Source organism: Sturnira hondurensis, unplaced genomic scaffold, assembly GCF_014824575.4.
Source record: "Sturnira hondurensis isolate 20B ecotype Veracruz unplaced genomic scaffold, ASM1482457v3 Scaffold0002840, whole genome shotgun sequence".
Taxonomy (NCBI): Eukaryota; Metazoa; Chordata; class Mammalia; order Chiroptera; family Phyllostomidae; genus Sturnira; species Sturnira hondurensis.
In genome coordinates, this window is record NW_028075471.1 from 31,153,489 (window position 1) to 31,297,667 (window position 144,179).

General features: G+C 44.2%; 1 protein-coding gene and 1 long non-coding RNA gene across 2 annotated transcripts in view; one reads left to right on the plus strand and one right to left on the minus strand.

The window, feature by feature from the left end:
- Positions 1-10,896: 10,896 nt before the first annotated feature.
- Positions 10,897-114,861, plus strand: CPVL (carboxypeptidase vitellogenic like). The gene is made up of 13 exons (XM_037041233.1): positions 10,897-10,984; positions 25,840-26,028; positions 34,951-35,069; positions 50,209-50,323; positions 51,257-51,315; positions 52,623-52,702; positions 58,116-58,182; positions 70,693-70,815; positions 71,391-71,522; positions 76,030-76,116; positions 77,610-77,783; positions 96,258-96,440; positions 114,474-114,861. Exons 2-13 carry the CDS (start codon positions 25,863-25,865, stop codon positions 114,576-114,578), a joined length of 1,410 nt encoding a protein of 469 aa, XP_036897128.1. The 5' UTR covers positions 10,897-10,984; positions 25,840-25,862; the 3' UTR covers positions 114,579-114,861.
- Positions 114,862-141,975: 27,114 nt separating this feature from the next.
- Positions 141,976-144,179, minus strand: part of LOC118983578 (uncharacterized) — a 3,266-nt gene continuing 1,062 nt past the window's right edge. The window contains exon 2 of the long non-coding RNA XR_005065744.1: positions 141,976-142,607. This is a non-coding gene — a long non-coding RNA (uncharacterized LOC118983578). The remainder of the gene's footprint in view (positions 142,608-144,179) is intronic.

A 144,179-nucleotide genomic window follows, 5' to 3' on the forward strand; every position in this document is an offset into this window, starting at 1 on the left:
CCATTTTCAAAAGGCATCTTCTCTTGTAAGACCAGAATTGTAAACGAGAAACAGTATTATAGCAGGGAAGAGTAAAACAGGAAGATTATCATAGCGTTTTACATTAGCACCATGACATTTCTAATAATCTACATAAAAAGATTTTTTTAGCATCTTTTTAAGTGCCTCTCGAAAACCTCTGTGACATACTCCATAGCTACTGACTAATTGGTTCTGGCAGAAAAATGAGTTCAGTATCACTGAAAATATGCATCTTATCACCAGATCTTATTCAGGTCACTGAGTGGCTTTTCACTGTTGGAAGGGAGTTGAATCTACCTTCAATGAAACATTACTGAGAAGAGAGAGAAATAACATTTTGACCTGTTCCAGCATTAGCAAAATGCAAATCATAGTCAGTTTTCCATGAGGTGATATTTCAATAGTTTGCATTTCTGCAAACTATTCAGTAGCTGTGTGTCAACCTGAATTATTTTTTTAAGCAAGGCGAATGAAGGGTGCATGAAGTGAACTGAATAAACACCTGTGCAAAACTAACTTGAAGCAGCTTTCAGCTTAGTGACTGAGATAATGCATTTCTCTAGAGAAGTTCTAAATATAGAGGAATAATGGATAGCAGTTTACCACAAGCTGTGCAGCTCCGTGCACCCGCAGGGCCCGCGCACTGACTGGGGCAAGACTGTTCAGTCCCACGGCAATTTTGGAGATTAAGGATTCACTAGCCACAGGTTCCCCTGGGTGTGGCTGGGTGGGAGTTGGGGAGGGATCACATCTCATTTTCCCTCCTTCCAGGCAGAGCTGTGGGTAGCTGCTATACAAACTGCACATGTGGGTGATTAGGACGTTAAGTGGGAGAAAAGAAAGCTCTTTGTGATTCTTCCTTTGGAAATAAAGAGGGATGAAATTCTGCAGCCACCCAGTCTTTGCATTTCCCTATGATTTGTCAGCTCTGTGCAGATGCTGGCTTCCTTTCCATGGGTGAGATTTCTTCCTGTCGAGAGTCGGGGGAGGGCACAAATGTGTGAAAAGAAAATGAAGCTCTAGGGGTAACTTTGGTTTTGATGTTTGCTAGATGTCCTTTCTTGTGTTAAAATCCAAGGTGTCAGCTACAGGCAGCCACAAGATTTTATCTTGAGAACACAGGACAGCATTCTTCCCCCAATGTATAAAATAATTATTAGTTTTAAATAAAAATGACAGCTTCATGGACCTCATCTTTAGCTATGCAGAACAGATAAATCTGAAAATTTAACATATGCCTTGGGTAAGGTAGGCCAGGCAGTGATAGTCACTTCTGTACTAGCAAAAAGCTCCCTGGTCAAAAATCACATCAATAAATGCCTGTTTAATTAGAGCTTATAGACATCGAAAGAAAAAAAATGCAAAGATTCTCTCACTGATGACCTTTATAAGAGATGTCTTATTCTCAGATGCCTCAGGGCAAAATTTCAACCCAAATGAAATAAGATGAGCCCTAGCTGGTCACTTAATTAGATCATTGTCTTCAGGTGGAATTTAACTTCTTTCTTTCAGAGTTAGATCGTTATACATATTTTGGAGGTGACTTGGTGATACAGCAGCTTAGACTGACAATTTTCTAATTCAAATGTATCCTCCACATCAGCTTTAGAGAAGTAACAAGCTTAATCAATGGCATTTAATCATTGTGATTTATTTGGTCACTTTTAGAACATGAAACCTAATACTGAGCTGTAATAACTTTGCACTTGATTTGCAAGGAAGGTGACATGCCATGAGAGAATTTACAAAGAGAGGGAAAAAATGGTCTAGTCTGGGAAGAGAAGATATAAAAGCTTTCCTTGTCAAACAACTCAAAGGAAATACGTGATTTCCAGATTGCCTCTCTCTGAGGTCTAGGAATAGCCTTGTATAGGTTACCTAAACTTTCCTCATTGTTCTGCCCTACCACCCTCTTTAGAGTTAAAGGGGAAACAAAAGCCCAAGGTTGAATGTGAAAGTAAGTTTTCTAACCAGTTGTTAAGAGTGGATAATTGGTCTGCTCTGGAGAAAAAAAGCACATGGCTGCTTCTGGGCCCTCTTTCTTGGCTCTGGAAGCAGGCTTATAGACATTTGGGCAAGGAATTCAGAAGGCCCTGTTATCCATACCATGGACATGAATTTGTAAATATGGAACTGCAAATAACAAGATTGACTATATTTTGCTTTGTTTGCTTGCTTTTGTCAAAAAAATTCTGAAAGACATTAGTAACTGGTGCACAGAAAGAGGAAAAATTAAGTTCTTGGCTTTTCTGATCATCCCAGTGCAAAAAAGCCCATAATTTAGGAATGCCACGCTAAGTTCTTCTGAGAAGGGGAAAGGATTGCTCCTTTTCTACTCTTCCTCCTGACAGACTGCTGGGTGGAGCGGAAGGGAGCAGACTAAGCACGGGCAAATGAAATACCTTTGGTGATCACTGTGCCACACATGACATGTGCTACGCCATTTACCTGCTGCATCATAGTCCTCGGCTCATTTAGTCATCGCCACGCTCTGAGGTGAGACGGGTGGTAAGGGTGGGTAGAGTAGATGAGTTGGTGCAGCCTTCGTTTGCAGATGGGGAACCAAGGTTGAGAGGAAGGCTATAGCCAGGGACAGATAATAGAGAAGGAATAGACCTGGGACTTGGTCTAGTGTATCCTCTCTTTCCACCCATTGTGTTCTTCTAGAGTGTAACCACCCCAAATTCAAGGGGGAGTCCATTAAATCTGGAGAAGTCACCCGAGAAGGAAGTTCCCCAGAGTTAGCCTGAACTGCCATGCATAGAAAAGCAACATATAGTTTTTTGTAATCACTTCAGCATTCCTGTCAAAGACTACTTTTCACCTATTTTATCTGTATTCTTTGTGTGGTGATACGTTGGGAACCACCCTGCCTGGTTTCCGGAGCTGTAAACCCTTCATCGCTGAGGCTGAGTGAGCGACCTTCGGACCATTAGCCACTAAGGAAACAAAGCTCATCTCCCCGGCAGGAGCACTGCTTCTGCTCCTTTTTCCACAACTGGCCTCCGGTGCTTGGTCGGTTAGCTAATGACAGGTAAGATTCCTCGAGGGGGAATTGACCTAAGACAGGCACCATCACATGGAGGCCCCAGGGAAGGACTTGGGGGGCCATGAAGAAAGGGTGTGACAGACCCTCATCCCTTGGCTTTGATGAAGCCTGACTCCCCTGAGTCCGCAACAAGTCTTCAAGAATTCCTTGGCTATCTGCCTCCTCTGCCTTACTTAAACCTGAAACAATGACAGAGGGTGGTGCAGCCCTGTGCTGGAAAGGGTGGGCTCCCCAGGTGATCAGGCCTGAGAAAGGATATGTAAAATCCTGTGAAGCCTGCTTTGCTAAGAATGTTTTTAGTTAAACAATAAAGGTCCAAGCCGGAAATTAGTTTGTTTCCCAAAGTTTTCTAGCCTTTTAGCTGATAGACCCTGACTTAGAAGAAGCCCTAATACTTCTTTGTATGCTATCTACTCTTTGATCCTTACTGCCTGGCAATGATTAATGAGCTGTACCAGTATTCCTGTGCAAATTAAATCCAGTGACAAGCTGTCTAGGCAAGGGTCAGCAGGCTTTCCTCTTGGGAGAGTGGCCAAGCCGCTCTGAGGTGCTCCCCTCTTGAGGGAGTAGCTGTGCAGTCCCTTTTCCTCCACAGGACTCAGTAGTGCATTTGTCTCATATCTCATCCATGACACTGCGGGCACCGCGAGCCAGTGCACACATCAGTGATATTGCTTCATTCCTGAAGTTCTTGAAGCCCACAGGAGGCTGTAGAGGCTTTTCTACCAGAAAAGTAGAGCCACTTTCCTAGGTTCACTCTGCTTTGAATGATGCACTTAATCAAGGGTATAATATTTCATTAGTAAATAGAGCACCTGGATGAACCACTATTTGAATTAGAGAAAAATAAAACCCAAATAAAGGACAAAGAAGAGACATTGCATGTCATTTCACCTTCTTAGTTTCTTTGATCTTCGATTATCATTTATAAATTTCTTGCCTTCGACAAATGAATGACCTGCTTGCTATGGGCCAGGCGTTGTGCTACCTGTTTTACATGCAATTTCATTAAATGCTCAGGTCAGTCCTGTAGGGCTGTCCTCTTTCCATATATGAGAAGGCTAAGGCTTAGAAAGGTAATTAATCTAGCAAAGGACACACAGCTAATGAGTGGCTGAGCTGGGATTCAAACTCCCATCAGTCTACTCTGAAAACGATGCTGTGTCCTTAATCAGATATTGTACAGGGCACACGGGCAGGTTCATGATAACACCTTGCAGGGCTGGTACAAAAATTAAAAGATGATGTATATGAAAAGCATTCAGCAAACCTTGAAGCTTGGCAAAGTTTCACTGTGGTTATTCCTTACAGTCTTACACAGGGTTAGCACTGCTGTCTTGCAAGGCCAAGTCTATATTAAGCCCATAATTCATCCTTAGTCCACCGAAGTTTTGCATCCTGGCTTTCTTTATATCCAGTGGAAACTGAAAATATGTCTTTTGTAAGAAAGGCTTAACACCTGCTGTCAAAGGGTGCTGGATCTTCGGAGAAGAAGAGGTTTACTTACAAAGACTAAGATTAATTTGAACATTGTTTCCCTACATCAGGCAGGCACATGGAGGCAAGCAACCCAGGGGAGGATAATCATGCTGAGAGCGAAAGCACTTATTCTAAATAATTACCACGTAATTGTCCACAAGTTCCCTGAGTCTGCAGCCCATGGCGAGTGAGTCTTAGGAGGTGGTCCTTCCTCTCTAAGTATAAGGAGACTGAAGCCCCTTCATAAGGGTATCAGGGCATGCATCTGTCTTAAAGCAGGGTCACCACCTTCTCCACCTACTTCTCAAAGCTGCGGTCAAGGTTCAGAGCAGATGTGGGGGCTCTTAAGCTGGATCCACTCTCCTCTTCCTTTTGAATGCAGGCACAATGCCTTTTTGTAAGCATGTGAATGCAACACGTCTGACTCCTTTTTGTAAGTGGCATACTTGTTGGGCAGGTTAATACACTGGGCAGGCTGTGATATTCCTCTTTTTGGTGTGGCTCTGAGTTGTGTTTTCAAGCCTTGAGGTGACCCTGTGGAAGACATGTGATGACGTGTAACAGGAGCAATGATGAGTGTCAGGGAGAGACAGGGAACTTTCCATGAGGGACATATTTGTCTACAAGGTTAATCAGGTCCCCTTGTTTTCATTTCAAGTCTACATTTATCTTGGTAGCAGCAGCTACAACTGTGAAATCAAATCTCCAAATGTAGACAATTGAAATTGTACTCACCTGGTCAATACATATAAACAGTTGTTCTCTGCATCTTACCTGGAACAGGAGGCGCACTGAAGAGCTGTGGCCACGGGTCAGCCAAGGGTATGCTTTACTGTGGTGTCCAAATACAATGGAAAAACATGGAGGAGAGGATACAATTCAGTATCTTGGGTGACACCATTCAAAAGGATGACAGTCACTGGCCTGAAATCTCACAGATTGACATGATCATTATCATAGCTACCATTTATTTAAGCCCATGCTGTATGGCAGGCACTGTAGGTCCACTGTCTCATTTCACCCTTGTAATCACACTGCAAGGTAGCCAATGTTATTTTACCATAAATGGATGGGAAATCTATAATCAGGTAACATGCTTGAGGTCACCAAATGGCAGGTTCTAAATCTAAACACAAATCCAACTCTTTCTCTGAACCACCAGGTTTTAAAGAAGAACCTCCCCAAATACCTAAGTGCAGAGAACACAAGGGGAGCTGGGGGAACCTGAAGCCACCTGGGTTAGTCAACCTGACAATTTAAATCTTTGTGTTCAGGAAATCCAATCAGAGAGGAAGACTTAACCAATGTTTTTGCAAAGCCATTCTTTTGCCTACCTTTGACTATTTGCAGTACAGAAGAAAGGGACTAAAAATATTATTTCCAGAATTTGGATTCTCCTCCATAAGTTATATATTTTGATCCTTCAACTGTTCACTGTAGTTATGGTCATTTGGGGAGAAATGTAAAGAAATACTTCTTAAAGTATTAGAACTATTTGGCCAACTATGCCAAAATTTGCTAGTGAGTAATGAAGGGAAAAAATACAGTGGACCTTTGAGCAACATAAGTATGAACTATGTGAGTCCATTTATATGGGCATTTTTTTCTTTTTTTTAAAGATTTTATTTATTTACCTTTAGAGGGGAAGGGAAGGAGAGAGGAAGAGAATATCAATGTATGGTTGCCTCTTGTGGGTCCCCTGAGAAAGGATATGTATAATACTGTGAAGCCTGCTCTGCTAAGATTGCTTTTAGTTAAACAATAAAGGTTGCTGGGAACTGGCCTGCAACCCAGGCATGTGCCCTGACTGGGAATCAAACTGCAATCCTGTGGTTCGCAGGCCTGCACTCAATCCACTGAGCTACACCAGCCAGAGCCATTTTTTTCAATAAATATACAGTCAACCCTCTATGACCCCAGGAGTCACATCTACATATTCAACCAACCACAGATTGAAAACAGTACTTTGGATCTGAAGTTGAAAATCTATGGATGCCGGGGACCAACTGTATGCAATGTTCTACACCATTTTACATAGGGGACTTGAACACCCATGGATTTGGTGTCTCTGAGGGTCTTGGGACCAATGCCCCACTGACACCAAACGATGACCAGTTTTTGAAAAGCCAAAAGTTATACGGGCATTTTTGGCTGTATGGAGCAAGGAGGGTTGGCACCCCTCACCCCCTATTATCCAAGGGTCAACTGTACATGTACCTCTTACGAAAGACCAAACTCATCTCTTCCATGATGCTGCCATGGTATCTGCGCATCGGGCTGGAAGCATGCCCTACAGGTGACCTCCCGCACCGAGGCATGGCCTCTGAACAGAATCTGCCCGTGGCTTCTCCAGATGTGCTTCCTCAGAAGCCACAGTCCACTGAAGAACAGGTGTTAAGAAAGACAGGGCGAGTGTTGTTTAATGAAAATTATAGACTCATCCTCTTTGTCCATCCCACGTTTATCTGTCCCCGAACCCTCTCGGTGCATCTAAATACCTGTCAATACTGTATCTTCTTTGAATAGTGTCCTCCTCAAAATTCGTGCCCACCAGAACCTCAAAATAGGACCTGGTTTGGAAATAGGGTCTCTGCAGATGGAATTAGTTAGGATGAGGTCAGACCCGGTTCAGCTAGGCCCTAAATGCGATGCCTGGTGTCCCAATGTGAAGAGGAGAAGACACGCCGGAAGAAAAAAGCCACGTAAGGATGGAGATTTGAGTGATACAACATCAAGGCAGAGGAATGCCAGGGACTTCTGGGGCTGGGCGAGGCTAAGGCGGACTCCCCGCAGAGCCTCCGCAAGGAGATGGGCTCAGCCAACACCTGGGTTTCAGATTTCTCCAGGGCTGCGGGAGAAGAAATTTCTGTTGTTCAAATCACCCAGTTTGTAGTATTTCCTTAGGCCACTTCCAGCAACTATAGAGGGCCTGCCTACCACACAGTTGCGCCAAGCCCTCACCATCTTTCCCAGGACTAATTTCCACTAGACTCTGCCAACTCTGCTCCACCCTCAGGTGCCACCTCACCCCCAGCCATGCCCCCACCCGATGAGGTTGCACCCCACGAAGTAAAATGTTTTGTGAACAATTCTTGTCTTTGAACCTAGATAACCTTCCAAAGACCCTTTGACTCAGTAATTCTGCCCTCCAGATGTTTCTTTCCGAAGGAAGTAATCAGATGCATGTAATTTTTCACATAAGGGTATTTCTTAGTGAATTAATAAGGAAACATTGGAAGCAACCAAAATGATCAGATGTTGGAAAATGGTTGAATAAATTATAGTACATTCCTATGATTGAACATTACACAGCCATTAAGATTATGGTTTTGAATTAATAATGGGTGAAAATAATTGGGATATAATGCTAACTGCTAAAAGCAGGATAAATAATTCCATATAATATGACACCAATTTTGTTTGCAACACATGTTTGTATAGATAAAAGATGACACAAGAATACATCATTTGGCCACAGTGGGATTTTTATCTGATCTTTTTGCACATCTTTGCATTTCTATAACAATCATGTATTGTACTTGGGAAAAGAAAAATAAGAAATATATCTATCTTACTGAAAAATTTAGAAGGTCTCCAGTGCAGTAGCTTTCAGCTATTTTGACCATATCTCACAGTTAAAAAATAAGATTTTCATCCTGACTTCATCCTTGCTTAATATTGTCTGTAGGTTCTTCGAAACCAGGCCTAAAGAGAAACAAAGTGTAATGAAACCAATTTCACAATAGGCTAATTGGGATAAACAAGAATTAAGTTCCTACAGCCTATTTCTGGTCACAAAAATACCATCGAACTTCTACATAAAACCCCCAAAGGCTTCCAATATTAATCATCGAAATAAAGGCGAGCCACGCACAGGCTTGGGTGTCCCAAAATACTAGTGCAGCTTTGAGCTTTAATTAATTCAGAAGTATAAATGCCACAAAGTTTCAAAACTATCATTTGAAAGCTTCCTTCTTTTGACTCTAAGGTTTTAATTAGTTGAATAAATGTAATTGTATTTTTTTTCTTTCAGTCAATGTATGCCATTTTTCACTTGGAAACTGAAACAAAAAAATTTTTTAAATGTATTACCCAACATTCACAACACTAAATAAGTGTAAAATACATTTCATTTAACTTTCAAATGATGCTTTTTTCTAAGTTGCAGCATTCACCTCTGAAGTTCTGAAAACGTCAGCAAGACTTCTTCGACAGCCTGTGTCTGCACAAGGACACTGCAGTACGAGTCATTTCATCAGTACCGTAAAACTCAGTCTGGTTTGCATTTTAGGTGGCTGCATTTTGGGTGCAGCTATTCCTTGGCCGGTAGTTGTCCTTGTGCTTAGGTCAAAGGGGCCAATGCCCAGCTCCATAGCTTGGATGGCACCCCTCCGGCCCACTCCGACCCGGAGAGTGAGGTATCTGTGGAGTCGTCCCCATTGTTCCCCCTGCCCCAAATCCATGCCTCACCAAACCTTGTTCTGAGCATCCAGGACCCCCAGCCTGCCTCCCCAAATGGCACTGGGCCTCCTCCAAGGACCCACACACCAGCAGGGTCACCTGCAATGTCTGTACTCCCATGATGGACAACAGTGCAATTGGTGTGCATGTCCCTAGCTCAAGAGGTGGCCAAGGCCATGGCTGTTTCTGGGAGCTGGATTGAGGTTCCCCACTGGGGCTGGAACTTTGTGGGAAAAGAAGGGGTGGCTGTGGACCAGGGGCTGGGAAGCAGCTCTCGTGCACCCCCATATTTACTAGGTTCAGATCACCCAGGAATTTGAATGTGGTCTTTCAGTTCATCATGAACTTCTATTTGTCAGTGGAGGAAGGTTCTACCTAGTTTATTTAATGGTTTAATAAAGGTGGGCTGATGCTGATCTTAAAGGAAAATGTTTTTCCCACTACACACATTTCTCTGTAAAGAGATCAGCGTGATGATATGTCATGGTGACCAGTGGCAGCCGTGTGTGCTTGGGGCCAGGCAATCTGTGTGTAGCGTCCATGTAGTCCTCATCTCAACCCAATAAAGTACATACATACGTAGGAAAAAACAGAGACACGGCGAGATTAAGTGGTTTGTTCCAGGTCACAGAGTCCGTGTTAAAGTTAGCCTTAGTTGTGTAACTAACTGAAGTGGCCAGAAACAACAGTGATTTGGGGTTTTCCCCCCCTGATTGGCTGACCTCTCTGCTGCCAGTTTCAACAAGACTCACTCAGCAGCTGCACTCAGCTGGGGGGGCTGCCGAACTGGGAAGTGGCACAGGCTTCTCACCCTGGAGGCTGCTGCTGTCTCTGGGATGTTCTCTTGTGTGGAACCCCTCACCCTTGGGGCCCACACTGCCTCCTTGGTGTGGTAGTCACAAGGTGGCACTCTCAAAACAGAAGCTGCAAAGCCTTTTGATTCCTAGGATGGCAACAGCACTTGTCCACATTCTATGGTCAAAACCAGTCACAAAGCCCGCCCTGATTTCGGGGGAGGGAAACCAGACTACTTCTGCAAAAAAGCACGGTAGGAGCACGGTGACTTTTTTTTTTTTTTTAAATAGCTGCTAAATACCAGAGGCAGGATTCAAAGTAGTTGGCCAGACTGAGTGGTCTTCTAAATAACTGTGCCATCTCTGAACCACAGGACATTTGTGGGACTGAGACCCAGGGAGGATTTTGTATTTTGCCTCATCTCTTTGCCACCACCTTACCTTTTAATTCTGTCTTCCCCTAATGTCTGGCTCAGTGCCCAGCACTGGAGGGTGGTTGGTGACACCTATTCTGGTCACTTACAAGAGCTGTGATTCTGAATGGGATACTTAACCTCTCTCAATCTGTTTCCCACCTGCATGATGGGAGTAATGGTGGTAATAACACAACAGGTTGCTGTAAGATTCCTATGCAATAACATAGAGAAAGCATTAGGCATTCAGTGCTGGCACTCAGAGTTACCTGGGTGTTAGTGATTGGGATGTGGACTCTCCATGCAGGCACGTGGGCTTTTTCAACACTGGGAGTAAAACACCACTTGGTTTCCAGATGCAAACGAAGGGGTGGGGGGGATAATTTCAAGATGCAGCATTGAAATTCGAAGACAGCATCTCTTAAAAAGTTGGGGAGAAAATCAAAACGTGCAAACGAACACACAGATGGAGTTGCACCCCTGCGGCTGCTGTTCCTCTGTTCACTGTTAATGTTCCACCCCGGGGGGGTGCTGGCTGCTCCCAGTCCTGCAAGTGCTGATTGGGCAAGGTCAGGTAAGGGAGGGGAGGTGGGGACTTACTTCTGCCCTATAGGTCAGGGTCAAGGGCTAGCGTCACTGAGAGGAGCTCTTAAAAGCTTGCATTCTGCAGGGTATTTGCGACTTGGAGGTGAGAGGGGAAGGAAGGGCTGTCTGATCTCTGCCTGACTGGGGAACTGCAGCGGGGACCAGAGTGCCAACTGCCCTGCGTAAGTGCACCGGTCCTTGGGGGATGCGTGGATATAGCGGGGCTAGTCTTCACCAGGACCCCAAATGCTGGGAGTGCAGGGCGGGTGGTCTCAGGAGCAGTCAGCCGCCAGAAGGAAGAAAGCACAGTGGAGTAGGATCGGATCGGTTGTCTCGGCCAGTCCAGTCTCCAGAGTTTCTGGGATGGGGTACTGGGGAGTCTTGACACCCCACTGTGGGTGCACTCAATATGGGGAACACTCCGGAAGACTCCTGGCAGGATTCCAGGCGGTTGTACTTGGGCTTCTTCCAGATCTGGAGGCGCCTCTGAGTCCAGGAGCCCTTCCAGGGAAGTGTGAAGCTGTGGGGTCCCCTTTACTTTAGATTCGAGATGGGAACATCATCCCCTTTCTCCCTCAACAGGTCTCTCTGAGATGTTGATTTTGGGGTGCTGTGGAGAAGTGGGAGTGGGAAGTGCTTTTGATCTCAGTGTCCCCCAAAAGGAGACTTGGCTTGATCCAAGAAACCAAAGCACACCAGAATGAATATTATTCCTGGAATGTTGGATTAAGAGAAAACCAGGGGTTTGGCACAAGTGTCAGCTCCCTGTCAAGTGACTTGGGCCTCACAAGGGACTTGGTAGGAGCCAGTTGGATGAAATGCAAGCACCCAATACATTTGAGGTCAGCTTTGTGTCAAGGGAAAAATGGACTTTGGCATATTTATGGGCTGACATCCCAGGTTGCCTTTTGCTAATTGGTGACTTTGAGCAGATTATCAGAGATTACTAAATCTCAGTCTCTGAGATTCAGATACTTGTCTTTTCTCCTCTCCCCTTAAATATACAGCAACCACCACCACTACTACCACCACTGTTTTATTTATTATTATTATTATTATTATTATTATTATTATTTTGGTGTACGATGAGCAAGAACAGCAACATTGGGAGAAAAAGAGATCCAATAAGAGTGCATTTTGCTAACTTGAAAAATACCTTTTCACAAATAGGAACTGGAACGTTGTTTTCAAAAGTCAAGCACGCTGGCTTTGTTGGTATATGAAGATCTGTAAGGCTGTGGAGAGCCTCTGGGGGCTGCGCTTGCTACACTTCTATCCCAGGCTGGTCATTTGGTGGAAACTNCCACTGTTTTATTTATTATTATTATTATTATTATTATTATTATTATTTTGGTGTACGATGAGCAAGAACAGCAACATTGGGAGGAAAAGGAGATCCAATAAGAGTGCATTTTGCTAACTTGAAAAATATCTTTTCACAAATAGGAACTGGAACATTGTTTTCAAAAGTCGAGCACGCTGGCTTTGTTGGTATATGAAGATCTGTAAGGCTGTGGAGAGCCTCTGGGGGCTGCGCTTGCTACACTTCTATCCCAGGCTGGTCATTTGGTGGAAACTCTTTAAAATACAGTGTCAGTGCAAGGAGCCGTTTCATTCTTTCTGTTTTTATATATAGGAGCTGGCTGTGTTGGAGAGGCATAAGTGGCCCCCCAACATATGTGGATCTAGCTTATAAACCAATTTACAGTGAGTTTCTACTAACCTGATTCTATAGCCTGAGAAATAAGTGAGCTTTGACTGATAGGAGGTTCAAATGCCTGAGAAGAGTATTAAGCAAGTCCACTGAGCTTACCAATTCACTCCTCTTGGAAAAATAAAAACAAGAAGCAAACAACATGGCAGTATTTGTCAAAGACTTTGTCTTTGTTTCAGTACACGTAGGATCTGTCCGAGGAAAAACAGAATGTGGCATGCTACCCTGGTATGCACAGCACAAAGACAGTGAGTGAGGGAGAGCTTGGTTACTGCCTCAGAGAACATCACAGACCTGTTTATCAGCACCCAAATACCCAAGGTTAATAGGAAATGCCCCATTCGTAATAGGAAGCAGAGTTTGTTTAAAATAGTGAGCATGCTTATTTTAGTTTAACATTCCCAGGGATTTAATGATGTAGAGTTTTCATTGACCGAACCAAGATCACCAGATAGAATGTAAGTAGGAAAGTTCTCTTAATTAGAAAAGTACCTCTGTAAGAATGTCTCATTCTTATCCATATTGACTTGGAAGAGGGGTAAGCCAGGCAGAAAGCTAAGAAATGTACTTCCCTAGCCAAAACCAGGAATGGAGTTAGAACAGTTATGCTATGTATTTGCAAGTTCAACGATTTAAGCAATAATGGACTCAGTTCACAAGAGAGTGATCCAGTGCCTTCTGGATAAAACCCATGCCCCTAAACATAAATGAACTGAAACCAGAGTATTGAGATTTCTCTTCCTCCAAGATATTATAGGTACAGCCCTGAGCAAGAAACCACCTGCTTTTCTTTTATTGCTTTAACCCAAGTAAATATTTATAAATAAACATTTGGGCCAATATTCAATTGTAGCAATAGAAAGACCATCATTAACTAGAATCAGAATACAGGGAAGAAGTTTTGAGAGGAGACTGAAGGATACTGGAAAGATAAAATGGTAAGAATTTGCTTTTTCAGACACAGAGTCATCTCCCCTGTCCCCACCTTGTTCCCTGGGTTATCTGGGGTGGAGGTAACCCAACTCTCAAGATATCTGCTCATTTATTTAACTAATATTTTCCCCAGTGTTTGATTACGAAAAATTTCAAACATTCAGAAGAGTTGAAAGAACTTTATAGTGCACCTCCCACCTAAATTCTCTTTTCATTCAGCTGGTACTGATTAGTGGGTACTATTGGTGTCGAGCTTTGCTGAACTGTAAGGACATAAAGTGGCAGAATATAGTTAGGGAACAAGGAAGGGTTTAATTGGGCTGGAACACAGGGTTTGTGAAGGGATCCTGTGACTTTCATCTGGAAGGTTGTGCTGGAGTCACAGTGTGGAAGACATTGAATTTCATGGCAGAAAGTTTAAAGCCTCCTGGTTGTAGTCTGGAGCCACTGACGGCATTTGGGGAGCGGGAGTATCTTGTGCTCTGGAAAACTCTTTCTGGCATTAGGGTTAGGCTACATTGGAACGGGGGGGACTCAAGTCTGAGAGATGAGTTGGGAGGCTGTGCAAATGTCCTGGGTCAAATCGTGAACAGAATGGATTGCAGAGATTAAAAAGAGGATAAAGGGCAGGACTTTGTGGCCAATTTGACAGGAGGACTCAGTTGCAGAGCTCAGGCTTCGACAAAGATCGTGTGTCAGTGAGAACAGGGATGTCAGAGGAGGAAGAATTCCAAAGGGAATGGTGATGTCTTGTTACAAGACTCTGTTGGGAACTCACGTGGAGGAGTCCATGGACAGTGGAGAGCCCAACAGCAAGGTCAGGACCGAACATCTCTCTGGCCTGGCCGTTAGTGATCAAGGCGTGGTTTAATGAGAATGTACATATGGAGAAAAGAAGGCCAAGACCTTAAGGGAAATCTGACTATGTGGAGTTCCTGGAACAGAAAAAAAAATACAGGTGTCCGAGTATTGCTTAGAATTTTAACAACTGTTCTATCTACAGTATTATTGCAAACACAGCAGTCATGATCCAAACACATATTCCTACCACTAAAACGGAGTTTCTCCTCCTCCTACCATAGGAGGTATGGCTGGGGGCGGGGAAGGGAGTAAGGGGAGAGTGGAGAGGCAAACACTTTTTTTATCTAAGACTCAGAATATACAGTGCTTTGTCCATGTAAACCATTTCCACATATTGGGATGTCAGGTCATTTAATGATTTGCTCTGTCTTTTCACAAGGCCACGCCTACTTAGTCTGGGAACCATAACAACCTATCCTGAGGATGCCCACATTTTCCAGACCAAACCTCAGCTGTGACATATATTCTGGATGCAACAGCCACCAAGCCTTTATCCAAATATTTAGCAACCCAAGCTCCCCCTCCCTTTCTATGCTAATACTTTAGGACATAGGTTAATATTCATAAATGAATATTCAGCTCTATAAAACCATCTTATTATATTAACCTAACCCCTGACAAGGCAAGGAAAATTAGATTGATTTAGCATCTATCCTGTGGCCAGGGTCTGCCCCAAGGCCTCAGTGAGAAGGTGAGGGCAGAGACCATCTTTTGTCTTTCCGTAGTACCTGGTATGAGTTTATGTATGTATGTACGTATGTATGTATTTCATCTCATGTGTCTGTCAATATAATATTACAAAGAAGTGTGGTTCTGCTGAGAATAGAAGGACTTTACTAAAGACACAGAGTTTTGAAGTGTTGGAGCCACACTTGAAGCTGTGTGTCTGAATCCTTCCTGCTGTTCTTTTCGGACATCACCTTCCTAAATGCCTACTGTGAGCAGGCACTGTGTTAGGTGTTTGCTCACGCGGGTCCCTTCATGTGGCCCCTCAGTTCAGCTGATTGTTTAGGCCCAAATTGCTCAATTGGTTGTCATTGTTGGGGTGTCCTCCCTCTGGCCCTGTCTGATGTCCACCCAGCTTCTTGAATTCTGCAGGAAGAGTCCATCCGCCGCAGAAATGCCAACCCGTGAGGCTGAGTTTAGTAGTCACTTCGTTAATTCTCCTTCAGATCACACATTCAATCCTCCACTGAGTTCTTTCAGAGTGAACTAGAAGACAGTTCTACATTTAATTTGTTCACTTATGTGTATTATTCCATCAATCTTCTGCTTCTCCCCCTCCCTTGCCCTGCTCATTTACGTATCTAAGGTCACTTGCCCCTTTATCCTTACTTTCCTTTCATTGTGAGGATTTGGAGAGAGGGTGGGGTAGGGTATAGGGCCCACGGCAAGATTGTACTGCCTCTGTGGACTCAGGTAGACATAAGAACTGTACTCTGTTTTCTTTCCTGAAATTCAAAGTGGCCATTTGCACACTGAGCAATAGGATTCCAACTGGGAGTGAGGGCATCGCCCATGAGGACTTGAATAAGCGCAGTGTTGACTGGTAGTGGCTTAGAGCCCTGAGCTTTTTGTACCTTATTTTAGGACATTCCCAGGCAGACTGGTTTTACTGGGTTTTGTACAGGTTTCTCTTCTCCATGAAGGCAAGTACTGAGCCATTTATCATCTTTGACTCCACAAATTTTAGCAAAGTATCTCAGTTTAGTACATGCCCAGAAAAATCTCTAATAAACTGAGATCTATTGAAGGAAAAGAGTGGGGGGAGGACTCTGTTTGAACGGACCAGGAAATGTGGCTGTGGCTGGGGCAAAGACGAGCAAAATGTAAGAAGTTACAAACAAACCCATTCTGAGGCTTTGTGTGGACCCCGTGGTACAAAGTTTCTATTTGACACATGGGGAAAGTGACAGGCATCACCGCTTCTGAAAATGAAAAAAATGTCCTGCCTGGGTTTCTGGATGAGGAATATTATTAGCAATCAACAATAGGAATCAATGGGAAATAATGTTTTTTCCTCAACCTCTAAGTATTGGAGTGTTTGTAAAATTAACCTGACATTGGGGAACATTCCATACATTCAAGAATTGTGTCAGAGGCTCTGCTGCTTGTCTCGGATAAGAGAGCTCTAGTTGTCCTGATGTTCTAGAGTGGTCTCTTCTCTCTATATTTTGGGGTCTCCCAAACTGCTCCACCTGGCCTCCGTCCACTTTTCAAAGGGATGTTGAAGTTCACTGATGAAAGACTTCCAGGAATACACTCATAAACACACACAGCTAGTTTAATTGGCTTACCTGAAGCAAAGGAAGCACACACTGAAAGGACAAGGGACATAGGAAGAGGACCCTGAAAGGTCTGGCCTCCTGCTGAGTGAGTCGAAGGAGGAATTAGTGAAGAGGTGACCCGTGGGAGGGGCTGCCATCCAGCAGCCAGGCTGGTTCAGCGATGGTCTCAGCAGTCTCTGCTCAGGAGCGTGGAGGAACCAGAGTGGCTGGGGCCCATTGGTGAGAACCCAGTAACTGCTTGATAGGAAGGATTGTCCGTCATTTGGCAGCTGCAGTGTGGCCCCGGGTGTGTAGGAACATCATCGGTGTTCTGTGGGAACCTTCTTAGTGTGATTACCAGGGAGCTGATTTTCACTTTCTCAGGGATCTGGGATTCTCTCTCTCTCACACATACACAAACACACACACACACACACACATACAGGTAGAGAGAGACACACACGCAAAGGCACTGATGTATTCATTTCAGGACAAAAGCAAGTAGTGGGAAATCTTAGTTCATGACACCACCACCTGCCCGTCCATCAAAGTCAGATTTAGGGCTCATCCTAGATTCTGTTCTATTTCAACATACAACATTGCATCACACACAAGATCCTGCTAATTTTACCTTCTAATTATTTTCAGTCTTCCCTGTTCATGGTTACTATTTCCCACCCCTAGTTTAGGCTTTATCATCTTAATTCTGGATTATTATAAAGGCTACTAAATAGTGTCTCTGCCTTCTGTCTTTTTAGTTTAAATCCATCCTTACACTCTAGCCATTGTATTTTTTACAAATACAACATTCTCAGGAGTTCCTACTTGCTGGAGAATAAAAACTCAGCACATCTAACAATGTCCTCTGTGATCTCCTCTCCACTGGCTTCTCTAGCTCGCTCCTGCTTTTTTATCCACTTCCTACTTTATGCTTGCATCTTGCCTATGTAGTGGTTACCTATTGCTGTACCACAAACTTGGAAAAAAGGTAAAACCCATGGCCCCAGAAAATAGGAGAGACAATAGCAAATGAGGGAAGTGGGGAAAATTATTTAAGCAGGAGTTAAGGTCAGGGTTAGATATTAGCTTGGAGATTTGCATTGGTCCAGGTAAGTAATGGATGATGAAGACCTGGATTCAGACCTGGGAGTGGGGTTGGAGAAACGTAAAAAACATCCAGGACAGTCCATGGGTGGTTGGCTGGCTGCGGAAAGGCAGCGAGAGGGACGCGGTGAAGTCGGCCAATCCGGGATGTCCGCCTTCAGTGCTTGAGCGTGTTTTCAATCGCGACAAAATAGAGAAGTAGGAATATGTTTAGGGAAGAAGGTAATCAGTGTAGTTTTTGAGTTGTTCTTAATTACTTTTGATTTTTGTCAACATAATTCATAACCATGGGTGAAAAAATCCAAGCCATAGTACAGTTCTCATGACAAAAAACTGCATTCCTCTTTTTGCCGTATCAATCACCGTGGGTATCCAGAAGGAGACTGACTCTGAAAAGAACAGGGCTACCTTTACTTCAGTAAAAATGAATTTCTCAGTGGGAGACACTACTTTTTTAAAGTTTTTTAAAGACTTTATTTATTTATCTTTAGAGGGCCAGAGAAGGAGAGAAATATCAATGTATGGTTGCTTCTCATGAGTCCCCTGCCGGGAACCGGCCTGCAACCCAGGCATGTGCCCAGACTGGGAATCGAACTGCGATCGTGCGGTTTGCAGGCCCGCGCTCAATCCACTGAGCTACACCAGCCAGGGCCCACTGCTTTTGTGTCTTAAAGGACTGGGGGGCTTCAGCCACCCCCACCAAAATTTGTTTTCAAAACTAAAGGAAGTACATCAGAAATCTATTGTAAAGCAATCTCTGGGCATGTGATGTTCACTTCTTTGCAGATAAACATGCTCTTAAACCATTTGCGATTCCAGGACCTATAAATTTTACAAATAATGTAAGGGGATAATCCCGTTTACCTAGAATTCTGCTGCTGTCAAAATTTGCCCAGAGGCAGATTTTGTTATTGTCTGTAATTTATACAGTGATACATGGAAAATACACCGACTCTGGAGTCACCTACACCTGGCTTTAAATTTCAGCTTTACTACTTAGTGTCTGAGTGAAGGGGCTTGGAAAAATTATCCTGGGACTTGAGAAACTATTCAGCCTCAGTTTCCTCACCTGAGTTTGCCTTATAGAAACTCTGAATTTACCGCTCTTCTAAGAATAGTATTGCTGTCTTTCCAACCCCTCGTGTGATCCCACTCTTCATGTATTAGTGTCCTAGGGCAGCTGGAACAAAATTCCACAAACCAGGTGGCCAAAATAACAGGAACGTCTCATCCCTCAGTTCTGCAGGCTACAAGTGCAAAATCACCATGTAGCCAGGGCCACGCTCCCTCTGAGCCCTGCAGGAGAGAATGCTTCCTTCCCTATCGTAGCCTCTGGCATCTGCCAGTCATCGTCATGTTTCTGGCTTATAGATGCATCACTCCCTTCTCTGCCTCCGTGGTCACATGGCCATCTTCTCCCTGTGTGTTTCTGCCTTTGCACAACCTTCTTCTCCCTTATTAGTTTCTTCCTTATTAGTTTCTCTTCTCTTATTAGAACACGAATTATATTGGATTCAAGCTCCACCCTAGTTCAGCATGATCTCGTTCTAACTTCACTAATGACACTATTTCCAAAGAAGGTCACATCCTGAGGGACTTCAGCATATATTTTGGGGAAAATAATTCAGCCCATAACAATTCATGCAGTCACTATGGGCAAAAAACTTAGGAGTCATGCTCGCTTCTTTCCATTTTATTTTGGTTTATTGACAAGTATTGATGGATGTGCCTTCAAAGTGTAGCTGACCACTTCTCACCAGCTCTACTGCTACTCCCTGACCTCAGCCTCTAACCCCTCTCCTGGATTGCTACATCAGCTTCCTAGTTGGCACCCTGATCCCATCCTATCCTCCTAAAGGCCACTTGCTAGGAAGCAACCAAAGTGGTCATTTCACATTCCACAAGTCGAATTAGAGTGCATTACCCCCCCCCCACTTAAAAGCCTCCAGTGGTCTCCCCTTGCAATTAAAATAAAATACTACTGCATATGGATACAGGTAAGACTTCACATATGTTGGCCCTCAGTACCCTCCACACTCATCATGTGCCCCTTCATTCCCTGTACACCCATCAACCAACAACCAAAGCTTGTTTGCACCTCAGGGCCGTTGCACCACTTCGTCAAGGCGGGCTCCACCCAGAGACATGTTTCCTGGCCGGTGTTAGCCCAAACACAGCTTTCAAACTTCTCAGCAACATAATTTAAGTCTGGGGGGAGATAGTACGCAGTATTTCCAAACTTACCTAAATAAGAAAGAGGGGCCCTGGACTATGTAGCACCTTTTGTAGGATCCTGGAGTTAGAACTACAGAATGGTGTCTGGAGACAGCTAAGCACTGGCCTGAATTCCTTGTCCTACCACTCATTAGCTATGTGAACCTGGCCAAGTAAGTTAAATCCTCTGAGGCTCAGTTTCTCATCTGTAAAATGGGATGAAAATAGCACCTGCATGGTGAAGCTTAGGAATAAAAATGTAAAGTGGTTAGCACAGATCTGCCACAGGGAAGCATTCAATCATTAGTAGGTATTATTGCTATCATCGTCATGATGATGCCCTTGATCAGGGGGTGGTCTTTCTATTTCACAGCTCTTTCTAACATTTTGGGACATGTCTACTTTTTGCTTCCACCCCCACTCAAATGATCCCTCTGGTTGGAGTAAGATTCCAGGGTAAAGCTCCCTACTATGGTATCAGATAATATTATTATCTCCTGTTCCTGATTCTTTTCATTCTATGTCTGCTGCATAACTCCAGTGTGTCTTCCTCTTCTGTGAGTCCAAGGACGTAATGGCAGAGATAGGGACGACAAATCCACCTGCAAGGTGAAACACCAAAGGTCTGATGTCAGAGGGGCGGGCAGGCCTGTGAAGAGGAAATAGGTGTTTGGTCTCAGGGCCACTTCACCAAAAGGTGCCCCTCACCTGGTGTGTCATGCACTGTGCCCTCTCAGGGAACAGAGTGCTTCAAAGATCAACTTTAGAAATTAAAATGACATCATAGGGAAGATGAATAGTGGATCCTTCCAAACAGAGGTTTTCTTCTATCATTTGTTTGTCTAGAAATCTTTTTTGCAAAATAGGTAGATTTGGGATTGGGGTTGCTATTTAACTCGGGGTTGCACAATAGCCCCTTATTATGGGATTCAAATGCTTTAGATACACATGACTAATCTTGACAGACGAAGAAGTCCTTTTTCAATTCCAGATGTCTTGGAAATGTCTGTTAGTTGGCCTGTTTTTGTTTGTTTGTTTAGGGGAATGCTTTGTTATGTTGGGAGCTATTTAACTCGGTTAAATATATAAGGGGGACCCAAATAACTGTTTTAATTATAGCTATAACAATTATTACATAAATAATTTAAAAAATCCTCACCTAAGGGTATGTTTATTGATTTTAGAGAGAGGGGGAGAAAGAGAGAGAGAGAGAGAGAAACATAAATCGGTTGCTTCCTGTATACATCCCAACTGAGGACAGAGGTATGCATCCTGACTGGGAATTGAACTGGAAACCTTTTGGTGTATGGGACGACGCTCCAACCCACTGAGCCACCCAACCAGGGCTACATAAATAATTTTTATCCTGTAATTGGAATAATGTATAATGTAAAATGGAGAAGTTGGAAGGAGAAACGAAGAGAACACAAGGGCTGCTTGAATTGGTGGCTTTGTTTTTTCGTCCTCATTTTGAAGTTTTTGTTCTTGGATTCTCCTTCATCAGTAGAACATACGCCTTCCAGTAGCAGGTTTCTTCTTGGGGCTTTGTGTATCTGAGTGTGTCTCTGGTTGGTTTCACACACAGATGGCAACTCGGCAGGATTTTCCCTTTTGCCTCTTCTGCTGGTTGTTTCCATTGGAACTAAAGTGTGAGTTGAGAGAAAGTAGTTTCCAGCTCATTTTTCAGATGAAAGACATGAGTCCAGCATGTGCAAGTATATATTCATAACTGGCTCTTCAGAGGCGGGGCAGGGAAGCCCTGGCCGGTGGCGTTTGCTGATGTCCGTGGTGTAAATATTCCTACCATGGTGGATGGTGAGCTGTCACCAGACGTCACTGAACACTGAGTTGGAGTGAACTGTGCAAACCATTATACAGTCTGTCCACCAGACACACAGAAAAAACTTAACTCCAGAGCACAGAGAATAGTAAAATGCAGTGAAATAGTTCGGAAGTGATGAATATTGAGTATGTGTGACATTTTTTCAATATAACTTATTTAATGGTAAATTTTTGTAGTGTAATTTGTAACAGTGGCCGTGTCCAACAAGTGGTTCGCCAGGTTCCTAGAAGTCTGTTCGTTGGTTCTAACACACTGACTGGGACACAGAGAAGTCACTGTCCTGCCCACAGCCCACTGAATCAGTCACGGCTGACCCTGGATTAACACAAACTCTTTCTAAAAACCAAATTTCTCTGGAAAGATTTACTCACTGGTGTTTCTTTTTATTTATTTATTTATTTATTTATTTATTTATTTATTGTGCTACATCCTCTACCAGTCTTTGGAAGGGGCCAGAACCACTGCAGGCTGCATCATCTGTGGACACAATAAGAGTCAGACCATCTGAATGCAACTGTGACCAAAGATGGGAGAGAGGAATGCAGTTTATGGATCTCAAGCCATAAACAAATCCTGGCTTTGAGTCTTGCTTGGCCCTATTGCTCACCAGTGGTGTAATCTTAAGCAAGTCACTTACTTAATTTTCTGGCTTCAGTTTCCCTAGTTGGTAAGATGAAAAATTGGGCTATATGACCATGTATTATCTCATCTAGGTCTAAAATATCATGATTCATTTTTTGGATCCATTCGTTCAACAAGTATTTGCCTCCTACCAGTTATATGGACATCTGTTACATACTCTATTTCTGGCAGAATTAAACACAAATGTAAGAATAATAACTATTAGTATAGCAATCTCACATTTATGCAGAGCCTTCTATTTACCAAAGAAAAAATACACTGAGTCTCTGAGGTCCTATGGCTTCAGGAGATCAGGATGTCAGAGAAAGAAAAACCTATTGTAAAAGAACAAACAGAACGTCACTCCTAGGAAACACCAGAGGCTCTAACTAGTAGTAATAAGGGGGGAAAAACAAGCATTTGTTTTGTCATGCTTATTATCTGCTTCACTTTGTCTTCAAAACCAAAAACTATTTTTTGACTATAAGATTAATGGTAGAAAATTCAGAAACTCGTAAGAAGTATTAAATGAAGAGAAAATATCAATATCTAATTTAATAGCCTGCTTTTATTTACCTAATATTTTACCTAATATTTACCTAATATTTTTAGTGTGTTTTTCAAAGCATTATTAGTAGTCATATTAATTGCAATTTATGATTTCATCTTTTTGGTGTACAGGAACTCACATTTTACATTGTTGACTGTTTTTATTATTCTTCAAAACACTGTGATAAATAACTTTGTTCATATAAAAATTGTACATTGTCCGCATAGTTTTCAACTGTAATATTTAATATTTAGTAAGACAGTTGTAGCAAACCATATTCTTTCGACCTTTAGCTTATTTGATTCTGCCAATATTCCTAGATTTTGTTCTGTTTCTAAATGTGTATTAAATGGGACAATTTGCCTGAATCCTGTGATATGATATATTTGAATTGGAAATAGTGCCAATGTGTTCATATTATTTAAAAGAGACATATGATAAAGTATATGGTGAATAATTTTTTCTTTCACTTATGGATAGTAGCTTCTGGTATAAGGTTTATTAGTTTAGAAGTACTCGATGTTCAAAGAGTAAAAAAAATTCAGGCTAGTTTCGGATAAGCAAAACATTTGAGGAGGATGTGAAGAAAAAAGACTTCTCTATTTATGACAACAGTTTTCATTTCATTAGGAGAGATGGCGGCGTAGCCCAGTTCAGGAATTTTGGCTGCTAAATGAAAACCAGGAAATGAAAAACGTTGCTTTAATTCACCTACATGGGAAACCACGGCTCTAACACTTGTTTGATTAAATGTTAATGAGGGCTGCTAAAATGACCCAACTCTTAACTTTCATGAATTAGATATGTCATTTAAAATGAGAACGGTTTCACCTCTAACATCTTTGAGTCAACATTTGCTTACACGGGAAGTGCCCTAACTACCCTGGTTGTTCAAATATTAATGCCTTCTCCTAAAGGGAGCTGGAGGTTCACAGCAGCAAGCCTGAGAAATGCGATGGCATGATTAGTGCCACGTTTCTGCCCCCGGGAAAATCAACCTTTTACGGGAAGAGCTTCTTCCAGTACGCTTTAATACCACAGAGGTTTTTTTTTTTTCCCCTAAACCAGCTAGAGAGTAAGATTGTTGACTTCAAGCATTCCTCGAAAGTGGCTGTTATTAAAACATCAGCATAACAAGGTCACATAATTTTAAAAATATTTTATTAGTGCCATAGTGGTCATTACCCTTGGGCTTCTTGGGAACCTAATTTCAGTTTCTAAATTCATTTTGTTCATTATTATAGTGATAATAGGCAAAAGCAAATTATAACTACAGACTGTGTATTATTGGGCTTGTTTAGTTAAGTATGGGGACTTTATTAAGTGTTTTATATGTTGAATATATAATTCTATGCAAAGATTATATATTCAATCCAATTACAATGATAAATTTTTATCTTATTAGGGAAATGTGGCTGGAAATCTTTTTAAACTTGCTACAAGCAGCATTTTCATATTATGCCAAATTGGGTTGTGATAAGCAGGTGGTAATAGATTTTTACACATTTTGTGTTTTTAAGATGTTATAATGGTTTGGCGTTTTAAAGCACCAAAACGTAGGCATGATGTTTGCATAATTGCATATTTCATTTTGCATCCAGTGATCTTAGTGAATGGAGTGTCTCTTTATTTCACGTATTCTACTCAGACTTCAGAGCTGAAAACTTGGATCATGCTTAAATAGTGGCGATGCCTAGTCATATACCAGCACTGATGTAAGGCATCGTATTGCTTCGCAGGGTCAGCACTTAGGTGAAGCAGGTGAGGCACCTGCCTTGGGTGAAACACTTAACAGTGCCAGAAAACCTCAGTCATCAAGATAAACAGTGTTTTTAATACACTATTTGAAAAGAATCAAAATGAAGGTCCCCCAAAAGCTTGTTTTGAAAACAATGTCAAAATTTTAGAAAAAAGATGAGATTTGACCCTGCATTTCCACCAGACTCACTTTATTTCCTCATCCTGACCCTGGTTCAGCTCTCGTTCTGATTCCTCCACTCTCACGCCGTGCATGGGGCACACTCTGGAGTCACATTGTCTTAAATAACACTGGTGATCGTGGTCCTCGCTCTCCCAGTTAAGTTAGTAAGAGATCGAACCAGCTAAAAATGCAAAAGGAAGCCCATTGTAAATACAATTGACATGTTTATTTACAAGTTAGGGAAATCATCATACAATTTTAAGCCATTATTATTACCAGCCCAGATGAACACTCTAAGCAAACATCAGATTTGAAGAACCTTGGAAATTTGTGTTAATCAAGTTTGAAGCCGAGGGACAGGGACCTGAAGGTAGTTGTGGAATCCTCCCTCTCTTCCTTTTCTCTTTTTTGGTTCTTGGATACAAAGGTGACTGATTTTGTAAGAGATGGCAGAGGGAACAAGAAACCCATTTTGTTGCTTTTAAATTTCCCTGCAAGGTCTCACTGTTGCTCACGGTATTCCACCCACCGGTGGTGTCTACCCCATTTCTCCTGCCTCTCTGAGGCCCACCCGCCTTCCTGTCACGCCTGAGCTTGCTAAGGCTTTCCTCGCTTCCCTCAGCCCGAAACGTGTTCTCCATCCTCTGCTTTCCTGTAGTGGGTGAACTGTCACAATCACTTATTTGGTGATTAATTACAGAGCCTTTGTTGTCTTGAAGCTTTAATCCTCCGTTGAATTTGCTTTCCAGACCATAGTTTTAGAAATACAAATTGTTTCTCCCGTTCAATAGTAAATCTCTTGCATAACGCAGCCCCCAGTAGACTGTTAATTTGAGAGTGAGCAGAGATTGGGTCTGTTTTAGTTGCGTGGTATCCAAGGGGCTGAGCAAAGGACCTTTACACACAATTTTTTTTTTTTTAGTGAATAAATTACTATCTTGCATGTAAAAAGGCAGGGAACTATTTTCTCTTCTGATTCATTTGAGGACTGTTACTGTTTTCATCCTAGGCTGAGAGCAACTAGCCGGTGCCATGTGGAAGGAGGCTGTTTTGTTGCTCCTGCTAGTGCTCTGCCCTAGTGGCAGTGGGCTGTTTCAGTCCTTGCTCAGAAAGACCCGGGCTGCTCAGCCTCAAGAGGAAGATCCAGGACAGCCGCTAGTTCTTACTCCCTACATTGAAGCTGGGAATGTCACAGAAGGTAAGTTCAATCAGAAAACCCCTGGTGTACTTTTAGTAGTTGTTGTTTTTCTAAGCAATTATCCTCCAGGATCCAAAATCTATTCTGATATTTTTTACTCACTCTTTTTAGTTCACATTCTAATGATTGAATGTCATATATTATCCAAGTTATGAGCTAATATGAGAGTTTGTTGGGGCCAGTTTATCTAGCAGGTGGGTCCCTGAACTTCTATTTACAAAACTAGTACAGTGCTTGTCCACCACTGGGCATCATAAACACTGGGCACTTACTAAGGTTAACACCAACCTTAGAACTGTGTGTCAGTTACAGGTTCCAAGTATCGCACTGATATTTAAACCCATTTAAACATCTGGACAACACAAGGAACTAAGGAACATACAAGAAACCAAGCAGAAATAGATGAAGTTCCTTTTCAGAGTCACACAGACATCAGCTGGCGGAGGCAGGGTCCACACCCAGAGAACCTCACTGCAGAATCTATGTCCACAGCCACTGTGCTGGGCCCCCTTGCCTGGCAGGTTACCACCCAAACACCCTAGGCCCAAGTTCCCTCATTAATAAGATGGAGACGTGACAGCTTACCCAAACTGCAGGGGTATTATAAGAATCAGATGACAAAATGCATGTGGAAACACTTAATATCTCATAAATTGCTCTCTAAATGCTGTTTGCAAATGAGATTTCTGTTGTTATTAATGGGAAAAGAGTTGTCATTCGGTGTTATCAGAGACTAAATTTTATGCCCATAATCTGCTCTTAATGCTTAGGTAAATCACTGTGTAGATAAATTAATCTTTCTGGACCTCAGGAGGCTCCTGAACTATATAAGAGTATATTATATATATATATATATGTGTGTGTATATATATATATATATGCAGAGTATATTATATATATATATATATATATGCAGCAGTTTGAGGAGCTGATATTGAAAGGAAGCAGAGAGATGGGGGTGGTGGCTGGGGGAAGCCATGGAGTCAGGAAGAGCCTTTGAGAAATGGTCTAGCAGAAGGGGAAGGTTGGTTGGGGTGGGGGCAGCTCTTGCTGGAGCCCTTTCTTTGAGTAGTGGAGAGGCATGGCATCAGGTGCATAGATGCCATCGTAGGCTTTGGTGTTTGCTCTGGAGGACAGAAGTATATCCCTTGTCACAGGAGGGTGGGCAGAGTTAATGCCTCTGAGGCTGGGGGGTTGGTAGATGTCATGGGAGTGTGGAAGTGACACTGAACATTGTAGGGAAGTGATCTGTTTAAAGATAAAAAATAAATTCACACGGAAAGGTCAAATAAAGCAACTTTCTGTCATTTGAAACATTACCCTAGCCAATAGGATGTCATTGTTGTTTTTATTGTTTGGTTTAAAACCAAAATATTATCATATCTGTAGGATGTGTTTGATTACTGTTCATATGTCTTTTCTGAAATACCCATTGTTTCTGTTTCACCGTCTCTTTTCTCAGAAAAGGTGGGAAACTTTGATGATGTAGTCAGCATACATGAGTGTACATTTGATAATATAGTTAGATAATGTAGTCAGTCTGTTTTTTGAAAAGACTAATTTTTACTTGCTGTAGAAAAATCCTGAATAGATGGTAGCCCATCAGGAAAGGCTCATGTCACCAGACATATATGAAGAGGCAAAAAATATCGTTAATCCAAATCTTCCAAGTTGGAACCTGTGCATTTATTTTGATGTCTTTAGTAAGAGCACACTGATGACTTAGATTATGTTCACTAACAGTAAATCAAAGCAAATCATTGAGGTTAGAATTGGGAAGGAATGAAATACTCATAACTAGCTCTACCAATCTATAGATGAGACTCACATGCCTTCCATGATTTGTCCAAGGAGCTGCAGATAACATCAGCAGAGATGTGTTTACAACCCACACTTTCCAACATCTGCTCTGATTTCATTTCATTTAAGAAGCTTGTGCTCTCCCAGAGTGTGACCAGATACTCACACACAAAACAATTCAAGAAGAAGGCAGTGCGTATTAGAAAACTGAAGAGTCGCATTTGAGGTGGGCATGCTGGAGATTTTGAGAAGGAAGCTATCTGGTTGGTCGGCACAGTCCAGGGAGAAAGTAGTAATGGTTGTAAGAAAATATAACAAGGAACTGCCATTGAAAAAATTAAATCTCCAGGACCCAGCACAGTGCCTCTGTGTAACTGGCACTCAGTAAAAATTTGTAGAATTTACATTTTAGACCTCACTGTGTGCTGGGCATTGTGCTTTACACACACATTAGTTTATTTCATCCCCAGAGCAACCCTAAAGAAGAAAGCATAATTATTGTCCCCATTTTACGGATGAGAAAAAGGAGGCCCAGAGAAATTCAGGATCTTACCCAGGGCTATTTAAAGCTAGGAAGTGGCAGAGATGGAATTAAAACCCATCTCTGCTGACTACAGAGCCCAAGGTATGAACCACTGTGCTATGTGGCCAGTTCCAGACTTGAGGATATTGGGCAAAATTGGGGTATATAGAAAAGGGCTTGTTCATCCCAAGTGAGGAAAACAGTTAAAACAAAGGCGTATGTGAAAGTGGACATTATGTGTCTCTATCAGACATCTGGTGCAATCAAGAGAGACGCACATAGAGAAATTCACCTGAGAGATCACCCACAACTCTCTTGTCCTGTGTTTCTTGACTACGAGCCTTAGAGTTATGGTCCTCAGCAGTAGCAAAGAGAGATTTTGAGGGAGATAGTTTCATCTTTTGTCCCTCCATAGCCCTGATAGACCACCATCTTAGGAGTGACAATATTTAAAATATTAAATCTCTTCCAGCCAAAATGGAGGCCTAGGTAGATACATTTCACTTCCTCACACAACCAAAAGAATGACAGCAACAAATTTAAAAACAAAAACCAACCAGAACTGCCATGAAATTGAACTGTATGGAAGTCCAACAACCAAGGAGTTAAAAAAGAAACATTCACCCAGACAAGAAGGAGGGGTAGAGTCAGGCAGCTGGGTGGAGAGGACTCACCGCAGCTGGGTGGAGAGGACTGGGCAAGATGGCTGTTGGCAGGCCAGGCGGTTCCAGGTTCACATGCAGATAAACTGGGAGGAACAACTGTGGAGCAAAATAGACCACGCAACCCAGGGTCCCAGCAGGCAAATAAAGCCTCAAACATCTGATTGAAAATACCTGTGGGAGTTGTAGTGGCGGCAGCAGGGGGAAACTCCCAGCCTAACTGGAGAGTCTGTTGGAGAGACCCACAGAGTCCTAGAATGTACACAAGCCCGTCCACCCGGGAATCAGCACCAGAAGGGCCCAATTTGATTGTGGGTAGTAGAAGAATTGACTGAAATCCAACAGAGATCAGAGCAAGTGTCATTGTTCCCTCTTGGACCCCTCCCTGACATACAGGATCACAACACAGCCAGATAGGTTGCCCAACCCTGGTGAACACCTAAGGCTCCACCCCTTACTATGTAACAGGCATGCTGAGACGAAAAAAAATGCCCAAAGGAAAGAACAGATTAAAGCTCCAGAAAAAATACAACTAAGCCACGAAGAACTAGCCAACCTATCAGATGCATAGTTCAAAACACTGGTAATCAGATGCTCACAGAATGGGTTGAGTATGGTCACAAAATAGAGGAAAAAATGAAGGCTATGAGAAGTAAAATAAAGGAAAAAGTACAGGGAACCAACAGTGACAAGAAGGAAACTGGGACTCAAATCAATGGTTTGGACCAGAAGGAAGAAAGAAACATTCATCCAGAAATAAATGAAGAAACAAGAATTCAAAAAAAATGAGGAGGCTTAGGAACCTCCAGGAAAACTTTAAACATTCCAACATCCAAATCATAGGGGTTCCAGAAGGAGAAGAGGAAAAGCAAGAAATTGAAAACTTAGTTGAAAAAACAATGAAGGAGAACTTCCCCAATCTGGTGGAGGAAATACACTTTCAGAAAGTCCAGGAAGCTCAAAGAGTCCCAAAGAAGGTGGACCCAAGGAAGCACATACCAAGGCACATTATAATTACATCAGCCAAGATTAAAGATAAGGAGAGAATCTTAAAAGCAACAAGGAAAAGGAGACAGTTACCTACAAAGGAATTCCCATAAGACTGTCAGCTGATTTCTCAAAAGAAACCTTGCAGGCAAGAAGAGACTGGAAAGAAGTATTGGAAGTCATAAAAGGTAAGGACCTACATCCAAGATTGCTCTATCCAGCAAAGCTATCATTTAGAATGGAAGGGCAGATAAAACGCTTCCCAGATAAGGTCAAGTTAAAAGAGTTCATCATCACCCAGCCCTTATTACATAAAATGTTAAAGGGACTTATCTCAGAAAAAGAAGATAAAAAATATAAACAGTAAAATGACAACAAATTCACAGCTATTAAAAACCAAACCTAAAAATAAAAAATAAAAGCAAAAACTAGCCAAGCAAACACCTAGAACAGGAACAGAATCACAGAAATGGAGATCACATGGAGGGTTATCAGTGGCGGATGGCAAGGGGGAAAGAAGGGGTAAAAGGTACAGAGAATAAGTAGCAAATGGTAGGTAGAAAATAGACAGGGGCAATTAAGAATAGTATGGGAAATGTAGACACTAAAGAACTTACATGTTCAACCAATGAACAAGAACAAAAGTGGGGAAAGCAGATGGGAGGGGGTGTGCAGGGCAGAGGGACATAAAAAGGGGGGCAACTGTAATCTCATAATCAATAAAATGTATTTAAAAATAAATAAATAATAAAAGATTAAATCTGTTGTACTGTCACATTCTAACATTCTGTTACACCGTCAAAATCTTCCGTTGGAGTTTTAAATGGTTGATCTAAAATCTGGTACATCTGGGTACTCACATGCAGCCTTGAGAACATAATTAAGGATAATTTTATTCGTCTACTTTACTGAAAGTTCAGGAAACTCTGGACAGCTGGTCAGCTCATTCCCCTAAATCTCTTTTGTTTGTTGAGTCTGTCAAAAATGTAAGAACGTGAGTCTTAATACTGTAATGGACCATTTTGGAAATGAATAGTCATTCACAAAGAGACAAGGGAAATTTTTATTTTTTAAACCCCCAATTAGCTGGCTTAGTGTCATGTAATTATAAGTGCATGTTTACTTTCTCTGCAGCTAGAACACATCCTTCCTCTCTAAAGCAAAACGAATTTAGGAGGCAAATTTTAGCATGTTTACAAACATGTTTAGCATTTTCACAAATGTTAAAGAATATTTTGCTATTACTCTGTAATTTACTATTACTTAGGGTCTGGTCGTGTCTCGTGGGTACTGGTGGTGGCCTGAGTCTTGGCAGATGTGTGGGTTGTGCCCTCCTTGGTTACACTAAGATCTTTTTTTTATAAAGATTTTATTCATTTATCTTTAGAGGGGAAGGGAAGGAGAGAAGTATCAATGTATGGTTGCCTCTCATGAGTCCCCTGCTGGGAACTGGCCTGCAACCCAGGCATGTGCCCTGACTGGGAATCAAATCATGATACTCTAGTTCGCAGGCCCGCACTCAATCCACTGAGCTACACCAGCCAGGGCTCTACACCAAGATCTTTTTGACTTTGGTAGCATCACAAACACTGTGAACCACAGTAAATAACAAGGAGGTAGTGAAATAGCCTCTAAGAAGCTGTTTTCCTTTCTCTAATGGTTTTGAACATTTGTATTGTGAGTCCTGGTTCCAGGAAGAAACGACTTCTACATCTTGGGGGTTTATTGTTCACATTCCATGAATAGACTCTGGAAGGATGAATCAATAACCTGAAAATATTTAAAAAGTCATTTGAGCTGAAAGAACTTTTAACTATTTTACTGTGGTTTTGTTAAGAGAAATGTAATATTTGAGACGGGGGAACCACATTCCTGTGGGCCAGAGAAAAGTTTTCTCTAAACTTAAGATTTTAATAAGGCCTGCCTGCCTTAAAAGATTTTTGTAGAAATAACCTGATTCTAGTGCATTGTCAGTGTGGCCTCTCTTAGTTCATTCATTCATTCATTCATCCATTCATTCATTCATCAACATTCATTCATTATGTATGTGATTGTCTGGTATGGGATGTACTGTCTTAAATGTGTAAGTCAGTGTGATATGTACCCAGGGGTGCAAAAATAAATAAGACAAATTCCTTGTTTTCCAATAGAGCCTGATCTAGAAAGCAAGGTAGGAAATGGACCTGAGTGAATACAGGTAGCAGAGAAACAACTTGAGATCCTCAGAAAAGGGAGGGCTCAGAGGGGAAGGGGCACCTGAGTCATTCTTGGAGGAGGCCGGTGGACCTCGCGCTGGGCTGGTCTGAGAGAGCTAGATGAACCCAATCATCCCACTCCCATATTCCCTCCAGCTCCTTTCTCTTGTATATTTTCTCTCTTTTTACTCTACTTTGACCCTTCTCACTTTTCACTGTCTTCTTTCACGAATCCTTCCCTACCCACTCTCCCCTCTGTGCTTCACGTCTCACTCATTCCCAGCCCCTCATCTCCAGTTCTCTGCCCTCCTCTTTTGGAGGGCTTGAGGGGAGTTCTCTGACTTTGAGAAGATTGACAGTTTTGTGAATTTTAGGTACAAACTTCCAGTTATAAAAAAAGTACATCCTAGGGATGTAAGGGACTGCATGGTGACTATAATTAATAATACGGTGTTGTGTATTTGATAGTCACTAAGAGGGTAGATCTTGAAGGCTGCGATCATAAGAAAAAAATGTGTAGCTGGGTGGTGACAGATGTTAACTACGTTTATTGTGTGATGACTGTGCAGTGCATACACATGTCCAATCATTAGGTTGTACATCTGACATCATGCTATAGGTTGATTATATCTCAATTTTAAAAATAGCCCCCAAACAAGTGTTTTAAATGCTGCCCAAACCCGGAGGGTGACACTTCTCTGGACCAGTTGAGGTGGAAGCAAAGAAGAGGAGAGGGAAGAAATGGCTGCAGGAGGGAAGGGTGTGGGGTGGGAGAGAGGCACCCCCTAAACATCTATCGCCCTTTTCGTTTTCTCCAAATCCTTCTCTCTCCATCCTTTTTCTCTTTTTTTTTTTTTTCTGGAGGGCAGTAGATCTCATTGGAAGAGAAAGGCAGAGCTAATGAGGTTGGATTAAGTAACCTTTGCTGGGGGAACTAGACTGAGCCAGAAAGAGGTAAAGTCTTCTAGATTGCCCTCAAGGTGGCCTGGGTGGATGATCATCCCTCCGTTTGCCCGAGGGATGATCGCCTCTGCCTCCAGACAACCCCTGTTTCCATTCAGTGGATGCATTTCAAAGATAACAACAATGATGCTCTCTGCATACGGGCTTCTTTTCTATAGGTTTTACAGGTGTGGACTTAACATCATCCACCTGTCCTAGGTGAGAAACTCGAGCCCAGAGAGGCCAAATCTCTGCCTACAAAAAGGTGGTCGCAGAGCTGGTCAGCAGTAGCACTAGCATCAGCGAAGTCCTAGGGAAGAGCAGCAGTGTGGTACAGAGGACAGTTTCCCTTTGGGGAAGCAGGTCTGTTTGCAGAGGAAGCTGTGGTCCAGGGCAGCAGTGTGCTTGCTGGTGAAAGTTTAGCAAGCATCCCTGGGGGCCAGGTCCCCCTTTGCATTCCCCTGAGTGAGACCACTCTCACTACGGCTCACTGCACCTTGTCTGATGTCACCAAATACACAATTGGGAAGACATGGGAGCCGTCACACTGCAGCACTGGAGGACTCCAGCACCCACAGCAAGTAGCTTCAGTCAGTGGCCTGTGTGCAGGATCAAGCTTCCTTACTGGCTCCCATCTAACCAGCCAATCTCCAACATAGCATGTCTCAGACTGCCATGGCTTCTTGTGAATAATTTGATTTGGGGGGACTCTTGCCTTGTTACCACGAAAGGGATCTTCTTTACTCAGACTTCCCTGTCCACTTCCCCACCATGCCCAGATACCTAATTTCTGTTCCTTCTCCACTCCCGAATCACTGCTTCGCTAGTCATAATCGCTTACACCTTATGACTAACCCTCCAGTGTGGAGCAGTGTCGAGGGTGGGGCAGGGAGCACACTCTGACTCCCAGGTCTCGGCCTCAGCTTCCCTTCACTACTAGCTGTGTGACCTTGGGCAAGTCACTTCACCTGTCTGTGCTTTAGTTTCTCACCTATGAAGCGGGGCTAATAATTATACTTACCACCTAGTGTACAGTGGCCTTTTAAGTGCTCTCCTATTAGTATGATTTCCTCCTGAGTAGCCTTATCGGTGTGAGCATTTCCTTTCCCCACACCCTGCCCTGTTCCTTTCCCCTTGCTGCCACGAAACAGGCAGGACCTCTGCTCTCTATGACTGTCCCACTGTCCTATTTGGCTCCCTCTGAGTAGACACGAGGTCAACCCTGGTCTCACCATCTGCCTGTCCCTGCCTTCCCTGGCTGTCCTCAGCTGTCCCCATTCCCCGTGGCCTCAGTCCATCTCCCTTAATGGAGGTAGCAGGCCCTTGGTTTTCATGATAAAGGGGATGTGGAGAGCACAGCCCCCCCGGACTGAGGACTACTTAGCGATCTTGCCTTCCTTGCAGCTCCTCCTTTGGGGTCAGGTGACTTTATTTTGCCCTGGCCTTCCAGGTTGCCCAATGGGAACATCTCGGTTTACTTACCTTTCTAGAGTGGGGCTGAGATTAGGTTGTCTTTTTCCTCTCTTAATAAAAATCTTATCATCAATCAAAAGTTATCATTGGGGACCCCCCAGGAAAAGCTGAAAGCTGTCACTGCCCTTGGCTAAGTTGTGCATGTCGAATAGGTGCACTTGTCCTGAGCACACTGGAATTCACTACCATTGGCACCCTTCTGCCCACCCCCTCCTTGCCTTGCTTGTGACTCCACCCCAGCCCTGGTCCCGGGCTCAGGGGAGGGCAGGATTCTGGAGGAGATGGAGATGGCTAACCCTACATTAGTTCTCTAACCCTTGGGTACAATTTTCCCCACTAGGGAGACGACTAAGCACCGTGGCTCCTTTCCAGGGACTGAACATGGTAAGCTACTGCGGCTTCCTCACTGTGAACAAGACTTACAACAGCAACCTCTTCTTCTGGTTCTTTCCGGCCAAGGTAAGCCTGCGGCAGCACCTACCAGAACACCCGCGCTCAAGGGTGCACTCTGCAGCTCCAGGGTGGAAACGTCAGCCTACAACTGAACTAAGGGTATATTTATGTATTTAGTTATCTTTTTTCTGAAAATAGGGAGCAGTGACTCTGTCTGGTGCTCAGCTTTGAAATTTCCTGCAACCTTCTTTTGAATATTTATCCTACCACCATCTTCCTGTCACGGTCTTCTTCCTGTCTTTTTGTTGTTTTCTTTTAAAAAAAAACCTGGGGTTGTGGGAAGCCAAGGAGGATAAAGAGTGGGAGATTCCTGGAGTTCACAGGTAATGCATATCCAAGCACGTCTAAATTTGGTTCATTGAGGTCTCATATGGTTGCCCTGTGGGTTTTGCTCCCACACTCACTCCTTCATATGTCTAGTATCCATTAATTAATTGAGCAGAGCAGTGCTCTCTGTAGGACACAGAGGAGAGGGAACTGAACCCATCCACTCTGGGCCTTCAGGAGAGGGGTGGGAAAGAGTGACAATCTAGGATGGTTTCCTGGAGGAGGGAGCCACTTACCCTCTGACACCCACAATAGACACAGGCAGGTATATCTTTACACTGCACCAATCCTCATAAGCTTACTTCAAGGTCACACAGTTCTTCAGCATGAACAAGTCCTTTTAGGCTTGTGGGTACTGACGGAGGTACTGGCAGAGGAGCTGAGATGCATGAATCAATGTTAGCTCAGCACAGGGTAATTTTCTATTTTTGTTTTCCAAATTGGATTTGCTTTAGGAGCCAGAGAAAACAATGAAAAGGCTGCCCCTCTATGGAGGGTGGTGTTTATATTTGCATGTGATTTGCATATAGCTGTGCTACATATATAATGACTGGGTTGATTGCTTAATCCAGGATGGTTTTTGAATCAAATTGCTTCTGTTTGGTACTGTTGGGGTCTATCTATTTTTTGACTTCTCATTTTTGTGTTGCCAACCGTGGCCTCTGACATCATCCAACACATGTTTGTGGGTTGGGGGAGGCATGCAAGAAAGGGGGCGGGGTTGAGATACTTTTTGGTTGGGCTCACCATCGTTATCAGACTGTTGACCAGCCCTTCTTGGACCCAACAGGGGATTTTTTACTTCTTCCTGCTGAGTGAGGCAAATGAGGACCCTAGAGCGCAAAGTTTAAGGGGGAACTCTCTCTCGGGTGGTCAAGTGCAAGCTTGCCCCCTGACTGTCCTGCAGGTTCCTGCTGGTGCCTCCCTGGGGTGGGGCCAACTGGAATGCAGAAAGGGAGGGAGTCTCTTCCTCGAGGTCTGCCATCCAGGGCACAGAGCAGAGAACGGAGCTTCAAAGGCAGTCAAGAAAACATCCAGATATCCAGCACGACCGTCTTAAGGAGACTAGACAGAAATTAAGCCCAGACATAGGAACCTAATCCTATCAGGTGGAAATTTCCCTGTGTTCTTGGAAGTCCCTTAAACTTTACATATTTCAGAAACCACAGTGCACAAGTGCATTTTTAATATCATATCTATCAGTGTTATTGAGTACAGACATTTATCGCAAACCCCGTTGCATTTGTTTTCTGTTGCTGCTATGCAAATAGATGATCACAACAGTGGCTTGAACAATGCAAATGTGTTGCTTCACAGTTTGGTAGGTCAGAAGTCGAACACAATTTCTCTGAGTTGAGGTCTAGGCGTCGTTAGTAGGGCTGCGGTGCTTCTGGAGGCTCCAGGGGAGAATCTCTTGCCTTCCGCAGTTTCTAGAAGCTGCCTGTGTTCCTTGGCTCACAGCCCCCTCCTTTGCCTTTAAATCCTGCTTCGGTAAGTCGCATCCTCACATGCTCTGGCTGACTCCATAGTCACTTGGCCTGCTCAGTCTCTTGGCTTTTGCCTCATTCTTCTACATTGAAGGACCCTTGTGATTCCACTGTGTCCACCTGGATAATCCCAGATGCTCTCCCTGTGTGCAGGTCAGCTGGCTAACAACCTTCATTCCATCTGCAACCTTAATTCCCTTTTGCCATGGGGCTGAACCTGTTCGCAGGTTCTGGGGCTTAGGATGTAGAGACCTTTGGTGGTCTTTATTGTCTGCAAAATAGAAGTTTGCCTAGATCTGTGGTTCCTGATATGTTCTCTCTCAGTGAGTGTCACATTTTATTGTATTTGAGAGTTACCTCCAAGTCCCACCTGAAACTGGGAAAGTGAATACGTGGGGCATGTGTGAGAAACCACCACTGTAATCTATGGGCCACTGCCCTGCACGAGGTGTTCCTGACCCCAAAGTGGTCCGTGATGCTTTTTGCTAGAGAGAAACAATGAGAGCAGTTAAACCCAGATGGAGGTGGTGTTGTCTGGTGTGCTCTCCTGGGATAGGGCATGAAGAGGCGAGGGCAGCCTTTGGGGATCAGCTTCCCTAATCCTGCTTGGTTTCTTCTAACAGCTGCTGGGCCTCAGCCTCCACTGCATTCTCTGTCACCCCAACCCCACCCTCCTCCCACCCCCACCCCACTCCACTCCCACCCCACCCTGCCCAAGAACCCTGATTTCTTACTTTCTCTTCTGCTTTGGTGGCTGTTAACGATACCAGTAATTCCCTCAGTGACTTCCGCATATTGAGTCTTCTTTAACAATGACCCAGATTTGTGAAAATAGAAATTAATGGCAAGGGAAGTGATCTTTTCTTTTTTCCCCTTAAAGATTTGAGAGAGGGGAACTGAGGGAATCCCCTTAGCTCAATCCACTGAGCTATCCCACCCAGGGCTGATCTTTTGTGTTAACAACAGAACAAAGACCCAGGCCTTCTTCTGCAGGTTGCCCCTGAGCAGGTAAGCGGCTTTGTCTACATTGTAGGTGATGCAGTGGGGTGGTAACGCTGGTCAGGAAAATGGGCCCAGGTCCTCACCTTCTCCTGGTTGCCAGGCTGAGGTCTGAAACTCAAACCCCCTGCATCTCACATGACTGAGCTGTTAGGGTTCCCCCTCCTTAATTAAACGAAAACCTAGCTGCCCATCTCTCGCCCAGATTATGTCTTAGAGGGACCAATAGTCCTAAATGCATTCAAGATGATCCCCAAAGACATAAACACAAGGCCGCCATGCCAGGAGAGAAGCGTGGGATGTTCTGTTGGAAATGATAGACGGAGCTTCAGGGGAGAGAGGCAGAGATGAAGAGAGTACCACTGACAGCTGTCACCTGGTGGCAGCCAGGCTAGATGGTTCCAAGACCTCCTGTCCCAGGGCCCACCTGCAGAGGCAGTCCCTGGGGCCCCAAAGCGACCATCCCTGCCAAGTCAGGTGGGCTATAAATTATAGAACTGGCCAGTTGGGGTGAAGGAGACAAAGCATGTGAGAAGGAGAAGCAGGGGTCACCCAGATGGGGGACGAGTTCCTTCTATGTGGCAGAAATATTAATCCATCGCCCGTCTCGGGGAAGCAGCTGATATCGTCATCAGGAGAGAAATGACCCCTTAGAAAAACCGAAGGCAGAGAAAACAAGACATCCAGGAAGGATGCCGCCACATCTGTAATATCCTCTGAGTATTTTTGGGGGCTGCCGTTTCTCAAATTAGTTTTGTTTTCCTGTTATTTCTGTGAGACTCCCCTGTTATTGTATACAAATCAGGGCATAATGGGTTCTAGAACTGGAAGTTGACGGGCAGTGGGGATGCAGTTTGCAGGAGAAAGGAAGAGGCATTTTGCATGGGATAGAAAGTATTGCTATAATGAAACCGATAAAAATGTAACAATTATAATAGCTGTTGTTCACTGAACATTGCCTCTGTGCTAAACACTGCATTTTTTTATTTAATCCTTACAATAACCATGAGGAAGGAATTATTATCCTCCTTTTTTAGACAAAGAGAATTACAGAGATTGAATAATTACTCTTCAATTGCCCAAGAAGAAATGGGCAAGACTGGAATTTAAAGCTAGATCTGGTCCAGAGAAGTCTGTGCTCTCAATCGCCACGGGGATCCTGAGAAAACTAGTCACAGAAGGCGCTGACGTCAGTCAAACCGGCATAAAACCTCGGCTTCACTACTTGGACCAAATGTGACCATGGGCGCATTTTCTTAGCCTCTCTGAGCAGGGATTTTCTGTTTTCTTTTTAAATATTTTATTTGTATACTTTAAGAGAGAGGGGAAAAAGAAAGGGAAACAAACATGGGTGGGCAGCTTCTCACACACCCACAACTGGAGACCTGGCTCACAACCCGGGCATGTGCCCTGACTGGCAATCAAATCAGCGACCCTTTGGTTCATAGGCTGGTGCTCAAGCCACTGAGCTACACCAGGTGGGATCGATTTCCTACGTCTAAAATGAAGATTAAATACCTACTTGGCAATGGCTTTGAGACCAGTGGGGTAATGTGGAAAGCCCTTAGATTGGTGCCTGATTTCTAGTAAGTACAGCTGCTATTGTTATTACTGCGCTGTTATCATTAGCATTAGCATTTTTTGTTATTAACGAGAATACTGTACGTAACTAAACAGTCACAATTTAGGAGGGTAAAGAAGATGGGAAGTACGGGGCCGTTCCAAAACGGAAGTAGCTGAGTGCCAGGCGAGCATGTGGGTTCATTGCTACCAGGTAAGGAAACTACAAAGTGAAATTGGGCTTTTTCACATTGAAGAAGATACAGATGGATACAGATTATTATTCTTTTTAATTAATACCCTTCTCATTGGAAAATGTATGCAATATTTGACTTTCTCATAGGAATATAGGTAATTTGTTGGACACATTTAGCCCAAACCTGCAGATTATTTACCTCAAATGTCATGGAGTCAAAACCAGAGATGTTCAGATGATGTTCAGAGATATTGGGCCTAGGCCCCTTGGTGGGGATCTCTATCTTGCTCCTCTGGCCAAAAAGAATGACTGGGTTTCCTGGAGTCTGAGCATCTGATGACTGAGAAAAGTCAATATCACATCAAGGCATCAGAAAGGTTCGAATGAGGTGAGGCCTGGGGCCCCTGGAGGCAACACTTGAGGTGTTTCCTCCCTTTCAGGATCATACAGGTGCTGACCCTGCTTCATCAGAGAGCAGGAGAATCAAGAGAGCATGGGGTTAGGCTAATACAGTCCACAAGTCCACAGTCGAGTGCAAGGTCAGCACAGAGGCATTCTCTCTGCAAGAGGGAGCACGCGTACCTGAGAGTGCTCGGTCACCAGTAGGACAGCCTCCCCCAGGATTGAGGCACAGAACCAGGCTCCAGCTCCTCGGTGACGGGTGAGGTGGTGGAGCACAGTGGCTCCCAGGCTGGCCGTGCGCCTCAGAAATACCTGGGGAGCATTACAAATAGGACAGATGCTCCAGCTCTGGGTTCAGCCCCTCCCAGTAGATTCTGATCCAGCCGGTGTGGAGAGGGTCTGGGGATCATCACTATTTCTGACAAGCATGCCTAACAAGTGGTTCCAGTACAGCTAGCAAGAGGACTTGACTTTGGGAAAAGAGAACTGGAGGTCAGGACCCCAGAATTCCAGTTCTGGGTCTGCAGTTCCTGGCTGTCCACCTCAGAACACGGCATTCATACTCTCTGAGCCTCAGCTTGCTCATATAGAAATGGAGAGGTGAAACCTAGTTGATGTCTACGGTCCCTTCCATGTCTTACATTCCGTGGTTCACAGTGTCGGTCAGCTTCCCGTGTAAGGCATGCGTAAATGCGCTCCCTAAGGTATAGAAACATTGAGAAAGTCCAAGTGAGGGTCCAGGTTGAGTGAAAGAGCCCTTGAATGTATGACCTCTCTGCTACCCGAGCCTCCAAATAGTCGCCAGTGGCCTTTGTTTCTTGGTCTGTGGGTTCCTCTGTTGTCCCTTTCCATACTGAATCCAGGCTGGCCTTTGTGACTAACACATTATAGCAGAAATGATGGCATGTGACTTCCAAGGTTTATAAAGGACCAAGCTGCTTGTGCCTGGGTCTGGTCCCTTGGATCACTCTCTTTGAGGGAAGGCAGATGCTACAGCGACCATCCAGATAAACCCTCACTGAAAAGGAAGTGAGGTCTCCATCAACCTTGGATGAAGTACTAGCCCAAGTCAAGCCTTCAGATGACTGCAGCCTGGCTGATAACTTGATTGCACCCTCAGAAGAGACCCTGAGCCGCCACCATCCAGCCAGATATCACTGAGTTCCTAACCCACAGAGAATGGAAGAGATAATACATGATCGTTGTTTTAAGCTATTAAGTTTGGAGACATGCTATGCAGCATTAGGTAACTAATACAGCCTCTTGTCATGTACTTTTGGTCTGTGACTGTGATATCTTGTGACAACTAGAACTTCAGGAGAGGTGACTACTGGAACAGTTGTGGGTTTTTTTTTCTTTGCCTCTCAGCTTCAATTCTACCTTTACCTGCTCTGCAATAATAGAGCTTAAACATTTTCCTATGCAGTGAACAAGATACAAAACTTAGCCAGTAGAGGGTGCTGCAGGGACATTGCAGGAGGAAGTGGGAGTCTCTTCCTGTTCCCATGTCCTGAGTTTTGCTTTCTCTTTGCCCTGTTGACTACTTTGTCAGCAACATGTGTGGGGGGACATTCAGTGGCCCTCTGCCTCAGTGGGGCACGGAGACTGTGAAGACCCTCAGCAAGCATATAGTCATGGCTCTGTCCCCAGGATGACCACCTAGCTGTGGCCTTCTCAACATGGACACTACACGTCCCAGGCCTGGCCAGCAAGCAGGCTTCTGGCAGCCCACCTCTCAGCAGACCCCTCAGTAGCCCTGACCACCTGCCCCCCGGGGGTGCTTTCCCACAGCCCTCCCATCATGAACACCGTACACTCCTAGTTGCACATCACCCTTCAAGCAACTGGGCTCCCAAGGCCCTGCCATCCTCTGCAACACCACCCTGCCAGCCACAGCCCACAGCCCCTGGGGCCTTTCCTATTTGTCCAGGGGTTGTTGGTCAGCTTCGGGCCAGGCCCCCCAGTGAACTTCTCAGCCACGCAGTGGGCTGTAACCACACCTTCCCCAGTGAGGTCTGCACAGTAGCCTCGAGAAGGGCCCCATTCACACCTTGTGAGTTTGTCCATCCATGGGAACTCTGCCTCAGCCCGGGGTATTCTTTAGGATTCTCTTTACATACCTATGATTATTCTCCCATTATAATGAATCACTTTTATGTGAAAATTATCCTGATTCCCCACACTGGCTCATGGCTGATAGAGGACAGAGCAAATACTGGAAATTCTACCAGAATTGAAGATCAATGTTCCCAAGTAAGAATAACAATAATAATAGTAATCTTTTAAAAAAGAAAACTTTAAATTAAAACTACCAGGTAGTTTCTATCTTCTGATTGACTTAAAATTGAGTGAACCACCCCATTCCGAATCCTTCTCTCCTGCCTGGAGACACCAAGGGCAAAAAGTGTTGTCTGGCCTACGGAACCAGGAAGAGAAATCAGGAGCCAGTTTTTCGGTCTCAGCCCTATTCTGTCCTAGGCCACAGGATCACCCGTCTGTGCTTCATTCTTCTCTGTTGGCAGATCAACAAGTTTTGCTTCTTCAGGCATTTGGTAGAAGAGGGTTGCCCTACAGTATCCAAGTTTACCTGTCTTTGGGCCATGCTAGCATCAGAGATTAACTATCACTTCTCCTAGGGACAGAATGTGATTGGTCCAGTTTGGGTCAGGTGCTCTTTCCTGGTCCAATCAGCTAAAGCTGAGGGTGCTGGGTCATGTGACACTATGTGGCTAATGGGCCCTTTCTATTAGTGAATGGAGAGTCACTTCTTAGAGAAGGGAGCTTGGGCCAGACACATGTCTCCAAATATGTCTTAACTATAGATGGCTAAATTTCCAACAGCCTTACAGCTCAGATCTGGAGATCCCGGACATTTGTCTTCTTCGAACTTCCACTGTATCTTCTCTTTGCTGTGTTGTTACAGGAATTGGAAATTGGGAAAAGTAGAAGGGAGGTGAGACAAAAAAGATGAGATAAATTATAGATCATTCCATTCACAGGGATGTTTGAACTCTGCAGAAACCTCTGTGTGCCCGATTCCCTTTGAGAAATGAAAACTTCACCCAGAGAAGAAAGCAACTAACCGTTTCAACCATTTCTTTCTCTGCATCAAGGAGGGGGAGTCAGGTCTTTTCTCCACCCCGCCCCCCATGCCTTCTAAAGTCCAACTTTCTGGCAAGAGGCACAAACAGAGAAGCCAGAACTGCCTCATGAAGTACTGACAGCTGAGTAGACAAGTTAGGAAGGAGAAAGGAGGGAGGGACTCTGGTGGGGTGCGAGCTGGCTCAAATAAAGCAAACGCGACAACTCAAAACTCCACGACAGTGGAGGCTTGAGTGATGGCAGGAGGCTCGGGACAGAGAAAAGTTTGAAAGGGTCTCTTCTGTAGGATGGCAGAGGGCAACAACCGCAGTGAAGGAAGACTTCCTGCGTGGTCCACCCCCAGCACTGTAAGCGCAATTCCTCTGAAAAGCGCAGAATGTCCGAAGGGAGTGGTTAGTATACACTGGCAGTGTGTATGCAGGATTAAACTGTTATTAAGCACCTCGTTAACGATGCTGGTCACAAAGCCAATAGTTTGAAATGAAAAGCTCTGCCTTGATTAACACTGTCACTGTAGCCGCTGACATATCAGCTGAACTGGAATCTCTGTGGCACAATGGGAGTCCCTTCAAACATACTTGGGGGAATTGGGGGACATTTACTTGGGGGTACTAATGACTTCAATTAAGACAGAGAACATTACTTAAGCCAAGCAAATAACCAGCTTCTACATATAGACATGTGAGGGGAGCCTTAATTACTTTCCTAATTACACTTCTCATCGTAAGTACCATTGATTTGGGTTGGTTAGTGTTTTGGTTGCTGTTTTTCTTACAAAGTGCGGTGTTCCTTACTGGGCGTGGGGTGAAGGGGGTGGCTAGAGTATGCACCCAGCCCTGGGCATTGGCAGAAAATGTGGCCCCAATACTTGTTGAGATACCAATGATTCCCTGGAGTCACTCCAGTAAGTCCTCTGTATAAAATACAGTCACAGTACCGGGAGTACTGAAATGTACATGTCTTTAGCCCTCCCCCACCCCAGTGTGTGAACTTACTACCTCAGTGATATGTGTAAGGCCTGCACAGGAGGTTCTCTCTGCTGTGTTACGTAGAAGAGGGCCTGGGAGGATAGAAGACTGGTCTGGTTTGATGTGGGGTGGGGAGGGGTGGGGCGAGCAGGGCTTAAAAGAGACTCACCAAATAAATGAGTGTCGCTTCAAATAACAAGCTACTAAGACATTGGGTAGATTTTTCACCATTGTGAATGCACTAGTGTGAGAAATTGTGAAATTTCCTTCTATAGAGATTCTTAACAAATGGAATCAATAACCCGCCTCCTCTGGGCTGTTTATCCTGGAACAGACTCCTAAGGAGTGACCAAGTTCACAAATTGGCCACCAGGGGTCACCAGGAGAATTGGAAGGGCTTCGGAGGCAAAGCCAGTTTCCTGTTCATCAGCAAAAAGAGCTGGTTTGTGGGACCTGGGTGCCCACACTCTTCTGTTGCTACGGGGACTTCTCCTTTAAATATTTAGGATTCCTTTTACATTTAGAATTTCTGTGTCCCTTCTTATAATTGTCGATGCTTGCTACACTACTCTTACCTATAGGTCCTTAATAGAGATTTTATTTTCTTTTTAATTAAATATACTAATGCTTATCAGTAGGCATTACTCATCTTTCAGGTATCATCTTCAATGTTAAGCTTCGACCAAGGCCTTTAAGTGTTTAATTTCTAGTCCCTGCATTACTCCCTCAGTGCACCCATTTCTTTAATTCCTTCTTTATTTCCTACCTCACCCAAAAAAATAATCAGATCTAACATTTAAATAAATGTGCCAGGCTCTATTTTAAGTGTTGTGCATACATATATATTCACTCTTCCGATCTGCACAAAGACCATATGAGGTAGATATTTTCAGTCTTTTTTATTTGTAAGCAGAGGACACTGGGGCACAGAGATGTTAAGTAACTTGCCCAAGGACACACAGCTGTAGAATGGCATAGGTAGAATTTAAACCTTGGCTGTCTGGTGCAAAAATCCGTGCTCTTACTCACCTGTCCATGAGTGGGAGTCGGTCTCCATCCCCAGCTCCAGACCAGTGCCTGTGGGCGGTCTGTGTCACACGTCCAGTGAGTTAATTCACTGTGGCAAATTCAGAGTAGCATACTCTTCAGCCCAGTGATAGGTACTGACAAGAAGAAATTTTCACAGCATGTTGTTAGGTGGATACAACAAATACAGAGTATTATTTATAGCCAGATCCTATTTTGGGAAGTATTTTTATATATAGTGTATATAATATCTACAAGATATGTATATATCAATATGTGGGGGAGTGAGTAGAGAAAAATCTGGAAGCCTAAACATTTCAGGATCTTCTTTAGGGAAAAGGACTGGTGAGGCAAGGGGAATATTTTTATACCTTATTTGAAAAAAAATTGTTAAGAATAAGTACTTTCTTTGTAACCTGCAATGTTTTATGTAAAATTTTTAGAACATTTGACAAAAGTCAATGCCCTATTTTTCTTGCTTCAACACACTCTCGAAATAGAGCCTCAAAACAATACATACTTTAAAAGTCCTAACTTTCGGAAAAACTGTAAATGAATTAAAGCAGGTTTTTGCTTTGTTTGCTCCCAAGCTTTGCAGTGTAGTTCCATTCGGGATGTCTTCGTGTATTCTTATTTTTTCCTAACTGAGGGACAGAGAGTGGGAGAAAGGCTGCGTTCTCACACCTGAGAGCTAAACACATCCCCTTAGCATTGTCACATAATAACTATGTCATTATTATGGACATAATTATTGCTGTATGTCATTACATTACAATGCCATATTATATTACAAAAGTCTGTGTACTGGGATATAACTCATTCTTGGGTTTTTAGCACTGAATGTGTACAACTTTACCTTCCAGAATCTGACTTTTGCATTTCATCCCAGAGAAGGGCGGGCAGTTTACGGGTTGGCTGGCCCATCGAGGAAGAAATATGTGTGCATGGAGTTTTCTTTAAAAATGGGCCTTTTCAAGGGTTGTTGAGCTCACTCGCATCCTTCAGGAAAGTAAATTTGAAGAGCAAGGTCAGCTGAGGTGAGAGGTGTATATGCAGATCTCTTATTATTTAAGCATTCCAAGAATGCAGTGCCCTGGGCTTGGAAGTTGCGTAATAAAGATGTTTGGCACTTAGGTGTTTGACTTGACTTTGTAGTGTGGCCTCTCAGGGTCAGGCTATTTTTCTGAGAGCTGGGAACTCCCTCTTTGTGCCAGGTCACAGGAAGGGACATGAAAAGCCCGGGGAGGGGAGGGTGGAGACCAAAGGGCCCAGACATCCAAGATGGAGGGCAAACCTCCCATCCATCGCCCTCCCAGATCCACAGACCTGCCTGCACATAGCTCTCGCCTGGGAGCTTTTAAAGAGACTAATGTCTCAGCCCTGGCCAGGTGGCTTAGTTGGCTAGAGTGTTGTCCTGATACCCCATGGTTGGGGGTTCAATCCCTGGGCAGGACACATACAGGAATCAACCAATGAATGCATGAATAAGTGGAACAAAAGAAATGGATGTCTCTCTCCCTCTCCCTTTTTTACCTCTCTAAAAATAAATTTTTTTTAAATAAATAAAATATAAAAAAGACTGGTGTCTGCTCAAACCAGACCAATTAATTCGGAATCCCTGGGATTTCAGCCTAAGCAGTTATTTTTTTTAAATCTCTCTAGGCTCTTTTAATGGGAGAAAAAGGCTGAGAACCACTGTCTCGCATGCAGCACACTGTGGCTTCTAGAAACTCATGTGCTCATTAGGAAGGAAGGAAGGAAGTGTGTGTGCTTTGGGGTGAGGGGGCTGGATGTCCACTGGATGGGTGGACTTGCCATATGTCATTCCCCGGAGGCCAGGACTAATTTCACACGGATTCCATTGTTTCTCCCCCTCTAATATTCTTCTACTGCTGCTGGAATACAAGTGGAATGTGGTCCTGGTGAGTGGTATTGAATAGCAAGTGATCGGATCTGAGGGGAGATAAAGATCACTTATGCAAATGAAATACACACCGTTCCTTCCACCCAGGCAGCTCAGGCAGACTGGCTGTATTTACTCAGCCCAGCAGAGTTTGCAGTGTCATGTCACGATGCGTTTTTTTTTTCACTGGGGCTCAGGCAAGCCGGTGAGGTGGGCACCATCGCCTTTTGATGGATGGGGAAACTGAGGGCTGGGACCCCACAGCTATTAGGCGACTAAGTAGAACCAGAACCCACCTGGCTACCCATTCCAGGGCTCACTTTGCTTCCCCGAAGCACCTTTAAAAGGCTGTCTTTGATTTTAATTCTTTCTTCTTCAACTTACAGGACAAGTCCCTAATTCTCTTGACTTTTTGTGAATATTTGCAACACTTGAGGCAAGAGGACCAACTAATAAAAAACTGACTAGGGAAGATGTCTGCCAAAGGAGCAAGGACAAACACCAAATTACCTGTTTTTCTTATTCTCTCATGTAGAGAGGGTTTACCTTAAAACCATCTACAAATTCCTAGTATTTGTCTATTATAGCAATAGCCAACACTTGCAGAACCTGAGTTATATGCTACTCACTTCTGAAAACTATTGTTTCATCATTAGTTTCATTTTTTTTCTGTGCAATGGCTCTAGTAGTGCTTGGTTGTCTTTAGCTGCATTCAAAACAGTTTTGTCAGAGTGTATTGTGACAGCTGTCATGTCAGCATGCATTTAAAAAACATCAAAATTGATGAATTTTTGTGTAGCCATTTTAATATTAAAGGTGGAAGAAAATAAGCAAATTTTTAGCATATTATGTTATGCTTTATTATTTTAAGAAAGGTAAAAATGCAAACTGAAACAAAAAAAGATTTGTGCAATGCATGGAGAAGGTGCTGTGACTGATCGAACATGTCAAAAGTGGTTTGCGAAGTTTCTTGGTCCTATTGACATTTTGGCCAAGTAATTCTTTGCTGTGGAGCCGTCTTATATGTTGGAAGGCGTTTAGCATCACCCCTGGCCTCCACCCACTAGAAGCCAATAGTGGGAGAGAGCTGACATACTCAAAATATCCAAATCAACAAAGTTATTGGTGAAAATGAAAAATGTGTCTTTGACTTTACAGAAAAAGCTAAGTGGACTTTTTGGCCAACCCAATAATTTGTTTAGTCCTCCTGACAACCACACGGCACAGGTGCTATGATGGATCCCCATTTTACAGCTGGGGAAACTGAGGTCTAGAGAGCCTAGGTAATTTGTCTAAAGACACACCGCTAGTGGATAGTAAAGTCCGGATTTGAAGCTAGTTTAGGGCAAGAGCTCACAGACCCATGCATTATACTGTGTTGACTCTCGGAGTACAGCCTGCTGATCTGAGTCCCCAGTCTGACTCTGGGCCCTGACCTTTTCTACCTGTTACCTTAATTATACTATTTGCACTGGCTCTGCTTTAATCATGCATTAGGGTTGTTCTAGGGGCTTTGAAAATAGTATCTCATTTAATTCCTTAATCCTGGAGAGTGGTCCCCACAGGTGGCTCCTGTTCTTACCACCACCTTTCTTTCAGCAAGGCACACTTAGTCCCTCTCCAAGGCTGCCACGTGACTCTATGTCCGACTTCTTGTGACCGAAGAAGAGAAGTCCTCAAGCCACTCTGTCCTCAGGGATCGAACCCCATACGGTCTCCTCTTCCTCCAGTCCGGGCAATGGCCTCCCAGATCACCTCCTCTTGACTTAGTCTTGCCTTCTGCCCACAGCCTTCTTGCAACCTCACGTAGACGGGGCCGGTTCTCTCAGACCTTCTCATGAAGTGCTGGTTTGTCTCAATGTTTGGGCTAAGTCAGAGCATGCAGCGTTCTGTTCTGGGCTGAAGCAATAGGATCCTCATTTTCAAAGCCTGGTTGACCAAACCTCACATGAGCCATGACGTCCAATGAGGGCTCACTGCCACGTTCTGATTTGAGCCTTGGGGAGGAGGCCACATGGACCACCTTTCACATTGCTCTGGAGGAGTCACTTTGCCAGGCAGCCTCTGCACCCACTGCTCTTATACCCAGTCCTCTTGTCTTAAAGATTTCCCCTGGCATTTCCTTCTATCGTCAGCATTGTTCCCTGGCTCCTGTGCACCCGGCTCCTTCTCTGCTTTCAGGGCTTACCTTAACTTTCAGGACATCACTGAGTCTTTCCCTGGTCAACGTTTCTAAAGGAAGGCCCTCTCTCTCCACCCTCAGCTACTCTTTTAACATCACCCTTATTTCTTATTCATACTCTTTAAACATCCTATTTATTTATTTACTTACATATTGTCTATACTCCCCATGAAAATGTAAGCTCAAAGAAGACAAGGAGTTTCCTTTTTCATTCATGTGGTGTATCTTTTTGCATGGTGTCTGACCAATAGCAGATGCTGAGTACCATTTTGCATGGTGCTTGGCCAGTAAGAGGTGCTCAACAAATATGGGCTGCATGAAAGAACTGAAGAATGCCCCTTTGTTGAGAGTGATGATGCTGACACTCCGGCGGCATCCCAACCCCATCAGGGACCGTTTCTTATTCACATCTCCCACCTCTCCTAGACAAACCTGGATGTTGCTTAGGGTTTTGTTGCTGTTGTTTTTGCATGGGCTCAGTGACACCAGGCCAGTCCACCGCCTCTCAGTGCCCTCATGTTGAATGACGTTGCTGTTGTCCTGGTGGACACCTTCTGAGTGTATAAAATCAGAAAAGCTCTTTGGGGCTCTCGGTGAAGAATGCAAACTGCCACTGAGGACGGTGGGTTCTTTGTGCCTCTTCGGAGATATGTTGGTCAAATGAAAGTTTAAATGCCTGAAAGACAATAACTGTGTCCTAAGCAGTATGCTGGGTGGTTAGGGACATACAAAGGCATGGCTTCTGCATTGCCATAGGTTTTCTGACTATTGGGGAGAAAAGATAATGGCACAAGAGAGACCCCAGGATGTGAGGCAAATACTAACTCAAAACTACAAAAGATGATGAGTACCTTGCTTGTCGTGGAGAGGGTCATCGGGGTCTGGGAAGCCTTTATGAGGTTTATTCAAGACAGAGAATTTGTGTGAATTTGCCAGAATGCACCCCACAGCCTTAGTACTCTGTGGGGTCACCATCCTCTCTGTCCCCTCCAGACAGAGTCATCGACTGCTCCAGTGGTTGTCTGGCTGCAGGGCGGGCCTGGAGTTTCGTCCTTGTTAGGACTCTTCGTGGAACATGGCCCTTACGTTGTCACAAAAAACCTGACCTGTGAGTATTGCTCGAACTTTATTTCCCTATGGAGAATTCTTCATCTGAACCTCTGTCTGCTCCAGGAATAATTTAGAGTGCACAACGAACCGCTAGGAATAGCTTAGCAGTTCCAGATTATGAAAACATGGCCTCCTGGCAATGTCTGCCCAGAAGGAGGGGCCAGCAGAGCTGGACTGCTCTCTCCCTCGAAATTTGGGTGAAAGGTTCTAAGCTATTTCCTTGCAGTCTGCTGCTAACTGAAAGCAATCTGGGCTTATGAAAACAGGTGGTACTTATTACTACGTAGGCAAGCTCTTGTGCATGGGCCTAATGGTGAATTATATCCCTAATTATTCATATGAACTGAACACTGTGTGGTTCAGTCACAAGTGATTGGATATCTCGGAAGCAGGAGACTGTGGGTGGGGGCTGGGGTGAAGGAAGGAGTGGAGGAGAAGCCACGCTGGCTATAACCCAGGTCTACCTTCATCTCTTTTTCGGGGGAAGATTGTTTACTTTCTCGAGGTTAGAATCTGGCAGGTGCACCAGCTGGTGACTCAGTGGGAATGTGTGTGTACGACTTCTGTTGAGGTTCTTCTTTTCAGCACTGGGTGGGAGGAAGAGGACCAGGAGGACCGGACGAGAGGGTGGTCCCTTGGAGGAAACAGATGGGTTTATTGAATGGGTGGTGGATGGGTGTTCTGCACAAACCAAGCTGCACACAGCTTTATTTCTAAGCTTCATCTTAGATGAAGAAACCCTCTGGGTAGGTAAGCACCAGAAGGTACTGGTGTCTTCTCCCACAGTGAGGGGACCAAGACGGCCGAGGGACACCAAGAGTGTGTCCATGTGGTGAGGACGGGTGGGCACACTGGGCTCCGGACCGGAACCTGGCCTTCAGTGGGAGGTTTGCTTGTGGCTCATTCTCAAACGTCTTCTCTGTCCTGCTAGTGGACATCCGAGACTTCGCTTGGACCTCCACCCTGTCCATGCTGTACATCGACAACCCGGTGAGTACCGAGGGCCTGCTAGGACAGCCGTGCTGGCCTCTCTGGTCTTTGTCCTTTGGATTATGTACATTTAAGAAGTAGGAAAACAAGGAAATGGAGATCTCATTTCTTTCTAAAATAGAATTTCATCTAGTAAAAATAATTTTAGATATTTAGTGTTTCTGGCATGCATCATTATATCTGGGTTTGGGGGGGTTTTGCCTGGTGTTTTGAGTCTTGTAAAACATCCTGCTCATTGAATAACACCACCCAAGATAAGGGCTTAGCTTCTTTCCAACATGATACAACTCCCCCACATCGGAGGTTATTACAGAGTGTCAGGACTCTGAGTCTTTCCCATAGAATTCTAGATAGAAAAAGTCAAAACTGGTCTTCTCCGCTTACCATCGCAAGCAGAATGCCTCATCTCTGAACAAAAAGTGGAATTCACCTTGGGAGCTCTTCTGAAAGTGAATCCAATAACCTGCCAAGTAGGACAGTAACTTTAAGATCAGCTTCTGCAGATAATTTGCCTCCTAATTTCTCTAACGTCTCTCACTTCCCAGATGACTCAGAAAGAAAACAGGTAAATAGGGAGAGAAAAATATCCCAACATCCTTGCCCTCTGACCCCCGACCCCATCAACCCTCCTCTTTCCTAGTCTGCAATTGCATAAAAGTTAAATTAAATTTCTTAATCCCGTGGGTGTTTCAGGGAAAAAAGTTATATTTGGTGGATAGTGCTTTTCTCATACAAATATTGATACAAAATACAGAATAGTTTCTTTATGCTCACAACTCAGTTGTCTATGAACTTCTAGGTATAAGGAAATACTACTTAAAAACTAATTCTTGTTTTATAGCCTCTTGTCTACTGAAGGGAAAGGGCTGAGTGGCCATATTCTTCACTAACAAGGAAATGCACACACACACACACACACACACACACGGTTTGTTAGCTCAGGACACCCATGTACCATCCAGGTTTCAGAGAGGACACAACCGAGACTCTTGATACTGCAGCATGGGCCAAGAAAAGGTGACATCCTCATCCCTAAATCAACATCTGGCAGGGGCCCCACTGTGGGATTGGACAGCCCAGCCACTGACCGAGGGCAGAGTTTTGTGCTGATGCTTTTTCTTTGGGTTGGAGGAGGGGAAGGAAAGTAGGAGGAAGGCAGCACCTTCCTGTGAGGGGATGGCAGAGATCCGAGGTCGGAGGCTGGGCTTTTGGGACAGGTCAGTTTCCTCCCAGTGCGGTAACTGTCTGTGGGGCTCCAAAGTATGTGTTCCTCTGTGTTTACACCTGCTTATTTATTTCACCTTCAGGTGGGCACAGGTTTCAGTTTTACCGATGATCCCCAGGGGTATGCCACCAACGAGGATGATGTGGCCCAAGATTTATTCAGGTAAAAGGCTCTGGCTGTCTCGTAACCTTCTGCAGACCAAACACTTCTCTCTTTCAACAGATACGTTCTTTCGGTAGTAGAAGTATTACTGGCTGGTCCTCCTAGTCTAATTCCTAAAGACATTTTCAGAATACTTCTTCATGAGGAGTATACACACACACACAGCCTATTTTCCACCTTGTTACATTATCAATGGCAACTGTAAAAGTGGCCAGCAGAGAAAGTAACAAGGACAGCTGAAATCTTAAACAGGGGAAATCCTTAAGAAAACAATGGAAATGCTGAAAGGTTTATATGATCTGAAGAGAAAGAGGGAGAATGGGAGGGAAAAGGTACAGGGAATAAGAAGCATAATTGGTAGGCATAAAATAGACAGAGGGAGCTTAAGAACAGTATAGGAGATAGAGAAGCCAAAGAACTTATAGGTACCACCCACGGACATGAACTAAGGTCGGGGGAGGGGAGTGCTGGAGGGCCAGGGGGTAGGGCAGAGGGGGCATAGAGAGGGTAAAAAACTGGGACAACTGTAATAGCATAATCAATAAAATATACTTTTTAAAAAGAAACAATGGGAATGGAGCAGAATTATTCAACCAAAGACGATCTTCAAAACTTTCAACCAGATGCCCGAGAGGTCTCTGCTTGCCTCCCAACATTATGTTTAGCTCCGCATCCGCCAGGAAGCAACATCTCGGGTGTTTGTTTTCTTTCCCAGCATTCCTCCTTCTGTGACCCTCAGACGCAGTTTTTCGTCCTCTTGCTTCTCATGACTCTCCAGGCTGACAGCTCAGCTCATCAGCTAGTTTCTTCCCTTCATCTTACAAAATTATTGTTTTATTAAAAAAAAAAGGAAGGTTCCCTAGCTGGCGTAGCTCAGTGGATTGAGTGCTGGCCTTTAAATCAAAGGGTCACTGGTTTGATTCCCAGTCAGGGCACATGACTGGGTTGTGGGCCAGGTCATCAGCTAGGGGTATGCAAGAGGCAACTGATTGATTTATCTTTCCAACATCGATGTTTCTCTCCTTCTTTTTCCCTCCCTTCCCCTCTCTCTAAAAATAAATACATAAAATATTTTATAAATGGAAGAAAAATGAAGTTATAGCCCTGGCTGGTGTAGCTCAGTGGATTGAGCGCAGGCCTGTGAACCAGAGGATCACAGTTTGATTCCCAGTCAGGGCACATGCCTGGGTTGCAGGCCAGTTCCCAGAAGGGGACTCACAAGAGGCAACCATACATTGATATTTCTCTCCCTCTCTCCTTCCCTTCCTGTCTAAAGATAAATAAATAAAATCTAAAAAAAAATGAAGTTATAAGCCTAATCAAATAGTACACATATATCGTTTCTTCCTTCTTTTTCTTACATTATTACAGCTATTTTTAGTACCCTTTTTAAAAAAATAAATGACCTTTTATATTCACATTTTTCCAGCCTGTGAATTACTACTAGTGACCAAGTCCTGAGTTCCTTCCGACCACTAGGCCACCCCTCTTTACGCATCATGGGAACTTACATGAAAATCACCCTAGTGGCCAGAAGGAGCTAACCAGCCCCTCTGACCAACCTCCCCCAAACATTCACTCTGCTAATTACTTGGGGAGCCAACTGCAACCGAGCCCAAAAGTGAAAGTGAATCCAATCAAGTCAGAGGTTTTTTATCTCTGACAAAAAAGCCTTCCGTTGTATTCTTTGTCCCCAAGGCAGGTGGCTGTGGGAGAGAGGAAGTGGGACCTTCCCTGCCTTTCTGCCGGCGACATCACTCTCTGCTCTGCTTCCTGACCCAGAAAAGAATGCAGCTGTTGTCCCGTGATTTGCACACTTTCATTCCATTTCCAGGGGCATGCATAGGACCCCACACTTCTGTTGCCCGGTACCCGGATCCCTGGAGCAGGCTGGGCAGATACTGGAAGAGGCTCCCTCCCCACTCAGGCTCACACCCCATCCTCAGATATGATCTCCAAGTGCACTTCCAAGTGTACTCAAGTGCTGGGTCGTTCTCATTTGTGTGAACTGTGGGCTCTCATTTGTTCAGATGGGAAACCTCCTTTTCTCCCCTATCCAACACCCCCACCCTCTTTTGGTTTAAATCCAAACCAGCTTAGTTGTTTGACTAGCAAACACCCCCAGGGCGGAGGTTCTGTAGTAAACCCACCAATCCCCTCAAAGCCAGGGGCTGCAGCCCTGCCATTCCCCTTCTGGCTCTCCTTCCCCTCCCCTCCCCCAAGATGATCACAGCTCCCAGTGGCCCCTCCGTGTGGCTATCTACTGCTGACATGTGGTACATCTCCTCTCGCATGGCATGTAAAGAGAACCTATTTCAAAGCACCCATTGTTTATAGCTGTTTGAGTTCTTTTCGCTTCAGGCCCTTAGAACTGAAAAATAGCTAATCAAGAGCAGTGCAGAAAACTGATTTCAGCTGTTTCCTCTCTCGTTTACACTATTTGTTTCCTCTCTCCAGCTCTCCAGATGGGTGGTTGGAATAAAAAGGTCGCTTTGGAACCTGCACGTGGGCTACTGCAGGTTTAAAGAGTAAACCTTTCTTCTCTCCGTTTGAAAACCATCTTTCTTTTCTTCCGAAAGTCCCCTTTCTTTTGGCCATGAATAGTGCCTGGGGAAAAGAGAAGCCTCACAGGGCACCCAACATTCAGGCTGCTTTTCTGTGTGCTTGGAAAGGCAATGTTTTTACTAACAAGATGTTTAAATGTTCTTCTTGGTTTCTCTTTTCATACTTGGATTGGCCTATTGAGCCACAATGCCTCTCTGGTTCAGAAAAATAATAAATGAACTAAAGAATCATACATTTACTAACTTTGGCTTGGAGAATAGCAACCGGTGCCCTCCCCCTCTGCCACTGCGTATCTGTTGCTACCCCGGGCGCGCGTTCCGGGGCTGGGGTACAGAGTGAGGGAGCCCCTGCCCGCCTGCGTGATGTGCCTGCCGTGGCTTTTCCACAGCCACATGGACATGGTGCTGTCATCCCACCCCACGTATTAGGGTAGCATGAGAAACAGTATCTACTGCTACCCAAAGCTGCACAGCCGTGTGACTGTGAGACAGGTTTCATATATTAAATGAGAACATGGCCTGACACTCACAGGCCCGAGAAGGTCATTCACGCCTGGCCGCACCACAAGGCAGAGTGAATGAATGTAGCGGGTGGTTTCCTGTCTGTGGTCCCTGGCAACGGAACAAAACCATCAAGATCCTTGTTGCTGAGCTTGTTTGGGTCAAACTGCCAGTGACTAAAGCTGCCCCTTGTTTGGGTTTTGTATTATGGAGCTTTTGCGTAGATTATTTTAACCTCGATCCTCCCGAATGTCATGAATTTATTATGCCTCTGACACTATTCTCTTCAACCTGACCCATCCCACTTCCGTCTTCTGGTCTCTAAAGCGCTATGATTTTCACACACCTTCTCTTTTCACATACCCAACCCACCATCATCCCTTTTTGGGCCTGTGGCGCAATTTTCTGCTCGTCATTTTCTCTTATAAGTTCTGTCTCTTCCTGATGTCTCTCTGCTACCAGGCAGCTTCTGACTAACATTCTAATTATTACTTGGCTCAACGCCAGCGAGGTTGCCAAATGGAATTGCCTGGAAGAGGCATGATTCCTGATGCCGGAATACACGTGCGGAGGGCACGCACATGCACACACATTTGTGTGTATTGTGTATTATGTATTTTAGGAATTCTGCTTCTAAAATTTGAAATTTTATGTGACCATCCTTTTAAATTATATTTTTAGGCAAAGCTTCATCACATAACAAGAAGAGTCCTTGACTAAAAGCCATATGGAAATCTAACTCACTAGATTTAACTTTTTCATTTTTCAATCCCATTTAAGAAAGGCCTACCCAAGGCTTGCTATAATTAGCCTTTTTCTTTTTGTTCTGATCTTACTGTGAAGTTGAAATTCTATAACTTCTTTAAGTGGGGGCTTGCTTTGCACACTTCAGCTAGAGAATGCTGGCATACTTTGAGCGAGAAGCAACTAAGATTGCCAAAATAAATGCCCAGTGAAATCTGAATTTCAGATAAACAACGAATAATTTTTTTAAAATCTAAGTATGTCCCATGCAACATGTGGGACATGCTACTTATGCTAAAAGATTATTGGTCGCTTATCTAAAATTCTAATTTAGTCGGCTGTCTCATATTTTTATTTGCTAAATCTAGCAACCCTAACAACTCTCCAGCAAATTCTCCAAGCCAACAAGTTTTAAGCTAAGGCACATGGCTTAATTAAAATGCACTATATTAAATTATCTATTGCCTTTCCAATTAGCAGGAAGAAAGGGAAGTCATTGTTTCAGCCTGAAGTATAGAGAGGGAAGGGGGAAGGATCAACTCCTATTTTTATCTCCTCCAAAGACAGCTTATTGTCAACACTAAAATGTAAGCTATATAATGCAGCTTCCCAGACTGGTTACCGCAGAGACTTTACTTACCATAAATAATAAATAGAGAAATACACCAAAACTCTTCAGTAGTGTTTAATGGTGGGTTTTTACAGAGCCTTTGAAAATTAAGTACAGCCAGGATCTTGGTGGTTGTAATGGCCCAGTTTTGCCTCTCTGTAACCCTTGAACTTGCTCCTCTTTCTGATTTTGCAGGGCCTCCTGGTCTTTCATCTTTACTGGGTGGTTCATGGCTTTTAGTCCCTCAGCAGGAAGCTGCCACAAAAACCCTTCTCAGGCGATGCAATCTGGGTGAAAACATTCGTAGAGCTTCTGAGTTTCACACGTTTTGTTTCCTTAAGTCCATTTAAATCTATTTCAGCATAACTCACCCAAGTGGCTTTGGCATTCTTCAGTAAAGGTGATTTTTTTTTCGAGCCTGGAAGCCATTGTGCATCTTTTTCCATATCTGTGGCCTTTTGGTGGTTTCCTTTAGACTACAGTCATTTTACAGCTTTTCTGTTCCTCAGTTATTAAATCCCTGAAATTCTGGGATCCCCATCAGAAATGTTCACGGTTGCCCACAGGGAGAGGCCAGTAAGCAACAAAGTCCCCATCACCTCACCACAAACCTGGGTCAATGGGGTCATAAGGTGTGCAGAACTGCCTCCAAGAATCGCTAAATAGAAGGTGAAAGCCTGTATCGTTTGGCTCAAGGGTCCCCTGAACAAGTAAATTGTCCCAGTTGGTAACCCAGAGATCCAGAAACCTGCCCGGAGGATTGACGTCCACGTGTCTTAACTTCTTAGTATCACAAAGCAAGACCACAATTTTTTCTAACCATCCACAGAGTATGACGTGTTACGCACAAGAAACTTGGACAAAGAATGCCTACAGGAGCTTATACCATAATGATATCTTATCTCAAGTTTGAAAAGTATCGTCCAAGGCGTAGACGTGCCCAGCATGGAGTCTTTCCAATTTCACTAATTTGTATCACTGTTCTTTTTTGCAGTGCACTGATTCAGTTTTTCCAGTTATTCCCTGAATTCCAAGAGAATGACTTTTACGTCACGGGGCAGGTGAGTTGAAGTAATGTTTTCTTGTGTGATTCCAACATCACGAGGACTGAAATATATCATGACACTTGTAGTGTGTTCATTTAGAATGTGCACGCACACACAATTATTAATTCAGCCCATACCGAATGTTCTCCAGTTACCCCTCTAAGTTTATTCCGTAACATTGCTTTTTAAATGTAGGGCTCAATAATGGTTCATATATCACAATGGGCTGTCATGCCTAAGTGCCCTCACCTTTGTTGTTATTGTCATTCATGATTATCCTTTTGAAGAGCCTAGGCCATGTGGTTCATAGAATGTTCTATTTTTCCAAATTTGTCTGATTCTTTCCTTCACACTTAGATTTGGAGGAAACATTTCGGCAAGAACACAACTTAGATGCTGTTGTGTACTTTCTACGTATCATGTCAGGAGGCACGTAACGTCCATTTGTCCCCTTGTGGGTAATGTCACTGCGTCCCTTCTGCTCCATGTAATAACTGATGGAGACAGGAATCATCAGTGGATGCTAAAAGTACTGGGTGACAGATTGAGGGGGGAACAGATATTCACATGCTCCCAGATTATTTATTAATTTCAAAAGGAAAAAGGTACCTTTCCAATGGCAAGATATGGCACATACCAGATTTTTCTGATCCATCTTCCTACGGATAGTGTCTGTCAGCCTTCGGAACAGGTCTTTCACCCCTACTCTTCTCTGTTTTTCACACTGTAAAATATCACTGTGGACTCATGCATTGTTATTTCTGTCTGGTGTGTTTAACTTGGCTGCTCTCATTGTTGTTTTGGATGCTCACCTTATCCCATATTTGGTCCACGGAAGCCCCTCTGTCTGGCTCCTACATCCTTCCTGACAGGTAGTTTCTGAGTACATCCTTGCTTTTTGGCACACATCTGCTTCTAGGATTATCTTGTGCTTTCCCCGTCCTAGCCCTGGAATCAAGGAACCTTGGTTCATCTTCATGGAAATTGTGATTTAGAAACCAAGACTTCAGCACTAAGTGTGCCCATTGGCACTGGGATGCAGTTTCTTCTAGACTTGGTGTTTGGGCAAAGGTAGGAACACAATGACCTCGTACCAATACCCATCACTCTAATTCAACCTCACAAGGTCTCTCTCCCCCACTCTGTGTTTGTGTGCACCTTGGTTCACACTGAGGACTGGGGTTCCCGACAGTAGCAGTGTATGCATTCTCCTGCTCAGTCCTATAACAAGTGCAAAGTGATTTCAGAATTACCACCTCAGTACCGCTACAGCAAGAGATCTCCAAGCTATAGTCAATATTTTTCGCTGTGATTATTTTTATCATGAGACTATTGTTCCACTACAGGTCTAAAAACAAGGGCTATGTGTAAAAGTTATAAAAATTGATTCTATTTTTAGGATGATCATGTTATAATTTAATGTACAGGTGCACTCATTATGTTTGTTTCAATTAGTTTGGTTTTTTGGTTGGTTGTTTTTTTCCTGCATTTAAGTTTAAGGTTATTTCAAAAATGTAGAGAAATCCATATTTTGGAAACACAAAAATGTCTGAGTGCTAGGAATACAGTTGTGAAGAAAACAGGAGAAGTTCTCTGCCTTCCTACATCCTAGAGGTGAAGACAGAGATAAATAAAAATGTAAATATGCACTGTGCAGTCACCCAGTGGTAAGGGTCATGGCAAGGACAAAACTGGGTAAGGGTCAAAGAGCCAAGGAGGTGCCACTTAGGGCATAATGGTCCGAAAAAGGCTCTCTGATAGGGTGACAACTGAGCAGCGTCCTGAGTGATGTAGTGGAGTGATGACTGGAGTGTCTAAAATTAATAACTGAGGTTGGGGGATGGAATACACAAATTGGCCAGAGTGGGGCCTGAGGCCCACCGCAGCGCCCCGGGAGATGAGGCATTGTGGTGGGGCACTCACCCTCTGAACTCCCGGGCTCAAGAGTGGGAGACCAGTGGTCCCCACAGGAAGATCTGAGTGATGATACCTGAGGAGAGGCTAGACAGATCCTGGGCAAGCTAAACCACAGATGTCCACTGGAAGGAAGTCAAAGCAGAAAACGGTCTTCACTTTCCAAGGAAGTGGCAAGCTAATGAAACTAGGAACTCCATTTTCTTCAGTCTGCTTTCTTTTCTTTCTAAGCTCTTTCGAAAGGACTTTCTCACTGCTTATTTTTTAAGCCAGTTTTCCAGCCAGGAGTATTTGGGATCTCTACCAGTAGTTCTCTGCTATTCCTTGCCTTTTAAACTATCTCAGAAGCAGGTTGGGGAAAAGGGCAGGAAGAGACACTCCTATCGTTTTTAGTAGCAACCTTGGAAAACACCCAGTCTCCACCTTCAACAGAAGAGTGATCTACTTAGGGTGTAATTCCTTGTCTTGCAAATAATGCGGCAATGTTGTTAACCATGATGTTGAATTCTCAGCAAAGCTGCCAAATTCCGGATGGAAAATTTGTCTATTTCATGTCTGCCTGCTGGTTTCCACGGGTATAATTTCCAAATGTGTGTAGGAAAGAGCAATTTTACTTGTATGTTCTTTGTTGCTAGGATGAATACTTTTAAGGAAACCTGGGCCTTACAAGTGATGCAGGATGCTGTGAAGGAGGGCAGGCAGGGCCTGGGGTGGAGAGGCAGTTGCCAGGCAGCAGTGCCTTCCTAAGAACTACACGGGATACGTCAAAGCGGGGGGCGCACGCCCTTCTAGAAGGAAGAGCACTGAATAATGCCCTGATGGTTTATTATTACTAGAATGCTACGTTTCGGCAGCCTAGTTTGTTCCATCTGGCCTTCTGTTTAAAGGCAGAATGGATAAGTGGGAGGCGTTCTGGATAAATAATCAGGAGACCTGAGATTCATTGTGGGCTTTGCCTCTCTCTGGATGATTCCAAACATGTTCTTTAATGTCTCTGGGCTTCTGCTTTTCATCTTAACATCAGAGGGATTGGTTTGTAAATTAAATCACTTCCAGGGCTATTTCGCTTTACTAGACATTCAACTGAAGTTCCCTAGATGTACTCTTAAAACATCTGTGTATAATTGCAGTCTTAACATACGCCACCCATCCTTCCTCTTCCTACCACCAGAAAAAGAAAAAAAATCGTAATAGATTTTTCAAGAGGGGGAAATCTTTTCTATTCCGAACCCTTCATTTCCTCATGCTCCCAGGGCAAGTAAAGAAATGGGGCTACTCAATGTGTAGAATCATCCTTGGAAAATAAGCACATAAACTAAGGAAGGGTGTTCTGCTTCTCAGTGCAAATGTACTAGGACCTAAATACCCTTGACATTATCGTGCTGTGGATAAGAGTAGCCTGACTCTCACAGGGTCTGGAGCAGCTGTTTGGTGCCCGCCCCCTCCCCCCCCNCCCCCCCCCCCCCCCCCCCCCCCCCCCCCCCCCCCCCGTGCTGTAAGGAAGTCTGGAAGTAATAATAGTATCTACTGCACAGGGTTGTTTTGAGCATTTAATTAGATAATCCTCCTCAAATAGTTAGCAGAGTGACAGGCTGTAGGGAGTACCCAACACATGATGACTATTATTACCATTGATGTTGAAAAGCTGGATTAATATATTATGGCTCCAAAGCTTATAGCCTAATGCATGTGGACAGGGGCTGGGATGTTTAGAAAGCTCTGCTCACCTGTTTTCAGATGTGGCATTGCGTCCCCTGTACCTTGAAATCATCTGTAAAAGAAGTAGTTCTCTTCACCTAAGAGATGCCAGTGGAGCTTAGAAAGTTTGGACACTAACGAGTGTGTGGGAACCAACCCCAGGCTCCTTGCCGCTGCCACGGGGACTGTGGGGAGACCCCTGCCAGGGGCCCTGTGCGGGCCTGCCAGCAGCGCGACCGAGCGGGAAGGGCTGCTTTCTCTCCGCGTCGGCCTGGAACGGCAACTGGAATTAATTTTCCCTAAAGAGAGACAAATGCGTCTGTAAATCACCCTCCTTCAGGCATGAAAAAAAAAGCAAAAAAGCACTTCAAAAAGAGAAACAAGCTGTGTTTAATTCCACTAATTAACTTGCTTTATAAGTGTTATCCTTTCTGAGCCAGCAACTATTAGAGAGGTTGCTCTCGTTCTCGAGGTGTGGACACACTTAGAATCCAGAAGGACATGGGCCCAGCTAGATGAGAAAGCAAGACAGCCTTCGGTGGAAGGCAGGGAGGGGACAGGAGGAAGGGGGACTGCCCTTTGTTCTCTGAGCATGTGGCTTCGTGTCCACTCCGTGAAAGATTCGGGGTGCTCACGGTGGGGGTGGGGCGGTGGCAGTGATGGGGAGAGCTTCCAGAAGGGAAGGGCAGGCCATCAAAACTTTCCTGATCAGCAGAAAGGGGCCTCCTCTCCTTAGAAGCAGTTTTGCAACCATAGTTAATTTGAGGGCCCTTTGAAGCTATTTAAAAATTAGTGAGCTTAATAGGATACTTTATCTTCATTTGCATGAGCGGAGTCCTGCTGGCCTCACAGAGTCTGGCAACCTTGATTGAAATCATCATGGTTCACTGGGTTCAGGGGTGGGGGGTGGGGAGCGGCTGGGGGGCAGGCTCCCAGGAGGCCAGAGCCATGTTTGTGTAATTTGTTTCATGCGATACTAAGCACATTATTTAAGGAATGTTAGAGAGTGGCTTCTTGCAGCAAGCCTGTTGCTAGAGGAAATGAAACTATCGACGGTATTTCTCTCCAGCTTCTTCTCATCACCCTCTCATGGCCCTTCGCTCCCTGTGTGCTTCCCAGGCCCCGGGAACCCTCCTTTCTCTACTCCCTTATGTTACAGGGCCATCCAGTGCCCTACCCCACTCTCAGCCTTCCTTTCCTTGTCTCTGTTGGGCTCAGGTCCTATTTTCCAACGCTTCCTCCACTTCCGTTGTGACTGCCGTGTTCTTCTCCTCGATTCTGACTTGTCAGCTCACTGCCCATCAGAAAGGATCTACTCCATTAAACTGACTCCCAACAAAGAGCCTTGCATTTGGATGGAGGACAGAGCCTAGGTCATGAAAATGTACTTGGAATGGGAATAAATACTAACCCACAAGTTGAAGGGTGATACCTAATATGGGGTGCGATCGGCAGTGGGCCTCTCTTCATTTTACATAGGCAAACCCCACCATGCTCTCAGCCCAGGCTTGTGGTCATTGAATACAGTTGCCAGAAGGGGGCCTTCAAGACTACCAAGTTCACTTCCTTTATTTGCAGGTCCTATTTGAGAATATTTGTTGAGAGTGGATCATAGGGTAGGCATATGCTAAGCACTGTTTGGGGCATTACCTTGCTTAATCCTCTCTGCTCCTTTATGAAGCCGGTGCTGTTATTATCATTCCCATTTTACAGATGAGATGACTAAGGTTCAGACAGGTTAGGTAGGTCTTACTCAGGTCTCCCAGCCAGACTCCAGAGCTGGCTAAGGATTGCACCCCTGCTTGTGGGACCCGATACAGAGCCCGGCACCCTGTCTTCAAAACTACACTGTCTCTGAGACCTGCCCCTTCCCACAGAACAGACCCCCTTTCTTTGGAAGGGAGGCAAACATCCCTTCCATATTTTGTGCAGAATCTCTCAGGGTTATCAACCTTACACAAATAGAAAAGAAGTTCCTAGCTTCTTAGATGATTCTGTCTTTCTGGCCAAAACCTACTTTTAATCATAAAGGCTTGGCTTTGATCACACAGTTTTATGGAGTCACTGGAAGTTTCAAGTGATGTAAAGACTTGCAGTCCTTGGAATGCAATTACTTCCAAAAGCTTGGAACTTGCTGAATTTTAACTGAAATTTAACTCTGGAGCTCATGACAAATGTCTATTTTCAGCCATGTTCATCTGCCTCGCCAATATTTTCTTTTAGAACTGAACACCGATTTGTGACTATTTAATGAGTTTAATATTAGAAAAGTTAAAGTTGAAGCTGCAACCTGAAAAATTGAACAGGGGCATGTGGAAATGTTTGCAAATTGTGCCCGAGGCTTTTGGATAGTATATCTAAGTCGAATCCACATGTGTTTACTGATCCCTTGGTTCCATGGAAAAGAAAATAAGGAAATTGGAAGTCGTTATAGGCTTGGTTTGAGGGGACCTACCAAGCTGCCGCACAAATAGTGCCTGATGAGACGGCTGGGGCCGGAAGTGCAGTGTATCTGTCATGCAGCTTCAACCTTCTGCATTTCAGCTGCAGTCAGCAAACAAAGGACTCAGTTTGTTGGCTTCGGCCTAGTGTGTTTATACTCTTTGTTCAAAAGTCAAACTAACTGTAGTCTCTTGAAACATAAGGGTTTATTCATCTGGTTGAGTCACCTGGCTTCAAGCTGGGTTTCTCCAAAATTGACACCAGGTCAGTTGGGGTGCCAGGGGAAAGACGCATCTTTTTCACCTGTGCTTGTCATGGATGAATTTTTTTTAAAAGGAGCATCCTCTCACTCTGAAATAAGAATTTATCATTTGGAAGGCAGCACATACTTTTGCATAAATGTATGTGGCTAAAAGTTGGATACAGAGCAAAATGTTTTTCTTATGTCTATTCCTATAGATTGTACAGTTCTTTTTAAGCTCACATTCAAGAGAAATAGATGTTTAAATAAAGTGATATTCTTCTGAGAAGCCATGTTTTTTCTCTTAATTGCAGCAGTGTGGTCTTGAAATTGGGTGATGCATGGTCTAGAAATGTCTAGAAAGTTGTAGAGATTACCACAATACTGAAGTTTCTGCTTTCCCCATTCATTAGTTCTGAAGTGTCCCTTTAAGACCACGCCTCTCTCTCCTCACAGAAAACAATGGCACAGTGAAGTAAGACTCTACCCCAAGGCCAGATGAAGTCAAGGTCACCCTAGCTTAATCCTGTCCCCTTGGCTGCTGCTTCCTGTGTTACTCCATTCACCAGTTTCTGTGGTTTGCAATCAGTGTATAAAATTCTTTTTTTTTAGAATAGAGTTTATTTATTTATTTCTTTATCTTTAGAGGGGAAGGGAAGGAGAAAGGGAGAGAATATCAATGTATGGTTGCCTCTCATGCGTCCCCTGCTGGGAACTGGCCTGCAACCCAGGCATGTGCCCTGACTGGGAATCGAACCGCGATTGTTGGGTTTGCAGGCCCCCACCTAATGCACTGAGCTACACCAGCCAGAACTAAAATCCTCTTTAAGGCATATTTTCTTTTTCCCTCTGACCGCCCCCATAAATGGGGGCGGCTCCACCATAGTCTATACTTGGGGACAGCTAGAGGACATGACACCGATGTGACTGTCTCCAGAAGGGCAGCCCACCTTGTCTCTTTCTCGGGCCATGAAGAAGTTCTCATCACCCCCAACGTGAATTCTTCAAAAAGACATTCATTCTAGCTGGATTGGCTGGGGGTGTTGGGGGAGGACAGGCAGAAGGGTACAGAAGGACCCTGACCTTCCTCAGCATAGCATGGCTGAGGTCAGTGACTGCCCCTTTTCACTTGCCAAGCAGAGTTAGGAATTAGGGCCTGTGGAGAGTGACACTTTGTGTCTGGGTTTAAGTGTGTCTCATTTCCAAGGCCATTGCTCATTATCACTCGTAAAGTGTCTGCATGCTTTACCATAAAACACATGCTTAGGAGCAAGGCAGAGAATGAATAAGTAGAAGTGCATTTTTTAAAAACTAGACTTGAGTAAGAAATGTAGACCACGGAGAGAAGCTGAAACAATACTAACTGCTAACATATGTGAAATTTCTGTGAGAGGACATTGTTTCCATTATAGTATTATTTTCTGACACAATTTTTTTCCTCTGTAGGAGCTGATTGAAGCTTGACTTTAGATATGAAATATTTTTTCCTCCCTTAACAGTCACTGAGTATAGGAGTACAACAGTAAGTCTGCTATGAATATTGTTAAAACATGTAAAAAGGGAGAGATTCAGACAGAATACACAGTTATAAGATTTTTTTAAGTACAATTGCATTGTGCTTTTTACACATCTGGATAATTAACCAAGCATTACATTCTCTCTAGACTATTTTTACAAGTACAATATGCTCTTAATGTGATTTCCATCAGGCTGTTCCAAGTATCATTTAAGAACTCAGAAAGATTGCAGACCGAGATTCAAAACCGCCCTTCCACTGTGATGTTGAGACCTTGCTCTCTCCTGGGGGAAATAAAAGACTGAGAGCTGATTCTGAGAGCCTTCTGATGTAACAAGGAAAACTGGGGGTGGCTGCTTCTTTAAGTTCCAGCGAATGCAAGCAGATGCAAATGCACCCCAGTACCTCTGGTCCTTGTCAGAGGTGAGCTCAAAACATGAGCCTTACAAGAACTGGGCTGGAAACTGCATCTTGAAGCTTCTTTAAATATTAGAAAGGAACAATAAGAGCAGCCTAAAATCCCGATGTGTTGACAGCCCACCTAGTTTGAATTATTAAGGTAGATAAATAAGTTTATATGGCTGAGTTCCTCATTTGAAGGTCACGGCCAAGTTCTAAAATAAGATGTGCTCAGATACTTTCTGGTCACGCTTTTGTTCTTTTCTTTCATAATTGCTTGGATGCTGTTCTGGACTTTTATGAGGCCAGGGTCTGATCTGATGGTAGAAGGTTAGTGTTAATTCACAGACGTCAGGAGCTTCGCAAGCCAGCTGCTGCCCACATTGGTGAATACCAGCGGGAGATCAGAGAAACCAGAAGGCATTCAGTTGTGATGGTTGTTGCCTTTGTCCTTCCTCGCTACCTGCAGAACTCAGAACAGAAGAAACAAGAGTTCATGAAATCATAGGATCATACTGACGAGTCCTAAGGGGCTATTTAGTCCATTTCTGATCCTTCAGACACCCACACCTAAATTCGTTCCCCCAAGCAAGGAATTCTATTCTGTTTAAAACATGTGGAGAAGAGGGAAAACCGGGCAAAAGAGAATATGATTTATTGTCTGATTGTCTTTTAAAGTGCTTGTGGTGCTCAGAGAATCGTTCAAGTGAAAAATAAATAATTGAAAAAGAGTAAACAAGTCTGATCTTGCAAAAAAAATTATGTGTCCACAGGAGAGTGAAAATCATTGTAATTTCACTACACTGTTTCAGTGTCTGCTTTCCATTAAACAATCCTGTAATTGTCTACCGTGTGACAGCCTGAGTCGCTCAACCAATGGAATGATGAATGAAAATGGCAGGGAAGGATTTGTCACACTGACACAGGCCAGAAAGTGTGTGATAGTCATTAGAAAGCAAAAAATGAGGTGAACCTCCTCATTGCCAGGTCAGCCAACGTGACTGAACGTGGAGGAATCCGGTTTGGATGTTGTTATTGAACTGCCCATCTCCCCGTCACGTCTTCCATAAATGGTCAGCTTAGCAAGCATGTGCCATCAGGGAACCCAAGGTTGAGGCCCAGCTCGGGGCACCAGAGACCCGTAATCTGTTCCAGCGCTGCTGACTGAAATATGATTTGATATGAGAAATGGGAGGTGGTGGGGTACCCGGGCCTTGATAGAATTCCAGCCAGGTCTGTGAATGAAATGCACAGGCCCTTGTTTTCCTCATTTAAAATACGATAAGAGGATGAGGTTAACTTTAATTGGCTCAGATTACAGTAGGTAAAAAAGCCTGGTTCGTCGTCGAGGTGCAGAAATTGAGCAGGTGTTTCTTGTTAATTTCCTGCCTGGACATATCCAGGTGCACAGGATGGTCACAAGGGGGAAGGCGTCACAAAAGTGTGGCGTTTTGGCCTAAATTTGTCATCACTACCTGTAGAGCAATTTAGAACACGTATCTTTCCATCTCAGGAAGAGTCAAGAGAGGTGTTTTATTGCCAGGTTTTGTAACAAGACAACTAGAGTGACAATGTCATTGGAAGATACACTTTTTAGTGTTTGTACTAATTTTCAATAGGGAAAAGTGTTTAGAAGTAGTATCGGATAAGTCATTCACTTACGAAATACGGTTTATGTGCTGGACAACATGCACATTATGGGCATAATTACCTATGAAATGGTAAACTTTGCTTTACCTCATTTTTGAGTCAAGTTTTACATAATGTATTCTCAAAAGAAATGGTGAACTTTACCAGTTTCATGCTTTATTCATTTTTGTGTCTCCTCAAGCATTTACTATAATGCCTTTGACAGAAGAGTTGCCCAATTAACTACCTCCTAGTGAAAATGATACAATACATCTTTACCGGTGAAATGATTACTTAAGAAAATTTGCTTTGGGGGGATCATCCTACAGAAAGTTTATGTGATAAATGTTCACTTCTTATGCTTAAAAAGAGAATATACAGACATTTATGCAGCAAACCAAGCTTCAGGCATGTAAACACCTCTTTATATTATCATAAGGAAGCTAAAAGGTGCCCATGAGTATGAATGAATAAATTGCTTTGATTCAGGACTTTGCCTAAACAATATTATTGCACATGAGGGATGCAGCAGGGAGGAGATTTTGTATAAATTATGTAAATTACCTTTTTAATCATAACTCAGAAGGCATTTAGGTTTTGGAACAGGTCAGACCAAGTTTAATTCTGACTGCACCAATTAAGCTCTCAGCGTCCACGTATTGAGATAGGAGTAATGATATCTCCAGCAAATGATTATGATCTGAAATCAGTGAGAGCTCTCAGGGGTTCCCAGCCTTTGAACTACAGACCCCTAGAGAGCCTTGGAAATATTGGGAAGGGTCTGCAGACTCAGATGTACCCACATAAAGCCTCTAGTTTATTTTTTTTTAATTTTATTTATTTATTTTTAGAGAGGGGAAGGGAAGGAGAAAGAGTGGGAGAGAAACATCAATGTGTGGTTGCCTCTCATGTGTCCCCTACTGGGGACCTGGCCTGCAACCCAGGCATGTGCCCTGATTGGGAATTGAACCGGGGACCCTTTGCTTCACAGGTTCATGCTCAAGCCACTGAGCTATGCCAGCCAGGGCCCTCTAGTCTATTTTGAACATACATGCACTGCTGTTTTCCAAATACATGTAGGTTAGCTCAAGATTCATTCAACCACCGTTTACTAAGCAATACCAGCCCCTGGGGCTGCACTAATGAACAAAGCAAACTGATATCCTTGTATTCGTGCATCTTCCAGTCTGGGTGGGGGAATAACAATTCAAAATAAGTGAAAGTTAGTTGGGCAAGTGATGAGGATTGAGATATAAAAGGAGAGAAAGGAACTAGAAAATGTCACCAACAAAAAGAGGCGTGAAAAGTTTAGATAGGGCGGACAGGGAAGGCATCTCTCAAAAGGCCTCGCTTAAGGAAGTGAGCAAGCCATAAGGATATCTGGAGGGACCATTCCAGGTGGCAGGAACGGCTCATGCAAGGGCCATGGGCGGAGGAACAGTGGGACCACAGAGGGGCTGGAGAGGAATGAGCAGGAGGCTAGTAGGGGATAATGCTAGTGAGGGACCATATCATGTCAGCCCTTATGTCTCAGAAAAAGCACTTAGCCTTTCCTCTGAGGGAGACAGGAAGCCCTTAGGGTTTGAGGAGTGGCGTGATCTGATTTGTTTCACAGACTACTATCTTGACAATAGACTGGACAAGGGCAAGGGTGAAAGCAGGCTGCCAGTTAGGAGGCCACTGCAATAATCCAGGTGAACGATGATCCAGCCGGAGCAAAGCCATGAAGTGGGGGTGCATTTTGGCCATGGGTTACAGAATGGAGTCACGGACGGGCTTTTCTAGGGTGTGAGCGAGGTAAAGAATGGCGCCCGGATAAAGAATGGCCTGAGCAGGTAGAAGGGCAGAGTGAACGTGAACGGGAAGGGCAGCTGCAAGGAGCGCTTGGGGACTGGAGCCTCATCTTGGACACAGGAAGTTTCACATTAAACGTACAAGTGGAGATGTCAAGAAGGCAAGTTTTTCGTGCGAGAAATGTAAAGTGGTGTTTAAAATCTTACTGGACTCATGGTGTGGGGAAAATTCAGACAACTGTAATTCAACAACAATAAAATAATTTTTAAAATATTACTGAACTCATAGTAGTAGCTTTTAAGCATGATCTCAAACATTATTATTATGTTTATGTACACAAAATATTTTGAAACCAAAAAAACCCAAAACCTTGTACTAGAAAAGATTGGAAACAGAGGTAAGTTCCAATGACAATTTTATTAGCCAGTGAATAGTATTTACCTTTCCTTCTTCCTTTAGTACATGTTAATATTAGAATTTGCATCGTTATACAGATTTTGAAATCTTAATTTTGGCCTTGAGATTATTTTTAAATAAAGTTTTTAATGGAATTTCTGATAAGAAAAGCCCAATGAGTGGCAGAATTGTGTTTACTGGTCCATATTTTGTTTTTTTTTTAATTTTGGAAGGAAATTCGAAGGCTCACCTATTATTTTTCACTCATTATTTTTTGTGCACCTAACCTGTGATCTGCATGTCACTTAGTGCTATTTGGGATGACGAACAGAGCGAGAGCTGTTTGCTGTTGTGGAATTTACAATGCGAGGTTAAGTAAATGGTATGTCTCATGTAGAGATGCTACTGTCTCATTGTTATTTTACTGAGTGGACACATGTAATCTTACTAGGGTGCCTTTTTGCTGGTTCATCCTAACATGTACCCTTATTCTCAGTCTTATGCAGGCAAATTCGTGGCGTTCATTTCATACTATATCCACATGCTCAACCCCAGGCTATCGGTGCCGATCAACCTGAAAGGAATTGCCATTGGAAGTGAGTTTTGCAACACTGAGATGGTGAGTGCCTCCTTTTCCTTCCCATTTTGTCCCTTAGGGAGAATAAACCTCCCTCGGTTAAATGGAGGTTCCTCTTACCTTAGAGATCAGTCCTGACGAAGAGAAATACTGTTGCCCAGTTGCTGTCTAATAATTTCAATCTTCTGATTTTGACCAAATGTTTTAAGATGTCAACTTACTATGCCAGCTGAGGTTAACTGTGAGGACAAGTCTGGGGTTGTGTGCGTATATGTGTGTCTATGGTATGTGTTGGTATGTGTTGTCTGTGTGTGTGTTTGTGCACTGTGTGTTTGTGTGATGGGTGTATGTGTGGCACGTGGTATGTATTATGTGGGTATGTTTGTGTGTGTTTGTGTAGCACATGTATGTGTGCAATATATGTTGTGTGTTTGTGCTTTGAGTTGTGTTTGCATTTACACTGTGTATTGTGTAGTACGTGGTGGATGTGTAATTGTCATGCTTGGCTAATTCTAGCGTGACATGAGAAATTACAAAGGGTTGTTTCACCAAGCAAACGGGCTTCCCTAACCTCTTCGTCACTTTATGGCATTTGTGTTTGTGTCGTTTCTCCCCAGATGATCCAGAACTATGGGACCTTCCTGTATGAAGTGGGCTTTTTGGATGAGAAGCAGAGAAAGTACTTCCAGGAGCAGTCTGACCAGTGTCTGGCGCACGTCCAACATGGGGAGTGGCTCCAAGCCTTTGAAGTGAGTCCTGGGACCAGCGGCCCTGGAGCGATGGGAACCATTGGAGGAGGGCTAAGGGGGCCTAGAAGCCCCACAGTGCCCGCCCTCTGCTGTTGCTACAGAAGGTGTCTCTGTTGTGCTTGTCAACATGGAGAAGGAGGCTAGTGAGGAAGAAAAGAACTGTCTGGGTGTCTTTGAATTTCCTTTGGCTACATTTCAAACCTGAGATCACCTTGGAGTGTTTATCTAGCTGTGTCTTTCATTAATGGTTTTATTTCTTTAGATGCTCTGTAGGCCCCAAAGGCACAGCCTACAATAGGGAAATCAGGAGGAGAGGCAGCCAGGAAAATGGATGCATATACTTCAACCTCTGCTCTGCACCCTTCAGGAGGGTGACATCCACACGCAGGGTTTCAGCTGGGGAAGTGACTGAGTGTGTCACAAATGTCACAGGTTCCTGTGGGTCAGAAACAAAGATTATAAAGTGTAGTCATTTGAAACTTTTGCCCAGAGCCATTGGTATTTGTAAATACTGGCACATTGCCCCCCTAATATTGAAATTGAGGATCGAATAATACGATTATATTCTTCACCCTTTTTTATTATTTAAAAGGTAAGACTATACTAAGTATTAGGGTACAGGAGGTTGGGGTTTTCTGTCACTTTTGCCAGTGCAGAGGTGATGGGTAAAGCAGCCTTTCTTGGGGGTGTGGGGGTGCCACCTCCATGCCAGGGCTGTCATGTTTGACATGTTAGCAAAGGAGGCAGGAGTTGAATTTTGAGGTCTTTAATCTTTTTTTGTTATTGGAAGCACATCCTATAACAGTTTCTCTAACAGCATTATTGTTATTAAGACTGAGGCCTGATATTAATGGTCTTCTGGGCACTGCACATCAGCTGGTTCAGACCAAAACAGAAGACACACAAACTTAGGGAGAAGGGGAGTAACATAAATTATGCTCCAGTTTGCAAGTGGGTGCCAGGGCACTACCTGGAATCCCCCAGTGCAGTGGCAGTGACTGCCCTGGCTATGAATTTTGATAGTAGCCAGCTGTGCAGTTGGACTCAGCTCAGGACTCCCAGAGCCATCCATCCACAGGATGCCCCGCGTCTCCCCTTTCTCTTCATCAGGACACCTGCTGTGGCTGCAGAATGTAGATTCAGAATTTCTCGCGCGATTGCCCAGTTGTAAATGTGAAGGAAGATAGATCTTACTGGGGATGTGTGAGACCATTCTTTAACTCACAATGACAGCATTTTCAAGGCTGATTTTAGGCCCTGCACTATGGTAGGCAGAAAAGGGGGAAAGGACTAAGTCATTAGAATTTAGAAATCCTATCAAAATGTATATCATGTTAGACCAATCTGCAAGTGAGACATTTGATGGGGTTGGCAAAGCATACAGTAATTAAGCAATGCCAAGAGCAAGAACAGTTCGTAGGCCTGAAGGGATAAAGAAAGCTGAAAACAATGTTTGTTGTACATGACACGGTGACACTGTTGAAAAGTTCGAGTATGTTGTATATCAGAGATAATGAGAAGATGGCCCATGAGGTTCAGTAGGGTCTCTCTTGAACGAGATTCATCAGAAAACAAACAAACAAAACCCCCAAACCCTTGAAGGTATGCAGTGTCTCTCCGACCACTGGTCCAATATCTTGAGTGATGAATTACAACATAACGACCTTTGCTTTTTCAAAGGAAGTGGATCAAATGATAGGGGAGTCAGCAAGTAGTGGTCGAATGTGTTTCCGTGTGTGCCATGGCAGCTGCAAGAAATCCTGAAACCCAAGAGAAACTGGGTTTCAACATCTCAAGCCTAAATAATGAAGACTGATGCTCTGATCCCTTAACATGATTTAGTTAATTAAAGAACAGTAGCTCAGAGCTGGAGGGAACGTGCGAGATCACCTTCTTTCCCGACACACACGCACCCATCTGAAGGGATGCAATCAATTGCCCAAAGCCTGACAGGCTGTGGGTGGTCTGGGGCTAGAACTGCCCTTCCTCCCCCAGTTCCCACCCCAGTATTTCTTCTGTGGTAATTTTGAGACTTTCTGTAAAAGTCCCGGGACATCTTAAAGATTCTGCAAGATGCACACAAACCCATCTTTGGTTCTATATTATTTCGCTCCCCCTGACAGGGTTCTGGATCACAGAGTTCTCTGTGTGAGCCAAGTTTTGAATGAAAACTGTATTTCGCAGGTCTGGACCACCCTCCTTATCTGATTGACAGGCAATGATTTTTGACTCTTGGGAATTAAATCCGTTCTTAAAGGTCAAGTTTATGTTCCCCTTGGTGTCGAGGATAATTTCTAAAGATGAATTCCAAAAATGCTGCAAGCATTCAGGACTACTACTAGGCTCTGCTGTCCCCTCTGAGTAGACAAATGAGAAAAGGACACTCTGGACTGACACAGTCCTGTGGGTTTAGGGTTTGGCAGGCAGATGCCACCATTGTACTAGGGTAAGAAGTGCCCGTTTCTTCATACGTGGACCTAAGCCGGATTACCCAGTTTAGCAAGCAGGACTTTGGCTGGTTGTCTGCCCCATCTCACCCCTCAGCCAGACACCCCCATGTTCTGCACAGTCTGCACAGCCAGAGGCAGTGGCCCTGAGCCAAGGTTGCAAAGGCATACCTATTACCCACGCCATCCCCCACTTTCCACAGTGATCGTGCTTGTAATATAATACTTGGTCCCTAAACCTGTGGCAGTAGTAACTTGGATAAATTTAAGTTGCATCCTGTTTGAAAAACATAGTACTCTAATAAGATGATGAAATTTTAAGTTAAACCCCAAAGCATGTCCAGAAAGAATCATGAAGTGGGAGCCACTGTGGTCTGGCCATTGGGGAGCTGGTCTGTGTGCATGTTTGCACACAGGGTCAGGGGCCGAGTTGGACCCTCACCTCTGACATCGTTCAGGAGTTGTCCTTGGCAAGACTTGACCTCTATGTGCCTCAGTTTCCTCACTGGTAAAATTAGGATACTAATATCTTACCTCGTAAGAAGCCTACATTTATACTTGATGGATGGTATTGAAAGTGTTCCAAATTCATTTCTTAAAGTCCTTTTACAACAGTCCCTTATGGCTCATCCAAAAACTCCCCGAGTCCTCAGTCTCTTCTGGTGACTTTACCTTCCTCTTCTTCCTCTAGCCCCACACCTGTTACTCCCCAATGCTGCTGCTTGCCCTCTCAAGTCGGGGCTGTTTTCCTCCCTTCCCTACTTTGTACCCCATGGTTCACAGGTAGAGGAAGTATCCTCCTGACTCCTCATTGCTGCTTCCAGTTCATGTTCCCTCTCCTAAAGCAATGCGCTTCAACTCTCACCACTTGCTCTTAGAGTTACCTACCACCCCTGGCTTCCTCCTTTCCATTCTTTGAACATATTTGATCACCCTCTTCACCGTCACTCTCTCCGGCATCACTCTTGTCCTGGGGATTGCAGTATCCACATTCGTGATTCTGTTAGTAATTTGTCCCTCAGTTCCTGAATCTCTTCCCTTTCAGGGATCTCGTCTCTTCTTTACCTTAGCTGCTCATTCCCATCATCACCACCAAAAGCCAACAACTGCTCCACAATCTCAGGTTCAAACATCTTCCAACTACCTCCCATCCTCCTAGCTCACATCTGTGAGTATACCAACTCCACCAACCATCATGCAGCCATGTTATCTTTTTGTTCATTGATCTTACTACCTCTCCATGATCCCTAATGCTCTCAAGTCTTAATTTCTTTGATGACCCAACTTAAAGTCAAGGTCAGTGATTATACACAGTTCCAAGCCTTTGGCACCTCCTCTAGCTCTTTCTGCTGAATGCACCTCTCAACCATTCCATGCCACCCCTCAGCAGCTGAACGTGCCTGGAAAAAAGCTGACAACCAAGCTGACTGCTCTCACCCTTTGCTGATGACCTGGGAGTTAAAGTTCAGCTCCACATGTATGCATGCATATAGATATCCTCTGTCCTCTCTCCTCATACTGTGGCCAAGTGGTCAATGATCCATATCATGGCAACCCTCCCCAACAAGGCTCACTCTCATAGTGGAAGCCTTGGACTTGCTGTTTCCTCTGCCTGGAATGTGCTTGCCCTAGGTGTCTGTGTGGCTTGCTTGCTCCTTCCAATAGGTCTTTGCTCCAATGCCACTTTGTAAGTGTCCCATAAGTGCATGCATATACACATGCTCATGTGTTCCCATGACACTTTCTCCTTCCCTCCTTTTTTGTTTTCTCCTTAGCACTTATCACTCCTTACCATACTACTTATCTTACCAATTAATGCTAGTTTATTGTCCCCTTCTAGAATATATGCTCCACAAGGGAGGACTTTTGGTCTGTCTTTGGTCACTACTATTTCCCCAGTGTCCAGGACAGTGTCTAGCACAGAGGAGGTGTGTAGTAAGTAGCTGTTGAATGGAAGAGTGAAAAGGTGAAATAGTTATTGAAGAAGTGAAATGACAAACACCTGTGCAATTTCACTCACCTGGATGTTTTCTTTCTTTCTCCCTTCTCTCCCAACCTAGGTATTTGAAAGACTAGTAAGTGGTCACCATTCTTACCTGAAGAATGTCACAGGGTGTCCTCATCTGGCTAACATTGTACAGTGCACGGTAATGACATTTTAAAAACCATGATAGTGTTGGCTTAAAACTTTTAGCAAAACCAAACTTCCTTTGATTGGGGAAATATAGTTGACTTTATATTAGATAAATATGGCCAAGCTGTATTGCATTATTTGGTCTTTTAATCTATAGGATTTTCCCCCCTCTGACCATCGAGAATGTGTGATATTTCACATAACTCAAAACAAGCTCTAATTAACACAATTTCCCCTCCAAAAGAGCTTGTTTACAGAAGTTCCTCTGTGAAGAACATAGGCTAGGACCGCATTTCTGAGCATCAGGTCCCAGGGTTCCAAGCCTGTAGTGAGTTTCTTCTGAATGCCCACATTACTTGTTCTGTTTTTAAGACAGCTTAGATCATCAAAACCACCAAAATCTTTGCAAAAATACTGGCTTTGTCTTACTTATACCTTAAGATGTTTCTTGCATCTAGTATGGGCCTCACTTGGGCCTACTGGAGTATTTCTCAAAGTACTCAAGTAGTTTCTTTCATAAAAGTAGGCCAAAGTTGATGTCTTTTGTTTAGAATTAATCAAATAAGGCAAAGTGAGCCAAAGTGGGGGTTTGGGTAGTGTACTTTTTGTCTAGTGTATAGGACAATACATTCTGTTTATAAAATTACCTTATTTATGAACTATTTTGTAAATAAAATTTAAAGCTACTAACAGAAGAATTTGCCAGCTGTGTGGTTTTAGAGTTTACCAAGAGAAAAAAATATACACTATCAGAAGAGACAACATTTTTTATTTGATTTTTTTCAAAGTAATAATCCACAGTTAGCAAAAATTATTGCTGATGAATGAAACAGTCCATCTCAAAACTCTGATGAGTTTTTTTCATCCTTTTGTTTAACTTTTTAAAACATTTAATCCTTTTTATTTTAGTTTAATGAATATTACAGAGACTTGCATGCAGTATTGTTTTAAATATGAGGCTCATGGGTAACTTTTCTTTTGTCTCATGTGCCTCAGAAAGTATCATCTGTTTTTACATTCTATCTTTTGCCCCCCCCCCCGAAATGATAGTCAGCTGATTCTGGGGTGTGTGTGGTTTTGATAAACAGAACAAAGAAAAGAAATCATCAGTTTGTCCCCCTGGGCCCTGTGCTCATTCGGTCTTCCCGTAGACCCTCAGGCGAGGAGCAATTGATTCTGATAATCTCACCACTTCCACTTTCCCTGTATTCCCTTCAAGTGGGATTGTTCATTGGAGTTACAGAATGCAAAAGATTAAGTTCTAAAAAGGGAAAATCCAGCATTTGCTCATTGGATATTGGCTCCGAGAGTATCAGAGCGTCCAGATTTGTTGTTAGTAAAACTTAAATTAACACAAAACCCCCAGGTTAAGATTTTCAGGGTGGAGGCAATGAGCAGTTGTGTCCTATCTCGTTCATTGTGACGTGTGTCGTGAGAAATTTGAAAGTTTGACAGCATTGAGCTCTTCGTGCTCCCTGATATCTTTCTGATGCCCTTTTCTACCAGAAACCTGAGGAATACAGTTACTTTAAGAAATTTTTGGCCCTCTCGGAAGTGAGACGAGCCATCCATGTGGGAAATCGGACTTTTAATGATGGATCCAAAGTTAGAAAGTACTTGCGGGAAGACTTGTTCTCGTCAGTTACCCCACAGTTGGTTGAACTTATGAATAATTATAAGGTAAGAAAGCTATTTCAGTCACTATTTTAGGAACTTTTCAGATTATCCGGAACAGAGGTGACTTTTTTCTACTTCTTCCAACTTCTATTTATGTTTACTGTTATGGTGCTTTACAAATATAAATAACAATCCACTCGCTGTTTGAATGCTTTGAATGAAACGTTTTGTTGTTTTTCTTTCTAATGAAATCACTTACCCTGATAGTTCCTGCAATGAAATTCTAGGCACGCGCCACCTCTCACTCTTTCTTGTGAAAAGAAATTATAGGGGAGATGAGAGGGTGCTGCCTTGTGTAAGGCAATGCCCCCTTATTGTTTGGTGTATTACATTGATCCCAGTGAAGTCAGGGATGAATGAAATCAACTGGTTATTCAAAAAGTGTCTTTTTCCTAACAGTTGACTTCATTTATGTTGCTTAAATGCAGTTTTCTTAGTATCTTCATCCAGCCAAACACTGTGCCAGGGTGTTAGTTTGAAGCGAACGCAGAAGGATCCTCGGAGGTGTGTAATGCCTGCCACTGAGTTACCTGGGGGAGCAGTACGTACCGCCTGGACTCTCAAATTCTAACGAAGAGGGTGGACACCACGAGCAAGTGAAGTAGGGAAAGTCATCGTGTGCACTTTTCCCCCCACTTCTATTCTCATCTCCTCGGATCCTCCAGGGCTGCTACCCTCCGCCCCAGGCATGGTTTATGGGGCAACTGTGCAGGATAAGTGTGTTTAAATGATAGAGGAGACCACCCCATGAGACGGTCCACTTTCTCTCTCTTTCCTGGTGGAGGCAAGAATAATGTTGGGACAAACAAAAACTAGAGCTGCCAGGGGCTAACACACCTTTGCATCAACTAGAAAAAAGCCAGTCTCTCTTCACTATACCTCCCTCCCATCTGTCAAAACCTGTCCTCATATACTGCTTTCATTGGATCTAAACTCTTTACTGCCATTTTCTGATACTCATTTCTACAACGTCTAGGTTAAGAGTAGTGTCCTTGGGGATGCTCACTGCACAACTCTCAGTACCGTCCAGGGTGTTGCTGGCCAAATGCACAATCACTAGCCTGTGTTTACTGGTGTCAGACCTAGAAGGTCTATTTTGTGGCCCTGCCTCTCGTATAGAGTTCGCATCTCTGGACGCACAACAGTTTTTGAAAATAATCTAACGTCAGTGGCGTGCAGAGTGGAGAGCACAACAGGGAAGTTCCTGAGCACATTTTTTTGGTGCCCTTGGGAGATACATGTTCCCACTTTATGTATTTAACTAGAACGTGATTCCTTCCTCAGCCAAGGAGAGTTTATGCCATTGGTTCACCTGATATTGGCCAATTGCCATAGAGTGAGAATACATTGATTAAAGACATTTAAATGCCTCTGCCCCTGTTTCCCACATATCCTGCACCCACCAATATGAATTCCAATGAAATCAGAGTATCTCCTAAACTTTGAAACTCTAACTCAGGTGTCCGAACAAAAGAGAATAGATTAGTGAGACAGATAAACCACATTTTCATAAAGAAAGAGAATAAAGTATTCCGTCCGCCCGAGGGCACACCTCCAAGCGGCTGTTGTGAAAGCAGCATATTCATTTCCTCTGCTGGCAGAGCCCGCAGGGCGGCCACCAGCTCTGGCTGGTCTGCCATGGTGGTGGACCTCCATGTATATGCAGTGGAATCAGAACAACGTATATAGGTTGGCTTAGACCTTTAGGGCCCTCAAAGGGGTATTTACATAAGACTCAGTGCTATCTTGTCATAGAAAATAGTGCACGTGTTTCTATTCATAGGAACCCGAAGGTCTTTTTCCAGTGCTGCATTCATTTGAGCCCCTGCAGGGTATCCCTGATGGGCCAAGGAGGGCCTTCCTCAGTTTCGGGGAACTAATAGAACTCCTTCAGTACATCAGTCTCCGGATGGACTGCGTGGAAATATTGTCCTTTTCTCATAACAAGCTATAGGGATGCGTACTCAAACTCGTTTTCTACTCAGTAATTTCAGATGTGTGGGGGAGAAATTGAAATACCAGATTAGTAATTTCCAAAGTAACTAGAATGAGAAATAATCTGTTGGGCTATTGGAAGGCTTCATGATTCAGTCAGGTCACAATGGTATCAGGATTTTTAGGATTCATCCGGGTAACTGCCATTCTTCACAGCTTGATCTACACATTCGATGTAATTCCAATTAAAATTGTAGCGAGTTACTTTTATGGATATTGACAAAATAGTTTTCAAATTTCTCTGGAGACGCAAGGAACTCAGAATAGCCAACTCAATACTGAGAGAGAAGAGCAAGACAGAGAAATGACGCTCCCGCACTTGAAGACTTGCTATGGAACTACAGTAATCTGGACAGACAGCACTGGCCGGAGAACAGACCAACAGACCGGAAGAACAGGCCTGTTTACTTGTGTGTCAGGTGGTTTTTGGTTATGAACTTGTTACAGAACAGACCGGGGGAGCGGAGGCGAATGATATATTAGGCGAATGATATATTATCACTGAACGGACCCACCCTTGTGCTCCAGGGCCACCCCCGCCCCGTACTAGGTTCACCTTGCCCACCACCAGGGAAAGACATCTCTCAGCGCCAGAGATTGGTGACAAGGAGAGGGATTATTATTTATTCAAAAAGTTATATAGACTGAGAGTAACGACTTAATGTCTTCATTAAAAATACTGAAGTCCTTTAACCCCTGAAGTCCTTTAGAGTGCCCACAACCGCGCAGTCTTTCCTTCTCCCTCTGCCCAGTCCAGGGTACCTTATCTCAGGAGAAGAAGTAGAAGTCCGTGGTTCAGGCAGCCCCTCAGTTCCTGCACCATCAGCTGTGTCACCACCATGATCCCCGGTTAATCCAAAACCATGAGGCACCTTCTCATGGCCCACCGGCAAGAATCCTTTCCCCCTTTTCTTCCAGGCAAAGTCTCTCCTGCTTCCTAAGCCATGTGGCAAAAGGGAGCACCTTAAAGCTGCATGGTCCCAACTTTCACCCAAGTCAAGTGGTCTCCAAAAAAGCCGCGCATAGCTGCAGCGCTTGGGTTTAAATCCCAGCACCCATCTTCCTCGGACACACCATTTCCGACTCCTCCCACAATCAGTTACACCTGCCAGCATTCCTCTATTCTTCCAGCTTTACTGGGCTGCCATAGTAAGTCCGGGCAGGCATAGCCCCGTGGTGTGGAGCCAATCATCTCCAGCTCTCAGGCAGGTGCTATAACCAGGAGGAGTTGCCTCCCCCAACATCAAGGGTTGAAGTCACCCCATCTCCCCTCAAAGCATGGCCACAGCTATTTAACGTATCTATGAACCCAGTTAAAGGTTATAGATATGTTAAATGACCATTCTAGAGATTACCTGCAAAACTGTTATTCAAAACAACACTCAGTGGTCCTGCTCCATGTGTCCCACCCCCAGCTCAGACTTGTCAGGTGAGGACCTCCTGTATGTGTATATTTTTCTAATATTTCCTGAATACCCTGAGTTCTAGACCCCATGATAAATCCCTATTTAGGGACCCCCTTGACTGCACCCTGTTACAAACTTACATTTTCATTGAATGTAGTCATGACAAATCTGAGAAAGTCAAACACCTGTAGGCGTTGTTTATTCACCTCCATTGCATGCTAGAATTCAGTACCACATGGAACCGATTTAGTCCCTCCCTGCACATGTCCTAGGTCTGGTGCTGGGCTCTGGCCCCTTGGCATTAGAAGCACCTGGAAAGCCTGCAAACAATACCTGATCATGGCCCCCTCCACCAAATTTCTGATTTAGTGTAGCAACTATCCTAGCATAGCAACTATCACGTAGTAGTGTGCGATGAACTGGGAAGAAAGAAAGGAAGGGTAGGATGGAGAGACGGAGAAGGGTAGGGTGGGTGAGGGAGGGAGGAAAGGTGGAATGCAGGGAGAGAAAAAAGTACAAAGTGCTAGAAAGACAGATGGTCTGTTATTTATTCCATACGCTGTCTTTATAATAAGCTCATATTTAATTTTAGTAACTGCAAGTGATTTGCTACACTAATTACGTTGATTATGTATGCTGTATTCCTTCCTCTTTCAAGCAACATTTTTTAAATTTTTAAAAAAAATTTAAAGATTCTATTTATTTATTTTTAGAGGGGAAGGGAAGGAGAGAGGGAGAGAAACATCAATGTATGGTTGCCTCTCCTGCGTCCCCTGCTGGGAACTAGCCTGCAACCCAGGCATTTGCCCTGATTGGGAATTGAACTGCTATCCTCTGGTCCACAGGCCCGCACTCAATCCACTGAGCTACACCAGCCAGGGTCAAGCAGCATTTTTTTAAAAAACAAAAACCAGCCCACTCTTATACACTGATTGTAAGGTGTATCCTGATTTTAACAGTGACAAAATGCTGCATGGGACGGACAGGGCATCTCTAAAATCTAAGAAATGCAACTCATACTCCATGAGAGCTGTTGGCTTTGAAAACACTGCTCTTTGTAGAGGCCCCCTGGTCTTTAGTACTTTCTGATAGAGAGGTTACATTGTTTTTGCAAAGGCTCTTGCTAAAGACTAGACTAGGTTTTTTAACTTCTTTCTTTGTCTGGTTATAGTTCTTGCCTTTCTAAAAATATATGCACTATAGTTTCAAAGACATGAGCATGTGCATGTATGTGAGTGTGTGAGCACATGTGTTGCATTTCCTGTGTGAAACCTTCATTTTAACCAACAGGAGCCACAGCCCTATACATAAAGGTCATTTGTATTCAAAGCAAAAACAATGACCGTGGATTTGAGGCTGTCTCTGTTGCTAAGTTGTCGAGAAGACCACCATAATTTTGAGAGGCACCATCTCCAAATGCCAGTTCTTAACTTCCACATTATTAGACTTTGAAAGGTTAAATTGCCCTGGGGCAGGGCTTAGTTTGCTGTGTTTAAAAGTTCGTGTAGTCAGGAAATTGTAACTATAAAGTTACATTTCCCTGTCACTTATCATTCTGCAGCTCATTAAGTTTCAACTAATTGCATCTTCAGAATTAGGGATCTTAATGTTTCTCAGCTTCACCACCAGGCTGAAATCTTAACACCCAGGTCGTTAGAGTTTTATTTACTTGTCCTAGGCTATCAAAAGGTCTTCGTTTAGAAATAGGCAGTTCCTGATTAATGGATGTGACTTAGAAGTTTGAAAGATAAATATTTCTAGTAAAACAAAGTCATTTTAGCAGTCATTCTAATTGCCTGTGGCATTTTCCTTCATAATATCTTCCGACAGTAAAATGTCAATAGAGAAAGTGACCAGGAAACTAGATCTGATGGGTGTCTAGCACACCAAGAAAAATGTAGCACTTAAATCAGCCTGTTCTTCAGCTGAGCAGTTAGATCCCTAGCTTCCATGAAATCATGACAGGAAAAGTCTGGCTTTGTTGACTGTAAGCTGAGGGGATGACTTTCTTCCAAACCCTTTGAAGACAATGTGGGGGATGCCAGTACCACTGGGTGAAAAATGTCTGGGAGGAGGAAGTGGCTTAACTCCCAGTGAAGCGCAGCGGAAAAGAGGGAAGCTAATCCTGGGACAGACAAGCAACTGCCACTTTACAGGCAAATCAATAGTGTCCATTTATACTGCAGAGTGCCTTGTGAATTCACTTTACCTGCTTCAGTTACAATCCAAGTGCAAGAGTAGCATCGGCTTTTTTTTAAATGAGACATATGTCTGGGCTTTGATTTTTAAGCACTTCAAAGAATAAAGGAAGAAGAGACTAACTGTATATTATAAGACAGACTTTGATTTCACTCAAACTTGCCATGCTTTTGACACGTTTTCTTGTCCTTTAAACTTATGTTGGGATGAAATGTTCAAATGCGCAACTCCGTGTATTTTTCGGGGTTTTTTTTCTTTCTTTTTTAAAGCCCTTTGATACTGCGCGCTGCCGCGCGGACCGGCTTGTTTGAAATAGCTTCATATGGTGAGCACTGTTGTTGTTTTACAAGGGTTTTCTTCTGTTTGAAGGTAGATCATGCTTAAAATGTGAGGAGGCATGTTTGTGACCTATGGCAGCAGGAAAAGTAGATTCATTTCGGCATCACCCAAATAGGGCGGGGCAAGGGGGTGGGAGGGGAAAGATATTGAGTGGCAGTACCATTTGCTACGCAGCTGCTGGGAATCCAAGAATCAATAAGCTCAGAAATGCACACAGTTGGCCCGCCACTGCTATGGACAGGCGCTCCTCTGAATATTCGACCAACCATGGATCAAAAATATTCGATAGAAAAGTTATGCTGTTGCTGACATGTCCCATGTAGTTAGGCCAATGATGGTTGCATCTGTACCAAACATGTACAGACATTTTTTTCCTTGTCATTATTCCCCCAACAATACAGTGTACCAACTATTTACATGGCATTTAGAATGTGTTAGGAATTATAAGCAGTCTAGAGTAATTTAAGGTATAGAGGAGAATGCACGTATGTTATATGAAAATGCCATACCATTTTACATAAGAGACTTGGGCATCCTCAGATTTTGGTATCTGCAGGGGACCAGTAGCCAATCCCCTATGAATACCAAGGGGTGACTGTATTTAAATCCAGGTGCTGTGAACTCCAGCTGCTATTAAGCAAAGGCGGACTTTGTTGACTTGACTTTGAAAAGATAGAGGGTGGGGTGGGTATTCTTTTGTGGATACCGTGAGGAGCAGCTCGTGGACAATAAATGTCAGCAGGCCTCTCCATCCAATCCAGGGGTCGCAGCAGAGCAGGAGAAGATGCAAACCAATGACACAAATGTCCGACAAGACCGGACCATTGGAAGCCGGTGGTCTCCAAAGCAGTGTGTGCCCACTGCCCTCCCTGGGCACAAGGGAGGAAAATAGTTAAGTTCTACCTTTTTACTTAAAAAAGAAAACAGGATCACAAGCTTTGCTAATGTTTACTACATGGATTGGCACCGGGGAGCTCATTTGGTCTCTAAGTTAGAGTCACATATTAGGTGTCATAGGGCCAGAATGCAAAGCCAGCCTTCGGCTTTTCTGATTGTGATCCTCGAGTCCATTTGCCACAAGATGTGACTGCAGGCCCAGCACTCTTTCTGCTGCAGTTTCCTCTTCCCCCTGAGCACAGGCGACTTCATTCAGCCGCATTAGTCCAGATGGAAAGGCACCTTCCCACCCTCCTCAGTGCCCCAGGAAGCCCTGGTTCCAACCTCTAGGGCTCCTCCTAAGGGCTTTGCATCCCTGGCTTTGCCTGGCCTGCTCTGTAGAAGTCCTCCAACTACAGCCCTGCGTGGCTCAGTCTGTGCCATCGATGGTACCTGCTTGGGATGGGAAACTCCCAAGTCTGTCCCTGGGTGATAGTCAGCCCCACAGCACGGGCTTTCTGCACTGAATGACACGTAACTGAGTGGAAGCCAGAAACTTCAAGCAAGCTTTCTGAAACGAGAGCCCTGGACGGGAGCCCCTGATATCCTCCGTCTTGATTTTCCTGTCTCCCTGTGCTTCTTCCATTCTGAATATTCACATCTGTTTCTTCAGCCTCCTGACAGTCCCCGTATTTGTTACAGGGAGTTGCACAACCCTTTTGAGCCTATTTGACATTCTCGGCAAAGAAAATGGAAAGGGATGCTTTACTTACCAAACAAGGGGAAGTTGTGTTTTGGGGAGAGAAAAAAACTAATTGCAGGCTAATGGGGTGGCTTTGATGAATAGCGCCATTGAGAGTGTGGGGCAGAGAACCTCGCACCTGCCTGGTAACAGGTCTTCCTGTGTGGATGAAATCCTAAAGAGCACAGGGCATTAGTTGGGCTTTTGTTTTTGATTTGGTAAGGGGAAGAGAGTTGTGCAAACAGGTACTTTCCTCCTTTCACAAGGTCAACCTGGTTGGAAACCTTTCACCAACTTTGCTTTTCAAACCTGCCGGTGGATAAGCACAGGTGGGAAGTAGACTTGCAGAAATGTTTTTTCTGGCTCTTTGGAGGAGTGCCTACTCACTCTCAGTTTTCTCCTAAGAGAAAAGCACAGGGATCTCCATTCACAGACAACTAGAGCTTTCTCTCTCACTGGAAGGCGAGTTTTTTAGGGGAGAAGAGGACGTCAATGGGTGTGGTGCATCCCAAGGCCGGCTCGAGTGCAAGGTGGACTGTACCTTGCTGAGGGCTCTGCTAACCGGACACTCTAAAGCCTGACTCCCCATGGCCCACATTCCTATGGGAGCTTCCGAACACCTGTACCCCGCTACCTCTGCAGGTTGTCCAGAATTTCTCCTATGACAAGGTCACCCTCTATTCTGCTGACCTTCTGATAACTTCAGCAGGGTGGTCCTGGGCATAAAGGAAAGTAGAGTAGAAGGGACATTTCATAGTCCCTCAGAGAATCACCTTGCCAGTTTTCTCCCTTAAGACCTTTTTTAAAAAAAGATTTTATTTATTTATTTTTGGGAAAAGGGGAAGGGATGGAGAAAGAGAGGGAGAGAAACATTGATGTGCAAGAGAAATAGTCGGTTGCCTCTTGCATGTCCCCAAATGGGGACTGGCCAGTTGGCATTATTTACATGACATTTACATTGAATTAGGAATTATACATTGTATTAGGAATGTGCCCTGGTCGGGAATCAAACCAGTGACCTTTTGGTTCACAGGCTAGCACTCAATCCACTGAGTGATACCAGCCAGGGCTCCCCTCAAGATCTCTGATGCATCCACTTGATCCACTCAGTGTTATGCAGTCCTACCATTTTTTGAACTTGAGAGGTGTTGATAATATTGGGGAGCAGGGATCTGGTACATGGACTTGATGGCAAAGGGCCTTCCTACAGCTCCTGGCTCCTCCTCCTGTTGTCATCGAGGCTGCAGGAGCACCTTCCACATCCCCATGTGAACTCATTTCCAATTAGCTTAACCCAGCCTTGTGCACTGCAGGGTGCTCCTGTAAACCTGGCCATCTTTTCAAGTCACGTCTGTCATTTGGCAACTGTTGACAAAGGGACCGATTACCTTTGTGGGACATACCAAACCCTAGGTCTATGGGTGCTGTCCAGTACAAGGAGGATGCACGCTACCCACGTAAATTTAAATTTTTTAGAAGGCACATGAAAAAGACAAAAAGAAATAGGTGGAATTAGTTTGGGTAACATTTTCTTTAACCCAATATATCCAAAATATTATCATATCAACATGCAATCAATATTAAGAAATCATTGAGATATTTTACATTCTTTTCTTTGTAATGTCTTCAAAATCCAGTGGGTTTCATAGATTTATCGCATATCTCATTTGGGAGTAGTCACATTTCAAGTGCCCACTGGCCACATGTGGCTAGTGGCTACTGTATTGTTCAGTGTGGATTAATAGCTCTAGACTTAACTATTAGAAATGACAGCACTTCTTGTTTGCTCTGTGGGGCTGTTTCTTGTGGGTAGATTGTGTGTGATGTGTGTTAGGTCCCTTTAATGATGAGGGAGGAGAAAGAAATGGCCTTTTGGCCTACCTGTCCATAGGATAGTAACGTTGGCAAGCAAGGGTCACTCTTTGGATGTGACCCTTGCTGTGGCCTTGAAGCTGACATCCTAACAACCAGGGAGGACATTTGTCCCAGGAGAGCCTGGTCCGGGGGAGTGGCAGGCCTGCTCCTGGACACTGCTGGTTTTCAGAATCCAGTTACAGACGATGATCAGAGGAGATGCTTGAGGGGCGAGCAGACCTGGAAAGGGCTCCGAGGGCAGACTCTGCAAGGAGAAGGCAGAGCAAAGGAGCCCTGGCGTGGGCCCCGGCCACTGTTCCACTCAGACTGGGGGCAAACTATTACTCTTGGTCATCATTAAAAGTGATTTGAAGTGTGCTGTTCTGGGTAGTTAATTTGTTTTCCGAGATCCCTGAGGTGGCGTGAGAACTTGCTGGATCTTTTTCAAGCTGGCTTTGCTTCTTGTTCCCCTCTGAAAGCAATGAAATTATTTAGAGTTAAGTTGCAAGAAAGCAGGCATAATTTTCTTTGGCTGAGAGACATTGTTTGTACAATCGCTGTACACTCTCTCAACCTTGTTTTGCTCCGTTCTCATTTTTCTTTACGCTTCTTGGCAAAACCGGCTGGTAAACGAATGGCAGGCACATGGGGGTGTTTATCCCAAGTTCATTTTCCCTCTTTCATTGTCTTTTCTTTTCCTTAAACTTGGAAGCAAAATATATCCCTTTTCAAGCCTAACTTGGTGGCAGAAGTGACTACTGTTTCATTCAATGGTTGCGTTATTTTCGATCACAGTCTTCTCCGGATAGACCCTGGGGACTCAGGCTTCCTGGGCATTTTTACTGCCTTCTATTCCTGCAAAATCGCCAGGGGGAAGGGCTCACACAAAAAGTGCGAGCGATGGGCAGCTGGGGCGGAGGCCTTGTCTGTGAAAAGATAACTGCTCTGCCCCCGGTCGGGAGCGGTTCTGGAACCTGTACCCCTCAGCTAAAGTTCAGTTTTTCTTTGGCAGCTGAGCTTTGGAGAAACCCTTGGGAATGACCCAAGGCTGAGATGGATCTTAGTGAAATTAATTCCCTTCTGCTCAGAAGAAAGACCCTGGTGGGGCATGCTAATTTCTTCAGGCAGAAAGGACTCCTGGCCCTGTAGGAGTTTGTAACACAAGAAAGATAAGTAAGGCAGCCAGAAGAGGAAGTGTGGAGGGCCGCTTTGTAGGAGTTTCATTGATTTAGCATCTGTAGGGAAACTCCTTAAAAAAATTTTTTTTGATTGGTGAACAGGAGAACATTCAAAACGAAGACAGATAGTGGCCAACTGGGAACACCGGGCCGCCTGGAAAAGCTTAGGCTGCTGCTCAATCATTTCCCCAAACAGGAAACCACAAAATATTAGAGATTAAGGTCACTAGATCATTGGGAAAAGAGTATAACTTTGTCTGCAAAGTATTATGATGGGTTGTAAGTGAGCCAAAATCTAAGCATAAATCTCTGGTCTGAAAACGCAACAGCAAAAACCCAGCCTTCTCACAAAAGCAGTTTGCTTGCCTGTTGCATCGAGAGACCGAAGCCTCCTTCTGCGGCATTTCAGTGATTTTCCCAGTAAGTGGTGGAGTAAGCAGGCGAATAGAGGGAACAGTCTTGTGTTCTCTGTGAGTAATGTGAGTGTTTTGATTTGGACTGAAAAAGAAGTTAAAGTTTAGGTCAGCAAGGAGCCCTCACATGATTTATTTTCAGTCTTATGCTTTTAACTGGCAACAATAAAATGTTCAATATGTAGTATAATGCACATTTGTGTACATCTCTGGCCCCAACTTCTTCGTTCAAGAACTCAGGTGTGCAGGGGCCGCAGGAAGCACAGGTGTCTCTTTTCCCCTTTGGGTATCAACCGTGTGGCTCCCCCTAACTTCCTGAAGTCAGTCTGAGTTCTGAGGGCGTGGGATCTTTTGGGTTGAATCTGCAGGTAAATCGGTTGACAGATAGATTTTTGGCCTAACACAGTTGGGTGCTTTATATATGCCCAGAAAAATACTTCTTAGAGGCATACAGTATGTAACATAAGGGTTCTTCATCATCTGATTCTGTTCGTTAGGTCTTTCCTGAGAAAAGTTTTGTTGTTGTTGTTGTTTTCTGACAGAGTCAAATTTATAGATAAACTGCTGATTTGTACACATCCAGAACTTGACAAGGTTGTGGTCTAAAGTGTCACAATGACTAGGTTACAGAAAGATGTAAGTGAAACAGACTTCTAGTGACCCCTCCTGCAAGGAAAGCTTAGAGAAGGAGAGAGCGCACTTACTTGCCTTTCCTCTTCTGACTTCTCACTGTTTAGAAAAGTAAAAAAAAAAAAAAAAAAAAAAAAATTAAAAAAGTCTGGAGCATCACCAGGGCAAGTGTCACATCTTTTCCTATCTGTCCCCTGAGAGCCCAGTCCTTGGGCGCTTCATAAATATTTGCTGTTGTGTAAGTAGAGATTGCGTATGAGCAGAGCAAACAAACACAACATATTCCTTGTGTAAGCCATGCTCTCTTCTCCTACTCAGACAAAAGGCCACTTTCCTTTCATTTTGGACGGAAGTGAAACTCGCTGCTTATGGATCCAGGAAGGAAATGAAGTGAATGATGAGTGTTGGATTGGGGCTTATTGATCTTTCTGTTTTGCCTATGACAAAGACTTGGATACAGAGAAATATTTTTCTCTTTTAAGAAAAACAAGAGCAATAGCACTGAGCACGTGACAATGGCCCTTGCACCTCTGTGGGGGTGGGGAACCACTACGGAAGGGGAGGGGCTGTGTCTAAGGGAGGCAGCTAGTGCCCAGCGCTCATGGTGGCCCCGCTCAGTCAGGTCTCCCAGTATTGGAATGCTGGCATCTAATTGCAAGAACACCACTGACAAAAACGCTATAGAGACTCAATGGATGTATCTGCAAGGCCTCAGGTAGCCAATTTCAAACCTCTGCATGCCACTGTGGAAATGTAATTTTCATATTATCCTTGATAAGGAGAAACAAAAACATTGACAAGATCCTGCTCTGTAGGCTGTAGGACATTTTTGCACCTCGTATCTCACATGGCCCTCCTAAGAACTCTGCGATGTACACTCCACTCTACACTCCCCAGAGGAGAAAGCTGAGATTCAGAGTGACTAGATAACATGTCAAAGTCACCCAGTAAGCACATGTCCTGGGAGGCTTAGCCAGGGCTGGGCCAGGCTGAGCCAAGACTTCTGTCTGCATACTACGTACATACATAAGCCCCTGCAGTTCGTTTTACCAAATTCCTGACCTCATGCAGTTGTGTTAGAATTCTAACTACATTCTAAATCACCATCGTAACCCACAGGTAACATTTCATTTGGAGATTATAGAGCTGTTTGCACAGGTATGTTGTACTCTGGACCATTTACTCTGTGCCTGGGATGCAGAAAGCTGTATGTACACTACATTATGTGGTTCTCCCAGTGACTCTCTGTCCTGTATGTTTCTCTTTTATACCCATTGTACAGATGAAGAAACTGAACTCTAGACAGGCTGGGTGAGTTAATTGAGATAATCCTCCTAGCAAGTAGCAGGGCTATGATTCAAACCCAGTCACAGGGCCTGTGCTCTTAACTATAAACTTGTGTCCTATATTCAGAGTCACACTAATCTTTGGGTTTGCCCCTTGCATGTGGAATTATGAATAAGGAATATGCCACCTATCCAAATGTTCTTTTCAAGGCAGTGACTTAAGGCAGTGAGGCAGTGTGGAGGAGAGGTTAGAAGCACACACTTTGGATGCAGGCAGACCTGCCCTTGAGCCTTTGTTACTGGTTAGCTCAGCTCCCTGCATCTCTGTCTCCACTTATCGGAAAAAGAATAAATAATACCAGCCTTCTGGGGGTGTTTTGAAGTCACCGTAGATGTAAAGTGGTTAACACAGTTCCTGTAACATAATAAGAATGAGAGTTCAATTCTTATTCAAAATGTCATTTGAAGAGCTTTGCTTTTACCATACTTTTCTAGCATTTAAATATGGGAAAATTCCTTGTGATTTTCAATCCCATGCTTCCACACTAAACGTTCTTTTAAAAGAGTAATTAGTGGACTATGGCTCTGATTACCAAGAAAATACTTCTGGGATGCAGTGGACCCCCAAATGTGTGGAAGACATAGTGAAAGGTGTGTATTTCAGGAGGGTGAATACATAGAGTTCAGGTTTACCCTGGCTGGACTTCCTCCTACAGTGGGCCTTTGTCTGAAGGAGTGAGCTTGGCAACCAAGTATGGAGCACAATAGGACCATCCACACACACTCCGAGGTTTGTTTCAGAAGAAGAGCTTTGCTGAGCCATTATCAAATTATGAAATAAGGCAGAAGCTGACCTAACACTCACTAAACTCCCAGTTGGTATCAGGCACTGTACTAGGAACTGTATGTACATGACCTCATTAGTTCTCACTGCAACGAGATGTAGGTCTTACCACTTTCACAACAGAGAAAGGGAACTGAAGCTCATGGAGGTTAGGCTACATGTCCCAGGGGTCCCAATGACTGCGTGCTGCTGAGGCCTACGTTTATGGGTCTGATGGTGCATGGGTTTGCATGTCATGCTGTTCGCAACAGAAACAACTCTGGTGACTTGAAGCATGAAAGAAATTGAGTCAAAGACATAATAGATCACAGAATTCGAAGAAAACCTAAAGGCCTGGAAGGAGGAAAGATAGGGACCAGGGAAAATTCTGGGGATCCAGGTGGCAAAACTAACGGGCAGATTCACTGGGGAATCCTAGCTTCAGTCCCATGCTCCTCTCTGGCACAGAAAAGAAAGGACTCTGATTGACAGTCTCCACTTGGGCTGTGCCCTTCGAGGGATTTGAGTACAGTCCTCATGAGAGGGAGAAGTGGACCTGGGCAACCACAGCAGCAGACAGTCCCTACACAGCATGACAGAAAGCCTTTAAAGAGAGCAGCTGACTATACCTTCCGAGTGTCGATATGGTTTATGGGGTGATGGGCGCTGTGCGAGGGCTGTAGATGGATGGAGTGCTACGTGAGACTCCTTTGCTAGGAGCTGATGCTATTCCACAGCTGCTTCATCAAGGCCACTCCCTACCACAGAAGGGAGGCATCTGTCACCAGCTGAGCGATGCCCTTGCGTACACTGCTGTCCACAGAGCCAGTGTGAGAAATGATGGAGGTGCGTCATCAGACTTGGACAAACAGACCTAAAGTGTTTCTGAACTGAAGATAGGAGCTATGTCATGCCCAACCAGCCGTCTGTTTCCAGAGGTGTGGAGCATTTAGCTGTGGGGAGTCAGTGCATACTCATTGGTTGGAAGGAATTCGGGTCCTTGCTGAAGGAGTTCCAGGTAGAAGTTTGGAAGTTCGTGATCTTGGATGTACTCTGCCACCTTGCTCTGGAGGTGCGCCAGGTAACGCTTCTCATCCTGACCTCATGAAGCAGTGGGAGCACAAAGCCATACACCCATGAAAGCACTTCAAAGAGAAAGGAACATAATGAAAATGCTTTTCTCATCTCTGCCTTTTGACAAAAAAAGAACCACGATACTTGTAATTCAAATGACCTAGAGCCCTCCCTCATGAATGCTTGAATTCTGGAATGAGTTTTTAGGGTTGTCTGTGAATGAACTAAAGTTATGCCTTTTTTTTAACCTAGTTGTCATGAAAAATTGAGAACTGGTAATAGTTGTGTTTGTACAAACTATTCTGCAGCGAAGCCCGTCTTTTTGCTGGATGGAGGTCCCCAACCTCTTACTGTTATTGTTTTGTTTTATTTATTTTTTCATTATAAAAGCATCTTAACCACATTTACCAAAAAAAAAACAAAAAAAAAACTAGGAAACAGGTTAAAATGAATCAGCCATACTTAAACTACCTTTACTGTTTGCATTTTGATGTTTTCTTTTCCCAAGTGGGAAGCATCTTTTTATAGTAATTATAGAGCACCAATTTCTCATTGGTTTTTTAATAAGGAATGTTTTTCCATGTCTTTGCATAAGCTAAGAAGTCAGCTCTCTAAGTGCTAATAGAAAAGAAAGTTCTCTAAAAGGAGGCCTCCCAGCTGACCAGAGAGGCAAGTGAAGATGTGTTGTGGGCGCTGCCTGGTCAACCAACTCCAGCCCCATTCCTACTCCGTGTTTTGTTAGACTCACCACCAACAAGGGAAGTGGAGCTCAGAGCTGCATTCATGTCTGTCTCCACTCTGTCTTTAGACCCTGTTGCCTAAAATACCAGCAAGCCTCAGGGGGAGGTTTGCCCCAGACTGTCCCAGAACTAGCCTGAAAGTCCTGCATCCTGGGAAACTCCATAGCCCAGGACAAACTGAGACAGCTGGTCACCCTACAGAGAAGAAACAAAGCAAATGTATGCGTGCAGACCCTACATTATTGGCCAGCCCACCAGGGCTTGTGCTTTGTCTTCGAATGTCTCTGACTCTCAGGACTTGGGTTGCCCACACATGCCAGTGGGCTTCAGGACCACCCAGGCCAGCATTCCGCCTACTTGGCTTTTCAACTCACTGGCACTGCATCCTGGGTTATCTTGCCCACTTACCCAGCCCCAGAGACAACTGGGATATTCCTGTAGGGGCTGACCAGAGTAAATGAGACATTTAAATAAAAGCAAAAGCTCAAGAATTCTTACATTTAAGGCTTGCAGCCTTAAATGCCAGCTCTGAAATCACTTCACTTGATCATTAATCTGCCTTCTTTTTTTGGTTGCATTTGACTTATGTGCCCTTTAGAAGTTAAAAATCTTCTCCTTGCTTTGCCACAGAAGGATTTCCCTTTGTCACCCAAAGGTGGGCCTTCCACACATCACATGCACAAAATTACACAGTTCAGCCCATCACTACCTCATTCAAGGGAGTTAATGCTCCAGTTTATGACAAGTCTGGAGGAACCAGGGACACAGCTCACGATGGGTTTCATTTCCATTCAGTTCAACAAACATGCCCTCAAATGCTTTACATCGGAGCCTGTTTTTGCTGTCCTCTGCGGGTTTTCATCCCTTAAAGATGACATCGATTGAGTGAAATCCCTTAAATCAATTCCAAAATATACTGATCATAGTGAGCAGCCACAAGAGATGCTCAGAAAGACACACACTCCATGTCCCACGGAGAGGAAAACGTCCAGAGACGCTCATGCATTTGCTGGCTCGTCAGCTTCTTCTCACTGAGGTCTAACAGAGGGATTGCTTTATAGATGATTATCTTCGTTAATCAGCTATAATCAGGCCTTCCTAGAATGGTGAAGCATTTAAGCCTTGTTTGCTGGTACAGATCATATATAATTGTTTCCATACTGTTGGCAAAACAGCTGTGGCGGTTTTGTCTGGGCCCCAAGGACTCAAGGTCTTTGAGGCAATGTCTTTGTATAAACAATGCACATTTTGATTGTGATGGGGGAGGTGAGTTTTTTAAAGATGCTTTAAATCGACTGGGATTTTTCCCCTTTGGGTTTCTGCTGAGGGGAGGAGAGGTGGTGATGGTGAGGGATGACATGAAAGACCCCATGTTCTTGCAGCGGAGGCTGAGGGCCCTTTCATCTCCAGCCCAATCCTGGCCCGCGCTGCTTGAGGATTTGCAGTGTGTGAAGGTCCCAGGCTGTTTAATTATGTGTAAGCCTTTCAAGAAGCCTACACCAGGAAGGCAGAGATGGAAACACAGGCAGCGAAACATTTTATATCCAGTTTGAGGATTCAACCAAAGGTCGTTGCTTGAGCCAAACCAGAGCTTCCAAATAGATCAAAGGGTCCATGGGGCTGAGCCAAACCTCCCTGCTGGAGACAGAGTGACGGTGCTTCACGGCACTAATATTGTGTTAGTTGCATGAAAACAGCCTAAGCAGCGTAGAAGACAAAGGAGAAAATTACTGAAATTTCCGCCACCTACATTCATGAACTGACTGCATTCATTTTTTTGAGAGTTTCATTCTGTATCTGTGAATGTGTATACCTGTTTTAGCCGATCATAATTGCGATGGATATTTGACTTGTGACTTTCACACTCAGCACTGTTGTGACGAGTACTTTCAGCTTTGTTCGCGGTTCAGGCATTGTAAGCGGCTCTGCGCTGTCCCAGAGAACTTGCACAGCTCCCTTCGCTGCGGCACTCCCTAATTTCGGAACTTCTAGATTGTGTGCTAGCTTCTCATTGCAATGAGACTAATCAATAGAGTTATGTGGGGTTTTTTTCACTTATTTGGGCTTATTTTCATAAAGTACACTTCAAAAGTTGGGATTACTGGGACAAAAGTTCCCCACATTTAGCACCTTTTTGTTGAAAATGGATCACTGCTCCTCTGAAGAGTAGAGCCACGCTACACTGTCCTGGGAGTTTCGCAATTCACCAGAGTTGAGAAAAAAAAAGTTAGTTTCTGGGAAGATAGGGCATTTCTCACGGTTGATAAGTGGCTATCTTAGTTAAGAAAAGGAGGTCTTGGAAGTTTCATGGCTGACGCAGTCATCTCCAACAAGTAACAAATGTGAGGCACCTGCACCTGTCTATCTGCCTCAGAGGATTGTAGCTGCCACTGTGAAATCAATGTGGGAAAGGAGAGAAATATGGGTTAGCAACCTTCCAGGGAAGGTCCAGCCCACCAGCTACCGTGGGGTCTGAACGCCAAGTTAGCGAAAGGCAGGCTGCACGAAGATCTTAAGGGGTGGCATTCCTCAGTCCCACTAAAATGTGGTAATGACTGTCCTCTTTGACATAGTCATGCATCCAAGCGCGTGACGTCACTGAGTAACACGGCGCAAACACTTTTGCAACCAAAAGAGGCCTTTATGTAGATTCCTAGGAGAAGTCAAACTTTTGGGCCAATGCAAGGGTTGAGGTAAGGCTGGAGTTTATTTCAGGTTGCCGGTGTGTGTGGCCACCTGGAAGAAGATGACCCCACTGTCCTGTGGGACTGGCCTCTCTGAGCACCGCCTGCATCAGACAAGCTCACGGAGGTTCCTTTTCTCTCAAGTGTGCACCTGTGCATGCGTACCTTCTCTACCTGGATAGAGTCTCTGGCTTCGCTTACTAAATCCTACATTTTCATCTGCCTCAATTTCATCTAGGTTCTCTTGTACAATGGCCAACTGGACATCCTCGCGATGGCGTCCCTGACTGAGCGCTATTTGAACACCATAAATTGGAAAGGATCCCAGGAATACAGGAAAGCAGAAAGAAAGATTTGGAAGATCTTTAAGTCTGATCAGGATGTGGCTGGTTATGTGAAGCAAGTGGGTAACTTCCATCAGGTATGAAAACGCCGTGGGGCCTGTGGGTAGTGGGACTAGGACAGTGGGATTGATGACAAAGCCTGAGAGCCTGACTGGCTGGCCTCAAGCAGAGTCATGTCAGCCAAAATGTTTCTTCTGCGGTCTGCTTTCTACAAGAGGAGAATGGTCTGAGTCTGTACTGAAGTATCAAGGCCAAAGTGTAGGTAGGTCTGGTTCAACAATCAAAAAGATAATCCTTAGCCCCAGAGGGGGAATCATTATGGAAAGAATGAGTCTATCTGAGGACAAAGGGAAACTTGAAAGAATTATAGAAAGAAGGGTGGATGTGATCTCTGCTGGCAAATCTGGGATCATATGCAGACATTGTACATGGAGCCCAGGACAAAATCTCACTATCATGGCCCTAGTGTGACCTCCACTTTGGGGGTGTCCCTGTGCCTTTGGTTTGTGGGTCTCAGCCCCTCAAGGAGGTGCAGGGTTTCCCGTGATTACATGAAGATTACACCATTCACCTCCAGAAAGTTTGTGGAGAAATTCAGAAAGCCCTTCAGTGAGCCTTTGCTCAGTCAAGACAAGAAATTGAAATCTTTTGGACTTGACTGTTTTCCCCCACAATGTTTTATTTGAGGCGACTTTGGGACCTCAATTCTGCCTTTCTGGGTATTTGGAATTACAGCTTCTAAATGCTTGAATTTTCCATGAGGCAAATACATGCTCCCAACAGAAATTAATCAGACGCTTACTTCCTTGAAAGTACTTTGCTTTGAGATAATAAATGAGAGTTCACAAAGAATTTCTTGGGGGTTACTGGGTTATAATATGTATTACTCATTTATGTTGGAAGAAATGATAGATCAAGTAAAATGATGTGTGTTCTAATGAAAAAAGGGTAGCTTTCTGTCCACAACTCCAGCCATTCTAACCCCTGAATAACAGGTAAGAAATGTAGGTATTGCCCAGAATGTTAACTACCTTGGACAAAGGAAACAGTTGAAAGACATATTTCTGGGCTCGGGTGAGAGGAAACTCCACCTTGGAAAAGTTATAGTGTTATAGTTTCTAAATCAAGATAAATTATGCCAAGGATTAAAGACTGGTGGAATGGCAAACTAAATAACTCAACAGAAACGATTCTGGCAGCACATGTGTGAGGTCTGAAAATGGGGCCAGGGAAGGGCAGGAAAGAGTGTCTGTTTACATGCAAGGGATTCTGGAGAGAAGACGGAAAGTGCTATGTCAACGTCAATTTTGCCTCCCTAAAGCTGCATGCAGGTTTCCAGCCCCTTAACTACAACTTCATGGTAGTTTATTGGTTTTATTGTCTCTTTGCCCGGAATCAACTATTGCATACACCAATACATATATAGAAACAGTATAAGGCAGTGGTTAGAGACATGAGTATTTGAGTCAGGAAGACCATGATTTGCATTCCAAATCTTCCACTCTATAGCAACATGACCTTGAGTAAGTTTCTTACCTCTCTGTGCCCCAATTGCCTCTTCCCCAAAATAGGGGTAGAAACAGTACCTCCTTGCTGTGGGCTGAAGTGTGTCTCCACAAAGTCATACGTCCAGGCCCTAGCTTAAGATGTGATGGTATTTGGAGGTAGGGCAGACAGGAGGTAATTAGGTTAAATGAGGCCATAAAGTCAGGACTCCGATTCTATGGGATTACCGTCCTTATAAGGAGAGACCCGGAAAGCCTACTTGTGCTCCCTGCCCAACCCCTTCTACCAGGTGAAGACATAGCAAGAAGGCAGCAGTGTGGGAGCCAGGAAGAGACCCCACCAGGAACCAAATTGGCTAGCACTTTGATCTTGTGGACTTCTCAGCTCTAGAACTGAAAGCTTCAGAACTATGATCCATTTCTTAAACAACAGTCTATGTTATTTTCATCAGATTCTTGAAGGGATTCAATAAGCTAGTAAGCTTAGCACAGTACCTGACTCATAGTAAATATTTGCTAGTACTGTTGTTATCATTATTACCCTGCATCACTTGTAAAGAATGTACATAACAAGAGGAAAATTATATTGGGTTGGCCGAAACGTTCATTTAGTTTTTTCCATACAGTGGGTCTAGTGGTGTTTAGTTGTCTTCAGCTTCATTGGAAACAATTTTGTTAGACTGTATTGTGTGAGCTGTCATATCAGTGTGCACTTTATTAAAAAACATCAAAATTGGTGCATTTTTGTGCCACCATTTTAATATTAAAGATGGAAGAAAATGTGCAACATTTTTTGCATATTATGCTTTATTATTTCAAGAAAAGTAAAAATGCAGCTGAACGCAAAAAAAAGATTTGTGCAGTGTATGGAGAAGGTGCTGTGACTGAGCAAGTGTGTTGAAAGTGGTCTATGAAGTTTCTTGGTACTGTTGACATTTCAGCCAAATAATTCTTCTCTGTGAGGCTGTCTTATGCACTGGAAGATGTTTAGCAGCACCCCTAGCCTCTACCCACTAGAAGCCAATGGCCAGAGAGAGCCAACATACTCAAATATCCAAAGAATGAAGTTATGGGTGAAAATGAAAAATGTGTCTTTTATTTTATGGAAAAAGCTAAGCAGACTTTTTAGCCAACCCATAAATGATAAAAGTCAAGGTCAGGGAAGATGTTTGATGGAAAGTCAGCTCTTAGGGAAAAGTTGAAATACTCATGTTTAGGCCATTAAGGGCAGACTTGCATGTTGTGCAGCCAGGGAGCAGCGGGTATGTCACCTGTCCCCCATCTGCTGCACTGCTTCCCAAGGACGATGGCTTTGAGCACACACTCAGCACGTCTTACAGCCTGTCGGCTACCTCTGCCACCTGTGAGTCGCTGTCCCAGCCCAGCCTGTGAGCACTCTAGGGCCTGGCATTGCACGTGTCCTACTCAGCTCTGTGCACAGAGCGTCAGCTGGGGAGACCAGATTGTGGCTGCATGTGTCACCGAGGTGAGAAAAGAGATTGGCCACCGCTCAGGAACTTGTGGCAGATATCACAAGAAAGCCTGAGGACCCTTCTCATGAATGCAGAACCCACTGAGAGCTGAAATGGCACTCCTCTGGCTGCCAAAAAGTGGGTAACAAAAGAAGCAAGGCCCACATATGTTTGTGATAGGGAGGGTTTCACCACATGTCAAGGGATCTGCATTTTATGTAGGTGATTTTAAAATGTTGGCGGAGCTCCTGCCCGGTAACGCTCAGCAGAGAGTGAGGGGGGCGGGTGGAGATGAGGGCAGAATGCAGGAGGGAAAGCGCCCTGGCGTTAACAAAGGCATTCTCTGTGAGGGTTGGACGGAGGACACTGTCCAAATGTCAGGCGTCCGATAAGGCAAACAACAGACCTTAGCCATGGCCTCGCTTTTCAACATGAGACGCACAAAACAGAAGCATGCGTGTGTGTCTGCCAAACAGGAAACCTCACTCCCTGCCAAACTCCACAGCTCTTAATTTAAAAATCGAAACCAAAGTAGACTTGTCTTTGGATGCTTACTTAAAATGTCTACTTAGAGGAGTGACAGCTCTCCCCGAGAGAAACAGGGTGCTCGAGGCAGAGAGCAAGCGTCCCCACGTGTTCCTGTCAAGCGATGCCCAGGAAAACCAAAGGCAGCTGCAGCAGGCCTTTAGCGGCCAGGCGAAGGGGGGAGGTAGTTTGTTGCCCCACAGTGGGCATTGCCTAGAGGTGCCGAGCCTTTGAGATCTGTAGCATTCTAAAAACTGGGCATGGCCTTATGATGTCGCCTAGGGCAGTGGCCTTTTCTAAGCCTCAGTGTGTCTGTAAAATGCCAGGTTTGGACTGAGTTTTCTCTAAGACATCTTTGGAGAAATAACTGAAATATCTACTTTTCATTAATGCCCAGAGAGGCTCAGTTAGCAAGAAGGGTAGAATAGTATAGTGGTCTTCGGGGCATATATTTATAGGCATAGATAAACACACACACCTACCGTACACACACACGCACACACACCCTCCTCTGATGGACCGATTCCTGTCTGAGAGATGGCGCTTCCTGTGGGGCCATACCCACTACCAGCTAGGTGTTCACAGGGAAAGCCTGGCTGCTGGCGTCACAGCAGACCACCTCCTGCCCCTGCGGAGCATGCCCTGAGCACCTACAGCTGGACCCTCCCCAGGGCCTGGCTTATGAAGCCCTCGGGCCTAGGGTCTGCATCCCTCCCCTCCGGGCCTTTCTCCTGAGACTCCAAAAGGAATGAGACCTTTAGCTGGAGGTTATGTGCAGGTGAACCAAAGGGAGAGAGCCCATCGCCCTCAAAATGGGACCATTGCAGGTGGTTTGGCATCGTAGAGGAAGGCAGACTGCGGAGTCGCACAAACCTGGTTTGAATGCCATTTACCAGCTCCGGGCCAGTTTCTGGCTCTGTGGATCCTAAACCAGCTCAGCTGCCGCACAGGGCCATTGGGAAGGCCAAAGGGGCATCCGCAAGCCCTTGGCCCGTGGCTTCCCAGACACTTTTTCATTCACAACGTTATGGAAATCTGGTAGTGTTACAGAATAGATCCCGGTGGGGGCAGAGGGGGTGGTGAACGATATACTTTTGCTGAATGGACCCACCCTTGAGCTCCAGGGGGCCCTCACCCCATACTAAGTTTGCCTTGTCCACCACCAGGGAAAGACGTCTCTCAAGACCAGAAATTGGTGAAAAGGAAAGAGATTATTTATTCAAAGAGTTATATAAACAAGAGAAATGACTTAATGTCTTCACTGAGATCCCAAAGTCCTTTAGAATACCCACAAATGCACGGTCCTTCCTTACCCCTCTGCCCAGTCCAGGGAACTGTATCTTAGAAAAAGAAATAGAAGTCCATGGTTCTTCTCTGCCCAAGCTGCACGGTCCCAAAAAGACGCCGCATGGCTGCTGTGCCTGGGTTTAAATCCCAGCACCCATCTTCCTCGGACACACCATTTCTGACTCCTCCCCCAGTCAGTTACACCTGCCAGCATTCCTCTATTCTTCCAGCTTTTCTGGGCTGCCATAGTAAGTCCCGGGAGGCATGGCCCCGTGGTGTGGAGCCAATCATCTCCAAGCTCTCAGGCAGGTGCTGTAACCAGGGGGAGTTGCCTCCCCCTAACATCGTGGGTTGAAGTCGCTCCCATCCCCTTGGCTCAAGGCAGGGCCACAGCCGTTTAACATATCTGTGAAACCAGTTAAAGGTTAATAGATATGTTAAATGACCATTCTAGAGGTTATCTGCAAAACTGTTGCCATTCGAAACAAGTCTCAGTGGCCCTGCTCCATGCGTCCCATCCGCAGTTCAAACTTGTGGGGGTGAGGACATCCTGTATGTATATATTTTTCTAATATTTCCTGAACACCCTGAGTTTTGGACCCCATTACAAATCCCCATTTGGGGACCCCCTTGGCTGCACCCTGTTATAGTAGCTCCCTTATAAATTACATGATTGAATTTACTAATTCATAAATGAAGAAGTGGAAGTTTCCTCTGGGGAACTTGCTTAAGGCTTCAAATAGTAGTCATATCTAAGGTTTGGCAACCCAAATGGACCCCTCCCCTGCACCGTGGTGCCTTTGAACCTGAGAGGGCACTGGAGTTACTGTAAAGGGTGGGACATTCTGATTGCCCAGAAGTGGGCCACATGTGTAGGATGTGGTGGTGACACTGGTAGGGTGGAGTGTCAGTGGTACACAGTCTTTGGCAGAACATACAGTCCACATGGAATAATTTGTCCCCTAAAAAAAGAGGGGTGCATACAAGGAGGAGGAGGAGGAAAATATGATACGCAGACAGAAAGCATAACTCCAGATTCCTAGCTGTGATTTTCTAAAACTAACGTAGCCTTTACTATGTTTCATTGACTACATACAACCAAGAGTCTGAGAAAAGGATAACCACAGTGCTTTGAGCAGAAGGGAAGGTCGGATGAGGATTTGAGTGTTCCCATGGATAATCCAGGGAGGGAATGACAGAGACCTGGCTGCCTGCCTTTGTTGGACTTCCTACTGACAATTCACTTTTGTAGGATTTTAAACAGCTTTGGGAGCATTATGAACTATTTCTGAAGGAAATTACAGCTCCAGGAAGGTCTTCAGCGTGTCTTTGATTGCATTGACCAAATCAGAGTAAGCAAAGAGCAATAAATGTGACTGGCTGAGAGGGAATGAGCATTTAAGACAGTATGTAATGAGGGAACGCAACTGTTAGACAGATTTGAGACCATGATTACCAAATGCAGCTAATTCCCTGGGGAAATGTTTTGGCTTTGTTACAGAAACCGTTCAACAGAATCCTCATCTCTCTCCCAGCCCTGTTTCCTTCCACAAAGACAGAAGTCCTGATTCATGAGTTCTTTGTCTCCATCTTCTAGACCTGGGGAGCGTTCTTCTGTCCATTTAAGGGAACCAGTCTGTGGCCAGAGAACCAGAACGCAGCAATCAAACCACACCTACCCCACATCCTTAATAATAACACCTGCTAGCCCCATGGCAGTCACAGGTTGGACCTCCGGAAGCCAGCGTCGAGGCCACGAGGGGGACCCAAGGCATTCATTAGTGACTGACATTGTGCAAGGAGGGGCAGGAAGCAGCAGTGGCACAGGGGAAAATCCAGCTGTGATACAGCCTCCTGATCCCTGGCCAACCTTGCAGGGAGCTCCACAGGGGGGATTTTCCATCAGGGTTTCACACCAGGTCAGACCAACCAGGCCTGGCCATCCCCACCTCTCTCAGGCTCCAAATGTGGGCTGCCCAGGAAAGGCCTCATTCTAGGGAAGACTACGCTCTGCAGCTGAGGCAGACTCCAAAGGAGGTGGCAGCTGGAGGCTTTCTGCTGAAGGCACTCCCCACAGCTGAGCAGCAAGTGCATCCTTGATGGGGATCTGGTGGTGGAGTCCCGTGTTTATCACAAGGGCCACTGGATGATGTAGCTGCAAGCTCTCAGGGGCCGGGGCCTTACCTAAGACCATAGGGGATTGGTCTTCCTTTGTTTGTATTAGGTAAGCTTCCACCTGAGCTAGCAGTATGATTATGTGTCCTGTCCACATTAGAAAGATGAATCCAGCCTTGCTTTTTAGTTCATGTCAAGATTCCAAGATAAGAACAGCAGATCTTTCAAGGAAAAAAGAATAGAGTGTTGTCAGCAAATGTTTTTTTCAGTTACTTATTATGGAATGAGAAATCATACCAAAATGTAGTGGCTTAAACACCAACAATTCATTATTTCTCACAATTATGTGGATGGAATGGGCTCAGCTGGGTGGTTCTTCTGATTCAGATGACACGGGCTGAGGTCATACATACAACTGTGTTCAGCTGAGAGTTTGGCTGAAGCTGGACCATGCGAGGTGGTCACCTCCCCTCCAGGGCTCTCTCAGGATGGCCTCTAACCATGCAATGCCCTGGCCAGGCCTTCACAGCATGGCAGCTCCTCCCCCAAAATGGGAAGCAAGAGATGCCAGTCCTTTGAAGGCCAGGCTTCTAAAGTCCCAGAATCTTTTTTCCATTGCCTTCATTGGGTCATAGTGAACCCTAGAGCAAGGCCAGCAGCATTTTGATGGGAAGAATGGCAAAGAATTTGGGACCATTGTTAATCTACTACATTTCCTGAATCTGTGGGTCTCAGCCCTTACAAATGCAGATTCCTGGCGCCGTCCCCAGGTATTCTGACTTTCTTTGTCTAGAATGGGATTTGAGCAGCAATCAGTGTTTAGGTTCTTGGGGAATTCTAATTCTACTTGGCCGTTTGGGGGAACCCTATGCTGTGATGTGGTTTGTCCCTCTGTTGATACTAAAATGGACTTCATCTTGCAGGAACCCTTTGGGGCTTATGTTTGAATAAATTTCCATCCTGATGCCTAAAGTGTTTCCTAAACCCTGACCTATTTTACTTACTTTCCGGCCAACCAGAAACCTGAGACCCTAGATTTGCTTCTAACAAACCAGCCATTGAGCTGAAGCATCGCATTGAGCAAAGTGTCCCCTGGTCCACGGTGTCCACCGGTGTGGCTCTGGTTTGCTGAAATCTTCAGCCAAAACCTGACACCGAATTTTCGACCTCAGTCCCTGCCATGCATTGTAGGGTTACAAGTGGACTTTGTTTTCCCCAAACACTGATAGACCACAGGTAAGTTAGACTTGAAGAAAAACTCTTTTATTTATTCATAACATTAGCTTCTTCTTCCCAGCCAAGTTTTGTCCTGCGCTGAACTAATGTGGCCCTGGTGGGCAAAGTCCTTAGGTCATAGTGTCTCTTTGTTACTTTCCAACAAAGAGACAATTTGATCAAGCAGGGTCTACTGTTAACACGTCCAGAGGGGGGCTCCACAAAGATGTGGCCCACCAGACACAGCGAATGTGCTTCTGGGCATTCCTTCCTTATTATCTGTCTCTGGATATTAAAAATTGATCAAATGATGTTCTAGGCGGCCACAAGTAATTCCACGTCAAAGCAAAAGTTCCAATGCCTCGCTCGATGTAGACCGAAGTCTTTTCAGGAATAAACCGAGCACCTCCACGAGCTGATGGCTAGGGTTTTAAGAAGGATTCTTAACCTGGGGTTAGGGCCTGTGGTTAGGATTCAAAGGGTCAGTGAACTTAGAAGGGAAAAAAGATCGCAGCTTTGTTTTTACTAACCTCTAACCAAAACAGCATTTCCTGCCATTATGAATTATGAAATTTAGCATTTCCTGCCATTGTGAATGTAGGCAATGGCCCGCAGTGTCATTAGTGGTGCCTTCGACTTTATCACCAATAGAAAGCAGAAATACTTTCATGTCAAATACATACCCTGTTGCAAATACCTTGAAACAACATTTATGGCCATCCCTACTCCCAAGTCACAGTAGTGGTCAGATCCACTGTTTGCTCTTATTGAATATGTTCATATATATGACTACATCATAAGTTGTTTACTATATTGATAATTTCAATGTAAGGGTTTCACATGTGATCTATTTTACTTAAAAATTTAAATATATATAATATAATATGATATAATATTATACATTAGATATTAGATATAATTATATGTTGTGTATATTATATTTATACAATATAATGTTATATTATATATGTTTATATATTATATATTATATATTTATATATTATATATTATATTTAAAACCATTATTCTGAGAGGTGCCTCTGAGCTGCATGAGACCACAGCCATAGGGGTCCATGGCACACAAAGACCAAGAACCCATGTGCTAGATTATTTGAATTGTTAAGTTTCTTCCCCATCCCAAAGCACAGACCAACTTTGGTGACTCTAGATGCAGAAGCTATGAGCTTAGCTATCAAGTAGACATGAATTTTATTCCTAGTTTCTTACCTTGGCAGGTCTAGCTACTTCTACTGTCACCATACTCCAGTGACACTGTAGCACGGGGACTAAGAGACTGATACCATGTTAGATGTGGGTTTGCTGCCTGTTCCACCGCTTACAGGTTGTGTGACCTTGGGCAAGTCACTTAAACTCTCCAGAGATCCCTCATTTGTGAAATAGGCATAATATGAGTACCTACCTCTCTCATGGAAGCATTACTTATTAGAGTTAATTGAAATAATGCTTATACATTACTTGACACTCTACCTGGCACCGGATAACATATAATATTTATTCCTACTGCCTTTATTGGCTTCTAGTATTAATCTGTTTTCATGGGGCAAGAAGCTCTTCCTCTAACACAGTCCTTAATAGATACTATGTTTTAAAGGCTCAGATAATCAAATGGACTAAACATTATTCCTCAGAAAGGTATGGAACTACTGTGATTGTATCTGGTTGTAGCGTCACTGAAATAGGGAAACTCGCTTGGTGAGAGGTGGAAGAAATAGAGGGCTTGGAAGGTGTTCCACATTTTGCTGCATGGCAGTCTAATAATAGCAAATGAAAGTGGCTAAATTGAGTAACGCGGTACTTCTGAAGCACCGAGCCCCTTCTGGTTGAACAATAATTGGAACCATCCCTGTTGACAATAAAGGACGCACCCAGACTTTTGGGTTTTGTTTTTCCATTTGTACTTAGCTTCTAACACATGGAAACAAGGAAGAAGAGGAATATAGGAGTTTAGATTTAGAGAGTAAAAAACAATTGAGAAAAAAAACCCTCAAATGTTTGGCAACTTGCTCTTTTGCTGTCAGCATGGAGGTGTGGGTGTTTGTTTTAGTTCCTAAAATCTTTTTTTTTTTATGCAGCAACCAGAGTCCCAAGGTTTAGATTCTGGCACCAGCTCTGTCTTCTTTGAGCTACTTTCCAGAGGGGGACTTCCCATTTTTGCCTTTGTTTCTGTTCAATTACTTCTCTATATCCTCCCCACTTACTGCTTTTAGCCATATGGCCCATCTCATCACCTCTGTGTTGGGCAGAAGAAAAAAGAATGAGAGAGAACATGTTAAATTTCTTACAGATTTGTTTTTGCAAGTTTGACAGCATCAGTAGGTAGTTTTTCTTTTATTTTTTTTAATTAAAAATTGAATAATATCCAAAGAATATGTATAATACTTGTATAAGATAAAACAATGATAAGTGAACACCCTTATTACTTATCAGCTAGTTTGGAAATGCAATATTACCATGAGTTTGCCCTCCCCAATCCCACCCTTTTCCTTACTGTCCTGGATTTTGTTTTTATCATCTTTTTCCCATTTAAAAAAATTAATAGTTTTACTATAGATATACATATCCATAAACAATATTTTACTTTTCCTGTTTAATTTTAGAGAAAGGGATTACTCTGTGTGTATTTTGTTTTAAAATGCTTTTGCTATTCAGTTCTTTGTGAGATTCACCTAGTTGATATGTTCAGTTGCACTTCATTCTTTTTCACTGTTGCATAGTATTCCATTGCATGATTATATTATCGATCCATTCCATTGCTACTGGACATTTGGGTTCTTTCCAGCTTTTTTGCTCCTACAGATATTGCTGCCATGAACTTTCTTGCACTTGTCTCCTCATGCCTGAGTGTAAGCCCTTCTCTAAGAATAATGTCTAAAGGCAGAACTGAGGACGCCACAAGATGAGCTTCTTCAACTTCATTCAATCATGCCAAAACATTTTCAAAATCGATGTCATCTAGCTAGTTAAATATAAGAATTCTGGTTATTCTATTGCATCACCAACTCTTGGACTTGTCTCTTGCCGTTTTTCACCTGGGTTTGTTAAGTTGAAGGTGGGCTTAGTGGCCTTTCCCATGTCTGCCATTCATGGTTTGCCCTTTTATTTCTTGCTGACTTTCTCATCTTCTTCTCTGACTACCATCAGACTGAAAGACTACCACCCACGTGGGCACAATGAAAGGGTGATGTGAACAAGTCAACAAGTCATGTCTAAGTGTTGGTGCTGCTTTGTTTATGCAGATGCATTTTTCTTTCGGGATATCCTGTGCTAAGGTGGGCTACCAAAACATGCAGCTCAAAAAAAATCAGAAATGTATTCCTTCAGCACCTTATCTCATCCACAGTGACTCAGAATAAGAAGTAACTAAATAAAATAAACAGATTTCAACTTACAGCATGGATTTGCAGGCAAGACCTAGACCATGTGGGAGAAAAACATGAATCTTTTTCCAACACAGGACAAATCTCCTCACTTTAGTTACTTTTCTATTGAAACAGCGAGGAAGGGAAGTTATTTAGCAGTTGCTTTGCTGGGAGTCTTACCAGAAAATTAAGAAACATTGTAATTGGCAAATAGTACTCCCCCAGTTCCTTAGCTAGCATTTCTCACATCTGTTTTATAACATCCTTCTCACTGCCATGACTTTATTCATTTCCTAGTGCTCAACACGGAAACCACAAAGAATGACTTAAAAAGAAAAACATGGGTTCCATACAAACCAGTAAAAAAGTGCAGCATTTTAGGGACACTAAAAGAAAATGAGGGCTACCCCATATCACAAATTCTAAAGTAAATCAGGTGCCCCTGTGGTGTTTTAAGAAAAGGCACAAGTTTTAAAAGAACACTCTAACTGTAAAAGAACACTCTAACTGTGGTTTAAGTTGTTGCGGTTTAAAATGTTTTGCCTTTTGCAGGAGCCTCCTGAGCTGGTCTTAACTAGTCTCCCTCCTCTCCTGTCTCCTCTCTCCTCTGTGCTTTTTCCAAAACGCAAGTCTGGTCGTGTTTCCCCCGTGTTTAAAACCTCTCCCGACTCTGCTCCCTGCAAAATAAAATCCAAACTCTACTAAAAAAGTGGAGGTGTTTGACCCGGCCTCAGCTTCCTTCCCCAACCTGAACTCTCACTCTCCCTTTTCCTCAATTAGAATTGGGATGGAAAAAACCCACCTCATAATATTCCAAACACACCTGCTGTGTTGTCAGCCAGCAGGTTCCATGGGGGGCCCTCCCTGTTCCTCAGGAGGCCCTTTCTGCTCCTCAGACAGCCTGGAAAACCTTTGTCTGCCTCTCAAAGCTAAGCTCCAGTGTCACCTCTAGGAAGCCCTCCTCCCAGAACTCTCAGCATCTAAGTCACCTCCTTCTTAGCATCTCTCTGTGCAACTTTCCCACTGCAGGTGAGCTCCCTAAGGAAAGGAATACTGCGTGATTTCTGCTGGAGCAAACCCCTTGGCCCAGCTCCTAGCGCTCAGCAAATGTTCAGCAAGTTAGTATTAAAATCAAACTGGCCCCTGCCTCATGCCTACACCCTTCTAGTTGTCGTGTTTGTGTGTATGTGTGTGTTAATAGTACAATTCACAAGGAATGTTGTTGTCACTCACCAGTTGTACACACCACAATGTCTTCTAGGAAGCAGACCAGACATGCAGAGCCCATGAGTGATTCAAAACTGTCCCCTCCCAACTGAAAGAGGCACTGCTTAGGTCAGCTGGAGACTATTTCCTTTCTGCGTCATATAAAAGGAATAAGGGAAAATATTCTGGGAAACCGATTTATGGAAGGTGTTGTAAAACTTTCATTGTCTCAGGGGCTGACTGGAGTGTCTTCTCCTTTCAAAAATTGAATTCCTGGTATTTGAATTATTTTTTCTTTTCTTAAAAAAAGGACACAGCTTGCTTCCTGAAAACAAAGGAAATAATAAACAATAGCAACTCCCAGTTTTACTCTGATTATTTGCCAAGCGTCCTCTTAGTTCCTGTGGCTCTTTTTCATTAGCGAAGACTTATTAGCATAAAAAGAATGCTTCTAAATCAATCTACTCAAATATGCACTTAGCTAATACTCAGGGAGCTAATTTATTGTATTATTTAAAATATAAATTGGATAGCAGATCTATTTACTGAGGTAGAACAGCTAGGCAATGGTGCATAATTTTCTCTTAGCTGTTGAGTGGTTTTTAATAATCTATTGAAATTTAACAGAGAACAAATTCATTACAGGAAGTGAATAAATAACTAAGAAGTTTAACATTTAAAGTATTATCCACACACGGAAGATGGGTTTAAACAATCAATACTATCTGAGGAAAAAGGGGGAATTGGGTTTTCTTTTTAAACAGTCACTGTTTTGCTGTTGAATCGGAAGGGTAACCAGATTCACAGAATTTCACGTGGGAATGTTAAACTAGGTGGAGGGCAGAGCGGGGCAGAGAAATGGGCGGAGCGGTGAGACAGGAACTAAGGGCCTGGTTTTTGCTTTGCATGTCTTGGCTTTGGTAGTGAGCAGTATGGCTTGTTTCCTGTCAATAAATGTTACCTTGAAAATGTTGCATCCTTGGCACGTGTTGTACTTTTAAATTCCTGGGACCTGGGGACATTTGAGGGTCCTGGGTCCCGTTAGGCTATGGGTCAGGAACACAGCTGAATCTAGATGCCCTGTCTGGTCAGTTGTCTCAAACAGGGTGCTCTGGACCTCCCGGGCCAGGACGCCGCCGGAAGGTCCCAGTGAAAGCGGTGGTGTGACTCTGAAATGTGTTGCCAGTCATACTGGAACCGAGTAGGGACGCAGGACTGGACGCAGGCGATAGAACTTTCTGTTCTTCCTGCTCTTCGGATTTCCTGAGCCGGGGTTTCAAAAAAGTTTTGGATCTTATGACTTACCCACTCGGGTGGATGTCTCTTTGATCTATCTTGAGAAAAAGAAAGAATGCCCAAATGTTTCTCCTTTCGCCGGGAGAGTTGAAATGCTAGAGAACCAGTGGTCTGGGGGTGAAGGGGGTTGCAAGGAGGGGCACATGCTGATCTATAGTTTTGATCAATTTCCACGGTGGGAACGCTCCCCCATGGCGGAGTTCAAGCTACCCACGTGACCTCACTGACCGAGGAGAGGGGTGGCGATGCGTCCAGGGGTGAGAACCGCAGCACACCGCTGCTGAAGCCATCCTGCACTGCGGTGTGCGGGAACTCAAACACTACCTGGCTGGCTGGCTCTTGTTTCTCTGTTACCCAGAAGCCAGTGAGTGAGTCAGGATCCAAACCCCCATGGCACCCCTGGTCCAGAGCGCTGGCTGCTGGAACCTCTACCCTCTCTTCTCAGCTCATTCTGTCCTCCAGAAGAAAACTACAGATATAGATCATAAAGCTAGATATTGAGCAAGGGTCATTAATGGATTGGATTGTGCTTTTTAACCTCTTGTGGATGTCATATACAAACCCGGACATGGAGGAAATGAAGTTTTGGTTACTTTTTATTTGTATCAAATCCTTTTGTTGTGAAGTGGGTTCTTAGAAGGGAAAAAAGGCAGGACAGCTTTCTCTCGTTCTGCTCAGACAAGGTCTTGCTCGCTTGACACTTCTGTGTGGGGAGGAGAGGGCGTTTGGCATGATGGGTGCTGAAAGGCGGTGGAGGGAAGGGACGGGGTGGACCATGGTGTTGGCAGGCCTAAGGGGTAACACTCACTCTTGACAGTGAAGTCAAGCACATTGACAGAGGTTTGAGCTCATATTCAAGCTGCTTCCTCACTTTCACTGGGAACTTTCCCAGGGGAAGGAAAGACTCGTGACACGGAAATAAAAGACACCTGGGAGAGAAGTATTCCCCCCTCCTGAAGAATGTATCATAACCCTTCCTTTCTGAAAAAGTATTGCAATGAATTTTGTACTTATTAATCTTGTAACTTATGTCCTTCATCCACTCTCCAAAGGGGAAAAAACTATTTTTTTCACCACAAAGAGTCAGAAAATAATGGTACGATGACCCCTGCGTGAGTGCTTATTATTTGTCTGTAAGGCACAGGGTATGAGCTTAAGCCACCACTGGGAAGCCTTCGCTGGCAGTGTACGTTTCTGGTTCCAGGCAGAACTGTACAATTTTCTAACAAACAAAGCGAACTGGAGTTCGAACGTGTTCTCTGTGACCTTTTTAACATCCAGGTGCATCTGTGACCCCCTGGAACATCTGGAACACGTGAGTCCAGCGGTTTCAGCCCTAGTGTGGAAACAGCCCAAATACAGTTTCTGGTGATGAGGCTATTACCGCCCAGGGAGCCTGCAGAGAAATCTCTTCACATTTGCGTGTGTAACCAGGGCCCTGTCATGTGCTGCTGCACGCACAAGGAGGGGTGCCCTTCGCTCACAGACTTACTTTTGAGGGTAATATCGGTGAAACGCTGTATGTGAACCTGCTGGACAATGGACTTTGAGAATTTGTAGCAAGAAGACTTTGTTCCAAAGGAGCTTTCCTTTCCAGTCTGAATGACACCCTGGTGATGGCATTTGGTCATTACATACAGCAGCTCAGAATCGGACCGGGGTCAGGCAGGTCACTGAGAATAAGAATTATAACCGCCAACCGTGTCCTCTCTCCCTGACCACATGATCGCCGGGGACGTAAAAGGCACATGTGTGAATGTGTGTGTGTAAATTCCAGGAGAGCAGATGACCAGGAAGAAATACACTAAGGTGAGGTTGTGAGTAAGCATTCAGTGAATGTCTGTTTGTAGCCTCCCTCAAATCGAAGTAAATGTAGAATTGTCTGGCTTGTCACAGAACAGAAAAAGCTCTTCCAAGCAGTAGTTCTCCAAGAGTAGTCCTTGGGCCGGCAGCATAAGCACTGCCTTGGAATTGTTAATAATGCAAATTTTTAGGCCTTGCCTGAAACCTTCAGAATTGGACCCTGTATGGAGAGGGCCCATCTGAGCAAGCTCTGATACTTTCATGTATGTCCAAGTTTTAAACGACCTCCTTAAACTGAGATCTTTGATGCTAATGTGGGAACACAGTAGGCCAGGGTGGTTGATACAAGCGTTTTGATGCTGAATCTTGAATAAGGATAGTTGTTAGAAGAATAATGACAGTGACTAACATTTCTTGAGTATCACCCCAAGCATTGTGCTAAGTGTTCTAAGGACATTCTTCCATGAATCTCTCACACAACTCACAGCTCTCCCCAGTGGAAATGCTTCTTTCCCTATTGTATAGTTAAGGAAACAGAGGTTAAGAGAGGTTAAGTTACTTGCCCAAAGGCACATAGCTTGCAATGACGGCGAAGTCACGCTCTGACACACGGCCCGCCTTCCCCAAGCTGGGGCAGTAAAACACTGTGCTAGCCCCCCTCCCATTAGTGGCAGCTCTGGTCCTGGAGACAGGATGACCTTAACTCGTGGGTATTCAGTTTATTGCTGTGCTGGGCCATTGCTGCCAAACTCATTTCCAGTTAAAGCAGCTGGGTTTTGTCACAAACATAACTTCACTGTGTCCTCGGCTGAGCTGAAGTTGCACAAAAATCGCACATCAGATTCCTGCTGAGGCCAGAGATTTGGATGAGAACTCACAGGAAGAGAACTCTGGCCTGGGAGCGTGGGGACGGCAAATGTTTTCCATGAGAGTCACCTGCAGTCACCTTCCAAGGGGCTCCTGTCGCACATCTGTTCACTTTCAGCCTGTGACAACAAGTGGGAGGTGTTGGGTTTCCAGATGCAACATGGAAAGTGAACATGGTGGTAGACAGGCTCCGCTGTCTGCAGCAGGGCACAAACGGCCTTCAGCAGAGTGTGGCACAGGGCAGGTGTTTTCCGCGGTGTACGAGGAGTAAGTCCTACTGCACATCTGTGATGGTGGTCTGCTTCCTGGGCCCGCCCCGGAGGGCTGCTGAGAGGGGGGCGAAACATCCTGTTATGTGACTAAGCTGTGAAGTCTGGTCCAAGAGGAAAACATTTTTGGACAAGGACAATGATTTGATTAAAAGCACTGGTTTGCATCAGCAGCCAGGGTTCTAGCTCGTTCACTCACTCACAGTCGTGTGCCTAGTTTTATACGTCCTGAGAGGGGACTCAGGTGCCCACTGCTCTCCAGACTTGGTCTACACTTACGTCTAGTGCATGTTATTGTGTATTCATTTTACATACAATTTGGGGGGAAAGTGTACCAATATTGCTATAGGACTTTGAAATGTGTCAAAAAGATAAAATGGATTAATACATAAATAGTGGGATACATGCATGAGAAAAAGAATAAAGTGGGGGTTAACGCGAGAATCAAAATGGTGTGTATATGAAAATCTTTCAAATTTGCTCTACATTTGAAAATTGTTCCCAATGAAATGTTGGGAGAACTCACTCTATGCTGCTCAAAAACAATGCCCTTTACAAATTTGGGGTGGCAAGGATATTTTGTTTCTTGTTGTTTTGTTTTGTTTTTGTTTTTCATTTATTAATAATAAAGGCTGACGTGGAAAGTACAGCTCAGTGTGAGGGCCAAGTGGACCAGTGAAATGAAGGGTGGAATTGGGTAGATTCTTCCACCCAGCTGCAGGCAGAGCTGAGCTGGGGCAGGTCATCCCCCCCCCCCCCCCACCCGTGGGTGCCTTGCACCTCAGGGCCTAACCAGGTAAGAATTACAGCATAGCATAGGGGGCCGACAGTTCCCTCCCAAGCAGAAAAAGACAAGAAGGAATTTTCCAATTTTATGCAAGTTAATGATAAACTCAACTTTATGTAAAATTAAATAACTACACAACTTCAAAACTTTCCCACCTTCAGGTACCTATTATTAAAGCTGCCCAAAGCAAGACACTGGCATATCTGAAGGCATGGATTGAAAAAAATAAGTTCTGTATCCATGCAGGCTTTCAGAATACTTCAATCTGAATTAACGCGTTCAACAGATAAATAAATAAGCCATGAAAAGAAAAAGAAAATAAGAAAAAAATAGAATATGCATTTCTCAAAATCTCAATTTTTCTTTTGTTTTACTTCTTTTAGCTCATTGTTCGGGATGGAGGACACATTTTACCCGCTGACCAGCCTCTGAGAACTTTTGACATGATCAATCGATTCATTTACGAAAAAGGATGGGATCCTTATTGATGGATGAGCTACTTTCCTCAAAGAGAACGTCAGGGGTATGAATTTTTGAAAAGAAAATGTTCAAAATGGAAAATGTCATATAAATAAGAAACCTGTCTTTTTTCTCTCTGCAAAATGGTGCTCATCAATAAAAATCACCCTTGAAATTATAACTGTGGTCCTGTTTGGAGAGAGAGATGGTTCATCATGAAAATAACTTCAAGAAAATGTGGCACATGAGTGAGACTTACACTTTTAACTTAAAAGATGGAAAGAATGGATTCTGAGACACCAATTAAGATAGATGTGGATAAATGGGACGTTGGGGCCTTGAACAGGAATTTTAAATTTCCTCCTAAGAGTATGTGAAAAGTACAATGAATAAATAGAGTTGTAACAACATCTTGTTGCATAAAGAGCAGGATTTTGTCAGACCATACATGGGCAGGTGTTTGGTAAATACTGTTAGATAAGAATAGCTCAGTCATCACTGATGGAACCGGTGAAGTTACAACAGTGGTGAGGAAGACTTTGGAATGTAGAAAGTCTTAACATGAAAGGTAGCCTGAAATTCTTTGAAACAGAAATCTCAGATATAAAAGTAATGATACAACAATTGATGATAAGCAGAAGACCTTAGTTAGAAGAGATAGTGAATCTTTGCCTTTTCTTTCTCTTTCTTTCTTTCTTTTTTAAACTTTGTTGGTTCATCTGAAGTATGCACGTTTATCAAACAGCCTGCAGGCCACATTCATTGTGAGCCATTTTTAATCTGGGTTGTAGATTCTGTACGCCTTTTAGCCAAATAATGACCTAATTTTGTATAGTTATTGAAGTAGCAAAAAAAAGAGAGAGAGATAACCTGGCACCAAAATATACATATTTGAAAATATGCATACATCAGTAAATTACAGTATCACATCTTGGCACATCTCTCCTTTTTACTCATCATGTACTCATATCTTTGAGGTTCTACAGTGTATTTGGCTTTTTCCCTCTCATTACCCTCTCATATTATCCATCTATGAATTGGTGCTTTAGAGAACTAAATTTAAAAATTCAAAGCTTGTTCTTGCTGCAAATATTTTATGGAGTTCTTTTAACATCTCATTTTGTGCCTTATTTCATTCAGGTTTTGATCTTCCTCTGTTTTTTTTTTTCATATTTTATATTGGGCCCACCTAACTGTAAGTCATCAAATCAAACATTCTGATCACAAGCAGACTTTAAGTATTTCAAAGAAGACACTAGAGTTGGGCGGGAGAGCGGGCAAGAACTTTTGTATAGAGACCCACCTGCAAGGTCAAATGGTGGCATTTTGGTCCCATTATGTTGTAGAGAGGGCACCAACTGTGGCTGTGAGACCTGGGATTTAGTCGCATGCGTGTCACACATGCACTGGCTGTTTCTGGATAAGTCACTTCTCTGTAACAGCCAACCAAAGTCTCAGGGACGGTAGCCAGGAGAGGGGATTGCTGGGGCTCACCTGTCCCTGTAACAGTACCTATTTCACAAGGATCCCTTGAAATGATATAGTCAATCCTCATTGTCCGTGGATTCCATAGATGTATTCCCCTCCTCGCTGAAAATTTATTTGTAGTCCCCCAATCAATACTTGGTGTCACCAGGAGTGATGAGAGCTTTGAGTCACACATGCGCACACAGTTAGCTGAGGGCCAACAAGGCCACGCTCCGCCTTCTCAGCACAGCTTTCCTACTGGGAATGTGTCCCTTTTTGGTCTATTTTGTGCCACACTTTTCACGTTTGTGCTTTTTGTTGGTGATTCTGCTATTTAAAGGGTTCCTGAGTGTAGAGCTGAAGTGCTGCCTAGTGTCTGTAAATGCAAGAAGTCTGGGATGTGTCTTATGAACAAAGTATATTAGATAATCTTCCAGTGCGCGAGAGTTTTAATGCTGTCAGCCATGAGTTGCGTGTAATGAGTCAACATAAAGTAAATGTATGTATGTGTGTTTTTTTAAGCAGAAATACACATAAAACATAGTGTTGTATTGACTGGTTGACAAAACTGTTATGACCAGCAACTGGTAGGAACCAAATCCTGTATTTCCCCTACAAGCATTGTTCAGAATTCTTCAATTCAGTGGTTGCAGAGATGTTATAGAAAATAAGAACAGGGAACAAAGAGAATCGACTTCATTTACTGAGCACAGAGTAGGATGACACAAAACAATAGCTCCACAAGCGGAAGTCATTGATCGTGCCATTCTCATCATCTCTCTGCCCCAGGCCCTAGGACAGTGGGGGGTGTTGGGGTGGAGGTCCCCTTGCCGGGCCTTCCCAAAGCCCCCCTAGCCAACTCCTGTAAGGGTACACGCCCCTCTGAACACTGAATCTGCCAGGTATTTTACTTTAAAGAAGTAAAAGAAAAAGAGGCTGAAGAAAAACAAGTTTTTGAGTTTAACCAGATGGAGTCCTTTGTGTAGAACTCTCCAAGTTGGGGGGGGGCACACCCCCTATGAGATGATCAGAAATATCCAACCATTCAGGTGCCCTCCCCTGGACCAGCCCTGAGATGGCTTTGTCACATGACTGCTGTTATTGTACGCAAACAACTTATGCACGGAGGGGCAGTTGCCAGGAGGAGGAGTGAAGCGGCTTCTCATGGTCCGAGGTCGAGCTTATCGCCAAGAATTGCAGTTTACATGCCTAGAGGATATTATTGGTGCAATTAATTTCATAAACAAAGCCCTCCCAGAGGATCTTTCTGACACTTTTCCACGTGATGGGATGGCCACATAGGTCTCTGGCACCTTGCAGGCTAGCTCGGGGCAATATGTTTAAAGGAGTTATGGAACCCGGGAATGAGGCACTCTTTCCCTTTCTGACAAAAAAACAGATGTTGCAGATGAGCCGTCAATTTCTGTCTTGGCGAGTGGCTATTCTTAGTAGGTCATCTAGCATGTGTGTTTAAAAAAGTAAACTCATTATCTGTCCTTTCAAGGTAGAAGTGGTCGTTTAACAATTAGTGAGAAAGTAATTTCTTTTCAAAAGAAATTAATCCATAGCAAGAGCATTTGAAAACAAATGTTTAGATACATTTCCATCTAATGTATGCATATCACAAAAAAAACACCCTAAGTCGGGGGATATTTCAACAAACCTTCTTGCATAAAGATACGTGGGGTAGGAAATGAGTGGGGAGGTTACTAAAGCTCAGCAAGGGAGGAATTTCTCCCATTTGGATCCACATATCTCTGGAAGGTGTCTCTTTCAGCTCTCTTGGAATCTGAAACCCAGAGTCAAAATGAAGCGAACATAGAACCAAACATTTGAATTGCTATTTCACAATCATTAACCCCAAGGTTTTCCAAACATGACTAAGCATATTCAACCCACTGATCCCATTAAAAAATTAACAGTCTTATTTTAGAAAGCAAAGTATTTTGTGCTACAAAAAAATACAACTTTAAAAGAATTAAGTATTTAAAATTTCACCTTTACTTTATCCTTTTACAGTTTCTATTTTGATTAATATTTCATAATATAAATATTATTCAAGGCATGATTACACTTTATAAATGAATAATTAATTAGATGCATTCGGTATGTCTTCAAGGACTTTCTAATGGTAAGGCTGTAGGCATAAGGGTTTGGAGAGCACTGTTTGAGAGAACAAAAAAGTCTAAATTTAAGTGGCCTTATAGTGTGTGCTAACAATATAGCATGCTTGCATTTAGAAAGGAGGAAGGAGGAAAGAGGAAGGAAGGAAGGAAGGAAGGAAGGAAGGAAGGAAGGAAGGAAGGAAGGAAGGAAGGAAAGGGAGATGAAGGAGAGAGACACAGACATTTTGTAAAGAACAGAATGTCTTTAGCAAGCTGAGAAACTAGTAACAATGGAGAGAAAGACTGGGTTATAGGCATAGGTGGAGAGGAGACAATTTTCAAATTATGTTTTGATTTTTATACAATTTTGTGCTTATGTTTTATACAATGATACACACACACACACACACACACACACATATATATATACAAATGCAAATAAATAAAATCTGGCCTCAGGATCTCAGAGAAAGAACTGCCTTCTGGGTGGTTTTGCGGTGGAAGCAGAGCCCCGAGGATCGGCCTGATGGACTCAATCTGCTTGGCAGGATGCCCTAAGGAGGAGAGCGTTTGGGTTCCTTGGGCAGCCGCACACTGGAGAGGTGAGGATGGCAGAAACTTGAGAAGAGGGGTTTGGGCAGGTAAGAGACAGAGAGTCTGGCCACATGCTGGTTGACACCAGAGAAATTTAGAATTCTGTAGAATCTCAAATTAGAGGCAATGTCCGCACTGGTCTCCTCATTCTCACGACGGAGAGCAGGCCAGGGGAAGCTTGCTGAATGTTGTCACTGCATTGTGCTGAGGCCAGGGCAGTGGGTTGACTTGACCTTGGGGTTGCAATTGCAAAGAGGAAGAGAAGCCTTTCTATTGCAATGGCTCTCTTCTGGGAGACCCATGGAGAAGGCACAGCCTTGACCTCTGAGAGTTCCACATGGGGTTTGTTTCAGGGCTGAATCTCACATCCAGCTGATTTGAATAAACCCTGCACAACCATGCTTTAGTTTTTCCATCTTGTCTCTGTGGAGTCAGGGAAATATCTAGAAGGCTGTGTTTTTGTAAGTCCATTAATTGAGTGGCTTTGGTGGCATGTGAAATGGCGTTTCTTTAGTAAAACATCCACATGCTATATAGAAACATACTGGGACAGCTGTCATTTACCAGTTTCCCATCTCCCCTAGGAAAAGAAGTATTCTTTAAAGAGGTCACTTTGAAATGCTCCCATGGTGTGACTCACTGGAGGGAAATGTCAAAGGCTTTGGGGCAAAAATAAACAAAAGTGGAAAAGTACATAGATTTTATTTAAAAAATGACTTGGAGTGACATTGCAGTGGAAATTGAAGCTGATTCTTGGACAGGATGGAGGAAACACTGGAGAGGCATCTTGCTTAGTCAAATGAGCTGTTTTGTTGAGGGTGAAATCTCACCAGAATGTATTTTCCTCAGTAGAACTGGGGGGGGACAGAGAACAAGGGACCTCTAACCAGACACGGCTCCCTTGAACGAGTTCCCCCTGCTCCCGAAAATTCTTCACAAGTGTTAGCTGAAAGCCTAACAACAGGTCTTTAAGAATTCTAGTTTCTTACATAACAAGAAATGCAACTCTCTTTTGGCCTCATAAGTAAACCAAGCTCCACATAACTTTGCTTCTAGAATGTATTCTTCCCTTGCTGGCTGGTCAGAGAGAAGAGAAAGGTGCGCTTGCCCAGGCAGCAGGTCATACTGAACCCCAATTTCAAATTTTCTGTGATTTCCAGCTCTTCAGTGGAAAACTTTTCTTTTCTGCTTGGACTGGAATAGACAACAAAGAGTTGATAGCTGCCCTGACTGGTGAGGCTTAGTTGGTTGGGTGTCTTCCCTCAAAGCAAAGGTCGGGGCTTAAGTCTGGGTTGAGGGTTCGGTCCCCTGTTGCGGCATGTACAAGAGGCAACCTATCGGTGCTTCCCTCTGGCATCAATGTTTCTCTCCCTCTCTTTCGTCTTCCCTTTCCCACTCCCTAAACATAAATTAATAAAATTTTTTCGAAAGGAGTTGACAGTCACATTCAATTTGGAAACATGACAAGGACAAGAACAAAAGGATTCGACAATCCAGTGTTATCAGGATATACTCACTCATGAAAACTGCTATCAGGTGCTTACAAACACACATGCTGACAATTTCCACGGAATGCCCTTCAGTGAAGGGTAAAGATGTGGAGGTGTGTGTACTCTTCTGCTTCTCTCGCCACAGAAAGCCCTAAATTCCCAGCAGAGATGCCATCAGATAAAAACGAGATCAGGGAAGCTTGGGAAATCTTGGGATAGACCCAAACGATGAAAGTGGAGACGGGTTCCTGAATCACTGGCAGACACCGGACGGTGCACACCCTGAGTAGGGGGTGGATTTTAGGTAACCACCCATCTCCCCAGCTCCAGCTGTAGCCCCAACAACGTCCTTGAAGCCTCAAGTGCTGCTGGTCTGCGTGACGAGATGCTTGGTGAGACGTTTGTCCCCCTGAGCCTGAAACCACGGAGTGAAAGAGCAACTTAACACTAGGAGTAGAGAGCAGAGACTTTTCACAGGGGTACTTTTAGTTTTGCATGGAAATCAGTTTTGGTTGGTTGTTGTCTCCTTAGAGTGCCTACTGATATAAAAAAATACACCTTATATTAAATTTGGACTTTTACTCCTTCATCTCGCCTTGCCTGGAACAATAATGTGATGAATCTGTCATGTGTTTGAAGTATGTTATTTCTTTATTTGGTTTACTGAGTAAGAGCTATTATCCTGTATGCTATTGGCTTATGAAATTATTATAATTCCCACAGTGAATCTGTGCCACATAAATTGCAGCTGGCAAAGACAGAATTAGTCTCTGCGTATAACTTTTACCACCTCCCCCCAAACAAACAAAATTAAATAATACTTTTAGAGATACGTGTGGACATGTACCATGAAGAAAATCAAAGCAGGGTCTGAGGAGGGGCAGGATGGAGTCTCGCCCAGGCCCTGAGACAGGAATAAAAACTCGGTGGCGTGATCCAGGTTGAGGGGCTGGTGATGTCTGAGCCACGGGAGACAAAATTTCAAGGTCAAGACTGGGGATTAGCTCAGCTTTCCTTCCCCTGCAGGGCAACAAACACACAGTATGTGCTCAGAAAGCATTTCTGGAATAGAGGATCTACTGAACCTGGGTATTTATGTCACATTGAAAAGTAACAGTCAACACATAAAAATATGAGTATTTCAAACACAAAGTGACTCAGACGCCCCTAACACAAGTATAATTGCTTCTAAACTTCTACTACAAATCTTTCCAGTCCATTATCATTTGCAGATTCTATTTTGTTTTCACCTTGGAGGCAAGGCTGAGTCCTGTTTCCTTCACTTAATCACATTGCAGTTTTTAACATCATCCTTTGAACCACTGAGACACAGCGTATTCGTAACTGGTTTTGGCATCTTCAGGAGAGTTGTCACAAGACAACAGAGGATTCCAAAAGCCACAGGAGGTAGCCAGGAGCCATGGAATTGTATGAGGAGGGGGATCCCTGGGCCACCAGCCCTGCAGGCTATGACAGAGAATAGTATGCTGACCCACTAGGCCCTGCTGACCCCTGGCCCCAGGATGCCAAAGTCCACTCTCTGACACAGGGAATCGCCCTTGCTTCACAGTGCACAGGGGTTTGTTCCCAACAGCGTGTGACATTCTCCCCTCTCCGTGTGGGCTTGAGGCACTGGAACGTTGCCTAGGGAGGCACTTTGTTCCACTTCGGTCTCTGTTTTAACTACTAGCAGCGGCTGCCAGCTCCTCCTAATTCTTCCTCTGGGTGGATGATTCAGTGTCTATAGCCTGTGGCTTCTTGAAGGAGCCAGACCAGTTTGTAACACAATAAAATGTAGCTCAAACCAAACAAGACCCCTAAGAGCACCACCTCAAGTTAGGAAACGCAAAACATATTTATTTTCAATGTTCAGGATTATACACTCTTTAACAATGAAAATAAACATAAACCCAGGTTCTTTAAAAAATGTCAGAAATAACTTTCTAGATATCTGACCAGGCATTAAGCCCAAGCTCCCCTGTGATACAGCCTCCTACCCCTTCCATCTGCTTTGGGGACGGCTTTCTGGAAGAGCTGTGGGTCTGTGCTAGGTCTCTTCTTAACCCCCCAAGAAGTAGAAAGGCAAGTTCATGGCTAAAAGGGAAGGCCTCTCCTTTAAGTATTTTTGGAGTAACAGCAGATTGTACAAGTGAACCAACCAGCCTGTTGATGTTTGGGCTGGTTGTTGTGCCACTTTGGCCCATGAATTGATTCAAGATTTGTGTTATTGAAAGGAAAACAAAACTAAGGCAGGAAAAATTAATGGGAAACGGAAAGGAAAAAAAAAAAACCCTCACTGCCACCAACAAACAACCCTCAGTGTGGCTGAGATAATCAGAGCCAGATGGAGAAGGGAGCCCAGGTGCCCAGGTGGGTGGGACGTGTCTGACCCTGGACAGGAGCAGCTGGTCCACAGACGTCCAGTGCCTCTGAAACCTCCAACTGTCTGCAAAGCAGAGCAGTGGTTCCTTTCTCCCTCTTTCTCCTCCTCGGGCTGCTTCTCTTCCTGTTTCCTCTCTCCTGCAGTATTGGGAAGGTTCTAGGTTGGCGCTTTTCCAGGTGAAAAGGCCTGATGTGGTGGGGCTGGACACCCAGACTGGGGCCTGCCCGGACAGAATGGAGCAGAGCCTGCAGGTGTGCGGGCACGACTTCTCAGCCCTCTCCCGAAGTCTGCACTGCAAAGCAGGGCTCCCATCCAGGAGACAGTAAAGGTGCATTCGGCTGCCTCTCTGGCTGTCCTACAGTCATTTCACGGCGGGCTGTTGGAGGCTTTGAGCTTAACCAGACCAGCACATGTCCTCTGCCTAATTCCCGCATGTGGCTTCTAATGCCATCATATGTAGCCTCTGGCAACACAGCCTTTTCCTAATTGCTAATATCCTCTCCCTTTAGCGCTCATCCTGCCAGAGTCGTTTACAGTTCTCGGTCTGAATCTCCCCAGAAAGGAGTGTTTTTCCCCCTTTGGCAAGATGGTTTCCAGAAAACCACCCTCCCCACAGAACCAGTAGAGTCCGACTCATACCCACCGGCACGATGTGAAGAATTCAGGGATGGTGCTGTTGCATAAAAGACAAGAGTGTCACAGACGTTTTTGGTGTAGTGTTTTGTTTTTTTATTCATGGCTTTGATCACATTTGTGACTTCATGCATTCAGTGAAGAGCACTCGCTTGTTCACCCTATGGACACTTTGTGAGCATTTCAGTTTACTACAGAAGCCCTTTTGGAAGAAGCGACGTGGGTTCTGCCCCCACAGGGACTTTGGCCTACTGACTTCAACCCTGAATCCTCAGCTCCCGGTTGAGTTGTTGCATATCCGGCACTTCATAAGCGCTCTCTGATATTTATTGTTGTAGGGTCTGAGCTATTTTCTAATGGGAAACTGCGAGCGTGACCGTCTCTGGAATTTTGCAGTAATGGGTGTTTAACAGAATTGTGTATCTGTCCTGGAACTAAGGAGGAAAACTTTGACCTACTTCCACTCTTAGGAGCAACGAGACTCTTAAAATAGATGGCTCGTTTCTCTAAATTTGCAAACTACCATATGTTTCGAAAGTCAACCCCTTCTTCCAGGACAATAAGAACTGTATCTCGCCATTGCAGAGCTTTGTCAGTTACAGGCTAAGCCTGCCGGCACCAACAGATTGGCCCCGTACAGTCCACCTGAGAAGAAGATTCTGGACTCCAGTGACAGGGATCTACTTCCAATTACATGTGCTACCTACCAGGAAGTTTGCTCGGTTCTCTTCATTTTGGGGTAAGCAAAGCAAAAGTGAATGTATAATTCTGAAAATGCTCCATATTGTTTTATTTTTCATCATTTTTAGCTACTTGATGCAGTGGCTGAGGATTTGGGAAAATATAAAATTTCAGCCCCTGTTTCTCATAGTCAGAAAAAAGCTGATTTAAAAGAACTCCAACAGCTGTTGGCCAAATCCCAGATGAAGCCGTGCAGTGATTCTTAAGTAACTCTTTCTTCAGACTCCTTTACGTAATGCAATTATAAACTAAAATCCAGGCTGCGGCACAATACTTCCCAGAGAGAAAAGTCTGTTTCCGAACGTGCTGACAGCTAAAGAGAAGGCCAGAGACACTCCCCAAGAGTAATCCGGGGCCAGGATGAAACGGGCAGTCTGAACCCCTGACTGAAATTCAGATGGAGTCCCAAGGGGTTTCTTTGAACCAGAGCTTCGGGAATATGCACCAGCAAGAGGTCAAACTTACGTGGGGTGACGTCAGACCTGCGGCGTCGCCCAAGGCCCATGTCCGCTCCACAACTTATGTGTGCAATTCCGGTGACGAGAAAAGATTTTATGTATGAAGAGAGCGGCAATGTGCCATGGAGGATGTGGGGGTGGGCTTCCCATGTTCCTCACGTTTTTAGTTTTCAAGCCAATTACCATAAACTGTATGTGAGATCCACCTGTGGACTGAACCTGTAGCTATCTAGAAAACAAGCAAATCAGGGCATTGCTTATCTTAGATGACTACTGTTCAATGTATTAAATGGTCAGTGTAAACTATTGGGTTACGTGTAGTAAAAGTGATCATAAATGTTATGTGTGACAATTCCTGAAATATAGAAAATTTCCTTCTCATTTTTATGCTACTTTGAAATATAACCCACACACAGCTTCTAGGAGTCAGCCACATGAACAAGAAATGTGATTTACCACCACTGAAGATTTTGAGAGTTAAACAGATTTGGCTACTGACTTCTTAGCCAGCATTATCTGGGTTATTAGAAATGTATTTTGTTAATTTGGCTGACAACGAGGTTGACAGAATAACTGCATAACCACCAAAAGCAGCTTTGGCTTTTGCCCTTAATTAGAATTTTCATAACCTATTCACTTGGATTTGCCAGGGATTTGTGCCTTAAGAGGACTATGTTAAGGATGATCAAAGTAGAGCCCTCACAGTACAAGGCGGTTACTCATTTTAGGGATGCAGCCCCATGTCCCTGTTGGCCCAGATGCTTGTGAATAAGGATTCCCGTCACATTCTAAGTTGCTGAGAAAGCGTAGAACACTCAAGAGAAATTCTCTTAAGGAAAAGGCTGGCTGGTGGTTGGCATGGCAACTGAAAACAAGACCTTACCTTTTCCATTTTAGAAAGTTCCAACGAGTCTAGGAGCTGGCAGCAGAACGCCCAAGTGATCTGAATACCCAAGAGATGAGAAGCTAGCAAAAGTGCTGTTTAATTAATTGAAGGCGATAGAATCAGAAAACAGAGCCGTGGGGTGGTGTTAGGAAAGAGCTGATGAGGCCTTCATTCTTTAGTGTAGCGGAAGTAGGATATCGGGTGGCTGAGATGGGGACAGAGGTAGCCTGGTGCGGCCAGGGCCATTGTGCCCGTCTGGGCCGTTCGCCAGCCCCACGGTGGGCCAAGGTGACTAATGCACAGGCTGAATGGGAGCACTGCCCTCAGACCAAATAAAATATTTCGTATTTTATTTTTTCATTTTCAATTACAGTTTGCATTCAATATTATTTTGTATTGGTTTCAGGGATACGGCATAGCAGTTAGACAATCGTTTCCCTTACAAAGTGTGCCCCCTGATTTTTCCAGTACCCACCTGGCACCATGTATGGTTATTACAATGTTATCGACTATAATTCCTCTTCTCTTTCTGCCACCATTAAACCTTGGATATTCTGTAATCTAACAGCTACATTGTAAAGTTAACCTCCGGTAACACTCAGTATTATATACATAACAGGCAAGGAAGAAAACATGCATAGCTTTTAAAGTTTTTGTTTTCGTGACTGGTAACAAAACTAGTTGACTGATAATAATAACAGTTGAACAATAATTGATAATGAGCTTTTTCTGATGTCCATTCTATGTTTATTTTGCCTTTAAGCAACACCTCAGTGGTTTGGGATTCTTCCCTGGAGGAATGGTGTACATCTTCATTTCTGAAGTCTGAGACTTAGTGGTCTTGCAGGTTGCAATACTATTCCAATGACTTTTTCCATAATAGGGAGAGTTCAGTGTCATAAACTTGCTACCAGGTGGCTGACTGGTGGCCCCTGGGGAATGGGGCCACATCAGGGCTCAGTTGGGGTCCCTGCTGTCCGTGTATTAGGCATTCAGCAGTGACAGTAGCCTGATCAGCCTTGTGGAAGGAAGTTCATATTGTCAAGTCCACACATAGCTTCTATTTTTGCCACAATAGCCGCGCTCTGTGTGAACTTACTGCACAAGACTCAGGGTGGCTGAGGTCGCTGGGGAGGGGTGTGACTGACATTCACAGAATGGCCCTTCCCGTCCAATTGATCATTGTGACCGTCATCAGCGGGTGCTCTTGGGTGAGCATTCACGTAAAGACAGCACCCACACAAAGAGGTCCACCTGCAAACCTCTTCTTTAGACTCCCCTGTCACCAACGTGCCAAACCACTAGCTACCCAATGATTGATGTAACCCGCCCCCACCCCCATCTCTAGCCTTCTCTCCATCTACACAAAGTGGACAACTGCTCAGTGTTCAGCCTTGAGAGAAGCTCCCTCACCACATTCCGGATTTGGGCTGCAATGCCTCAGTGGTCTGTACCCACCTGGTGCCTTACAAATGGTAAGGGACCATCTGAGAACCTGGCCCAAATGCTTTTTTTTTTCCTTCGTCAGTGAACATGGGTGTGGGCTTCAGTAGAATTGAACTACAGCCAGAGGGGATGCCATGGGAGTCTGTCTGAGCTATCTGTTCATGAAACCCATTTGTGTTTCTAGGACCTGCTCCACCCTACTCTGGCGGACACTGCTTACTCTGGCTGCTGGGCTGCTGCTCGGCATGCCCAATCTGTATTAGTCATCTATGGCTGCGTAACAACTTATCCCCAAACTTAGCAACAAGCGTTTATTATCTCAGTGGTTCCTGGGAGTCGGGAATCTGTTAAGAGCTTAGCTGGAAGGATCAGGGTCTCTCACAACGTTGCCATTAAGCTTTCAGCCAGGGCTTTACATGTCCCGAGCCTTAACTAGTCATGCTGCAGACCAGTGGTCCCCAAGCAGGGATATTTCTATTGGGCAACGTCTGTAGAGGTGTTTGGTCGTCACAGCTGGAGGTAGTGCTGCTGCTGGAATCTAGCGGGTAGAGGCCAGGGATGCTGCTAAACATTCTGCAGTTCTCAGGATAGCCTCCTGCATTGAAGAATTATTTGTCCCCCAAATGCCAACAGTGCCAAGATTGAGAAATGCTCTGAGGGAGCCTCCTCTCGCTCTGGTCCCCACACACAGCTGGCAGCCCCTTGAATCTCTCACAACATTGCTATGAACAACACACTCAAAAGAGTCTGTTATGCCCCAGATCAGAAAAGGTAAGCACACTGTAGCTCTTTCTTAGGGGCAGGTGGGAACAAGGGTAGCAATTCTGTTTCACTCCAAAGAAGCAATGCCGATGTTTCCCCAGACCACTGGGCCCCTGGAATCTTCACCAAGGATGTTGGCCTTTGATTTTTCCTGGGGTTTCTCTCTCACCCTCTGGCACACACATGTCTTATGAAGGCAGCTAGGCCATTTCCTGCCCACCGTGCAATGATGTTCTGGGGGCTATCCAGTTGAGCAAGCCCCTGCAGACAAGACCTGGTCAGAGAGCAGAAGAGTCAGCGTAGGCCTGAGGGTACGACAGTGAGGGTGTTTTGTGATCCTGCTAGTTGGAAACAAACCCCATCTGGTGATCTTTCCTAATTTGGTATTTAAAGGGGGAAAAAAGCACCTGCCAGGGCAAGAGCCGCACACCAAGTGCCAGGAGCTCTGTTGTGTTATCCACGGAACCGCTTCCATCTGGCCCGTTACCTGGAGAATCTTACAAGGATCCACGGTCGTTCTCCAATCACTATCCCCCTTCTGCACATGCCGAAGAGATGAGCTCAGCGGTAGAGGGCCCCCTAAATTCTTCCAGAGTTAGAGGGAAATAAGAATCTCCGCAACTCTGCCAGGGGCATGGTGTCAGTTTCAGTTTGCTCTCACGTAGGAAGTTTCTGTGTGGCCCTGTCCACCACAATAGGGCTCACTGCATGGGCTAGGGAATCACTATGGGGTTCTTGTACTAGCTGAAGACGACCTATGACCCCTCCATTCAGGAATGGGAAAACTTGCACAGTGTGGGTGAGCGGGCTCGTGGGAACCCTGTGAGACAACCACAGGCCAAATTTCATTTATCACCTGATTTCCACAAATGGCATTCGCCCCCAATCCAGAGGCAATTTGGGACTTTAGAGATTAGCAGCAACTCAGAGTCAATGTCTAGAAATCTCCAGAAGTCCTGGATCCCCTTTTCCTCCGTGCAGAGTGTCCCTAGTGAATGGCTGCAGATCTCTTGGGGAAGATTTAAAGGAAGATTTATGCCAGACACTTTTGCCACAGGCTCCCTTCATCTAAGCCTGGTGGTCTCAAACCTTGGCATGCAGCAGGCCAGGCTGATGTGCTCCATGGAACTAAGACCGCCCCATGCACCTGCAGGGGGTTTGTGTCAGCAGGGCTGGGAGGGCCTGGGAATCTGCATTTCTAACATATTCCCAGGTGATGCTGTTGCTGCTCCTTGAACACCGTTTGAGAATCAAACCCGAAGCTGTGTACATCTTTGAACTGATTCGGGTCTGAGGCTTGGGTGACAGGCTATATCACCTTTGATCAAACTTGGGTTTCTGTGCACTAGACCTAGAGATTTTCCAATTACATAAGTCAAGTCATTCTTAGAAGCCTGCCCACCCGTTTTGATGCTAGGGCCACCANCGCAGGGGGTTTGTGTCAGCAGGGCTGGGAGGGCCTGGGAATCTGCGTTTCTAACATATTCCCAGGTGATGCTGTTGCTGCTCCTTGGACACCGTTTGAGAATCAAACCCGAAGATGTGTACATCTTTGAACTGATTCAGGTCTGAGGCTTGGGTGACAGGCTATATCACCTTTGATCAAACTTGGGTTTCTGTGCACTAGACCTAGAGATTTTCCAATTACATAAGTCAAGTCATTCTTAGAAGCCTGCCCACCCGTTTTGATGCTAGGGCCACCACCGAGCCACTAGTCAGCATCGAAGCCCCTGTGTGCTACACTACTCTGCCTGCTGCCCCAGGCTGCCCACTGCAGCAACTGCAGCCATTGCGCTTCGTGCTGGGAAGGGTGGCCACTTGGCTCTGCCCCCCTCCTCCGGGAGCCTGTCATCCGCTGGACTCAAGAAGTCTATTTTAATGAAGGTGACTTCCTTCACTGGTGGGTCCCTTAAGCACCCTTGGAAGGACAAGGGAGTGAGCTTGAAACATCTGCCAAGTCTGGAGGAGGCTGACCGCAATAATATCAATCAAGAAAGACATTTCCTTGTTTCTGACTCCTCTGTCTCCCCAAATCCCCATGCTGGAGGGACAGAAACTGTGGGTGGCATGACAGGGTAGTAAGAATAGACACACTGAGTGGGTGGGAAAAGGAAGAAGCTGATCACAACCCCACCCCTTCCCCATGCTTCTCACTCAGGGGACCAGAAGGAAGCTTATTTGCAAAGCCACATTTTGGTTATTATATGAATTTTAACTCCAAAAATAAGAGTGTGTATTGTGATTTGAAGTGACTGGGTGTCCCTCTGTGTTAGTTAAGAGTGACCAAAGAACCCAGGGGTCTGCCTGGGTTTCCATCCAGGTGATGGTAAGGAACTATCCCATGGGGTGGATTCTAAAAAACACCAGGAAATACCAAGCAGGCTGCTTTGTAATTGAACTCTCTAGGACCAGCTTGTTCTATGCACCGGCTATCATGGCAAATGATGTGGAAACATAGAGAGGCGGTTGCTTCCCCATAGAGAAGGTGGGAGATAGAACAAGTGCCTCCAAACACAACCACAGCTTCCCGGGGCCCAGAGGACCACAGAGACAGGCAGCTGTGGACGATACTGTCCTGAGCCATGAACATTCAGCCTGCAAGCTCGCTAGTGGGCTCTTACGCTATCCTCCTGGTCCCCCTCACACCAGACTGTTCCAGAGACTCTGCTAATGCGCCTATTCCCTCTGAGGGTGCAAAACAACCTCAGTGTGCTTCTGGGTGTCAGTGAGGAGACTGGGGGGAATGAAAGGCAAGTTCATGTAGCACTCCCTCCGGGAGGCTTGGACTTTGCAGCTGCCCGAGTTTCATTCCTGAATGACCCCAAACCATTTATTACAAAATCTATCATTTTTTTATCTTTGGCAAGTGACAAAATACACATTTTAAATATGGCATTTAACTACATAGATGAGTCTGCATCTGGATTCTCTTTTCCTTAGAGCCATTAGCCTCTGCCTCCACAGACACCAGAATAGCAAAAAGGCTAATGGGGCTGGGGCAGAGTAAGAGAGGAGAAGAATGAAAAGAGATGAGAGAGAATGTTCTTGGAGCGGGGAGGTCACATTCAGTCTTTCAATTCTGAGTGAGCCATTGCAGGTTTTTTTGTGTTTTTTTTATTTGTTTTATTAATTTTCTTTAAAGATTTTATTTATTTATCTTTAGAGGGGAAGGGAAGGAGAGAGGAAAAGAAATATCAATGTATGGTTGCCTCTCATGCATCCCCTGCTGGGAACTGGCCTGCAACCCAGGCATGTGCCAACTGGGAATTGAACCATGATCCTTTTGTTTGCAGACCGCTGCTCAATCCACTGAGCTACACCAGCCAGGGCCCATTGCAGGTTTTGACCAGACGGTGAAGTGATTTGATAGGTATTAGCAAGGTCACTCCAACTGTTCTGTAGAAAACAGCATTGGAGGGAGGGGAAGTGGGGGCAAGAGTGGAGGCTGGGAGTTTTTGAAATAATTCAGGTGAGAGATGAGAGCTGCCGGGACTAGGGTGTTGGAGGCAGAAATGGTGAGAAGTGGTCTGAATCTGGATAGAGTCTGCAGGGAGAGCCAACAAAGTTTGCAAATTGACTGAATGTGAAGTGTGAACCAAAGAGTTGGGTCAAGAATGACTCCAAGGTTTCTTGTCTGGGTAACTAGAAGGAGGAATGACTATTCTCTGAAAGAGTGTGAGAGTAATGGGTTTTAGGAAAAAGACCACACTTTAGACATGCTCATTTGAAATATCTGATTTTTGAGTACAGATGTGAAGTAAGCCATTCAATATACACATCTTGTGTTTGGGACAGAGATTTGGGCCAAGGAAAATTCGGGGTCTTTAAGATAGATACAGTATTTAATACCATGTGATGAGATTAGGTTGCCAAAGGAGGGAGCAGAGACAGGGATGGAGCCCAAAGACTGGTATCGGGGGCACTCCAGCATCAAGACATCATGGAAACGAGAAGAAAGCAGCAAAGGAGAGTGAGAAGGAGCAGCTTGTATGGTCGAGGAGAGATGGTATCACCAAGGCCAAGAGAAGACAGTGGTCCAAGGGTGGATGGCTCAACTCAAGGCTGCTGACAAGCAGAGCAAGATGAAGACCAAGAATTCACCACAATAGAGCAGTGGCTATCGGTGACTTGCCAGGAACAACTGTGGTAAAGTGATGGGACAGAAGTCCTAACTGGAGAATATCCAGAAGATGGAGATGAGCAGGGTTTATAGACAGTAGGTACAGACGTCATTTTTCTAGTAGTTTTTTTGCAAAGGGGAGCGGAGGGGGTAGTAATGGGAGAAGTGAAGTCGAATAATTTTTTAAGATGCAAGAAATGACAGCAGGATTCTGTTCCAACGGGAATGATTCAGCGGAGAGGGAGACGCGGATGGTGTGGGAGAGGAAGGAAGAATCTTAACGCGATGGCAGCCATCCGGGCAAGCAGGCACTGTCCGCCCTGCTGGGGACACTGCACACTGGTCCAACCTTTGTGAAGGGGCACTTGGCATTCTGTCTCAAAATCACGGATGCACATAGTCTCGGACACAGCAGTTTGATCTTCAAGGTTCTAATCTGCAGATATACTAGCATCTATGTGCACAGATGTATCTACATGTTACTTACTAGAATACAGTATATAACATCAAAAGCCTGAAAAAAAAGTAAATGTATTTTAATAGTGTTTGGTTAAATCCATTCCTGGAATACCATGCAGCATTGAAATGAGTCTGACGGACATATTCTATATGGGAGAATTCTATCTGTGTGTGGGTGGGAGGGGGGAGCAGGGAATAATAAATACATAGAGTTATATATAAAACATGGATGACTATATGTGTATAGAACATTTCTGAGAGATACGGGCCTACTTTCCATTGGCTAGCTATCCTTTTTAAATGTTTTGATTATTTTTAAGAAGTGTATTTATTTTATTTATTTTTTTAATATTTTTTATTTTGTATTTATTATTTTTCATTAAAAATTAACACAGAAAAGAATATCTTTGCTAAAAATAAATTTAACAATTCTGTGTACATTATTTTATGAATGCAAAGAAGATTTTCGTATATAACATTTAAGGGAGAAATGCCATTACCTTCTAGGTTGTTTTGGAAGGTAATGGGGAAAAAATCCTTTTAAACTGATTTTTATTAACCAGGAAGGTCTTTATTCAATAACTTGCAATACTGGAATATAAACCCCAATTATAGTATACCACATGTAAAAGTTTTAGTTTCAAATTGTGATTCTGTTGGGCCCACAATGGGCAGCCAGTGAAAAATTAGTCGGGCTGACCCAGGTGGGTCTGACTGATGAGATGAATGTGGACCCTGAGCACCTGAGGTATGGGATTCAGATCGGTAATATTCCTGAGACTCCCTTTTTCCACAGGTGAGTGTGTAGGTGTAGAGACATGTATGTGCATTGTACACAGATTAGCATTTCTCCTTTTTATCTTCAGCCTATTGGACAGAATATCAGTTGTTATAAGCTAAACCAAAAAGTTGTTTTGATACCATTTAGAAAATTATTGAATCATATCATTAACAAATAAGAAGTAGGAATAGAAAAAAATGAGACCAATTTCCAACTTCCAGAAGCAGAAATTGTCCCCAACATTGAAGTTTTAAAATATGCCCAAGCTGAATTACAAAGGTATTTTTAACTACAAAATTCCTCAAAATAACAGTTCTTAAAAACACCAAGTTTCTCTAATTAATAGTTTTTAAACATAAAGCACTATCCCCACTAAGTACTTCTGCAAACGGAAAGCAGAAATTCATCACTTTTAGTGCCTGTCAGCTCGAAGTCTCTTACTTAGCACTTTCATGGGCCACATTCATTTTGAAGACCACACAGATGACCTTGATGGATGACAAGACCTTGAATTGCCTTTTGAAATAGCAAGTAAGACTACATTCCTTTCTATGTTCTTAGGATTAAGCATATTTATTTTAATCAGATCTTTTGAAAATTAGCACCCTATGCTACATAATAGCATCATAAATAATAATTCTCTAATTTCCCAAACTCAAGTGTATTTTAAGCATTAGGGATTCTCTGCTATTTCCTTAAGCTTCCATGTTTTTGCCTTCCCTAGTTCACTGAATTATTTATCAGTTACAGAGTAGTCACGCTCTGCACTAAGTACCACTTCTTTCCTTTTTTTTTTTTTTTGCATCTAGAGCACATGTATGTATTTTATCTCATTGTCAATTTTAAAGCTCATCTGAGGCTAAGGAAATAATCATTGTGAAGGAATCACTGGGGGGGTAGTATGTTTTTAAAACATTAAGATTTGGTTTTAATATTGGATCTATTTGCTGCTTTTTTGTTTGCTAATAGACAATAATATACAGGCAACATATAAAATCTTCACACCTTAACAGGCTTCTACGATTAAAAAAAAAAAGCTGAAACTCAATTTCCTGATGAAATGCTCTTCTATGTGAATTCTAACAGGAATTGATTGATGGCATATTCTCATGCTATATGTCATGCAAAACGCTGTCATCAGTATTTTTCAAACATTATGGTACCTACAAGTCAACAGGGGATTTTGATATGCTGCAGAGTCAAGTTCACAGGGCTAGATGGGACCAGAGATCCTGCAGTGCTAACAAGCTCCCAGGTGATGCCGATGCTGCTGGTCTGTAGACCGCACCTTGACCAGCAACTTACAGAGCAGTGGTCCTCAACCCTGGCTGCATGTTACAGGGAATCTAAAAGAAATGCCAACGTCCAGGCCCCACTTCAGATCAACTGAGAAAGACTCTCTGGTGATGAGAGTCAAGCATTGCTAACTAAGTTTAATGTTCCTCAGGTACTATGGACTGAATGTATCACCCCCAACTTTGTATGTTGAAGCCCTCTCCCCCAGTGTGATGGTATTTGGAGATGGGGATTTAGGGAGGTACCATAATTAGGTTCTGTTGAAGTCATGAGGGTAGGGCCCTCGTGATGAGGTCAGTGTCCTTCTAAGAAGAGACAGCAGGGACCTCTCTTCACCATGTGAGCAGAGTGAGAAGGTGGCCATCTGCAAGCCTGGCTAAACTCGGCTGCATTCCTTTCCAGAGGTTTCAGGGGAGAATCTGTTCCCTTGCTTTTTTCATTGTCTAGAGGCTGCCCATATGCCCTCGCTCGTGGTCCCTTCCTCATCTGCAAAACCAGCAACAGCAGGTCGAGTCCTTCTCACATAGCATCCCTGTGAACCTCTCTCCATGTCCCTCTTCCACTTTCAAGGACTGTTGAGATTGCATTGGGCCCACCTGGGTAACGTAGGCTACTACCTCATCTCAAGGTCAACTACTTAATTCTATCTGCAACCTTACTTCCCTTTTGCCAAGTAAACTAACCTGTCCCCAGGTTCTTGGGATTAGGATATAGATACTGAAAAGTCATTATCCAATCTACCACATTGGGGCTATGCATTTACTTTCTTATCACCGCTTATTTATATTACCTGACTTTCTACAATGTACTTCTGGAACAATAGGATATTTTTCATTTAAAAATAAGTATAGTGACGGAGGAGGAAGCAACGCTGTAAGTGGTGATACCATAGGGACTTTGCAAGAATAAAGAAAATGTTACCTAATCACAAGTGAACAGGTGTTGGTGGCTTGGAAAACTTCCACTGACAATCATATTTTAAAAAGCTGCAGTTCGAACAACATGTACAAAAGGGCAGATGCTATCTTTAGGAAAACGTTGCGCATCAAAAGATGACTTAGTGGTGATGAGCACATGGCAGTCAAAGACTGGAGTGAGTTCAAGTTAAACTGTGAGTTCAAGTTCTGCTGCGTCACCTATTTGCTGTGCTTCCGTTGCATTATCTACGAGATAAGACTAATCAGGTAATTTTCCTCACAGGGCTGTGGGCAGGTTAAATAATACTTGTAGAGAGCTTAGAATGGTGCCGGGCACGTAAGAAATACTCTGTAAACGCAAGTCACCGATGGGGTTATTACCCTATCAGGTGTTTGTAGCTACCTGTCTCAGATGGAAACCCACGTGGAATTTCAGTTACAATGGTACTTACTCTATTCCATCACCCCAGGGAATCGTAAGCGCCACGCACTGATTATCAACGGCGTTCTTACACCTGAGAGTACTAGGGTAATTAGCCTGAGGGTTTCTCTGTTGGATCTTTTCCCAAATGGCCAGGTTCCCAGGAGACACCCCAGCAGCGCTAGCACGGCGGCCAAATAACACTTTGGAGACTCAGCAGGAAGGTTGTCCCCAGAATTGTCAGTGTAATCAAACGGTGCTTACAACTAACGATAGGGGTCTAAGAGCTGTATCCTAGTGAAAAGAAACATCTAGTACTTGGTTAGTTTGACAACTTGGAATGGAAGCAAAGGCGTTTTCCAGGACTATTGAAGGCTGGAGACAACTTCAGTAGGTGTTACCCTGCTCACTGAGGGTTGACGTTACACCAAGCAGATACCGTGTGTTGCTGAGATCGGTCAGGCCCACCCTGGAAAAGCACTTTCCATTGCATAACGTGCGGACTTTACATAAAACACAGTATTCAAAGAACTTCTTCAATTCTAATGATATTGAATAATATCATTAGATATTATGAAAAAATCCATGAAAAAATCAATAAATTACTTAACGTTTGCAGCTGGCAGGGATCTTAGTGAGCGTTTAGTCTAAGGTCCCTCAAATAGATAAACAGTACTACTCCCCAGGAATTTCCTTCTGCTTTTTCTGCAGGATGTCTCAAAGCCTGGAACATTCTACGGTACACGGTGACGCTTCGAGACTGAGCCATGGAACTTTCTAAGATGGAGACGTGGTATATGACCTGCCCTGACCTCAGAGCCTCTTCCTTTTCTTTTATCCCTTACAACCTGTTTAACTTCACAGGGGACGCTACTAGTGACAAGAACCCTCTGGGCAAATACTGATGTATTATGACTGCATCCCCTCCCAGCAACAAACAGGTGCCCAGAGCAGTCAAGCAATTCCCCTGTGCAAACAGAACGGTCACAGAGCTGTTCCAGAATCTGGGCCTTGGTGTCCAGGTGGCCAGAGAGAGCCTGAGCACTGACACTGAGTGCGCTGGGCCCAGGCAGCCAGGAGAAGAACAACTGCGGAAGGAGGGAAACGGAGCCCAGAAGGAAAGAAGAGACCCCGGGCTGGGCATTACAGGGGGCACCCAAAGGCTGTGCCTAAGACTCAGACCTGCCCCAGAGGGTCTCAGATTCTTACTGAGAAGGCACACGTGACGTTAAAATGTTAACAATCCTATTTTCATAACACTGACAGGCTCTAAGCATTTTCACACACATTTCCCAACTCTTACGTTGGGCAAGTATGCTTTGTGTCTTTTTATAGATGGGAAAATGAGCCACTGGTCACAGAGACAGCTGTGGTTCAAGGTTAGAGACCTAGCAAGAGGTCTCCAAATTCTGATCATCCCATGCCCGCCTCGTGGGTAGTTTATGACAAACGTCTGGCTTTTTGATGACATCTGCAAAGGCTCTGGGGGTATTTGCACAGTATACAGTAAAATGTTTGATTATCCAAGAGTATTTCCATGACCAGGATTGATGCATTACAAAGGTTTATAAGAAAAGCCATTTGTAACATAGGGAAGGAGGACACAGCAGGGCAATGGAGAAAGCAGGAGTGGGTAAGGGATCATCTACACTTTACCAAAGATTTTTAACTGCAAGAACAAACACTCACCGCAGAAAATTTTGATCATAAAGTAGAATGAAAAAAATCACTACCAAAGAAAAGGAGTGTTTAGCATCCCCTTGCTTCTAAAATTTTTAAGACCGTACACACTATAAAACTTGACAATTTACATTCGGCTTTTGAAAACTCTTTAGTTTCAAATATCTTTGTGGTAATAACCATTTTTTTGCAACCGACAATGTGTGATAGCTGACACTAAAAAAATCAATGCTACAATCATCCACAGTTGAGACATACCACTTGTATTTTGGAAATTAAATGGAAACACACAGGGGCCTGGAGGAGTCTCCACACACATCCATTAGCACTGGACCAGCAGGCACATTCGCTCCTGCCCACGGCGAGATCCAGGGCCATGGCCCGAGCCTTTGATCTTGAGTCCCGCTCCAGCATATGGCGCGCTACTAAGTAATCAAAGTGCAAATCTTTATAGAAAATTACAGAGGCTCTGGAAAGGGTATGGAGGCTTCCTTCCTCTAATTTCCTTTCCTGCCAGGTTCCTGGTCTTGAGTGAAAAACATTTGGCCTTTTGATGAAATCTGCAAACACTTTGAGGGTTTTTACACTGTATACAGTCAATTATTGGACCATCCGAGATTGTTTCCATTACTGAGATTGACAGGCTGTTTCTTGCCAGGGCGGGGCCACAGTGTTCCATGGCATGGGTACGACTTTGCCTCCCTATACAGTGACGTTAGCGTAAGGAGAAATCTCGTTAGGATAAGGAGATATCTGCAGCTCAGGGAGTGAGGTGACAAGCTGGGGGGGTCGGGGAGGGGGTAGAACACATGCAGCCAGGTATTGATAACAAGTCATTAAAAATTCACAGGGTGAGTTGCTGATCCTTAAAGTCAATTCTCATCCAAAGAGGTGCCCCCTGCAAATATTTTCAAACCATTAGTTGTAACAATTCGAATCAACTTGTGTTAAGAATTAAATTCCTTTCGGATGTATCTGCCAGCCCCCCAAAGAGAGTGGGAGATGATTTCTGAATTACAAATTGAAAACGAAGCCCATGTTTTGTCAAAGTTGATCCCCCCACCCTCTCACCACGATTCTGTTGTCGAGTGTGAGTGAGTGCCTGGGATGCGCCTCCGTGCGGAGGGACAGGCCCCCCGGCCAGTTTGCAACAGGGAGAGCCTGGGCCCAGGAAGGCTTTGTGCGTTATACCTCAAGGGGACTCATTATTGTGCCCGAGCCTTGAGCAAATGTGTTTAACAGTGTGGTTCTTAGGGAAAAGAAAAAGAGACATCTGAAGGACTATTCAGAAAGTTTAATCCAGTACGGGGAGTCCACTTTCAGCTGGGGGATACCAGCACACCCAGACTGGTTGTTCATGGTCTCCTCAGCCCCGACTGGGCAGCACCAAACCCAACCGGCTGGCGTTCTGGCTGCGCCCATTGGGTTAAATATTTTGAACAGCACCTTGAACTGGTGTCATTAGTTGTCCATATAGACGTGTATCAACAAGGCGTCTAACAAGGTCCAACTTTAAACACCCGGGGCCAGAAGCCAACTATTTAGATTGTGGTCCACACTCTATCATTATAGTGGAACATTCCAGAAGGTTGCAACCTTCTCCAGTTCTTTGCCTCCTCTCCCCCAAATTGAAGACAGGACTAATCCTCACCTAACAGCCTCGTGAGATGCATGTGCAGGTTCAAACCAGATACTAGATACGAAAAGTATTTGTTTATAAATGTTTTAATTAATTTCAAAGAAATACATAGTCATTGCACATCATTGAGAAAATGCCAGAAACATAGGGTATAAATATTCATTTTCTCACCATGTAAAGACAACTGTTAACATTTAAAACATTTTTTTCTTCCAGCTTTCTATAAAAGCTCTGACAATTCAATAACAGCTGCTGCGTACCACAAAAACAGAATAAAGCACACTGCTGTCCTTCTAGCGGGGGGTGGGGGGTGCAGAAATGGCTAAATACATGCTACTGTGGTACAAAGAAATCCAAATAAAAGAGTAGTGGGAAATTGTACTATAAAATACAATTACAGGCCTGGTTCCCAAAGATGACAAATAGTTTTAAATATTGATTTAGAAATAAGAGACACTTTTATACCCCAAAGATTTCCTTAGGCTACTGACTCGATTCTATTTTAAGGGAGGACGTCATTGTATTAGGGCTATAACATTTCAGTTACACGAAAACAAACTCTATACTGTAGCCAGAAACGGAACGTGGATTTGCCTGATTCCCTAAGTCATTGTGCTCAGTGAACAACTGCACTCCCTGTTTTAGCTCGCCAGGCGTGCCTACAGTTCACTGTAGTTCTTCTAGATACCCAATGTGTGTGTACACACAGGGTTCAAATACTCCAGCATCTTCGAACGGACAAAGCAGCATTTTCCTCGGATGTAAATCTAGCGTGTTGGAAGCGGGCACCTTGTCCTCAAACACACACAGTGTTATGTGGGCTGGCGCTTTCCACAGAGGTTTCAGTTCTTCATTCTTTTCTTCTCAAAAGATAGCTGCGGTTACAGCAAGTGGTGTTCCCCCATCTCTCTCTGATGGCACTGTCCTCCAGGGCTGTGTCGTCTTAGGTACGTCCAGCTCTCAGCCAGGCCCAGCCTGTCTCGCTCCTCTTTCTACCCCTGGACGCCTAGCAAAGGAGGCACTTCCTGTCTGCATGAGCCCTTAAGAATTCGCTTCTGTGACAGTTCCTGAGACAATCTGACCTGGGAATGTGCGAAGTAAAGGTCCCTCAGCTCTGTTCTGTGGGTTCTGAAATCACATTCCCTGGGGGTGGGCCTAGGGTCCTGTGTTTTTAATACAATCCTCACCTTCCTTCTCTGTAAAATGGGGATCACGGTAGTTCCTACCTCACAAGGTGGCTGTGGACACAAATGACTTATTTTGTGCAGAGCTGCGCAGACCATGCCTGGCACTCAGCTCTACAGAAGCGCCCATCATTATGGTTGCTGTTATTCTAGCATGATAAGCCCGTCGTGAATGGGTATTTTGGAAACACCATCTATTAGTTTCCTTAAAATTACAGGTGCATACAATTTTTCTGGCAGCTTACAGATGCAGGTGCCAGGGCCTTGCCCCCAGAGATTCTGAGTCAGTGAGGCTGAATCCTTGCCAGGACTCCGCATCCCTGTGTTTCCTTAAAGGGGGAAATGGAGTATCAGCACATATACTGCAAACCAGGAATTTTCCTCTTCTTATTCCTAACCCCCAAGGCGAAGAACCTGGCCCCTCAGACCAGGGCAAACATGAGGCCCATTCAGATACAGAGAGTTGAGGGAGCCGTTTGATAACATGCTGAGGACAACTGGGGACTCTTGGGTCCCAGCTCATTGGTGGCAGGGCCCACACTGCCTGAGCGGGGCTGGCCCACATGGGGTGAGGAAGCAGATGCTGTCTCTGCAGGGTGCCCTGAGTGAGCCCCCGGAAGCCACTCCAGCCAGGCTTGGCCAGCCCACCGCTCTGGCAGTGAGGGCTTGGCCAGAGCTCTCCTCCCCCTAGTGTGTCCTGCACCGGGCCAGCCTGGGCTAACTCAGGCCAGCTCCAGGGGCTGCTGAAGACAAGGCCTGGAATCCTTCCTGCTTCTACAGCCGCAGTTTAGCAAAGCCCCAGACTGCTGGGGAAGAAAGCAGTGCACATCCCCACAAGCCCGAGATGATTCCGTGCCTGGGCAAGAACACCCGAGAATCCCAACACTGCGTGCAGGTGCCACGGAGCCAGCTCAGACTCGATTGTGTGACCACCCTCTGAAACCTGAGAGCTAAAAGGCCAGTTTTCCACAAGTGGGATGTCAAGGCTCTCGAATCTCTTATGAACAGAATTCCTTCCTGGATGTCCACTGGTGATTATGCAAATTACCCACATAGGCATAACCAATCCCCAAACCTCCTGCAACCTGATCGGGCCTGGCTCTGCCCATAAACAGAGACATTACATCCTTGAGAGACAGACATTTAAATGGAGACAACTCTGTCCTTGCTTTTACTAAAAATTATTGCTTTTTATAGAAAATTAGGTAAAGACTATGTCATAATAAAGTAGAATTAACATTTAAAAAAATGTTTTCCTTCGGACTCCTGTAATTTTCCTCCTTGTTCTTTCTAAATCCAGTACTTTCTCCTCCTAAAATGCCACACAGGGGCAAGCCTGGGGTGAGAGAAGACCACTGGCCTGAGACGCCCCCTCTGCACTCTGACTCCAGCACTAGTGATGGAAATCCCAGCTCACGCCTCCAGATTCTTTTAGCACAGCTGCCCTTTGGCCATCCCTGGCCCTATGAGCAAATCCACTCATGGCCTGACTGGCACCCAGGAGAACAGATGGGGAAAGGGTCTGCACAGATGTAGGCAGTTAAGTCGGGACTCCAGAGTCCCAGGAACCCAGAGCAGGAGTCGGGGTGGGGGCTTTGGGCGAGCCCCTCCCTTTGGAAGCTCAAAATCCTGCTCTTATAGGAACAGGAGAAGGACTGGAGCATGTGCAGGTTCAGGATAGGGACGCGGTTTTAAGAGCAGTGCCATAGATAGATAGATAGATAGATAGATATGGGTATATAGACAGATATATAAATACATGTACTTATACATATATGCATATATACAAAATCCCTACAAAAATATACATACACACATATATAGTATCTTTACAAAATATGTACAGTACATTTCACATAAGTGATTACCTTGGTCTGGATGTCCTGTCAACACACCCTGCACAAACCACTGTCACATATTTTGAGGTTCTAAAGGCAAGAACTAGATAGATGGCACTTTCTTTCTATAGCACCTAGTTTATTTTGGCAGAGATACTGCTTGATGTTACGGTACTGGTACGATTATGAGAACTGCCTGCTGATATCCTTAGAGGGGAATAAGGAGTATTCATTTGGAAGTCACTATATGAGCAAGGGTGTGTGATACTGTTAAAAAACACAGATGTCAAAAAAAAATCTCACCAACAAAGATTCAGACAGAAGTTTTATAGGTCCCCAAATCACTCTCTGGCACACATTCCCCGGGTTTCCCTCCTGATAGCACTGCTCACCTGCATCCAGGTAGTACTCAGTACTTCCTGCCCTGGAAGCCTTCCTCAGGCTCCCAGGCCAAGTTCATCTTCCCAGGGCTCCTACAGCTCCAACCCACAGCTCTGACCCCCTGGCTGCAACTGCTCCTTGTGCATCAGCCTGGCCACTAAGCTGGTGGGCGCCCTGGGTCTGGCCCTGCACCTCTTAGCCGCAGCATTCCCACCGCTCATCCTCCGGTTTGGCGCATGCGAAATTCTCACCACGTGCCTCTTGCCTGATCACCAGCAGCAGAGAGGATTCCAAGCCAATGCAGTTTCGGAGTTTTTGCTCTTTGCTATCAGGGGCTCTGATTACTGCTGGATTCGAGCAAAATGCCACATCAACTCCTGGAAGATAGAGGTGAAAATACTGTAAATTGAACCCCTGAACATGTGGCATTACAGACACGGAGACCATTGGGGGCACATATGAATATCACATAAACAGACTCCAGAGTGTTTAAATGTCATTCATTTGTAAGGTTGACTTCAGCTGACACGCCTCTTAAAAGAGGAGTATTTGTTAAAAAGATAATAATCACACTTTTTCAGAAAAACTTTATATGCACACACACATGCGTTATCATTTTCTCTCTAGATCTCAAGATCTTACTCTTACTGACACTGGGTTGAGGGTGCTAATGACACCTATCAGAAATCATCTATATTTATTTCAAAGATGGCACACTGCCTCTATTTTAAGCAAGGTTAACTCCACGCAGCAGATGGGTTACTTCGAGGACATGGGAGGACATGAGTCCATGTGGTGTATTTCTACCTGCAATCCAGGACTTCTGGAAGGACATTGACCATTGGGCAAAGAGCAAAGACAGCCGGAGCATTAAAGGGTGCCGGACATCGGCAGGGGTGTGATAACTTTCTGAATCTTACTTTGAGGCATCTGTAAAGGAAAGACACCCCCAGGGGACTGAGTGATTGGTCCAAACCACAGTGGCCACCTGCTGCCCTCACTTTCCCTTCAAGTTTTCTATGAGGAGTCAGAAGGAGAGGAGGCTTTGCAAAGGAGTAGGGTCTGATTTCTGCTTCTCCCTCTTTCCTATCACACCTCTCGCAGCTTCCAACCTCTGTGTGTCCTGCTCAGAATGCTATCTGTGTGTCCCGAGGCCGTGGGCTCGAATCAGATGCTGCCACCGTCCCACGCCAGGTAGGTCCAGTGATCTGACTGGAAAGCCAGCAACTTCTTTGTATTGTTCCTCTGAAAAATAGGCAGCAAAGACTGCAGGTCTTCCCTTCAGCATCTGGGGCATAAGACCAGGATGGATAGCCTGTGCTACACTGTGCAGGCTCAGGCCTCACCCTCTAGGGCAGCCAAACCTTCTTAAGGAGGACGGGAGTCAGCAAGGGAAAGGGTTTCAGATCCTCACAGTGAGAACTAAACACCAGATACCTGGCTAACCTCATCTTTTGTCTTAATGACAGATACTTGGTTCTCCAAGTCCATCCTTAATCTGAAAACTCAAAGCAAATCACTGGCAAATTTGATGTGCTCCTTCGCTGTGCCCTGAATGGGCATTTCACTACCCACCTTCGGTTCTGCAACACCATCACCCTGGAGCCCGGGTTCCTGCTCACCCGTAAGTCTCCACAGACCATGCTGCCAATCTTCGCTTAAATTCAGTGACTGTCTCTCTCACTTGCCTCTCTGAATGGCTAAGCGAGGCATCGGATCACTGTCAAACCCTGAAGTAACTGGACCTCATTTGCATCTCAGCAGCTTCCTCACAGACCACCTTACGTTACCCTGGTGCCGTCCATGCCTTGCCCTCCCCATTAGACTGCCAGCCTCTTGATGTGCCTGTTACTTTCATTGTCCCCAGAGTACCTCCTTCAAATTACGTTTTCTGAACACTAAAATTACATTTTCTGGACCCTATGGGGTGGGGTGAGGGAAAGAAGCGG

Excerpts from the sequence above, each read along its gene's own strand:
- CPVL (XM_037041233.1), top strand. The coding sequence starts at position 25,863 with ATGTGGAAGGAGGCTGTTTTGTTGCTCCTGCTAGTGCTCTGCCCTAGT. Across the intron at positions 26,029-34,950 it reads AGCTGGGAATGTCACAGAAG|GGAGACGACTAAGCACCGTG; the intron begins GTAAGTTCAATC and ends TTTCCCCACTAG. Across the intron at positions 58,183-70,692 it reads ACTTTTACGTCACGGGGCAG|TCTTATGCAGGCAAATTCGT; the intron begins GTGAGTTGAAGT and ends CCTTATTCTCAG.